The sequence below is a fragment of the Pan troglodytes genome, chromosome 7, assembly GCF_028858775.2.
Source record: "Pan troglodytes isolate AG18354 chromosome 7, NHGRI_mPanTro3-v2.0_pri, whole genome shotgun sequence".
NCBI lineage: Eukaryota > Metazoa > Chordata > Mammalia > Primates > Hominidae > Pan > Pan troglodytes.
Window position 1 is genome coordinate 94303635 of NC_072405.2, and position 143637 is coordinate 94447271.

At 50.3% G+C, this 143637-nt stretch overlaps 10 protein-coding genes and 1 pseudogene across 10 annotated transcripts; 10 read left to right on the top strand and 1 right to left on the bottom strand.

Annotated features, from left to right (window-relative positions):
• Positions 1–3027: 3027 nt before the first annotated feature.
• Positions 3028–5378, bottom strand: LOC129135614 (exonuclease GOR-like). Its single transcript, XM_054656467.2, has one exon. The coding sequence runs from the start codon at positions 5260–5262 to the stop codon at positions 3190–3192; it is 2073 nt and encodes a 690-aa protein (XP_054512442.2). The 5' UTR covers positions 5263–5378; the 3' UTR covers positions 3028–3189.
• A 4795-nt stretch (positions 5379–10173) lies between these two features.
• LOC134810750 (putative exonuclease GOR) lies at positions 10174–12192 on the top strand (the record flags this gene model as incomplete). The annotated part of the gene is made up of 1 exon (XM_063816789.1): positions 10174–12192. A coding segment is annotated over exon 1 (2019 nt), but the record flags the coding sequence as incomplete, so codon positions are not given.
• Positions 12193–35070: 22878 nt separating this feature from the next.
• On the top strand, positions 35071–37089 carry LOC134810751 (putative exonuclease GOR; the record flags this gene model as incomplete). The annotated part of the gene is made up of 1 exon (XM_063816790.1): positions 35071–37089. A coding segment is annotated over exon 1 (2019 nt), but the record flags the coding sequence as incomplete, so codon positions are not given.
• A 6278-nt stretch (positions 37090–43367) lies between these two features.
• Positions 43368–45386, top strand: LOC134810752 (putative exonuclease GOR; the record flags this gene model as incomplete). Its single annotated transcript, XM_063816791.1, has 1 exon — positions 43368–45386. A coding segment is annotated over exon 1 (2019 nt), but the record flags the coding sequence as incomplete, so codon positions are not given.
• Positions 45387–51664: 6278 nt separating this feature from the next.
• On the top strand, positions 51665–53683 carry LOC134810753 (putative exonuclease GOR; the record flags this gene model as incomplete). Its single annotated transcript, XM_063816792.1, has 1 exon — positions 51665–53683. A coding segment is annotated over exon 1 (2019 nt), but the record flags the coding sequence as incomplete, so codon positions are not given.
• Positions 53684–68121: 14438 nt separating this feature from the next.
• LOC134810754 (putative exonuclease GOR) lies at positions 68122–70140 on the top strand (the record flags this gene model as incomplete). The annotated part of the gene is made up of 1 exon (XM_063816793.1): positions 68122–70140. A coding segment is annotated over exon 1 (2019 nt), but the record flags the coding sequence as incomplete, so codon positions are not given.
• A 6280-nt stretch (positions 70141–76420) lies between these two features.
• On the top strand, positions 76421–78439 carry LOC134810755 (putative exonuclease GOR; the record flags this gene model as incomplete). The annotated part of the gene is made up of 1 exon (XM_063816794.1): positions 76421–78439. A coding segment is annotated over exon 1 (2019 nt), but the record flags the coding sequence as incomplete, so codon positions are not given.
• A 7351-nt stretch (positions 78440–85790) lies between these two features.
• LOC134810756 (exonuclease GOR-like) lies at positions 85791–86738 on the top strand (the record flags this gene model as incomplete). The annotated part of the gene is made up of 1 exon (XM_063816795.1): positions 85791–86738. A coding segment is annotated over exon 1 (948 nt), but the record flags the coding sequence as incomplete, so codon positions are not given.
• Positions 86739–93018: 6280 nt separating this feature from the next.
• LOC134810757 (putative exonuclease GOR) lies at positions 93019–95037 on the top strand (the record flags this gene model as incomplete). The annotated part of the gene is made up of 1 exon (XM_063816796.1): positions 93019–95037. A coding segment is annotated over exon 1 (2019 nt), but the record flags the coding sequence as incomplete, so codon positions are not given.
• A 6279-nt stretch (positions 95038–101316) lies between these two features.
• Positions 101317–103334, top strand: LOC134810758 (putative exonuclease GOR; annotated as a pseudogene).
• Positions 103335–135025: 31691 nt separating this feature from the next.
• Positions 135026–135973, top strand: LOC134810759 (exonuclease GOR-like; the record flags this gene model as incomplete). The annotated part of the gene is made up of 1 exon (XM_063816797.1): positions 135026–135973. A coding segment is annotated over exon 1 (948 nt), but the record flags the coding sequence as incomplete, so codon positions are not given.
• Between the last annotated feature and the right edge of the window lie 7664 nt (positions 135974–143637).

Sequence of the window (143637 nt, forward strand, 5' to 3'; positions counted from 1 at the left end):
AGGTTGGTGGGAGTGTAAACTAGTTCAACCATTGTGGAAGACAGTGTGGCGATTGCTCAAGGATCTAGAGCTAGAAATACCGTTTGACCCAGCCATCCCATTACTGGGTATATACCCAAAGGATTATAAATCATGCTACTATAAAGACACATGCACACGTATGTTTATTGTGGCATGATTCACAAAGCAAAGACTTGGAACAAACCCAAATGTCCATCGATGATAGATTGCATTAGGAAAATGTGGCACAGATACACCATGGAATACTATGCAGCCATAAAAAAGGATAAGTTCATGTCCTTTGCAGGGACATGGATGAAGGTACAAACCATCATTTTGAGAAACTATCACAAGGAACGAAAACCAAACACCCCATGTTCTCCCTCATAGGTGGGAATTGAACAATGAGAACACTTGGACACAGGGTGGGGAACATCACACACTGGGGCCTGTCATGGGGTGGAGGGCGGGGGAAGGGATAGCATTGGGAGAAATACCTAATGTAAATGAAGAGATGATGGGTGCAGCGGGTCAGCATGGCACATGTATACCTATGGAACAAGCCTGCACGCTGTGCACACGTACCCTAGAATTTAAAGTATAATAAAAAATAAAAAAAATGCAGCAATAACGTTTTTTGTATATTTGATTCAGGTTCTTTTGGACAGTTTCTTGATACAAATTATACAACCCTGAGATTCCTCAATCAAAGGATATGAAGGTTTCAATGATAATTGATATACATATATATCAATACCTATTTCAAATACATACTTTATCAATTTAATGCTGCCTCAAAATACCACACTTTTGTCAGAATTGGGTATAGTGTTTTTTAAAAACCTAGTGATTAAAAATAGTGCCTCACTTACATTTTAATTACATTTCTATGATTACTACAGATGTTTGACTTCTCTTGGGTGCTGTAAAATTATTCTCTTCTGAGTATATCATTTTTTTCATGATGTTTACCCAATTCTCTATTAAGGCTTTCAATCCAACTAATTTGTAAAGTCTCTTATTAAACTGCAGTGCTGCAAATTAAAACCACAATGTGGCCCAGCACAGTGGCTCACACCTGTAATTCCAGTACATCGGGAGGCCAAGCCTGGCAGATAATTGAGGCAGGAGTTCAAGACCAGCCTGGCCAACATGGTGAAACCCCATCTCTACTAGAAACACAAAATTTGCGGGACATGGTGGTACATGCCTCTAATCTCAGCTGAGGCAGGAGAATCACTTGAACCTGGGAGGCAGAGGTTGTTGTGAGCCGAAATCACGCCACTGCACTCCAGCCTGGGCAACAAGAGCAAAAAGCTGTCTCAAAAAAAAAAAAAAAAAAAAAAAAAAAGTGGTGTATATACCCAATAGAATACTATTCAGCCTTAGAAAAGAAAGAAATCATGTCATTTGCAACATGAATGAGTCTAGAGGATGTTATAGTGAGTGAAATAAAGCAAAGGCCAGGCATGGTGGCTCATGCCTGTAATCCCAGTACTTTGGGAGGCAAAGGCAGGTGGAGAACTTTAGCCCAGGAGTTCGAGATCAATCTGGGCAGCATGGTGAAACCCCATCTCTACAAAAAATACAAACATTAGCCAGATGTGGTATTGGACGCCTGTAGTCCTAGCTACTCAGGAGGCTGAAGTGGGAGGATCTCTTGACCCGGGGAGGTGGAGACCATGGTGAGTGACCCGTGTTTCTGTCAGTGTACTACAGCCTGCATGACAGACTGAGACCCTGTCTCATAAAATAAATAAATACATAATAAAGTTTTAAAAAGCAAGCACAGAAAGACAAATACTGCATGATCTCACTTATATATGGAATCTGAAAACATTGAACTCATAGTTGTAGAGAGCAGACGGGTGGTTGCCCCAGGCAGGGGCTGGGGAGGGATTGGGGAGATGTTAGTCAAATGATACAAAATTTCAGATAGGAATAGTGATAGAGATCTATTGAACAGCATGCAACTGCAGTGAATAACTATGTATTATGTACTTGAAACTTGCTATAAGAGTAGATTTAAAACATGTTCTCATAACAATAAAATCAGTATGTGAGGAAATGAGTGTGTTAATTAGCTTGATTTTGTCATTCCACAATGCATACATATAGGAAACCTCATGTTGTACCCCATAAACATATATAATTTTTACTTGTCAATTTAAAATTAAAATTTAAGTAAATTATAAAAATAAAATGAAATAACATACACTAAAAAAGACTTTTATTTATTAAATCTCCACAAGAAGTCTAAGTTATGAAGGAAAATAAAATTCCAGGAACAGTAAAATCAATCAGAAATGCCCTACATCAGTGCTTTCCGAAATTTGTCTGACAGAGTGGAAATCCAGTTCTTCACTAAGTCATTGTTTTGGAACAGTTAGTGAGTGTGTATATATGTTTGTGTGGGCTCACATACACAAATTAAATTCATGGTAATGTAAGCATTCAAAATATCAGTTTAATTTAGTTACGTACACATACACAAACACACACCCCCCACACACATTTATAAAATCAGCCATTCCACCAAAACTAGCTACTTAGTGTCTCATCTCTCACTGAAGATTCAAAACAGAAACGTGGATTTAGGGAGGCATGATGGTTCATTCTCTCTTGGAGCCCAGTTGGAAGTTGACTGACTGATTCAGACAATATAATTGATTGGTCTGGGTGGAAGAATCCACTTTGACTCTTAATTGAACACCTACTATGTGCCATTGTTTTAAGGCTTGCCATGTGTTGCTTCATTCCTTCCTCACCATTACCTTATGATCACACTTTAAAGATAAAAAAGTAGAAGCGCAAAGAAGTTATTTGTCCAATATTACAATGCTAGTAAGTAGTGGAATTTGAATTTGAACCCAGATATCTAACTCCAGAGCCTAAGTGCTTCACCCATCTCACTGTGGTGGCTCTAGAGAAAAACAGGTAAGTGCACATTAAGAAGCAAATGCCTCTGAGTTGTTTTCAATTTTTTTTTATTTTTAATTTTTAAATTCTTATAACCATTTATTCTGCGCCTGCGCCGGGGGTGGGGGAAAAATCGGGTGCGGTAGGGGAGGTTCAGAAAGCCCCACAGAAGGAGAAGAGGCCCAGGAGAGAAGACTGTCAGGAGGCTGGTGGGCCTGGGGGCTGGCCTTGTTCTCAGAGGCCAGGGAAGTCCCGGTGGGCTGAGTGAGGCTAGTGGTGTAGCGACAGAGGTCTGCGAGGGGCAGAGGGATGGGGACAGGCGCGAGGGGCCGTGGCAGGGACCTGGGGGAATGGGAGTTGGGGCTCGGGCCTCAGGGAGGCGATTGGTGGAAGGACAGAGGTCTGGGAGGGGCAGAGCGATGGGGACATGGACGGCGGCCCGCTGCAGGGATTCCGGGGGACTGGGAGTGGGGGGTTGGGGTTACTCTTGGCTTTTTGCCCTCTCCTGCCGCCGGCTGCTCCAGTTTCTCTCGCTTTGCGGCGAGGTGGACAGGGTGAGCTCTCGGGACTGATGGCGGTTTTGGAAGAGGCCTGGGGCCAAGGACAGGCCAGGGCGGCGGGAGAGGCGGACCGGTGGCGTGGCTGGATCTGGGCGCGCTGTCGGACCTTCCACATCACCAGCTGCAGGCAGGCGTTTGCGTCCTCGCTGGAGTTGTGGCCGTCCTGGCTGTCCCGGATGATCTGTCCCAGGTAGTCGGCCGCGAGATTCCTGAGGGAGCGCTTGTAGGGGAAACCTAGGTAGTGCGGGAAGAGCACGGCCGTGTCCAGCACGGTGCTGTGGATGAGCTTCAGGGCCAGCAGATCGCTCTCCAGGCTGTGCCCGATGAGGATGGTTTGGGCGCTGGAAAAGCTCAGCAGGATGGCTTGCACTTGGGGCAAGGTGATGCTCGTCTTGGCGACGTCGGCCTCGGTGACTCCGGAAAACCTGGTGTTGTAGTCCACGATCTCGTTGTCGGGCTTGACGAAGGTGTCGTACACCACTCGCATGTCGGCGTCCACCACGGTGACGCGGGTCAGCTCTAGGCCATGCGTGGTGTAGCACATCTCACAGTCCAAGGCGTAGATTACTGGATGAGGGTCTCTGGACAATTCTTTCTTGAAAGTCTCCACGAAACCATCGAGGCTCTCCTTGCGGCAGTCCCGCACGTGCTGCTTTGCCACCTGGCGGCCCACAGAGCCAGGAGCAGCTGCACAGCAGGTGTACTGACTAACCCGGCCTCTAGCCACCTGGCTCGAGGGGACCCGCCCCCAGTGACAGTAACACAACTGGTCGCGTACACAGCGGCCCGAGGAGGACACCAGGTACTCGGTGCCACAACGGCAGCAGACCCTGCAGGAGGAGTCGCCGGGCCCCTTCCCCTGGCCAGTGAAGAGGACGGCGCCTCCGGGCCGCTCGGGGTGCGGGAAGGGGTAGCCGTTCTCCTTGAGCTGGTCCTGGCTGAGCAGGAACTCCTGGAGGCGGCTGTACAGGGCGGCCCTGCTGAGGCCCGGCATGCAGCTGGGGGTCAGGCCCTTCAGTCTCTTGAGGGTGTTCAGGACCACGTTCAGGTACCTGTTCTTGTTGGGGCTGCAGTCGTAGGCCACCTTCTCCTCGTTCAGCGCCTTCTCCTCGGCCTCCTGCTTGGAGGCGCAGAACTTGAGACACTCTTCGGTGAACAGTTGGAGATAGCCTCGGCGGAGGACGGTGGGGACTTGGCACCCAGACCTTCGGAGGATAATGGGTTTCTTCAAACTCGGTAAGGATGGACGACGGACGATTCGCTTAGAGCTGATGGTGGTGGTGGTCTTGCATGCCATCCCTGACCTGTTGCGCGTCTTCCCTGGCTGTCTGCCGACCTTGGAGCCACTGGAGCGTTGGCTGCTGCTGGCCACCCGGGTTCTCTTGGCATCTGTGTAACCTGTGACCAAGCAAGGGCTGGAAGAGTGGGCGATCGTCTTCCTCTTCCTGGGGGCTGAGATGCGGACTCCCGAGGGCCTCTCTGTCAGCCTTGGGGCGGCTGGCAAGCAGCAGGCCGATCCCCTCTGCGCAGGGAAGTAGCACGCTTCTGTCACCATCTTGGGCCACGCTGGGGGCGCCGCCGGACCCCTGTTCTGGGGCTCCGCCTGGATGTCCACAAATGCGGAGGCCTGGTTGTGCATCTGGGGCACCCGGAGCCCGAAGCTCTGGGCAGGCTGATGAGAGGGCAGGGGGAATTCTGGAGCCTCGAGGGCCGCCTCCTCGGCCACCTTCTTAGCTTCCGGGTATCCAGGTGGGAACCAGCAGGGAGCTGTGGCTCGCAACATCTTGCTGCCTTCGGGAGCACCGACCTGGCTCTGCTCCGCTCCCAACTGGCGGCTTCTTGCCTCCAGGGCCGCCTCCTCGGCCACCTTCTTAGCTTCTGGGTATCCAGGTGGGAACCAGCAGGGAGCTGTGGCTCGCAACATCTTGCTCTCTTCGGGAGCACCGGCCTGGCTCTGCTCCTCTCCCAACTGGCGGCTTCAATGAGTGCCGCCCCCGCCACCCGTCGCCTTTATAGACGCACAGGGCAGAGTGGGTGGGACTTCTCCTTGATAGGTTGGTGCTTCAATCCAATCACACTGAGCCTCATCTTCCACCAGACTCCAGCTTGGGAATGCCTCAGGGGGTGCACTAATGGAATCAACTGGAACTCCTGGTTGCTAACCTTGGAGCTAGGTTGCTTTTCCTGAGTTAATTAACTGTCCCTGCAGGGCAGTCCTATAATGGCTACTGCAATTGGGCTACCTAGGATTCAATTAAGGTTCAGGGAGGTTGGTCAACTGGCTTGGGCCCACACAGCACCCCATGGAGCCAGGACTGGGCCAGCAGTCTGCTGCATGCTGGAGGGCAGGATCTCTCTGGGGTTGCCTTTCCCTCCTCTGTGCACTCCTCCGCTGCGGGCAAATTGAGGACAGGAAGTGGACCGCACTCACTTCTCTCACTGGACTTGGGTAACGTTCAACACAGGGGGTCTTCAAAAGGTTCATAGAAAATGCACATGGTGAAGAAACTATGCATGGGTTTCCACTGGTTTGCACTCAAATAAACTTGTCCGAACTTCTTATAACCTTTCTGAACTAGATCTAGTTTGAGGCACTGAGAAGGATGAGACATCCACTGAAAAGGACTCCTATCAGAGCAACATGAATTCCATGACAATTGTTTTTTTGAGACAGAGTTTCACTCGCGTCGCCCAGGCTGGAGTGCAGTGGCGTGATTTCGAGTCACTAGAACCTCTGCCTACCAGGTTGAAGTGATTCTCCTGCCTCAGCTGAGATTAAAGGCATGTACCAGCATGTCCAACTAATTTTGTGTTTCTAGTAGAGATGGGGTTTCACCATGTTGGCCAGGCTGGCCTTGAACTCCAACAATTCTAATTCAACTAATTTATTTTATAGCAATGTTTATGTGTGAGAAACAATATTTACAAGAGTAAAAGATTTGAAACTACTTAATTGTACATCAGGAAGAGGTTGGCTAATCAATTATAGTACGTTTATCCTTAGGGAAGAATGCTTTGCAGCTAAAACAGAACGAAAGAGAGGAAACTTTTCAAAATGTTAACTGGGAATGACGTTCATGTCTTATTGTTAAATAAAACAAATTGAGAAGAAGAGTCTTTTCTTGGTACTAAATTTGTGTCAATAAAAATGGATTCTATACGTTGGATGGTTTTAAAGTATGTGGAAAAATTCTTTGATGGTTTTTCCTTGGAAAAGTGAAACCTAAATCCACTCCGTTTGGATGTGGGACTATTTACAGTTGTTGCTTACTAAACATAAACTACGTTTAGGCTGATATTTCAGACAATGCAACCTTTGAGTGCCGGTAGGGGGAAGATCTCGGTTGCTGAGTGCAGGGAAGGAGGATGTAATTCCATCATATATACTCTGTGTGCCTACCCCATTTTGAACCATGCGAGTGATACCTATTTATAAAATAAAATAAACCAAGCAAAAGTACGAACTTAGCAACACTATATTTAGTTAATACAATGGTATCTTGTATTTCTTATGTCCTGGAATACTTATAAATGCCTACAGGGATTTCACCACCTCAGGATGGAGAGACTGAATGCTTCTGAGGGAATTAGGGTGGTGGAATATTGGAGGTACCAGTGAAGGGGGAGAGATGTTTGAAAACACTATGTTTACTCGTTCTTGGATTCCAATAAAGAAGAAACAGGGCACAGGAGTCGGAAGGACAAGTGGCAATAGTGATGAAGGGACCTTCTTATCATGCTGGCAATGTTAATTACCCAGGTGTAGGAAGCCATACGCTGAGGCGGAAGATCGCAAGTCAGAGTGGCCGGCAGGCACAACTTCCTGGCACACCAGAGGCAGGTCTTCAATACCCACTGGTTTCCCCAACAGGCTGCGTAAGGGACCCTGAGCCACAGGGAGTTGTTCAAATGCTTCTGACAGTGTGGAGAAACAAACAGGCAAAACGTGGGGAAAAAGTGATGAGACCCCACACTTTTCACTAGTGGTCACAATGAGCTATTAAGTAACAGGTTCTCAACCTGTGCTGTTTCCAGTTGGATGCACATAATCCATTTGCATTGCAGACAATTTTTGGATGTGGTTTACAGTAAGGTGGAAGGTACCTTATGGCAAAAATCTCTCAGAAATTTATGTGTGGATTTAAAGTCATTCCAGTCCTAGAACGTTGTGCTTTTTACAGACGCCATAGCTGTTTTTCCCTTTGTAATATCAAAGCAGTAATATCTTCTCTGGAGGACTGTTGGGTGAATTTAATGGAATCAAGCTAAGTAGGTGCCAGGACCATTGCTGTTTTCCCGCCATAGCCCTGCCACCCACTGAAAAAAGTTTGATGAGATTACTTAATGATTTCCAATTAAGTTGTATTTCCAAATATCATCATTTTCATTTGAATGTAGTTGGTATGGAACTTTGTGAGTGTGTGCTTCTTTTATTATGGATCACCTTCAGCTCCTTTTTATTTGCCTCCTAGTTATAATAGTAAAACTCTACTCCTCGACTGCGAGGAGTCCCTACCACCCATATCATCACTTTCCAGCACAGCACTCTTCATGCTCATTCATTTAAAGAATTCAACATTGTGCAAATGAATTTTGGAAGGCAAAAGCTACTGAATTTAGCGAATTTGTGGAGGCATTCCCACAAATCAGCCAGGTGAAGTATCACACAACCGAAGACTGCACAACTCTTATAAGGCAGCACTATGCGGAAAACCCAGACGGCCACTCTTCTCAGCCCTCCTCCCTTGGCTGTTCTGGGTAATGAGGTTCAAAAGTCACCTAGGCAACTGCAAAAATAGCTGAAATGGAGAAAGGGCTTCAGGCTGGTGACTAGCAGAGGTCCACCTGACCCCCGTATGCTGCTGAACAAGAAGGGATGCCAGAAATGTCCCCCTAGGGAATTTGGTGGAGACGAAGACCCGCTCACTGGAAAAGGGTTCCTCCCAGGAGACGCCCGAGCGGAAGAAGCTGGCTGTGAGCCACGGCCTTTCACCCTCCGCTACCCCGCCCTGGGCTGGTGAAGGTGCGCGTAAGGATGTGGACTACTGAGCCCTGAAGAAATAAGTCCTTCCCCTTTGACCCCAAGGAGGATTGCCTGTGAGGATCTTCAACGAGTCTACCCGTGTCTAGACACGGGAGCAGGTCTGTCTTGCACAGCACCTCCCTCAAGGAGGAGAAGAGTGAGGAGAAAGGAAACTCAAGTCTGACCATTCTGTCCTGGGAGAGAAGAGGAGGATCTCATCTCTCATCTGTCCAAGCAAGGCAAGGAGACTTTTTATAATTAGGAAACAAAAAGAATTTAGAAGGCATGAAAGCAGCCCGTAAGGTGCATTCCTAAGGACTGCCCATTGAAACTGACAAAATTGCCCTTGTTTGATGAGAGGAATGAGCAGAGCACTGAGGTGGTGAACAGGGATCTAGTGAGACTTTCCCAGCATGTTTCTACCAAAGCTTTCTCTAAGCTTCTCGGAACACTCTCCTAATAAGCAGATGTTTGGCCCTTCAGAAAGTCAACAAGCAAAATGCCTTGAGTGTCCCAAAACACTGATGCCATGATGTTGGCTCCTGACTGGCCTCCTTTTCCTTTGACTGGACCACTGCCACCTCTCGGTAGCCGTCGCTTTGATGATGCTTTGCCTTCGAGGTCTTATTGGTAAAGCCATGTTCCAACTTCCGGTTACAATTTGTCAGAGGGATGCGTCAGGATCGTGATCCCTCCTGTTTAAAATTTCCACTGATAGCTCTCGTCGTAACTGCAGCTGATCTGGGCACAGTGGTTTTCACAGCCACTGCAGGATTCATCTCCCACATCTTCTCACCTCTTCTTGAAACAAGCTATACATTCGTAAAGAGTTCATTTCTTTGGGGTAGTGTCCTTAGAAGCTTTTGTTAAAACATCAATGATTTCTTCATTCTTCCACCCAAGCTTCACCAGAAATTTGATGTTTGCTCTTGCTGCAATTTTCGTGGAATTCATGTTGCTCTGATAGGAGTCCTTTTCAGTGGATGTCTCATCCTTCTCAGTGCCTCAAACTAGATCTAGTTCAGAAAGGTTATAAGAAGTTCGGACAAGTTTATTTGAGTGCAAACCAGTGGAAACCCATGCATAGTTTCTTCACCATGTGCATTTTCTATGAACCTTTTGAAGAACCCCTGTTTTGAACATTGCCCAAGTCGTGGGAGAGAAGTGGGTGCGGTCCACTTCCTGTCCTCAATTTGCCCTCAGCGGAGGAGTGCACAGAGCAGGGAAACGCAACCCCAGAGAGGTCCTGCCCTGCAGCATGCAGCAGACTGCTGGCCCAGTCCTGGCTCCATGGGGTGCTGTGTGGGCCCAAGCAAGTTGACCAAACTCCCTGACGCTGAAATGAATCCTTGGTGGCCCAATTCCAGTAGCCATGATAGGACTGCCCTGCAGGGACAGTTAATTAACTCAGGAAAAGCAACCTAGCTCCAAGGTTAGCAACCAGGAGTTCCAGTTGATTCCATTAGTGCACCCCTTGAGGCATTCCCAAGCTGGAGTCTGGTGGAAGATGAGGCTCAGTGTGATTGGATGGAAGCACCAACCTATCAAGGAGAAGTCCCACCCACTCTGCCCTGTGCGTCTATAAAGGCGACGGGTGGCGGCCGCGGCACTCATTGAAGCCGCCAGTTGGGAGAGGAGCAGAGCCAGGCCGGTGCTCCCGAAGGCAGCAAGATGTTGCGAGCCACAGCTCCCTGCTGGTTCCCACCTGGATACCCAGAAGCTAAGAAGGTGGCCGAGGAGGCGGCCCTGGAGGCAAGAAGCCGCCAGTTGGGAGCGGAGCAGAGCCAGGCCGGTGCTCCCGAAGGCAGCAAGATGTTGCGAGCCACAGCTCCCTGCTGGTTCCCACCTGGATACCCAGAAGCTAAGAAGGTGGCCGAGGAGGCGGCCCTGGAGGCAAGAAGCCGCCAGTTGGGAGCGGAGCAGAGCCAGGCCGGTGCTCCCGAAGGCAGCAAGATGTTGCGAGCCACAGCTCCCTGCTGGTTCCCACCTGGATACCCAGAAGCTAAGAAGGTGGCCGAGGAGGCGGCCCTCGAGGCTCCAGAATTCCCCCTGCCCTCTCATCAGCCTGCCCAGAGCTTCGGGCTCCGGGTGCCCCAGATGCACAACCAGGCCTCCGCATTTGTGGACATCCAGGCGGAGCCCCAGAACAGGGGTCCGGCGGTGCCCCCAGCGTGTCTCAAGATGGTGACGGAGGCGTCCTACTTCCCTGCGCAGAGGGGATCGGCCTGCTGCTTGCCAGCCGCCCCAAGGCTGACAGAGAGGCCCTCGGGAGTCCGCATCTCAGCCCCCAGGAAGAGGAAGACGATCGCCCAGTCTTCCAGCCCTTGCTTGGTCACAGGTTGCACAGATGCCAAGAGAACCCGGGTGGCCAGCAGCAGCCAACGCTCCAGTGGCTCCAAGGTCGGCAGACAGCCAGGGAAGACGCGCAACAGGTCAGGGATGGCATGCAAGACCACCACCACCATCAGCTCTAAGCGAATCGTCCGTCGTCCATCCCTACCGAGTTTGAAGAAACCTATTATCCTCCGAAGGTCTGGGTGCCAAGTCCCCACCGTCCTCCGCCGAGGCTATCTCCAACTGTTCACCGAAGAGTGTCTCAAGTTCTGCGCCTCCAAGCAGGAGGCCGTGGAGAAGGCGCTGAACGAGGAGAAGGTGGCCTACGACTGCAGCCCCAACAAGAACAGGTACCTGAACGTGGTCCTGAACACCCTCAAGAGACTGAAGGGCCTGACCCCCAGCTCCATGCCGGGCCTCAGCAGGGCCGCCCTGTACAGCCGCCTCCAGGAGTTCCTGCTCAGCCAGGACCAGCTCAAGGAGAACGGCTACCCCTTCCCGCACCCCGAGCGGCCCGGAGGCGCCGTCCTCTTCACTGGCCAGGGGAAGGGGCCCGGCGACTCCTCCTGCAGGGTCTGCTGCCGTTGTGGCACCGAGTACCTGGTGTCCTCCTCGGGCCGCTGTGTACGCGACCAGTTGTGTTATTATCACTGGGGGCGGGTCCGCTCGAGCCAGGTGGCTGGAGGCCGGGTTAGCCAGTACACCTGCTGTGCAGCTGCTCCTGGCTCTGTGGGCTGCCAGGTGGCAAAGCAGCACGTGCGGGACGGCCGCAAGGACAGCCTCGATGGCTTCGTGGAGACCTTCAAGAAAGAGTTGTCCAGAGACGCTTATCCAGGAATCTACGCCTTGGACTGTGAGATGTGCTACACCACGCATGGCCTAGAGCTGACCCGCGTCACCGTGGTGGACGCCGACATGCGAGTGGTGTACGACACCTTCGTCAAGCCCGACAACGAGATCGTGGACTACAACACCAGGTTTTCCGGAGTCACCGAGGCCGACGTCGCCAAGACGAGCATCACCTTGCCCCAAGTGCAAGCCATCCTGCTGAGCTTTTTCAGCGCCCAAACCATCCTCATCGGGCACAGCCTGGAGAGCGATCTGCTGGCCCTGAAGCTCATCCACAGCACCGTGCTGGACACGGCCGTGCTCTTCCCGCACTACCTGGGTTTCCCCTACAAGCGTTCCCTCAGGAATCTCGCGGCCGACTACCTGGGACAGATCATCCAGGACAGCCAGGACGGCCACAACTCCAGCGAGGACGCAAACGCCTGCCTGCAGCTGGTGATGTGGAAGGTCCGACAGCGCGCCCAGATCCAGCCACGCCACCGGTCCGCCTCTCCCGCCGCCCTGGCCTGTCCTTGGCCCCAGGCACCTTCCAAAACCGCCATCAGTCCCCAGAGCTCACCCTGTCCACCTCGCCGCAAGGCCAAAGAAACCGGAGCAGTCGACGGCAGGAGAGGGCAAAAAGCCAAGAGTAACCCCAACCGGCCACTCCCAGTCCCCCGGAATCCCTGCCGCGGACCCTCGGGCCTGTCCCCATCCCTCTGCCCTTCCCAGACCTCTGTCCTTCCACTAATCGCCTCCCGCAGCACCCAGCCGCCACTCCCAGTCCCCCGAGTCCCTGCCGCGCCCCCTCGCGCCTGTCCACATCCCTCTGCCCATCCGAGACCTCTGTCCTTACACCACTAGCCACCCCACGTGGGACTTCCATGGCCTCTGAGTAAAAGGCCAGCCCCCCGGCCCACCAGCTTTCTGAATGTGTGCTTACCTGTTTTTCTCGAGAGGCACCACAGTGAGGTGGGTGAAGCACTTAGGCTCTGGAGTTAGATATCTGGGTTCAAGGCCAAATTCCACCACTTACTAGGTTTCTAATATTGCACAGATAATGTCTTTGCGCTTCTACCTTTTGATCTTTAAAGTGTGATCAAAAGAGACTTAGACTCCCACATCATAATAATGGGAAACTTTAACAGCCCTCTGTAAACATTAGACAGACCAACGAGACAGAAGTCTACAAAGGATATCCAGGAATTGAACTCAGCTCTGCACCAAGCGGACCTAGGAGACATCTACAGAACGCTCCACCCCAAATCGACAGAATATACATGCTTCTCAGCACCACATCACACTTATTTCCACATTGACCACATAGTTGGAAGGAAAGCACTCCTCAGTAAATGTAAAATAACAGAAATTACTACAAACGGTCTTTCAGACCACATTGCAATCAAAGTAGACCTCAGGATAAAGAAACTCACTCAAAACCGCTCAACTGCATGGAAACCGGACAACCTGCTCCTGAATAAGTACTGGGTACTTAAGGAAATGAAGGCAGAAAGAAAGATATTCTCTGAAACCAATGTAAACAAAGGCACAACATACCAGAATCTCTGGGTCACATTTAAAGCAGTGTGTAGAGGGAAATTTATAGCACTAATTGCCCACGAGAGAAAGCAGGAAAGATCAAAAATGCATACCCTACCATCACCATTAAAAGAATGAGAGAAGCAAGAGCAAACACATTCAAAAACTAGCAGAAGGCAAGAAATAACTAAGATCCGAGCAGAACTGGTGGAGATAGAGACACAATAAACCCTTCAACAAATCAATGAATCCAGGAGCGGGTTTTTTGCAGTGATCAACAAAATTGATAGAGCACTAGCAAGACTAAGAAACAAGAAAAGAAAGAAGAGTCAAACAGATGCAGTAAAAAATGATAAAGGGGATATCACCACCGATCCCACAGAAATACAAACTACCATCAGACAATACTATCAGCACCTCTAAGCTAATGAACTAGAAAACCTAGAAGAAATGGATAAATTCCTGGACGCATACAACCTCCCCAGAGTAAACCAGGAAGAAGTTGAATGCCTGAGTAGACCACTAACAGGCTCTGAAATTGAGGCAATAATTAACAGCCTATCAAGCAATAAAACTCCAGGACCAGACGGATTCACAGCCGAATTCTACCAGAAGGACAAGGAGGAGCTGGTACCATGCCTTCTGAAACTATTCCAATCAACAGAAAAAGAGGGAATCCTCCCTCACTCATTTCATGAGGCCGGCATCATCCTGATCCCAAAGCCTGAGAGAAACACAACCCAAAAAGAGAATTTTAGGCCTATGTCCCTGAGGAACATCGATGGGAAAATCCTCCATAAAATACCGGAAAAACGAATCCAGCAGCATATCAAAGGGCATATCCATCATGATGCAGTGGGCTTCATCCCTGACATGCAAGGCTTGTCCATCATATGCAAAACAATAAACATAATCCAGCATATAATCAGAACCAAAGACAGAAACTGCGTGATTATCTCAACAGATGCAGAAAAGGCCTTTGACAAAATTCAACAGCCCTTCATGCCAACAACTCTCAATAAATTAGGTATTGATGGGACATCTCCCAAAATAATGAGGGCTATTTAGGGCAAACCCACAGCCAATATCATACTGAATGGGCAAAAAGTGGAAGCATTCCCTTTGCAAAGTGCCACAAGACAGGGATGCCCTCTCTCACCACTCCTATTCAACATAGTGTTGGAACTTCTGCCCAGGGCAATCAGGCAGGAGAAAGAAATAAAGAGAAATCAATTAGGAAAAGAGGAAGTCAAATTGTCCCTGTGTGCAGATGACATGATTGAATATTTAGAAAACCCCATCGTCTCAGCCCAAAATCTCCTTAAGCTGGTAAGCAACTTCAGCAAAGTCTCAGGATACAAAATCGAGGTGCAAAAATCACAAGCATTCTTATACACCAATAAGAGGCAAACAGAGAGCCAAATCATGAGTGAGCTCCCATTCACAATTGCTTCAAAGAGAATAAAATGCCTAGGAATCCAACTAACAAGGGATGAGAAGGACCTCTTCAAGGAGAACTACCAAGCATTGCTCCACGAACTAAAAGAGGAGACAAACAAATGGAAGAATATTCCACCATCACGGATTGGAAGAATCAATATCGTGAAAATGGCCATACTGCCCAAGGTTAATTATAGATTCAATGCCATCCCCATCAAACTACCAATGACTTTCTTCACAGAACTGGAAAAATCTGCTTTAAAGCTCATATGGAACCACAAAACGGCCCCCACTGCCAACATATTCCTAAGCCAAAAGAACAACGATGGAGGCTTCAAGCTGTCCGACTTCAAGCTACAGTAGAAGGCTACAGTAACCAAAGAGCATGCTATCGGTTGCCGTTTTGGTTACCGTAGACCAATGGAACAGAATAGAGCCTTCAGAAATAATACGACACATCTACAACCATCTGATCTTTGACAAACCTGACAAAAACAAGAAATGGGGAAAGGATTCCCTATTTAAAAAATGGTGCTGGGAAAACAGGCTAGCCATATGTCGAAAGCTGAAATCGGATCCCTTCCTTACACCTTGTACAAAAATTAATTCAAGACAGAAGAAAGACTTAAATGTTAGATCTTAAACCATACAAACCCTAGGAGAAAACCCAGCCAATACCATTGAGGACACAGGCATGGGCAAGGACCTCATGTCTAAAACGCCAAAAGCAATGGCAACGAAAGCCAACATTGACAAACAGCATCTAATTACACTAAAGACGTTCTGCATAGCTAAAGAAACTCCCATGAGAGTGAACAGGCATCCTGCAGAAAGGGAGAAAATTTTTGCAATCTACTCATCTGACAAAGGGCTAATATCCAGAATCTACTAAGAACTCAAACAGAGTTACAAGAGAAACCAAACAAGCCCATCAACAAGTGGGGGAAGGATATAAAGAGACACTTCTCAAAAGAAGACATTTATGCAGCCAACAGACACATGAAAAAATGCTCATCAACACTGGCCATCAGAGAAATGCAAATCAAATCCGCAATGAGATATCATCTCACACCAGGTAGAAGAGCGATCATTAAAACGTCAGGAAACAACAGGTGCTGGAGAGGTAGTGGACAAATAGGAACACTTTTACACTGTTGGTGGGACTGTAAACTAGTTCAACGGTAGTGGAAGATAGTGTGGTGAATCCTCAAGGATCTCGAAATAGAAATACCTTTTGACCCAGCCATCCCATTACTGGGTATATATACCCATAGGATTAGAAATCATGCTGCTAAAAGGACACACGCAGACGTATGTTTATTGCGGCACCATTCACAGTAGCAAAGACTTGGAACCAACCCAGATGTCCATCAATGATAGACTGGATTAAGGAAATGTGGCACAAATACACCATGGAATACTATGCAGCCATGAAAAAGCATGAGTTCATGCCCTTTGGAGGGACACGGATGAAGCTGGAAACCATCATTGTTAGCAAACTATCGCAAGGACAAAAAAACCAAACACCGCATGTTCTCATTCATAGGTGGGAATTGAAGTATGAGAACGCTTGGACACAGAAAGGGGAACATCACACACCGGGGCCTGTCATGGGCGTGGGGAGGGGGAGGGATAGCATTAAGAGATATACCTAATGTAAATGACTAGTGAATGGGTGCAACACACCAACCAGGTGAATCTTGGAAGGCAAAAGCTACTGAATTTAGCGAATTTGTGGAGGCATTCCCAGAAATCAGCCAGGTGAAGTATCACACAACCGAAGACTGCACCACTCCTCTAAGGCAGCACTATGCGGCAAACCCAGACGGCCACTCTTCTCACCCCTCCTCCGTTGGCTGTTCTGGGTAATGTGGTTCAAAAGTCACGTAGGCAACTGCAAAAATAGCTGAAATGGAGTAAGGGCTTCAGGCTGGTGACTAGCAGAGGTCCACCTGACCCCCGTAAGCTGCTGAACAAGAAGGGCTGCCAGAAGTGTCCCCCTAGGGAATTTGGTGGAGACGAAGACCCGCTCACTGGACAAGGGTTCCTCCCAGGAGACGCCCGAGCGGAAGAAACGGGCTGTGAGCCACGCCCTTTCACCCTCCGCTACCCCGCCCTGGGCTGGTGAAGGTGCGCGTAAGGATGAGGACTACTGAGCCCTGAAGAAATAAATCCTTCCCCTTTGACCCCAAGGAGGATTGCCTGTGAGGATCTTCAACGAGTCTACCCGTGTCTAGACACGGGAGCAGGTCTGTCCGGCACAGCACCTCCCTCAAGGAGGAGAAGAGTGAGGAGAAAGGAAACTCAAGTCTGACCATTCTGTCCTGGGAGAGAAGAGGAGGATCTCATCTCTCATCTGTCCAAGCATGGCAAGGAGACTTTCTCTCATCTTTCCAAGCAAGATGACTTTTTATAATTAGGAAACAAAAAGAATTTAGAAGGCATGAAAGCAGCCCGTAAGGTGCATTCCTAAGGACTGCCCATTGAAACTGACAAAATTGCCCTTGTTTGATGAGAGGAATGAGCAGAGCACTGAGGTGGTGAACAGGGATCTAGTGAGACTTTCCCAGCATGTTTCTACCAAAGCTTTCTCTAAGCTTCTCGGAACACTCTCCTAATAAGCAGATGTTTGGCCCTTCAGAAAGTCAACAAGCAAAATGCCTTGAGTGTCCCAAAACACTGATGCCATGATGTTGGCTCCTGACTGGCCTCCTTTTCCTTTGACTGGACCACTGCCACCTCTCGGTAGCCGTCGCTTTGATGATGCTTTGCCTTCGAGGTCTTATTGGTAAAGCCATGTTCCAACTTCCGGTTACAATTTGTCAGAGGGATGCGTCAGGATCGTGATCCCTCCTGTTTAAAATTTCCACTGATAGCTCTCGTCGTAACTGCAGCTGATCTGGGCACAGTGGTTTTCACAGCCACTGCAGGATTCATCTCCCACATCTTCTCACCTCTTCTTGAAACAAGCTATACATTCGTAAAGAGTTCATTTCTTTGGGGTAGTGTCCTTAGAAGCTTTTGTTAAAACATCAATGATTTCTTCATTCTTCCACCCAAGCTTCACCAGAAATTTGATGTTTGCTCTTGCTGCAATTTTCGTGGAATTCATGTTGCTCTGATAGGAGTCCTTTTCAGTGGATGTCTCATCCTTCTCAGTGCCTCAAACTAGATCTAGTTCAGAAAGGTTATAAGAAGTTCGGACAAGTTTATTTGAGTGCAAACCAGTGGAAACCCATGCATAGTTTCTTCACCATGTGCATTTTCTATGAACCTTTTGAAGAACCCCTGTTTTGAACATTGCCCAAGTCGTGGGAGAGAAGTGGGTGCGGTCCACTTCCTGTCCTCAATTTGCCCTCAGCGGAGGAGTGCACAGAGCAGGGAAACGCAACCCCAGAGAGGTCCTGCCCTGCAGCATGCAGCAGACTGCTGGCCCAGTCCTGGCTCCATGGGGTGCTGTGTGGGCCCAAGCAAGTTGACCAAACTCCCTGACGCTGAAATGAATCCTTGGTGGCCCAATTCCAGTAGCCATGATAGGACTGCCCTGCAGGGACAGTTAATTAACTCAGGAAAAGCAACCTAGCTCCAAGGTTAGCAACCAGGAGTTCCAGTTGATTCCATTAGTGCACCCCTTGAGGCATTCCCAAGCTGGAGTCTGGTGGAAGATGAGGCTCAGTGTGATTGGATGGAAGCACCAACCTATCAAGGAGAAGTCCCACCCACTCTGCCCTGTGCGTCTATAAAGGCGACGGGTGGCGGCCGCGGCACTCATTGAAGCCGCCAGTTGGGAGAGGAGCAGAGCCAGGCCGGTGCTCCCGAAGGCAGCAAGATGTTGCGAGCCACAGCTCCCTGCTGGTTCCCACCTGGATACCCAGAAGCTAAGAAGGTGGCCGAGGAGGCGGCCCTGGAGGCAAGAAGCCGCCAGTTGGGAGCGGAGCAGAGCCAGGCCGGTGCTCCCGAAGGCAGCAAGATGTTGCGAGCCACAGCTCCCTGCTGGTTCCCACCTGGATACCCAGAAGCTAAGAAGGTGGCCGAGGAGGCGGCCCTGGAGGCAAGAAGCCGCCAGTTGGGAGCGGAGCAGAGCCAGGCCGGTGCTCCCGAAGGCAGCAAGATGTTGCGAGCCACAGCTCCCTGCTGGTTCCCACCTGGATACCCAGAAGCTAAGAAGGTGGCCGAGGAGGCGGCCCTCGAGGCTCCAGAATTCCCCCTGCCCTCTCATCAGCCTGCCCAGAGCTTCGGGCTCCGGGTGCCCCAGATGCACAACCAGGCCTCCGCATTTGTGGACATCCAGGCGGAGCCCCAGAACAGGGGTCCGGCGGTGCCCCCAGCGTGTCTCAAGATGGTGACGGAGGCGTCCTACTTCCCTGCGCAGAGGGGATCGGCCTGCTGCTTGCCAGCCGCCCCAAGGCTGACAGAGAGGCCCTCGGGAGTCCGCATCTCAGCCCCCAGGAAGAGGAAGACGATCGCCCAGTCTTCCAGCCCTTGCTTGGTCACAGGTTGCACAGATGCCAAGAGAACCCGGGTGGCCAGCAGCAGCCAACGCTCCAGTGGCTCCAAGGTCGGCAGACAGCCAGGGAAGACGCGCAACAGGTCAGGGATGGCATGCAAGACCACCACCACCATCAGCTCTAAGCGAATCGTCCGTCGTCCATCCCTACCGAGTTTGAAGAAACCTATTATCCTCCGAAGGTCTGGGTGCCAAGTCCCCACCGTCCTCCGCCGAGGCTATCTCCAACTGTTCACCGAAGAGTGTCTCAAGTTCTGCGCCTCCAAGCAGGAGGCCGTGGAGAAGGCGCTGAACGAGGAGAAGGTGGCCTACGACTGCAGCCCCAACAAGAACAGGTACCTGAACGTGGTCCTGAACACCCTCAAGAGACTGAAGGGCCTGACCCCCAGCTCCATGCCGGGCCTCAGCAGGGCCGCCCTGTACAGCCGCCTCCAGGAGTTCCTGCTCAGCCAGGACCAGCTCAAGGAGAACGGCTACCCCTTCCCGCACCCCGAGCGGCCCGGAGGCGCCGTCCTCTTCACTGGCCAGGGGAAGGGGCCCGGCGACTCCTCCTGCAGGGTCTGCTGCCGTTGTGGCACCGAGTACCTGGTGTCCTCCTCGGGCCGCTGTGCACGCGACCAGTTGTGTTATTATCACTGGGGGCGGGTCCGCTGGAGCCAGGTGGCTGGAGGCCGGGTTAGCCAGTACACCTGCTGTGCAGCTGCTCCTGGCTCTGTGGGCTGCCAGGTGGCAAAGCAGCACGTGCGGGACGGCCGCAAGGACAGCCTCGATGGCTTCGTGGAGACCTTCAAGAAAGAGTTGTCCAGAGACGCTTATCCAGGAATCTACGCCTTGGACTGTGAGATGTGCTACACCACGCATGGCCTAGAGCTGACCCGCGTCACCGTGGTGGACGCCGACATGCGAGTGGTGTACGACACCTTCGTCAAGCCCGACAACGAGATCGTGGACTACAACACCAGGTTTTCCGGAGTCACCGAGGCCGACGTCGCCAAGACGAGCATCACCTTGCCCCAAGTGCAAGCCATCCTGCTGAGCTTTTTCAGCGCCCAAACCATCCTCATCGGGCACAGCCTGGAGAGCGATCTGCTGGCCCTGAAGCTCATCCACAGCACCGTGCTGGACACGGCCGTGCTCTTCCCGCACTACCTGGGTTTCCCCTACAAGCGTTCCCTCAGGAATCTCGCGGCCGACTACCTGGGACAGATCATCCAGGACAGCCAGGACGGCCACAACTCCAGCGAGGACGCAAACGCCTGCCTGCAGCTGGTGATGTGGAAGGTCCGACAGCGCGCCCACATCCAGCCACGCCACCGGTCTGCCTCTCCTGCCGCCCTGGCCTGTCCTTGGCCCCAGGCCCCTTCCACAACCGCCATTAGTACCCAGAGCTCACCCTGTCCACCTCGCCGCAAGGCCAAAGAAACCGGAGCAGTCGACGGCAGGAGAGGGCAAAAAGCCAAGAGTAACCCCAACCGGCCACTCCCAGTCCCCCGGAATCCCTGCCGCGGACCCTCGGGCCTGTCCCCATCCCTCTGCCCTTCCCAGACCTCTGTCCTTCCACTAATCGCCTCCCGCAGCACCGAGCCGCCACTCCCAGTCCCCCGAGTCCCTGCCGCGCCCCCTCGCGCCTGTCCACATCCCTCTGCCCATCCGAGACCTCTGTCCTTACACCACTAGCCACCCCACGTGGGACTTCCATGGCCTCTGAGTACAAGGCCAGCCCCCCGGCCCACCAGCTTTCTGAATGTGTGCTTACCTGTTTTTCTCGAGAGGCACCACAGTGAGGTGGGTGAAGCACTTAGGCTCTGGAGTTAGATATCTGGGTTCAAGGCCAAATTCCACCACTTACTAGGTTTCTAATATTGCACAGATAATGTCTTTGCGCTTCTACCTTTTGATCTTTAAAGTGTGATCAAAAGAGACTTAGACTCCCACATCATAATAATGGGAAACTTTAACAGCCCTCTGTAAACATTAGACAGACCAACGAGACAGAAATCTAAAAAGGATATCCAGGAATTGAAATCAGCTCTGCACCAAGCGGACCTAGGAGACATCTACAGAACGCTCCACCCCAAATCAACAGAATATACATGCTTCTCAGCACCACATCACACTTATTTCCACATTGACCACATAGTTGGAAGGAAAGCACTCCTCAGTAAATGTAAAATAACAGAAATTACTACAAACGGTCTTTCAGACCACATTGCAATCAAAGTAGACCTCAGGATAAAGAAACTCACTCAAAACCGCTCAACTGCATGGAAACCGGACAACCTGCTCCTGAATAAGTACTGGGTACTTAAGGAAATGAAGGCAGAAAGAAAGATATTCTCTGAAACCAATGAAAACAAAGGCACAACATACCAGAATCTCTGGGTCACATTTAAAGCAGTGTGTAGAGGGAAATTTATAGCACTAATTGCCCACGAGAGAAAGCAGGAAAAATCAAAAATGCATACCCTAACATCACCATTAAAAGAATGAGAGAAGCAAGAGCAAACACATTCAAAAACTAGCAGAAGGCAAGAAATAACTAAGATCCGAGCAGAACTGATGGAGATAGAGACACAATAAACCCTTCAACAAATCAATGAATCCAGGAGCGGGTTTTTTGCAGTGATCAACAAAATTGATAGAGCACTAGCAAGACTAAGAAAGAAGAAAAGAAAGAAGAATCAAACAGATGCAGTAAAAAATGATAAAGGGGATATCACCACCGATCCCACAGAAATACAAACTACCATCAGACAATACTATCAGCACCTCTAAGCTAATGAACTAGAAAACCTAGAAGAAATGGATAAATTCCTGGACGCATACAACCTCCCCAGAGTAAACCAGGAAGAAGTTGAATGCCTGAGTAGACCACTAACAGGCTCTGAAATTGAGGCAATAATTAACAGCCTATCAAGCAATAAAACTCCAGGACCAGACGGATTCACAGCCGAATTCTACCAGAAGGACAAGGAGGAGCTGGTACCATGCCTTCTGAAACTATTCCAATCAACAGAAAAAGAGGGAATCCTCCCTCACTCATTTCATGAGGCCGGCATCATCCTGATCCCAAAGCCTGAGAGAAACACAACCCAAAAAGAGAATTTTAGGCCTATGTCCCTGAGGAACATCGATGGGAAAATCCTCCCTAAAATACCGGAAAAACGAATCCAGCAGCACATCAAAGGGCTTATCCATCATGATGCAGTGGGCTTCATCCCTGACATGCAAGGCTTGTCCATCATATGCAAAACAATAAACATAATCCAGCATATAATCAGAACCAAAGACAGAAACTGCGTGATTATCTCAACAGATGCAGAAAAGGCCTTTGACAAAATTCAACAGCCCTTCATGCCAACAACTCTCAATAAATTAGGTATTGATGGGACATCTCCCAAAATAATGAGGGCTATTTAGGGCAAACCCACAGCCAATATCATACTGAATGGGCAAAAAGTGGAAGCATTCCCTTTGCAAACTGCCACAAGACAGGGATGCCCTCTCTCACCACTCCTATTCAACATAGTGTTGGAACTTCTGCCCAGGGCAATCAGGCAGGAGAAAGAAATAAAGAGAAATCAATTAGGAAAAGAGGAAGTCAAATTGTCCCTGTGTGCAGATGACATGATTGAATATTTAGAAAACCCCATCGTCTCAGCCCAAAATCTCCTTAAGCTGGTAAGCAACTTCAGCAAAGTCTCAGGATACAAAATCGAGGTGCAAAAATCACAAGCATTCTTATACACCAATAAGAGGCAAACAGAGAGCCAAATCATGAGTGAGCTCCCATTCACAATTGCTTCAAAGAGAATAAAATGCCTAGGAATCCAACTAACAAGGGATGTGAAGGACCTCTTCCAGGAGAACTACCAAGCATTGCTCCACGAACTAAAAGAGGAGACAAACAAATGGAAGAATATTCCACCATCACGGATTGGAAGAATCAATATCGTGAAAATGGCCATACTGCCCAAGGTAAATAATAGATTCAATGCCATCCCCATCAAACTACCAATGACTTTCTTCACAGAACTGGAAAAATCTGCTTTAAAGCTCATATGGAACCACAAAACGGCCCCCACTGCCAACATATTCCTAAGCCAAAAGAACAACGATGGAGGCATCAAGCTGTCCGACTTCAAGCTACAGTAGAAGGCTACAGTAACCAAAGAGCATGCTATCGGTTGCCGTTTTGGTTACCGTAGACCAATGGAACAGAATAGAGCCCTCAGAAATAATACGACACATCTACAACCATCTGATCTTTGACAAACCTGACAAAAACAAGAAATGGGGAAAGGATTCCCTATTTAAAAAATGGTGCTGGGAAAACAGGCTAGCCATATGTCGAAAGCTGAAATCGGATCCCTTCCTTACACCTTGTACAAAAATTAATTCAAGACAGAAGAAAGACTTAAATGTTAGATCTTAAACCATACAAACCCTAGGAGAAAACCCAGCCAATACCATTGAGGACACAGGCATGGGCAAGGACCTCATGTCTAAAACGCCAAAAGCAATGGCAACGAAAGCCAACATTGACAAACAGCATCTAATTACACTAAAGACGTTCTGCATAGCTAAAGAAACTCCCATGAGAGTGAACAGGCATCCTGCAGAAAGGGAGAAAATTTTTGCAATCTACTCATCTGACAAAGGGCTAATATCCAGAATCTACTAAGAACTCAAACAGAGTTACAAGAGAAACCAAACAAGCCCATCAACAAGTGGGGGAAGGATATAAAGAGACACTTCTCAAAAGAAGACATTTATGCAGCCAACAGACACATGAAAAAATGCTCATCAACACTGGCCATCAGAGAAATGCAAATCAAATCCGCAATGAGATATCATCTCACACCAGGTAGAAGAGCGATCATTAAAACGTCAGGAAACAACAGGTGCTGGAGAGGTAGTGGACAAATAGGAACACTTTTACACTGTTGGTGGGACTGTAAACTAGTTCAACGGTAGTGGAAGATAGTGTGGTGAATCCTCAAGGATCTCGAAATAGAAATACCTTTTGACCCAGCCATCCCATTACTGGGTATATATACCCATAGGATTAGAAATCATGCTGCTAAAAGGACACACGCAGACGTATGTTTATTGCGGCACCATTCACAGTAGCAAAGACTTGGAACCAACCCAGATGTCCATCAATGATAGACTGGATTAAGAAAATGTGGCACAAATACACCATGGAATACTATGCAGCCATGAAAAAGCATGAGTTCATGCCCTTTGGAGGGACACGGATGAAGCTGGAAACCATCATTGTTAGCAAACTATCGCAAGGACAAAAAAACCAAACACCGCATGTTCTCATTCATAGGTGGGAATTGAAGTATGAGAACGCTTGGACACAGAAAGGGGAACATCACACACCGGGGCCTGTCATGGGCGTGGGGAGGGGGAGGGATAGCATTAAGAGATATACCTAATGTAAATGACTAGTGAATGGGTGCAACACACCAACCAGGTGAATCTTGGAAGGCAAAAGCTACTGAATTTAGCGAATTTGTGGAGGCATTCCCAGAAATCAGCCAGGTGAAGTATCACACAACCGAAGACTGCACCACTCCTCTAAGGCAGCACTATGCGGCAAACCCAGACGGCCACTCTTCTCACCCCTCCTCCGTTGGCTGTTCTGGGTAATGTGGTTCAAAAGTCACCTAGGCAACTGCAAAAATAGCTGAAATGGAGTAAGGGCTTCAGGCTGGTGACTAGCAGAGGTCCACCTGACCCCCGTAAGCTGCTGAACAAGAAGGGCTGCCAGAAGTGTCCCCCTAGGGAATTTGGTGGAGACGAAGACCCGCTCACTGGACAAGGGTTCCTCCCAGGAGACGCCCGAGCGGAAGAAACGGGCTGTGAGCCACGCCCTTTCACCCTCCGCTACCCCGCCCTGGGCTGGTGAAGGTGCGCGTAAGGATGAGGACTACTGAGCCCTGAAGAAATAAATCCTTCCCCTTTGACCCCAAGGAGGATTGCCTGTGAGGATCTTCAACGAGTCTACCCGTGTCTAGACACGGGAGCAGGTCTGTCCGGCACAGCACCTCCCTCAAGGAGGAGAAGAGTGAGGAGAAAGGAAACTCAAGTCTGACCATTCTGTCCTGGGAGAGAAGAGGAGGATCTCATCTCTCATCTGTCCAAGCATGGCAAGGAGACTTTCTCTCATCTTTCCAAGCAAGATGACTTTTTATAATTAGGAAACAAAAAGAATTTAGAAGGCATGAAAGCAGCCCGTAAGGTGCATTCCTAAGGACTGCCCATTGAAACTGACAAAATTGCCCTTGTTTGATGAGAGGAATGAGCAGAGCACTGAGGTGGTGAACAGGGATCTAGTGAGACTTTCCCAGCATGTTTCTACCAAAGCTTTCTCTAAGCTTCTCGGAACACTCTCCTAATAAGCAGATGTTTGGCCCTTCAGAAAGTCAACAAGCAAAATGCCTTGAGTGTCCCAAAACACTGATGCCATGATGTTGGCTCCTGACTGGCCTCCTTTTCCTTTGACTGGACCACTGCCACCTCTCGGTAGCCGTCGCTTTGATGATGCTTTGCATTCGAGGTCATATTGGTAAAGCCATGTTCCAACTTCCGGTTACAATTTGTCAGAGGGATGCGTCAGGATCGTGATCCCTCCTGTTTAAAATTTCCACTGATAGCTCTCGTCGTAACTGCAGCTGATCTGGGCACAGTGGTTTTCACAGCCACTGCAGGATTCATCTCCCACATCTTCTCACCTCTTCTTGAAACAAGCTATACATTCGTAAAGAGTTCATTTCTTTGGGGTAGTGTCCTTAGAAGCTTTTGTTAAAACATCAATGATTTCTTCATTCTTCCACCCAAGCTTCACCAGAAATTTGATGTTTGCTCTTGCTGCAATTTTCGTGGAATTCATGTTGCTCTGATAGGAGTCCTTTTCAGTGGATGTCTCATCCTTCTCAGTGCCTCAAACTAGATCTAGTTCAGAAAGGTTATAAGAAGTTCGGACAAGTTTATTTGAGTGCAAACCAGCGGAAACCCATGCATAGTTTCTTCACCATGTGCATTTTCTATGAACCTTTTGAAGAACCCCTGTGTTGAACATTGCCCAAGTCGTGGGAGAGAAGTGGGTGCGGTCCACTTCCTGTCCTCAATTTGCCCTCAGCGGAGGAGTGCACAGAGCAGGGAAACGCAGCCCCAGAGAGATCCTGCCCTGCAGCATGCAGCAGACTGCTGGCCCAGTCCTGGCTCCATGGGGTGCTGTGTGGGCCCAAGCAAGTTGACCAAACTCCCTGACGCTGAAATGAATCCTAGGTGGCCCAATTCCAGTAGCCATGATAGGACTGCCCTGCAGGGACAGTTAATTAACTCAGGAAAAGCAACCTAGCTCCAAGGTTAGCAACCAGGAGTTCCAGTTGATTCCATTAGTGCACCCCTTGAGGCATTCCCAAGCTGGAGTCTGGTGGAAGATGAGGCTCAGTGTGATTGGATGGAAGCACCAACCTATCAAGGAGAAGTCCCACCCACTCTGCCCTGTGCGTCTATAAAGGCGACGGGTGGCGGGGGCGGCACTCATTGAAGCCGCCAGTTGGGAGAGGAGCAGAGCCAGGCCGGTGCTCCCGAAGGCAGCAAGATGTTGCGAGCCACAGCTCCCTGCTGGTTCCCACCTGGATACCCAGAAGCTAAGAAGGTGGCCGAGGAGGCGGCCCTGGAGGCAAGAAGCCGCCAGTTGGGAGCGGAGCAGAGCCAGGCCGGTGCTCCCGAAGGCAGCAAGATGTTGCGAGCCACAGCTCCCTGCTGGTTCCCACTTGGATACCCAGAAGCTAAGAAGGTGGCCGAGGAGGCGGCCCTGGAGGCAAGAAGCCGCCAGTTGGGAGCGGAGCAGAGCCAGGCCGGTGCTCCCGAAGGCAGCAAGATGTTGCGAGCCACAGCTCCCTGCTGGTTCCCACCTGGATACCCAGAAGCTAAGAAGGTGGCCGAGGAGGCGGCCCTCGAGGCTCCAGAATTCCCCCTGCCCTCTCATCAGCCTGCCCAGAGCTTCGGGCTCCGGGTGCCCCAGATGCACAACCAGGCCTCCGCATTTGTGGACATCCAGGCGGAGCCCCAGAACAGGGGTCCGGCGGTGCCCCCAGCGTATCTCAAGATGGTGACGGAGGCGTCCTACTTCCCTGCGCAGAGGGGATCGGCCTGCTGCTTGCCAGCCGCCCCAAGGCTGACAGAGAGGCCCTCGGGAGTCCGCATCTCAGCCCCCAGGAAGAGGAAGACGATCGCCCAGTCTTCCAGCCCTTGCTTGGTCACAGGTTGCACAGATGCCAAGAGAACCCGGGTGGCCAGCAGCAGCCAACGCTCCAGTGGCTCCAAGGTCGGCAGACAGCCAGGGAAGACGCGCAACAGGTCAGGGATGGCATGCAAGACCACCACCACCATCAGCTCTAAGCGAATCGTCCGTCGTCCATCCCTACCGAGTTTGAAGAAACCTATTATCCTCCGAAGGTCTGGGTGCCAAGTCCCCACCGTCCTCCGCCGAGGCTATCTCCAACTGTTCACCGAAGAGTGTCTCAAGTTCTGCGCCTCCAAGCAGGAGGCCGTGGAGAAGGCGCTGAACGAGGAGAAGGTGGCCTACGACTGCAGCCCCAACAAGAACAGGTACCTGAACGTGGTCCTGAACACCCTCAAGAGACTGAAGGGCCTGACCCCCAGCTCCATGCCGGGCCTCAGCAGGGCCGCCCTGTACAGCCGCCTCCAGGAGTTCCTGCTCAGCCAGGACCAGCTCAAGGAGAACGGCTACCCCTTCCCGCACCCCGAGCGGCCCGGAGGCGCCGTCCTCTTCACTGGCCAGGGGAAGGGGCCCGGCGACTCCTCCTGCAGGGTCTGCTGCCGTTGTGGCACCGAGTACCTGGTGTCCTCCTCGGGCCGCTGTGTACGCGTCCAGTTGTGTTATTATCACTGGGGGCGGGTCCGCTCGAGCCAGGTGGCTGGAGGCCGGGTTAGCCAGTACACCTGCTGTGCAGCTGCTCCTGGCTCTGTGGGCTGCCAGGTGGCAAAGCAGCACGTGCGGGACGGCCGCAAGGACAGCCTCGATGGCTTCGTGGAGACCTTCAAGAAAGAGTTGTCCAGAGACGCTTATCCAGGAATCTACGCCTTGGACTGTGAGATGTGCTACACCACGCATGGCCTAGAGCTGACCCGCGTCACCGTGGTGGACGCCGACATGCGAGTGGTGTACGACACCTTCGTCAAGCCCGACAACGAGATCGTGGACTACAACACCAGGTTTTCCGGAGTCACCGAGGCCGACGTCGCCAAGACGAGCATCACCTTGCCCCAAGTGCAAGCCATCCTGCTGAGCTTTTTCAGCGCCCAAACCATCCTCATCGGGCACAGCCTGGAGAGCGATCTGCTGGCCCTGAAGCTCATCCACAGCACCGTGCTGGACACGGCCGTGCTCTTCCCGCACTACCTGGGTTTCCCCTACAAGTGTTCCCTCAGGAATCTCGCGGCCGACTACCTGGGACAGATCATCCAGGACAGCCAGGACGGCCACAACTCCAGCGAGGACGCAAACGCCTGCCTGCAGCTGGTGATGTGGAAGGTCCGACAGCGCGCCCAGATCCAGCCACGCCACCGGTCCGCCTCTCTTGCCGCCCTGGCCTGTCCTTGGCCCCAGGCCCCTTCCACAACCGCCATTAGTCCCCAGAGCTCACCCTGTCCACCTCGCCGCAAGGCCAAAGAAACCGGAGCAGTCGACGGCAGGAGAGGGCAAAAAGCCAAGAGTAACCCCAACCGGCCACTCCCAGTCCCCCGGAATCCCTGCCGCGGACCCTCGGGCCTGTCCCCATCCCTCTGCCCTTCCCAGACCTCTGTCCTTCCACTAATCGCCTCCCGCAGCACCGAGCCGCCACTCCCAGTCCCCCGAGTCCCTGCCGCGCCCCCTCGCGCCTGTCCACATCCCTCTGCCCATCCGAGACCTCTGTCCTTACACCACTAGCCACCCCACGTGGGACTTCCATGGCCTCTGAGTACAAGGCCAGCCCCCAGGCCCACCAGCTTTCTGAATGTGTGCTTACCTGTTTTTCTCGAGAGGCACCACAGTGAGGTGGGTGAAGCACTTAGGCTCTGGAGTTAGATATCTGGGTTCAAGGCCAAATTCCACCACTTACTAGGTTTCTAATATTGCACAGATAATGTCTTTGCGCTTCTACCTTTTGATCTTTAAAGTGTGATCAAAAGAGACTTAGACTCCCACATCATAATAATGGGAAACTTTAACAGCCCTCTGTAAACATTAGACAGACCAACGAGACAGAAATCTAAAAAGGATGTCCAGGAATTGAACTCAGCACTGCACCAAGCGGACCTAGGAGACATCTACAGAACGCTCCACCCCAAATCGACAGAATATACATGCTTCTCAGCACCACATCACACTTATTTCCACATTGACCACATAGTTGGAAGGAAAGCACTCCTCAGTAAATGTAAAATAACAGAAATTACTACAAACGGTCTTTCAGACCACATTGCAATCAAAGTAGACCTCAGGATAAAGAAACTCACTCAAAACCGCTCAACTGCATGAAAACCGGACAACCTGCTCCTGAATAAGTACTGGGTACTTAAGGAAATGAAGGCAGAAAGAAAGATATTCTCTGAAACCAATGTAAACAAAGGCACAACATACCAGAATCTCTCGGTCACATTTAAAGCAGTGTGTAGAGGGAAATTTATAGCACTAATTGCCCACGAGAGAAAGCAGGAAAAATCAAAAATGCATACCCTAACATCACCATTAAAAGAATGAGAGAAGCAAGAGCAAACACATTCAAAAACTAGCAGAAGGCAAGAAATAACTAAGATCCGAGCAGAACTGATGGAGATAGAGACACAATAAACCCTTCAACAAATCAATGAATCCAGGAGCGGGTTTTTGGCAGTGATCAACAAAATTGATAGAGCACTAGCAAGACTAAGAAAGAAGAAAAGAAAGAAGAATCAAACAGATGCAGTAAAAAATGATAAAGGGGATATCACCACCGATCCCACAGAAATACAAACTACCATCAGACAATACTATCAGCACCTCTAAGCTAATGAACTAGAAAACCTAGAAGAAATGGATAAATTCCTGGACGCATACAACCTCCCCAGAGTAAACCAGGAAGAAGTTGAATGCCTGAGTAGACCACTAACAGGCTCTGAAATTGAGGCAATAATTAACAGCCTATCAAGCAATAAAACTCCAGGACCAGACGGATTCACAGCCGAATTCTACCAGAAGGACAAGGAGGAGCTGGTACCATGCCTTCTGAAACTATTCCAATCAACAGAAAAAGAGGGAATCCTCCCTCACTCATTTCATGAGGCCGGCATCATCCTGATCCCAAAGCCTGAGAGAAACACAACCCAAAAAGAGAATTTTAGGCCTATGTCCCTGAGGAACATCGATGGGAAAATCCTCCCTAAAATACCGGAAAAACGAATCCAGCAGCACATCAAAGGGCTTATCCATCATGATGCAGTGGGCTTCATCCCTGACATGCAAGGCTTGTCCATCATATGCAAAACAATAAACATAATCCAGCATATAATCAGAACCAAAGACAGAAACTGCGTGATTATCTCAACAGATGCAGAAAAGGCCTTTGACAAAATTCAACAGCCCTTCATGCCAACAACTCTCAATAAATTAGGTATTGATGGGACATCTCCCAAAATAATGAGGGCTATTTAGGGCAAACCCACAGCCAATATCATACTGAATGGGCAAAAAGTGGAAGCATTCCCTTTGCAAACTGCCACAAGACAGGGATGCCCTCTCTCACCACTCCTATTCAACATAGTGTTGGAACTTCTGCCCAGGGCAATCAGGCAGGAGAAAGAAATAAAGAGAAATCAATTAGGAAAAGAGGAAGTCAAATTGTCCCTGTGTGCAGATGACATGATTGAATATTTAGAAAACCCCATCGTCTCAGCCCAAAATCTCCTTAAGCTGATAAGCAACTTCAGCAAAGTCTCAGGATACAAAATCGAGGTGCAAAAATCACAAGCATTCTTATACACCAATAACAGGCAAACAGAGAGCCAAATCATGAGTGAGCTCCCATTCACAATTGCTTCAAAGAGAATAAAATGCCTAGGAATCCAACTAACAAGGGATGTGAAGGACCTCTTCCAGGAGAACTACCAAGCATTGCTCCACGAACTAAAAGAGGAGACAAACAAATGGAAGAATATTCCACCATCACGGATTGGAAGAATCAATATCGTGAAAATGGCCATACTGCCCAAGGTAAATAATAGATTCAATGCCATCCCCATCAAACTACCAATGACTTTCTTCACAGAACTGGAAAAATCTGCTTTAAAGCTCATATGGAACCACAAAACGGCCCCCACTGCCAACATATTCCTAAGCCAAAAGAACAACGATGGAGGCATCAAGCTGTCCGACTTCAAGCTACAGTAGAAGGCTACAGTAACCAAAGAGCATGCTATCGGTTGCCGTTTTGGTTACCGTAGACCAATGGAACAGAATAGAGCCCTCAGAAATAATACGACACATCTACAACCATCTGATCTTTGACAAACCTGACAAAAACAAGAAATGGGGAAAGGATTCCCTATTTAAAAAATGGTGCTGGGAAAACAGGCTAGCCATATGTCGAAAGCTGAAATCGGATCCCTTCCTTACACCTTGTACAAAAATTAATTCAAGACAGAAGAAAGACTTAAATGTTAGATCTTAAACCATACAAACCCTAGGAGAAAACCCAGCCAATACCATTGAGGACACAGGCATGGGCAAGGACCTCATGTCTAAAACGCCAAAAGCAATGGCAACGAAAGCCAACATTGACAAACAGCATCTAATTACACTAAAGACGTTCTGCATAGCTAAAGAAACTCCCATGAGAGTGAACAGGCATCCTGCAGAAAGGGAGAAAATTTTTGCAATCTACTCATCTGACAAAGGGCTAATATCCAGAATCTACTAAGAACTCAAACAGAGTTACAAGAGAAACCAAACAAGCCCATCAACAAGTGGGGGAAGGATATAAAGAGACACTTCTCAAAAGAAGACATTTATGCAGCCAACAGACACATGAAAAAATGCTCATCAACACTGGCCATCAGAGAAATGCAAATCAAATCCGCAATGAGATATCATCTCACACCAGGTAGAAGAGCGATCATTAAAACATCAGGAAACAACAGGTGCTGGAGAGGTAGTGGACAAATAGGAACACTTTTACACTGTTGGTGGGACTGTAAACTAGTTCAACGGTAGTGGAAGATAGTGTGGTGAATCCTCAAGGATCTCGAAATAGAAATACCTTTTGACCCAGCCATCCCATTACTGGGTATATATACCCATAGGATTAGAAATCATGCTGCTAAAAGCACACACGCAGACGTGTGTTTATTGCGGCACCATTCACAGTAGCAAAGACTTGGAACCAACCCAGATGTCCATCAATGATAGACTGGATTAAGAAAATGTGGCACAAATACACCATGGAATACTATGCAGCCATGAAAAAGCATGAGTTCATGCCCTTTGGAGGGACACGGATGAAGCTGGAAACCATCATTGTTAGCAAACTATCGCAAGGACAAAAAAACCAAACACCGCATGTTCTCATTCATAGGTGGGAATTGAAGTATGAGAACGCTTGGACACAGAAAGGGGAACATCACACACCGGGGCCTGTCATGGGCGTGGGGAGGGGGAGGGATAGCATTAAGAGATATACCTAATGTAAATGACTAGTGAATGGGTGCAACACACCAACCAGGTGAATCTTGGAAGGCAAAAGCTACTGAATTTAGCGAATTTGTGGAGGCATTCCCAGAAATCAGCCAGGTGAAGTATCACACAACCGAAGACTGCACCACTCCTCTAAGGCAGCACTATGCGGCAAACCCAGACGGCCACTCTTCTCACCCCTCCTCCGTTGGCTGTTCTGGGTAATGTGGTTCAAAAGTCACGTAGGCAACTGCAAAAATAGCTGAAATGGAGTAAGGGCTTCAGGCTGGTGACTAGCAGAGGTCCACCTGACCCCCGTAAGCTGCTGAACAAGAAGGGCTGCCAGAAGTGTCCCCCTAGGGAATTTGGTGGAGACGAAGACCCGCTCACTGGACAAGGGTTCCTCCCAGGAGACGCCCGAGCGGAAGAAACGGGCTGTGAGCCACGCCCTTTCACCCTCCGCTACCCCGCCCTGGGCTGGTGAAGGTGCGCGTAAGGATGAGGACTACTGAGCCCTGAAGAAATAACTCCTTCCCCTTTGACCCCAAGGAGGATTGCCTGTGAGGATCTTCAACGAGTCTACCCGTGTCTAGACACGGGAGCAGGTCTGTCCGGCACAGCACCTCCCTCAAGGAGGAGAAGAGTGAGGAGAAAGGAAACTCAAGTCTGACCATTCTGTCCTGGGAGAGAAGAGGAGGATCTCATCTCTCATCTGTCCAAGCATGGCAAGGAGACTTTCTCTCATCTTTCCAAGCAAGATGACTTTTTATAATTAGGAAACAAAAAGAATTTAGAAGGCATGAAAGCAGCCCGTAAGGTGCATTCCTAAGGACTGCCCATTGAAACTGACAAAATTGCCCTTGTTTGATGAGAGGAATGAGCAGAGCACTGAGGTGGTGAACAGGGATCTAGTGAGACTTTCCCAGCATGTTTCTACCAAAGCTTTCTCTAAGCTTCTCGGAACACTCTCCTAATAAGCAGATGTTTGGCCCTTCAGAAAGTCAACAAGCAAAATGCCTTGAGTGTCCCAAAACACTGATGCCATGATGTTGGCTCCTGACTGGCCTCCTTTTCCTTTGACTGGACCACTGCCACCTCTCGGTAGCCGTCGCTTTGATGATGCTTTGCATTCGAGGTCATATTGGTAAAGCCATGTTCCAACTTCCGGTTACAATTTGTCAGAGGGATGCGTCAGGATCGTGATCCCTCCTGTTTAAAATTTCCACTGATAGCTCTCGTCGTAACTGCAGCTGATCTGGGCACAGTGGTTTTCACAGCCACTGCAGGATTCATCTCCCACATCTTCTCACCTCTTCTTGAAACAAGCTATACATTCGTAAAGAGTTCATTTCTTTGGGGTAGTGTCCTTAGAAGCTTTTGTTAAAACATCAATGATTTCTTCATTCTTCCACCCAAGCTTCACCAGAAATTTGATGTTTGCTCTTGCTGCAATTTTCGTGGAATTCATGTTGCTCTGATAGGAGTCCTTTTCAGTGGATGTCTCATCCTTCTCAGTGCCTCAAACTAGATCTAGTTCAGAAAGGTTATAAGAAGTTCGGACAAGTTTATTTGAGTGCAAACCAGTGGAAACCCATGCATAGTTTCTTCACCACGTGCATTTTCTATGAACCTTTTGAAGAACCCCTGTGTTGAACATTGCCCAAGTCGTGGGAGAGAAGTGGGTGCGGTCCACTTCCTGTCCTCAATTTGCCCTCAGCGGAGGAGTGCACAGAGCAGGGAAACGCAGCCCCAGAGAGATCTTGCCCTGCAGCATGCAGCGGACTGCTGGCCCAGTCCTGGCTCCATGGGGTGCTGTGTGGGCCCAAGCAAGTTGACCAAACTCCCTGACGCTGAAATGAATCCTAGGTGGCCCAATTCCAGTAGCCATGATAGGACTGCCCTGCAGGGACAGTTAATTAACTCAGGAAAAGCAACCTAGCTCCAAGGTTAGCAACCAGGAGTTCCAGTTGATTCCATTAGTGCACCCCTTGAGGCATTCCCAAGCTGGAGTCTGGTGGAAGATGAGGCTCAGTGTGATTGGATGGAAGCACCAACCTATCAAGGAGAAGTCCCACCCACTCTGCCCTGTGCGTCTATAAAGGCGACGGGTGGCGGCCGCGGCACTCATTGAAGCCGCCAGTTGGGAGAGGAGCAGAGCCAGGCCGGTGCTCCCGAAGGCAGCAAGATGTTGCGAGCCACAGCTCCCTGCTGGTTCCCACCTGGATACCCAGAAGCTAAGAAGGTGGCCGAGGAGGCGGCCCTGGAGGCAAGAAGCCGCCAGTTGGGAGCGGAGCAGAGCCAGGCCGGTGCTCCCGAAGGCAGCAAGATGTTGCGAGCCACAGCTCCCTGCTGGTTCCCACCTGGATACCCAGAAGCTAAGAAGGTGGCCGAGGAGGCGGCCCTGGAGGCAAGAAGCCGCCAGTTGGGAGCGGAGCAGAGCCAGGCCGGTGCTCCCGAAGGCAGCAAGATGTTGCGAGCCACAGCTCCCTGCTGGTTCCCACCTGGATACCCAGAAGCTAAGAAGGTGGCCGAGGAGGCGGCCCTCGAGGCTCCAGAATTCCCCCTGCCCTCTCATCAGCCTGCCCAGAGCTTCGGGCTCCGGGTGCCCCAGATGCACAACCAGGCCTCCGCATTTGTGGACATCCAGGCGGAGCCCCAGAACAGGGGTCCGGCGGTGCCCCCAGCGTGTCTCAAGATGGTGACGGAGGCGTCCTACTTCCCTGCGCAGAGGGGATCGGCCTGCTGCTTGCCAGCCGCCCCAAGGCTGACAGAGAGGCCCTCGGGAGTCCGCATCTCAGCCCCCAGGAAGAGGAAGACGATCGCCCAGTCTTCCAGCCCTTGCTTGGTCACAGGTTGCACAGATGCCAAGAGAACCCGGGTGGCCAGCAGCAGCCAACGCTCCAGTGGCTCCAAGGTCGGCAGACAGCCAGGGAAGACGCGCAACAGGTCAGGGATGGCATGCAAGACCACCACCACCATCAGCTCTAAGCGAATCGTCCGTCGTCCATCCCTACCGAGTTTGAAGAAACCTATTATCCTCCGAAGGTCTGGGTGCCAAGTCCCCACCGTCCTCCGCCGAGGCTATCTCCAACTGTTCACCGAAGAGTGTCTCAAGTTCTGCGCCTCCAAGCAGGAGGCCGTGGAGAAGGCGCTGAACGAGGAGAAGGTGGCCTACGACTGCAGCCCCAACAAGAACAGGTACCTGAACGTGGTCCTGAACACCCTCAAGAGACTGAAGGGCCTGACCCCCAGCTCCATGCCGGGCCTCAGCAGGGCCGCCCTGTACAGCCGCCTCCAGGAGTTCCTGCTCAGCCAGGACCAGCTCAAGGAGAACGGCTACCCCTTCCCGCACCCCGAGCGGCCCGGAGGCGCCGTCCTCTTCACTGGCCAGGGGAAGGGGCCCGGCGACTCCTCCTGCAGGGTCTGCTGCCGTTGTGGCACCGAGTACCTGGTGTCCTCCTCGGGCCGCTGTGTACGCGACCAGTTGTGTTATTATCACTGGGGGCGGGTCCGCTGGAGCCAGGTGGCTGGAGGCCGGGTTAGCCAGTACACCTGCTGTGCAGCTGCTCCTGGCTCTGTGGGCTGCCAGGTGGCAAAGCAGCACGTGCGGGACGGCCGCAAGGACAGCCTCGATGGCTTCGTGGAGACCTTCAAGAAAGAGTTGTCCAGAGACGCTTATCCAGGAATCTACGCCTTGGACTGTGAGATGTGCTACACCACGCATGGCCTAGAGCTGACCCGCGTCACCGTGGTGGACGCCGACATGCGAGTGGTGTACGACACCTTCGTCAAGCCCGACAACGAGATCGTGGACTACAACACCAGGTTTTCCGGAGTCACCGAGGCCGACGTCGCCAAGACGAGCATCACCTTGCCCCAAGTGCAAGCCATCCTGCTGAGCTTTTTCAGCGCCCAAACCATCCTCATCGGGCACAGCCTGGAGAGCGATCTGCTGGCCCTGAAGCTCATCCACAGCACCGTGCTGGACACGGCCGTGCTCTTCCCGCACTACCTGGGTTTCCCCTACAAGCGTTCCCTCAGGAATCTCGCGGCCGACTACCTGGGACAGATCATCCAGGACAGCCAGGACGGCCACAACTCCAGCGAGGACGCAAACGCCTGCCTGCAGCTGGTGATGTGGAAGGTCCGACAGCGTGCCCAGATCCAGCCACGCCACCGGTCCGCCTCTCCCGCCGCCCTGGCCTGTCCTTGGCCCCAGGCCCCTTCCACAACCGCCATCAGTCCCGAGAGCTCACCCTGTCCACCTCGCCGCAAGGCCAAAGAAACCGGAGCAGTCGACGGCAGGAGAGGGCAAAAAGCCAAGAGTAACCCCAACCGGCCACTCCCAGTCCCCCGGAATCCCTGCCGCGGACCCTCGGGCCTGTCCCCATCCCTCTGCCCTTCCCAGACCTCTGTCCTTCCACTAATCGCCTCCCGCAGCACCGAGCCGCCACTCCCAGTCCCCCGAGTCCCTGCCGCGCCCCCTCGCGCCTGTCCACATCCCTCTGCCCATCCGAGACCTCTGTCCTTACACCACTAGCCACCCCACGTGGGACTTCCATGGCCTCTGAGTACAAGGCCAGCCCCCCGGCCCACCAGCTTTCTGAATGTGTGCTTACCTGTTTTTCTCGAGAGGCACCACAGTGAGGTGGGTGAAGCACTTAGGCTCTGGAGTTAGATATCTGGGTTCAAGGCCAAATTCCACCACTTACTAGGTTTCTAATATTGCACAGATAATGTCTTTGCGCTTCTACCTTTTGATCTTTAAAGTGTGATCAAAAGAGACTTAGACTCCCACATCATAATAATGGGAAACTTTAACAGCCCTCTGTAAACATTAGACAGACCAACGAGACAGAAATCTAAAAAGGATATCCAGGAATTGAACTCAGCTCTGCACCAAGCGGACCTAGGAGACACCTACAGAACGCTCCACCCCAAATCGACAGAATATACATGCTTCTCAGCACCACGTCACACTTATTTCCACATTGACCACATAGTTGGAAATAAAGCACTCCTCAGTAAATGTAAAATAACAGAAATTACTACAAACGGTCTTTCAGACCACATTGCAATCAAAGTAGACCTCAGGATAAAGAAACTCACTCAAAACCGCTCAACTGCATGGAAACCGGACAACCTGCTCCTGAATGAGTACTGGGTACATAACGAAATGAAGGCAGAAAGAAAGATATTCTCTGAAACCAATGAAAACAAAGGCACAACATACCAGAATCTCTGGGTCACATTTAAAGCAGTGTGTAGAGGGAAATTTATAGCACTAATTGCCCACGAGAGAAAGCAGGAAAGATCAAAAATGCATACCCTAACATCACCATTAAAAGAATGAGAGAAGCAAGAGCAAACACATTCAAAAACTAGCAGAAGGCAAGAAATAACTAAGATCCGAGCAGAACTGGTGGAGATAGAGACACAATAAACCCTTCAACAAATCAATGAATCCAGGAGCGGGTTTTTTGCAGTGATCAACAAAATTGATAGAGCACTAGCAAGACTAAGAAACAAGAAAAGAAAGAAGAATCAAACAGATGCAGTAAAAAATGATAAAGGGGATATCACCACCGATCCCACAGAAATACAAACTACCATCAGACAATACTATCAGCACCTCTAAGCTAATGAACTAGAAAACCTAGAAGAAATGGATAAATTCCTGGACGCATACAACCTCCCCAGAGTAAACCAGGAAGAAGTTGAATGCCTGAGTAGACCACTAACAGGCTCTGAAATTGAGGCAATAATTAACAGCCTATCAAGCAATAAAACTCCAGGACCAGACGGATTCACAGCCGAATTCTACCAGAAGGACAAGGAGGAGCTGGTACCATGCCTTCTGAAACTATTCCAATCAACAGAAAAAGAGGGAATCCTCCCTCACTCATTTCATGAGGCCGGCATCATCCTGATCCCAAAGCCTGAGAGAAACACAACCCAAAAAGAGAATTTTAGGCCTATGTCCCTGAGGAACATCGATGGGAAAATCCTCCCTAAAATACCGGAAAAACGAATCCAGCAGCACATCAAAGGGCTTATCCATCATGATGCAGTGGGCTTCATCCCTGACATGCAAGGCTTGTCCATCATATGCAAAACAATAAACATAATCCAGCATATAATCAGAACCAAAGACAGAAACTGCGTGATTATCTCAACAGATGCAGAAAAGGCCTTTGACAAAATTCAACAGCCCTTCATGCCAACAACTCTCAATAAATTAGGTATTGATGGGACATTTCCCAAAATAATAAGGGCTATTTAGGGCAAACCCACAGCCAATATCATACTGAATGGGCAAAAAGTGGAAGCATTCCCTTTGCAAACTGCCACAAGACAGGGATGCCCTCTCTCACCACTCCTATTCAACATAGTGTTGGAACTTCTGCCCGGGGCAATCAGGCAGGAGAAAGAAATAAAGGGAAATCAATTAGGAAAAGAGGAAGTCAAATTGTCCCTGTTTGCAGATGACATGATTGAATATTTAGAAAACCCCATCGTCTCAGCCCAAAATCTCCTTAAGCTGATAAGCAACTTCAGCAAAGTCTCAGGATACAAAATCGAGGTGCAAAAATCACAAGCATTCTTATACACCAATAACAGGCAAACAGAGAGCCAAATCATGAGTGAGCTCCCATTCACAATTGCTTCAAAGAGAATAAAATGCCTAGGAATCCAACTAACAAGGGATGTGAAGGACCTCTTCAAGGAGAACTACCAAGCATTGCTCCACGAACTAAAAGAGGAGACAAACAAATGGAAGAATATTCCACCATCACGGATTGGAAGAATCAATATCGTGAAAATGGCCATACTGCCCAAGGTAAATTACAGATTCAATGCCATCCCCATCAAACTACCAATGACTTTCTTCACAGAACTGGAAAAAACTGCTTTAAAGCTCATATGGAACCACAAAACGGCCCCCACTGCCAACATATTCCTAAGCCAAAAGAACAACGATGGAGGCATCAAGCTGTCCGACTTCAAGCTACAGTAGAAGGCTACAGTAACCAAAGAGCATGCTATCGGTTGCCGTTTTGGTTACCGTAGACCAATGGAACAGAATAGAGCCCTCAGAAATAATACGACACATCTACAACCATCTGATCTTTGACAAACCTGAGAAAAACAAGAAATGGGGAAAGGATTCCCTATTTAAAAAATGGTGCTGGGAAAACAGGCTAGCCATATGTCGAAAGCTGAAATCGGATCCCTTCCTTACACCTTGTACAAAAATTAATTCAAGACAGATGAAAGACTTAAATGTTAGATCTTAAACCATACAAACCCTAGGAGAAAACCCAGCCAATACCATTGAGGACACAGGCATGGGCCAGGACCTCATGTCTAAAACGCCAAAAGCAATGGCAACGAAAGCCAACATTGACAAACAGCATCTAATTACACTAAAGACGTTCTGCATAGCTAAAGAAACTCCCATGAGAGTGAACAGGCATCCTGCAGAAAGGGAGAAAATTTTTGCAATCTACTCATCTGACAAAGGGCTAATATCCAGAATCTACTAAGAACTCAAACAGAGTTACAAGAGAAACCAAACAAGCCCATCAACAAGTGGGGGAAGGATATAAAGAGACACTTCTCAAAAGAAGACATTTATGCAGCCAACAGACACATGAAAAAATGCTCATCAACACTGGCCATCAGAGAAATGCAAATCAAATCCGCAATGAGATATCATCTCACACCAGGTAGAAGAGCGATCATTAAAACGTCAGGAAACAACAGGTGCTGGAGAGGTAGTGGACAAATAGGAACACTTTTACACTGTTGGTGGGACTGTAAACTAGTTCAACGGTAGTGGAAGATAGTGTGGTGAATCCTCAAGGATCTCGAAATAGAAATACCTTTTGACCCAGCCATCCCATTACTGGGTATATATACCCATAGGATTAGAAATCATGCTGCTAAAAGGACACACGCAGACGTATGTTTATTGCGGCACCATTCACAGTAGCAAAGACTTGGAACCAACCCAGATGTCCATCAATGATAGACTGGATTAAGAAAATGTGGCACAAATACACCATGGAATACTATGCAGCCATGAAAAAGCATGAGTTCATGCCCTTTGGAGGGACACGGATGAAGCTGGAAACCATCATTCTTAGCATACCATAGCAAGGACAAAAAAACCAAACACCGCATGTTCTCATTCATAGGTGGGAATTGAAGTATGAGAACGCTTGGACACAGAAAGGGGAACATCACACACCGGGGCCTGTCATGGGCGTGGGGAGGGAGAGGGATAGCATTAAGAGATATACCTAATGTAAGTGACTAGTGAATGGGTGCAACACACCAACCAGGTGAATCTTGGAAGGCAAAAGCTACTGAATTTAGCGAATTTGTGGAGGCATTCCCAGAAATCAGCCAGGTGAAGTATCACACAACCGAAGACTGCACCACTCCTCTAAGGCAGCACTATGCGGCAAACCCAGACGGCCACTCTTCTCACCCCTCCTCCGTTGGCTGTTCTGGGTAATGTGGTTCAAAAGTCACCTAGGCAACTGCAAAAATAGCTGAAATGGAGTAAGGGCTTCAGGCTGGTGACTAGCAGAGGTCCACCTGACCCCCGTAAGCTGCTGAACAAGAAGGGCTGCCAGAAGTGTCCCCCTAGGGAATTTGGTGGAGACGAAGACCCGCTCACTGGACAAGGGTTCCTCCCAGGAGACGCCCGAGCGGAAGAAACGGGCTGTGAGCCACGCCCTTTCACCCTCCGCTACCCCGCCCTGGGCTGGTGAAGGTGCGCGTAAGGATGAGGACTACTGAGCCCTGAAGAAATAAATCCTTCCCCTTTGACCCCAAGGAGGATTGCCTGTGAGGATCTTCAACGAGTCTACCCGTGTCTAGACACGGGAGCAGGTCTGTCCGGCACAGCACCTCCCTCAAGGAGGAGAAGAGTGAGGAGAAAGGAAACTCAAGTCTGACCATTCTGTCCTGGGAGAGAAGAGGAGGATCTCATCTCTCATCTGTCCAAGCATGGCAAGGAGACTTTCTCTCATCTTTCCAAGCAAGATGACTTTTTATAATTAGGAAACAAAAAGAATTTAGAAGGCATGAAAGCAGCCCGTAAGGTGCATTCCTAAGGACTGCCCATTGAAACTGACAAAATTGCCCTTGTTTGATGAGAGGAATGAGCAGAGCACTGAGGTGGTGAACAGGGATCTAGTGAGACTTTCCCAGCATGTTTCTACCAAAGCTTTCTCTAAGCTTCTCGGAACACTCTCCTAATAAGCAGATGTTTGGCCCTTCAGAAAGTCAACAAGCAAAATGCCTTGAGTGTCCCAAAACACTGATGCCATGATGTTGGCTCCTGACTGGCCTCCTTTTCCTTTGACTGGACCACTGCCACCTCTCGGTAGCCGTCGCTTTGATGATGCTTTGCATTCGAGGTCATATTGGTAAAGCCATGTTCCAACTTCCGGTTACAATTTGTCAGAGGGATGCGTCAGGATCGTGATCCCTCCTGTTTAAAATTTCCACTGATAGCTCTCGTCGTAACTGCAGCTGATCTGGGCACAGTGGTTTTCACAGCCACTGCAGGATTCATCTCCCACATCTTCTCACCTCTTCTTGAAACAAGCTATACATTCGTAAAGAGTTCATTTCTTTGGGGTAGTGTCCTTAGAAGCTTTTGTTAAAACATCAATGATTTCTTCATTCTTCCACCCAAGCTTCACCAGAAATTTGATGTTTGCTCTTGCTGCAATTTTCGTGGAATTCATGTTGCTCTGATAGGAGTCCTTTTCAGTGGATGTCTCATCCTTCTCAGTGCCTCAAACTAGATCTAGTTCAGAAAGGTTATAAGAAGTTCGGACAAGTTTATTTCAGTGCAAACCAGTGGAAACCCATGCAGTTTCTTCACCACGTGCATTTTCTATGAACCTTTTGAAGAACCCCTGTGTTGAACATTGCCCAAGTCGTGGGAGAGAAGTGGGTGCGGTCCACTTCCTGTCCTCAATTTGCCCTCAGCGGAGGAGTGCACAGAGCAGGGAAACGCAGCCCCAGAGAGATCTTGCCCTGCAGCATGCAGCGGACTGCTGGCCCAGTCCTGGCTCCATGGGGTGCTGTGTGGGCCCAAGCAAGTTGACCAAACTCCCTGACGCTGAAATGAATCCTAGGTGGCCCAATTCCAGTAGCCATGATAGGACTGCCCTGCAGGGACAGTTAATTAACTCAGGAAAAGCAACCTAGCTCCAAGGTTAGCAACCAGGAGTTCCAGTTGATTCCATTAGTGCACCCCTTGAGGCATTCCCAAGCTGGAGTCTGGTGGAAGATGAGGCTCAGTGTGATTGGATGGAAGCAGCAACCTATCAAGGAGAAGTCCCACCCACTCTGCCCTGTGCGTCTATAAAGGCGACGGGTGGCGGGGGCGGCACTCATTGAAGCCGCCAGTTGGGAGAGGAGCAGAGCCAGGCCGGTGCTCCCGAAGGCAGCAAGATGTTGCGAGCCACAGCTCCCTGCTGGTTCCCACCTGGATACCCAGAAGCTAAGAAGGTGGCCGAGGAGGCGGCCCTGGAGGCAAGAAGCCGCCAGTTGGGAGCGGAGCAGAGCCAGGCCGGTGCTCCCGAAGGCAGCAAGATGTTGCGAGCCACAGCTCCCTGCTGGTTCCCACCTGGATACCCAGAAGCTAAGAAGGTGGCCGAGGAGGCGGCCCTGGAGGCAAGAAGCCGCCAGTTGGGAGCGGAGCAGAGCCAGGCCGGTGCTCCCGAAGGCAGCAAGATGTTGCGAGCCACAGCTCCCTGCTGGTTCCCACCTGGATACCCAGAAGCTAAGAAGGTGGCCGAGGAGGCGGCCCTCGAGGCTCCAGAATTCCCCCTGCCCTCTCATCAGCCTGCCCAGAGCTTCGGGCTCCGGGTGCCCCAGATGCACAACCAGGCCTCCGCATTTGTGGACATCCAGGCGGAGCCCCAGAACAGGGGTCCGGCGGTGCCCCCAGCGTGTCTCAAGATGGTGACGGAGGCGTCCTACTTCCCTGCGCAGAGGGGATCGGCCTGCTGCTTGCCAGCCGCCCCAAGGCTGACAGAGAGGCCCTCGGGAGTCCGCATCTCAGCCCCCAGGAAGAGGAAGACGATCGCCCACTCTTCCAGCCCTTGCTTGGTCACAGGTTGCACAGATGCCAAGAGAACCCGGGTGGCCAGCAGCAGCCAACGCTCCAGTGGCTCCAAGGTCGGCAGACAGCCAGGGAAGACGCGCAACAGGTCAGGGATGGCATGCAAGACCACCACCACCATCAGCTCTAAGCGAATCGTCCGTCGTCCATCCCTACCGAGTTTGAAGAAACCTATTATCCTCCGAAGGTCTGGGTGTCAAGTCCCCACCGTCCTCCGCCGAGGCTATCTCCAACTGTTCACCGAAGAGTGTCTCAAGTTCTGCGCCTCCAAGCAGGAGGCCGTGGAGAAGGCGCTGAACGAGGAGAAGGTGGCCTACGACTGCAGCCCCAACAAGAACAGGTACCTGAACGTGGTCCTGAACACCCTCAAGAGACTGAAGGGCCTGACCCCCAGCTCCATGCCGGGCCTCAGCAGGGCCGCCCTGTACAGCCGCCTCCAGGAGTTCCTGCTCAGCCAGGACCAGCTCAAGGAGAACGGCTACCCCTTCCCGCACCCCGAGCGGCCCGGAGGCGCCGTCCTCTTCACTGGCCAGGGGAAGGGGCCCGGCGACTCCTCCTGCAGGGTCTGCTGCCGTTGTGGCACCGAGTACCTGGTGTCCTCCTCGGGCCGCTGTGTACGCGACCAGTTGTGTTATTATCACTGGGGGCGGGTCCGCTGGAGCCAGGTGGCTGGAGGCCGGGTTAGCCAGTACACCTGCTGTGCAGCTGCTCCTGGCTCTGTGGGCTGCCAGGTGGCAAAGCAGCACGTGCGGGACGGCCGCAAGGACAGCCTCGATGGCTTCGTGGAGACCTTCAAGAAAGAGTTGTCCAGAGACGCTTATCCAGGAATCTACGCCTTGGACTGTGAGATGTGCTACACCACGCATGGCCTAGAGCTGACCCGCGTCACCGTGGTGGACGCCGACATGCGAGTGGTGTACGACACCTTCGTCAAGCCCGACAACGAGATCGTGGACTACAACACCAGGTTTTCCGGAGTCACCGAGGCCGACGTCGCCAAGACGAGCATCACCTTGCCCCAAGTGCAAGCCATCCTGCTGAGCTTTTTCAGCGCCCAAACCATCCTCATCGGGCACAGCCTGGAGAGCGATCTGCTGGCCCTGAAGCTCATCCACAGCACCGTGCTGGACACGGCCGTGCTCTTCCCGCACTACCTGGGTTTCCCCTACAAGCGTTCCCTCAGGAATCTCGCGGCCGACTACCTGGGACAGATCATCCAGGACAGCCAGGACGGCCACAACTCCAGCGAGGACGCAAACGCCTGCCTGCAGCTGGTGATGTGGAAGGTCCGACAGCGTGCCCAGATCCAGCCACGCCACCGGTCCGCCTCTCCCGCCGCCCTGGCCTGTCCTTGGCCCCAGGCCCCTTCCACAACCGCCATCAGTCCCGAGAGCTCACCCTGTCCACCTCGCCGCAAGGCCAAAGAAACCGGAGCAGTCGACGGCAGGAGAGGGCAAAAAGCCAAGAGTAACCCCAACCGGCCACTCCCAGTCCCCCGGAATCCCTGCCGCGGACCCTCGGGCCTGTCCCCATCCCTCTGCCCTTCCCAGACCTCTGTCCTTCCACTAATCGCCTCCCGCAGCACCGAGCCGCCACTCCCAGTCCCCCGAGTCCCTGCCGCGCCCCCTCGCGCCTGTCCACATCCCTCTGCCCATCCGAGACCTCTGTCCTTACACCACTAGCCACCCCACGTGGGACTTCCATGGCCTCTGAGTACAAGGCCAGCCCCCCGGCCCACCAGCTTTATGAATGTGTGCTTACCTGTTTTTCTCGAGAGGCACCACAGTGAGGTGGGTGAAGCACTTAGGCTCTGGAGTTAGATATCTGGGTTCAAGGCCAAATTCCACCACTTATTAGGTTTCTAATATTGCACAGATAATGTCTTTGCGCTTCTACCTTTTGATCTTAAAAGTGTGATCAAAAGAGACTTAGACTCCCACATCATAATAATGGGAAACTTTAACAGCCCTCTGTAAACATTAGACAGACCAACGAGACAGAAATCTAAAAAGGATATCCAGGAATTGAACTCAGCTCTGCACCAAGCGGACCTAGGAGACACCTACAGAACGCTCCACCCCAAATCGACAGAATATACATGCTTCTCAGCACCACGTCACACTTATTTCCACATTGACCACATAGTTGGAAATAAAGCACTCCTCAGTAAATGTAAAATAACAGAAATTACTACAAACGGTCTTTCAGACCACATTGCAATCAAAGTAGACCTCAGGATAAAGAAACTCACTCAAAACCGCTCAACTGCATGGAAACCGGACAACCTGCTCCTGAATGAGTACTGGGTACATAACGAAATGAAGGCAGAAAGAAAGATATTCTCTGAAACCAATGAAAACAAAGGCACAACATACCAGAATCTCTGGGTCACATTTAAAGCAGTGTGTAGAGGGAAATTTATAGCACTAATTGCCCACGAGAGAAAGCAGGAAAGATCAAAAATGCATACCCTAACATCACCATTAAAAGAATGAGAGAAGCAAGAGCAAACACATTCAAAAACTAGCAGAAGGCAAGAAATAACTAAGATCCGAGCAGAACTGGTGGAGATAGAGACACAATAAACCCTTCAACAAATCAATGAATCCAGGAGCGGGTTTTTTGCAGTGATCAACAAAATTGATAGAGCACTAGCAAGACTAAGAAACAAGAAAAGAAAGAAGAATCAAACAGATGCAGTAAAAAATGATAAAGGGGATATCACCACCGATCCCACAGAAATACAAACTACCATCAGACAATACTATCAGCACCTCTAAGCTAATGAACTAGAAAACCTAGAAGAAATGGATAAATTCCTGGACGCATACAACCTCCCCAGAGTAAACCAGGAAGAAGTTGAATGCCTGAGTAGACCACTAACAGGCTCTGAAATTGAGGCAATAATTAACAGCCTATCAAGCAATAAAACTCCAGGACCAGACGGATTCACAGCCGAATTCTACCAGAAGGACAAGGAGGAGCTGGTACCATGCCTTCTGAAACTATTCCAATCAACAGAAAAAGAGGGAATCCTCCCTCACTCATTTCATGAGGCCGGCATCATCCTGATCCCAAAGCCTGAGAGAAACACAACCCAAAAAGAGAATTTTAGGCCTATGTCCCTGAGGAACATCGATGGGAAAATCCTCCCTAAAATACCGGAAAAACGAATCCAGCAGCACATCAAAGGGCTTATCCATCATGATGCAGTGGGCTTCATCCCTGACATGCAAGGCTTGTCCATCATATGCAAAACAATAAACATAATCCAGCATATAATCAGAACCAAAGACAGAAACTGCGTGATTATCTCAACAGATGCAGAAAAGGCCTTTGACAAAATTCAACAGCCCTTCATGCCAACAACTCTCAATAAATTAGGTATTGATGGGACATTTCCCAAAATAATAAGGGCTATTTAGGGCAAACCCACAGCCAATATCATACTGAATGGGCAAAAAGTGGAAGCATTCCCTTTGCAAACTGCCACAAGACAGGGATGCCCTCTCTCACCACTCCTATTCAACATAGTGTTGGAACTTCTGCCCGGGGCAATCAGGCAGGAGAAAGAAATAAAGGGAAATCAATTAGGAAAAGAGGAAGTCAAATTGTCCCTGTTTGCAGATGACATGATTGAATATTTAGAAAACCCCATCGTCTCAGCCCAAAATCTCCTTAAGCTGATAAGCAACTTCAGCAAAGTCTCAGGATACAAAATCGAGGTGCAAAAATCACAAGCATTCTTATACACCAATAACAGGCAAACAGAGAGCCAAATCATGAGTGAGCTCCCATTCACAATTGCTTCAAAGAGAATAAAATGCCTAGGAATCCAACTAACAAGGGATGTGAAGGACCTCTTCAAGGAGAACTACCAAGCATTGCTCCACGAACTAAAAGAGGAGACAAACAAATGGAAGAATATTCCACCATCACGGATTGGAAGAATCAATATCGTGAAAATGGCCATACTGCCCAAGGTAAATTACAGATTCAATGCCATCCCCATCAAACTACCAATGACTTTCTTCACAGAACTGGAAAAAACTGCTTTAAAGCTCATATGGAACCACAAAACGGCCCCCACTGCCAACATATTCCTAAGCCAAAAGAACAACGATGGAGGCATCAAGCTGTCCGACTTCAAGCTACAGTAGAAGGCTACAGTAACCAAAGAGCATGCTATCGGTTGCCGTTTTGGTTACCGTAGACCAATGGAACAGAATAGAGCCCTCAGAAATAATACGACACATCTACAACCATCTGATCTTTGACAAACCTGAGAAAAACAAGAAATGGGGAAAGGATTCCCTATTTAAAAAATGGTGCTGGGAAAACAGGCTAGCCATATGTCGAAAGCTGAAATCGGATCCCTTCCTTACACCTTGTACAAAAATTAATTCAAGACAGATGAAAGACTTAAATGTTAGATCTTAAACCATACAAACCCTAGGAGAAAACCCAGCCAATACCATTGAGGACACAGGCATGGGCCAGGACCTCATGTCTAAAACGCCAAAAGCAATGGCAACGAAAGCCAACATTGACAAACAGCATCTAATTACACTAAAGACGTTCTGCATAGCTAAAGAAACTCCCATGAGAGTGAACAGGCATCCTGCAGAAAGGGAGAAAATTTTTGCAATCTACTCATCTGACAAAGGGCTAATATCCAGAATCTACTAAGAACTCAAACAGAGTTACAAGAGAAACCAAACAAGCCCATCAACAAGTGGGGGAAGGATATAAAGAGACACTTCTCAAAAGAAGACATTTATGCAGCCAACAGACACATGAAAAAATGCTCATCAACACTGGCCATCAGAGAAATGCAAATCAAATCCGCAATGAGATATCATCTCACACCAGGTAGAAGAGCGATCATTAAAACGTCAGGAAACAACAGGTGCTGGAGAGGTAGTGGACAAATAGGAACACTTTTACACTGTTGGTGGGACTGTAAACTAGTTCAACGGTAGTGGAAGATAGTGTGGTGAATCCTCAAGGATCTCGAAATAGAAATACCTTTTGACCCAGCCATCCCATTACTGGGTATATATACCCATAGGATTAGAAATCATGCTGCTAAAAGGACACACGCAGACGTATGTTTATTGCGGCACCATTCACAGTAGCAAAGACTTGGAACCAACCCAGATGTCCATCAATGATAGACTGGATTAAGAAAATGTGGCACAAATACACCATGGAATACTATGCAGCCATGAAAAAGCATGAGTTCATGCCCTTTGGAGGGACACGGATGAAGCTGGAAACCATCATTCTTAGCATACCATAGCAAGGACAAAAAAACCAAACACCGCATGTTCTCATTCATAGGTGGGAATTGAAGTATGAGAACTCTTGGACACAGAAAGGGGAACATCACACACCGGGGCCTGTCATGGGCGTGGGGAGGGAGAGGGATAGCATTAAGAGATATACCTAATGTAAGTGACTAGTGAATGGGTGCAACACACCAACCAGGTGAATCTTGGAAGGCAAAAGCTACTGAATTTAGCGAATTTGTGGAGGCATTCCCAGAAATCAGCCAGGTGAAGTATCACACAACCGAAGACTGCACCACTCCTCTAAGGCAGCACTATGCGGCAAACCCAGACGGCCACTCTTCTCACCCCTCCTCCGTTGGCTGTTCTGGGTAATGTGGTTCAAAAGTCACCTAGGCAACTGCAAAAATAGCTGAAATGGAGTAAGGGCTTCAGGCTGGTGACTAGCAGAGGTCCACCTGACCCCCGTAAGCTGCTGAACAAGAAGGGCTGCCAGAAGTGTCCCCCTAGGGAATTTGGTGGAGACGAAGACCCGCTCACTGGACAAGGGTTCCTCCCAGGAGACGCCCGAGCGGAAGAAACGGGCTGTGAGCCACGCCCTTTCACCCTCCGCTACCCCGCCCTGGGCTGGTGAAGGTGCGCGTAAGGATGAGGACTACTGAGCCCTGAAGAAATAAATCCTTCCCCTTTGACCCCAAGGAGGATTGCCTGTGAGGATCTTCAACGAGTCTACCCGTGTCTAGACACGGGAGCAGGTCTGTCCGGCACAGCACCTCCCTCAAGGAGGAGAAGAGTGAGGAGAAAGGAAACTCAAGTCTGACCATTCTGTCCTGGGAGAGAAGAGGAGGATCTCATCTCTCATCTGTCCAAGCATGGCAAGGAGACTTTCTCTCATCTTTCCAAGCAAGATGACTTTTTATAATTAGGAAACAAAAAGAATTTAGAAGGCATGAAAGCAGCCCGTAAGGTGCATTCCTAAGGACTGCCCATTGAAACTGACAAAATTGCCCTTGTTTGATGAGAGGAATGAGCAGAGCACTGAGGTGGTGAACAGGGATCTAGTGAGACTTTCCCAGCATGTTTCTACCAAAGCTTTCTCTAAGCTTCTCGGAACACTCTCCTAATAAGCAGATGTTTGGCCCTTCAGAAAGTCAACAAGCAAAATGCCTTGAGTGTCCCAAAACACTGATGCCATGATGTTGGCTCCTGACTGGCCTCCTTTTCCTTTGACTGGACCACTGCCACCTCTCGGTAGCCGTCGCTTTGATGATGCTTTGCATTCGAGGTCATATTGGTAAAGCCATGTTCCAACTTCCGGTTACAATTTGTCAGAGGGATGCGTCAGGATCGTGATCCCTCCTGTTTAAAATTTCCACTGATAGCTCTCGTCGTAACTGCAGCTGATCTGGGCACAGTGGTTTTCACAGCCACTGCAGGATTCATCTCCCACATCTTCTCACCTCTTCTTGAAACAAGCTATACATTCGTAAAGAGTTCATTTCTTTGGGGTAGTGTCCTTAGAAGCTTTTGTTAAAACATCAATGATTTCTTCATTCTTCCACCCAAGCTTCACCAGAAATTTGATGTTTGCTCTTGCTGCAATTTTCGTGGAATTCATGTTGCTCTGATAGGAGTCCTTTTCAGTGGATGTCTCATCCTTCTCAGTGCCTCAAACTAGATCTAGTTCAGAAAGGTTATAAGAAGTTCGGACAAGTTTATTTCAGTGCAAACCAGTGGAAACCCATGCAGTTTCTTCACCACGTGCATTTTCTATGAACCTTTTGAAGAACCCCTGTGTTGAACATTGCCCAAGTCGTGGGAGAGAAGTGGGTGCGGTCCACTTCCTGTCCTCAATTTGCCCTCAGCGGAGGAGTGCACAGAGCAGGGAAACGCAGCCCCAGAGAGATCTTGCCCTGCAGCATGCAGCGGACTGCTGGCCCAGTCCTGGCTCCATGGGGTGCTGTGTGGGCCCAAGCAAGTTGACCAAACTCCCTGACGCTGAAATGAATCCTAGGTGGCCCAATTCCAGTAGCCATGATAGGACTGCCCTGCAGGGACAGTTAATTAACTCAGGAAAAGCAACCTAGCTCCAAGGTTAGCAACCAGGAGTTCCAGTTGATTCCATTAGTGCACCCCTTGAGGCATTCCCAAGCTGGAGTCTGGTGGAAGATGAGGCTCAGTGTGATTGGATGGAAGCAGCAACCTATCAAGGAGAAGTCCCACCCACTCTGCCCTGTGCGTCTATAAAGGCGACGGGTGGCGGGGGCGGCACTCATTGAAGCCGCCAGTTGGGAGAGGAGCAGAGCCAGGCCGGTGCTCCCGAAGGCAGCAAGATGTTGCGAGCCACAGCTCCCTGCTGGTTCCCACCTGGATACCCAGAAGCTAAGAAGGTGGCCGAGGAGGCGGCCCTGGAGGCAAGAAGCCGCCAGTTGGGAGCGGAGCAGAGCCAGGCCGGTGCTCCCGAAGGCAGCAAGATGTTGCGAGCCACAGCTCCCTGCTGGTTCCCACCTGGATACCCAGAAGCTAAGAAGGTGGCCGAGGAGGCGGCCCTGGAGGCAAGAAGCCGCCAGTTGGGAGCGGAGCAGAGCCAGGCCGGTGCTCCCGAAGGCAGCAAGATGTTGCGAGCCACAGCTCCCTGCTGGTTCCCACCTGGATACCCAGAAGCTAAGAAGGTGGCCGAGGAGGCGGCCCTCGAGGCTCCAGAATTCCCCCTGCCCTCTCATCAGCCTGCCCAGAGCTTCGGGCTCCGGGTGCCCCAGATGCACAACCAGGCCTCCGCATTTGTGGACATCCAGGCGGAGCCCCAGAACAGGGGTCCGGCGGTGCCCCCAGCGTGTCTCAAGATGGTGACGGAGGCGTCCTACTTCCCTGCGCAGAGGGGATCGGCCTGCTGCTTGCCAGCCGCCCCAAGGCTGACAGAGAGGCCCTCGGGAGTCCGCATCTCAGCCCCCAGGAAGAGGAAGACGATCGCCCACTCTTCCAGCCCTTGCTTGGTCACAGGTTGCACAGATGCCAAGAGAACCCGGGTGGCCAGCAGCAGCCAACGCTCCAGTGGCTCCAAGGTCGGCAGACAGCCAGGGAAGACGCGCAACAGGTCAGGGATGGCATGCAAGACCACCACCACCATCAGCTCTAAGCGAATCGTCCGTCGTCCATCCCTACCGAGTTTGAAGAAACCTATTATCCTCCGAAGGTCTGGGTGTCAAGTCCCCACCGTCCTCCGCCGAGGCTATCTCCAACTGTTCACCGAAGAGTGTCTCAAGTTCTGCGCCTCCAAGCAGGAGGCCGTGGAGAAGGCGCTGAACGAGGAGAAGGTGGCCTACGACTGCAGCCCCAACAAGAACAGGTACCTGAACGTGGTCCTGAACACCCTCAAGAGACTGAAGGGCCTGACCCCCAGCTCCATGCCGGGCCTCAGCAGGGCCGCCCTGTACAGCCGCCTCCAGGAGTTCCTGCTCAGCCAGGACCAGCTCAAGGAGAACGGCTACCCCTTCCCGCACCCCGAGCGGCCCGGAGGCGCCGTCCTCTTCACTGGCCAGGGGAAGGGGCCCGGCGACTCCTCCTGCAGGGTCTGCTGCCGTTGTGGCACCGAGTACCTGGTGTCCTCCTCGGGCCGCTGTGTACGCGACCAGTTGTGTTATTATCACTGGGGGCGGGTCCGCTGGAGCCAGGTGGCTGGAGGCCGGGTTAGCCAGTACACCTGCTGTGCAGCTGCTCCTGGCTCTGTGGGCTGCCAGGTGGCAAAGCAGCACGTGCGGGACGGCCGCAAGGACAGCCTCGATGGCTTCGTGGAGACCTTCAAGAAAGAGTTGTCCAGAGACGCTTATCCAGGAATCTACGCCTTGGACTGTGAGATGTGCTACACCACGCATGGCCTAGAGCTGACCCGCGTCACCGTGGTGGACGCCGACATGCGAGTGGTGTACGACACCTTCGTCAAGCCCGACAACGAGATCGTGGACTACAACACCAGGTTTTCCGGAGTCACCGAGGCCGACGTCGCCAAGACGAGCATCACCTTGCCCCAAGTGCAAGCCATCCTGCTGAGCTTTTTCAGCGCCCAAACCATCCTCATCGGGCACAGCCTGGAGAGCGATCTGCTGGCCCTGAAGCTCATCCACAGCACCGTGCTGGACACGGCCGTGCTCTTCCCGCACTACCTGGGTTTCCCCTACAAGCGTTCCCTCAGGAATCTCGCGGCCGACTACCTGGGACAGATCATCCAGGACAGCCAGGACGGCCACAACTCCAGCGAGGACGCAAACGCCTGCCTGCAGCTGGTGATGTGGAAGGTCCGACAGCGTGCCCAGATCCAGCCACGCCACCGGTCCGCCTCTCCCGCCGCCCTGGCCTGTCCTTGGCCCCAGGCCCCTTCCACAACCGCCATCAGTCCCGAGAGCTCACCCTGTCCACCTCGCCGCAAGGCCAAAGAAACCGGAGCAGTCGACGGCAGGAGAGGGCAAAAAGCCAAGAGTAACCCCAACCGGCCACTCCCAGTCCCCCGGAATCCCTGCCGCGGACCCTCGGGCCTGTCCCCATCCCTCTGCCCTTCCCAGACCTCTGTCCTTCCACTAATCGCCTCCCGCAGCACCGAGCCGCCACTCCCAGTCCCCCGAGTCCCTGCCGCGCCCCCTCGCGCCTGTCCACATCCCTCTGCCCATCCGAGACCTCTGTCCTTACACCACTAGCCACCCCACGTGGGACTTCCATGGCCTCTGAGTACAAGGCCAGCCCCCCGGCCCACCAGCTTTATGAATGTGTGCTTACCTGTTTTTCTCGAGAGGCACCACAGTGAGGTGGGTGAAGCACTTAGGCTCTGGAGTTAGATATCTGGGTTCAAGGCCAAATTCCACCACTTATTAGGTTTCTAATATTGCACAGATAATGTCTTTGCGCTTCTACCTTTTGATCTTAAAAGTGTGATCAAAAGAGACTTAGACTCCCACATCATAATAATGGGAAACTTTAACAGCCCTCTGTAAACATTAGACAGAACAACGAGACAGAAATCGAAAAAGGATATCCAGGAATTGAACTCAGCTCTGCACCAAGCGGACCTAGGAGACATCTACAGAACGCTCCACCCCAAATCGACAGAATATACATGCTTCTCAGCACCACATCACACTTATTTCCACATTGACCACATAGTTGGAAGTAAGGCACTCCTCAGTAAATGTAAAATAACAGAAATTACTACAAACGGTCTTTCAGACCACATGGCCATCAAAGTAGACCTCAGGATAAAGAAACTCACTCAAAACCGCTCAACTGCATGGAAACCGGACAACCTGCTCCTGAATGAGTACTGGGTACATAAGGAAATGAAGGCAGAAAGAAAGATATTCTCTGAAACCAATGAAAACAAAGGCACAACATACCAGAATCTCTGGGTCACATTTAAAGCAGTGTGTAGAGGGAAATTTATAGCACTAATTGCCCACGAGAGAAAGCAGGAAAAATCAAAAATGCATACCCTAACATCACCATTAAAAGAATGAGAGAAGCAAGAGCAAACACATTCAAAAACTAGCAGAAGGCAAGAAATAACTAAGATCTGAGCAGAACTGGTGGAGATAGAGACACAATAAACCCTTCAACAAATCAATGAATCCAGGAGCGGGTTTTTTGCAGTGATCAACAAAATTGATAGAGCACTAGCAAGACTAAGAAACAAGAGAAGAAAGAAGAATCAAACAGATGCAGTAAAAAATGATAAAGGGGATATCACCACCGATCCCACAGAAATACAAACTACCATCAGACAATACTATCAGCACCTCTAAGCTAATGAACTAGAAAACCTAGAAGAAATGGATAAATTCCTGGACGCATACAACCTCCCCAGAGTAAACCAGGAAGAAGTTGAATGCCTGAGTAGACCACTAACAGGCTCTGAAATTGAGGCAATAATTAACAGCCTATCAAGCAATAAAACTCCAGGACCAGACGGATTCACAGCCGAATTCTACCAGAAGGACAAGGAGGAGCTGGTACCATGCCTTCTGAAACTATTCCAATCAACAGAAAAAGAGGGAATCCTCCCTCACTCATTTCATGAGGCCGGCATCATCCTGATCCCAAAGCCTGAGAGAAACACAACCCAAAAAGAGAATTTTAGGCCTATGTCCCTGAGGAACATCGATGGGAAAATCCTCCCTAAAATACCGGAAAAACGAATCCAGCAGCACATCAAAGGGCTTATCCATCATGATGCAGTGGGCTTCATCCCTGACATGCAAGGCTTGTCCATCATATGCAAAACAATAAACATAATCCAGCATATAATCAGAACCAAAGACAGAAACTGCGTGATTATCTCAACAGATGCAGAAAAGGCCTTTGACAAAATTCAACAGCCCTTCATGCCAACAACTCTCAATAAATTAGGTATTGATGGGACATCTCCCAAAATAATAAGGGCTATTTAGGGCAAACCCACAGCCAATATCATACTGAATGGGCAAAAAGTGGAAGCATTCCCTTTGCAAACTGCCACAAGACAGGGATGCCCTCTCTCACCACTCCTATTCAACATAGTGTTGGAACTTCTGCCCAGGGCAATCAGGCAGGAGAAAGAAATAAAGAGAAATCAATTAGGAAAAGAGGAAGTCCAATTGTCCCTGTTTGCAGATGACATGATTGAATATTTAGAAAACCCCATCGTCTCAGCCCAAAATCTCCTTAAGCTGATAAGCAACTTCAGCAAAGTCTCAGGATACAAAATCGAGGTGCAAAAATCACAAGCATTCTTATACACCAATAAGAGACAAACAGAGAGCCAAATCATGAGTGAGCTCCCATTCACAATTGCTTCAAAGAGAATAAAATGCCTAGGAATCCAACTAACAAGGGATGTGAAGGACCTCTTCAAGGAGAATTACAAAGCATTGCTCCACGAACTAAAAGAGGAGACAAACAAATGGAAGAATATTCCACCATCACGGATTGGAAGAATCAATATCGTGAAAATGGCCATACTGCCCAAGGTAAATTATAGATTCAATGCCATCCCCATCAAACTACCAATGACTTTCTTCACAGAACTGGAAAAAACTGCTTTAAAGCTCATATGGAACCACAAAACGGCCCCCACTGCCAACATATTCCTAAGCCAAAAGAACAACGATGGAGGCATCAAGCTGTCCGACTTCAAGCTACAGTAGAAGGCTACAGTAACCAAAGAGCATGCTATCGGTTGCCGTTTTGGTTACCGTAGACCAATGGAACAGAATAGAGCCCTCAGAAATAATACGACACATCTACAACCATCTGATCTTTGACAAACCTGAGAAAAACAAGAAATGGGGAAAGGATTCCCTATTTAAAAAATGGTGCTGGGAAAACAGGCTAGCCATATGTCGAAAGCTGAAATCGGATCCCTTCCTTACACCTTGTACAAAAATTAATTCAAGACAGATGAAAGACTTAAATGTTAGATCTTAAACCATACAAACCCTAGGAGAAAACCCAGCCAATACCATTGAGGACACAGGCATGGGCAAGGACCTCATGTCTAAAACGCCAAAAGCAATGGCAACGAAAGCCAACATTGACAAACAGCATCTAATTACACTAAAGACGTTCTGCACAGCTAAAGAAACTCCCATGAGAGTGAACAGGCATCCTGCAGAAAGGGAGAAAATTTTTGCAATCTACTCATCTGACAAAGGGCTAATATCCAGAATCTACTAAGAACTCAAACAGAGTTACAAGAGAAACCAAACAAGCCCATCAACAAGTGGGGGAAGGATATAAAGAGACACTTCTCAAAAGAAGACATTTATGCAGCCAACAGACACATGAAAAAATGCTCATCAACACTGGCCATCAGAGAAATGCAAATCAAATCCGCAATGAGATATCATCTCACACCAGGTAGAAGAGCGATCATTAAAACGTCAGGAAACAACAGGTGCTGGAGAGGTAGTGGACAAATAGGAACACTTTTACACTGTTGGTGGGACTGTAAACTAGTTCAACGGTAGTGGAAGATAGTGTGGTGAATCCTCAAGGATCTCGAAATAGAAATACCTTTTGACCCAGCCATCCCATTACTGGGTATATATACCCATAGGATTAGAAATCATGCTGCTAAAAGGACACACGCAGACGTATGTTTATTGCGGCACCATTCACAGTAGCAAAGACTTGGAACCAACCCAGATGTCCATCAATGATAGACTGGATTAAGAAAATGTGGCACAAATACACCATGGAATACTATGCAGCCATGAAAAAGCATGAGTTCATGCCCTTTGGAGGGACACGGATGAAGCTGGAAACCATCATTCTTAGCATACCATAGCAAGGACAAAAAAACCAAACACCGCATGTTCTCATTCATAGGTGGGAATTGAAGTATGAGAACGCTTGGACACAGAAAGGGGAACATCACACACCGGGGCCTGTCATGGGCGTGGGGAGGGGGAGGGATAGCATTAAGAGATATACCTAATGTAAATGACTAGTGAATGGGTGCAACACACCAACCAGGTGAATCTTGGAAGGCAAAAGCTACTGAATTTAGCGAATTTGTGGAGGCATTCCCAGAAATCAGCCAGGTGAAGTATCACACAACCGAAGACTGCACCACTCCTCTAAGGCAGCACTATGCGGCAAACCCAGACGGCCACTCTTCTCACCCCTCCTCCGTTGGCTGTTCTGGGTAATGTGGTTCAAAAGTCACCTAGGCAACTGCAAAAACAGCTGAAATGGAGTAAGGGCTTCAGGCTGGTGACTAGCAAAGGTCCACCTGACCCCCGTAAGCTGCTGAACAAGAAGGGCTGCCAGAAGTGTCCCCCTAGGGAATTTGGTGGAGACGAAGACCCGCTCACTGGACAAGGGTTCCTCCCAGGAGACGCCCGAGCGGAAGAAACGGGCTGTGAGCCACGCCCTTTCACCCTCCGCTACCCCGCCCTGGGCTGGTGAAGGTGCGCGTAAGGATGAGGACTACTGAGCCCTGAAGAAATAAATCCTTCCCCTTTGACCCCAAGGAGGATTGCCTGTGAGGATCTTCAACGAGTCTACCCGTGTCTAGACACGGGAGCAGGTCTGTCCGGCACAGCACCTCCGTCAAGGAGGAGAAGAGTGAGGAGAAAGGAAACTCAAGTCTGACCATTCTGTCCTGGGAGAGAACAGGAGGATCTCATCTCTCATCTGTCCAAGCATGGCAAGGAGACTTTCTCTCATCTTTCCAAGCAAGATGACTTTTTATAATTAGGAAACAAAAAGAATTTAGAAGGCATGAAAGCAGCCCGTAAGGTGCATTCCTAAGGACTGCCCATTGAAACTGACAAAATTGCCCTTGTTTGATGAGAGGAATGAGCAGAGCACTGAGGTGGTGAACAGGGATCTAGTGAGACTTTCCCAGCATGTTTCTACCAAAGCTTTCTCTAAGCTTCTCGGAACACTCTCCTAATAAGCAGATGTTTGGCCCTTCAGAAAGTCAACAAGCAAAATGCCTTGAGTGTCCCAAAACACTGATGCCATGATGTTGGCTCCTGACTGGCCTCCTTTTCCTTTGACTGGACCACTGCCACCTCTCGGTAGCCGTCGCTTTGATGATGCTTTGCATTCGAGGTCATATTGGTAAAGCCATGTTCCAACTTCCGGTTACAATTTGTCAGAGGGATGCGTCAGGATCGTGATCCCTCCTGTTTAAAATTTCCACTGATAGCTCTCGTCGTAACTGCAGCTGATCTGGGCACAGTGGTTTTCACAGCCACTGCAGGATTCATCTCCCACATCTTCTCACCTCTTCTTGAAACAAGCTATACATTCGTAAAGAGTTCCTTTCTTTGGGGTAGTGTCCTTAGAAGCTTTTGTTAAAACATCAATGATTTCTTCATTCTTCCACCCAAGCTTCACCAGAAATTTGATGTTTGCTCTTGCTGCAATTTTCGTGGAATTCATGTTGCTCTGATAGGAGTCCTTTTCAGTGGATGTCTCATCCTTCTCAGTGCCTCAAACTAGATCTAGTTCAGAAAGGTTATAAGAAGTTCGGACAAGTTTATTTGAGTGCAAACAAGTGGAAACCCATGCATACTTTCTTCACCATGTGCATTTTCTATGAACCTTTTGAAGACCCCCTGTGTTGAACATTGCCCAAGTCGTGGGAGAGAAGTGGGTGCGGTCCACTTCCTGTCCTCAATTTGCCCTCAGCGGAGGAGTGCACAGAGCAGGGAAACGCAACCCCAGAGAGATCCTGCCCTGCAGCATGCAGCAGACTGCTGGCCCAGTCCTGGCTCCATGGGGTGCTGTGTGGGCCCAAGCAAGTTGACCAAACTCCCTGACGCTGAAATGAATCCTAGGTGGCCCAATTCCAGTAGCCATGATAGGACTGCCCTGCAGGGACAGTTAATTAACTCAGGAAAAGCAACCTAGCTCCAAGGTTAGCAACCAGGAGTTCCAGTTGATTCCATTAGTGCACCCCTTGAGGCATTCCCAAGCTGGAGTCTGGTGGAAGATGAGGCTCAGTGTGATTGGATGGAAGCACTAACCTATCAAGGAGAAGTCCCACCCACTCTGCCCTGTGCGTCTATAAAGGCGACGGGTGGTGGCGGCGGCACTCATTGAAGCCGCCAGTTGGGAGAGGAGCAGAGCCAGGCCGGTGCTCCCGAAGGCAGCAAGATGTTGCGAGCCACAGCTCCCTGCTGGTTCCCACCTGGATACCCAGAAGCTAAGAAGGTGGCCGAGGAGGCGGCCCTGGAGGCAAGAAGCCGCCAGTTGGGAGCGGAGCAGAGCCAGGCCGGTGCTCCCGAAGGCAGCAAGATGTTGCGAGCCACAGCTCCCTGCTGGTTCCCACCTGGATACCCAGAAGCTAAGAAGGTGGCCGAGGAGGCGGCCCTCGAGGCTCCAGAATTCCCCCTGCCCTCTCATCAGCCTGCCCAGAGCTTCGGGCTCCGGGTGCCCCAGATGCACAACCAGGCCTCCGCATTTGTGGACATCCAGGCGGAGCCCCAGAACAGGGGTCCGGCGGTGCCCCCAGCGTGTCTCAAGATGGTGACGGAGGCGTCCTACTTCCCTGCGCAGAGGGGATCGGCCTGCTGCTTGCCAGCCGCCCCAAGGCTGACAGAGAGGCCCTCGGGAGTCCGCATCTCAGCCCCCAGGAAGAGGAAGACGATCGCCCAGTCTTCCAGCCCTTGCTTGGTCACAGGTTGCACAGATGCCAAGAGAACCCGGGTGGCCAGCAGCAGCCAACGCTCCAGTGGCTCCAAGGTCGGCAGACAGCCAGGGAAGACGCGCAACAGGTCAGGGATGGCATGCAAGACCACCACCACCATCAGCTCTAAGCGAATCGTCCGTCGTCCATCCCTACCGAGTTTGAAGAAACCTATTATCCTCCGAAGGTCTGGGTGCCAAGTCCCCACCGTCCTCCGCCGAGGCTATCTCCAACTGTTCACCGAAGAGTGTCTCAAGTTCTGCGCCTCCAAGCAGGAGGCCGTGGAGAAGGCGCTGAACGAGGAGAAGGTGGCCTACGACTGCAGCCCCAACAAGAACAGGTACCTGAACGTGGTCCTGAACACCCTCAAGAGACTGAAGGGCCTGACCCCCAGCTCCATGCCGGGCCTCAGCAGGGCCGCCCTGTACAGCCGCCTCCAGGAGTTCCTGCTCAGCCAGGACCAGCTCAAGGAGAACGGCTACCCCTTCCCGCACCCCGAGCGGCCCGGAGGCGCCGTCCTCTTCACTGGCCAGGGGAAGGGGCCCGGCGACTCCTCCTGCAGGGTCTGCTGCCGTTGTGGCACCGAGTACCTGGTGTCCTCCTCGGGCCGCTGTGTACGCGACCAGTTGTGTTATTATCACTGGGGGCGGGTCCGCTGAAGCCAGGTGGCTGGAGGCCGGGTTAGCCAGTACACCTGCTGTGCAGCTGCTCCTGGCTCTGTGGGCTGCCAGGTGGCAAAGCAGCACGTGCGGGACGGCCGCAAGGACAGCCTCGATGGCTTCGTGGAGACCTTCAAGAAAGAGTTGTCCAGAGACGCTTATCCAGGAATCTACGCCTTGGACTGTGAGATGTGCTACACCACGCATGGCCTAGAGCTGACCCGCGTCACCGTGGTGGACGCCGACATGCGAGTGGTGTACGACACCTTCGTCAAGCCCGACAACGAGATCGTGGACTACAACACCAGGTTTTCCGGAGTCACCGAGGCCGACGTCGCCAAGACGAGCATCACCTTGCCCCAAGTCCAAGCCATCCTGCTGAGCTTTTTCAGCGCCCAAACCATCCTCATCGGGCACAGCCTGGAGAGCGATCTGCTGGCCCTGAAGCTCATCCACAGCACCGTGCTGGACACGGCCGTGCTCTTGCCGCACTACCTGGGTTTCCCCTACAAGCGTTCCCTTAGGAATCTCGCGGCCGACTACCTGGGACAGATCATCCAGGACAGCCAGGACGGCCACAACTCCAGCGAGGACGCAAACGCCTGCCTGCAGCTGGTGATGTGGAAGGTCCGACAGCGTGCCCAGATCCAGCCACGCCACCGGTCCGCCTCTCCCGCCGCCCTGGCCTGTCCTTGGCCCCAGGCCCCTTCCACAACCGCCATCAGTCCCGAGAGCTCACCCTGTCCACCTCGCCGCAAGGCCAAAGAAACCGGAGCAGTCGACGGCAGGAGAGGGCAAAAATCCAAGAGTAACCCCAACCGGCCACTCCCAGTCCCCCGGAATCCCTGCCGCGGACCCTCGGGCCTGTCCCCATCCCTCTGCCCTTCCCAGACCTCTGTCCTTCCACTAATCGCCTCCCGCAGCACCGAGCCGCCACTCCCAGTCCCCCGAGTCCCTGCCGCGCCCCCTCGCGCCTGTCCACATCCCTCTGCCCATCCGAGACCTCTGTCCTTACACCACTAGCCACCCCACGTGGGACTTCCATGGCCTCTGAGTACAAGGCCAGCCCCCCGGCCCACCAGCTTTATGAATGTGTGCTTACCTGTTTTTCTCGAGAGGCACCACAGTGAGGTGGGTGAAGCACTTAGGCTCTGGAGTTAGATATCTGGGTTCAAGGCCAAATTCCACCACTTATTAGGTTTCTAATATTGCACAGATAATGTCTTTGCGCTTCTACCTTTTGATCTTTAAAGTGTGATCAAAAGAGACTTAGACTCCCACATCATAATAATGGGAAACTTTAACAGCCCTCTGTAAACATTAGACAGAACAACGAGACAGAAATCTACAAAGGATATCCAGGAATTGAACTCAGCTCTGCACCAAGCGGACCTAGGAGACATCTACAGAACGCTCCACCCCAAATCGACAGAATATACATGCTTCTCAGCACCACATCACACTTATTTCCACATTGACCACATAGTTGGAAGTAAGGCACTCCTCAGTAAATGTAAAATAACAGAAATTACTACAAACGGTCTTTCAGACCACATTGCCATCAAAGTAGACGTCAGGATAAAGAAACTCACTCAAAACCGCTCAACTGCATGGAAACCGGACAACCTGCTCCTGAATGAGTACTGGGTACATAAGGAAATGAAGGCAGAAAGAAAGATATTCTCTGAAACCAATGAAAACAAAGGCACAGCATACCAGAATCTCTGGGTCACATTTAAAGCAGTGTGTAGAGGGAAATTTATAGCACTAATTGCCCACGAGAGAAAGCAGGAAAAATCAAAAATGCATACCCTAACATCACCATTAAAAGAATGAGAGAAGCAAGAGCAAACACATTCAAAAACTAGCAGAAGGCAAGAAATAACTAAGATCTGAGCAGAACTGGTGGAGATAGAGACACAATAAACCCTTCAACAAATCAATGAATCCAGGAGCGGGTTTTTTGCAGTGATCAACAAAATTGATAGAGCACTAGCAAGACTAAGAAACAAGAGAAGAAAGAAGAATCAAACAGATGCAGTAAAAAATGATAAAGGGGATATCACCACCGATCCCACAGAAATACAAACTACCATCAGACAATACTATCAGCACCTCTAAGCTAATGAACTAGAAAACCTAGAAGAAATGGATAAATTCCTGGACGCATACAACCTCCCCAGAGTAAACCAGGAAGAAGTTGAATGCCTGAGTAGACCACTAACAGGCTCTGAAATTGAGGCAATAATTAACAGCCTATCAAGCAATAAAACTCCAGGACCAGACGGATTCACAGCCGAATTCTACCAGAAGGACAAGGAGGAGCTGGTACCATGCCTTCTGAAACTATTCCAATCAACAGAAAAAGAGGGAATCCTCCCTCACTCATTTCATGAGGCCGGCATCATCCTGATCCCAAAGCCTGAGAGAAACACAACCCAAAAAGAGAATTTTAGGCCTATGTCCCTGAGGAACATCGATGGGAAAATCCTCCATAAAATACCGGAAAAACGAATCCAGCAGCACATCAAAGGGCTTATCCATCATGATGAAGTGGGCTTCATCCCTGACATGCAAGGCTTGTCCATCATATGCAAAACAATAAACATAATCCAGCATATAATCAGAACCAAAGACAGAAACTGCGTGATTATCTCAACAGATGCAGAAAAGGCCTTTGACAAAATTCAACAGCCCTTCATGCCAACAACTCTCAATAAATTAGGTATTGATGGGACATCTCCCAAAATAATAAGGGCTATTTAGGGCAAACCCACAGCCAATATCATACTGAATGGGCAAAAAGTGGAAGCATTCCCTTTGCAAACTGCCACAAGACAGGGATGCCCTCTCTCACCACTCCTATTCAACATAGTGTTGGAACTTCTGCCCAGGGCAATCAGGCAGGAGAAAGAAATAAAGAGAAATCAATTAGGAAAAGAGGAAGTCCAATTGTCCCTGTTTGCAGATGACATGATTGAATATTTAGAAAACCCCATCGTCTCAGCCCAAAATCTCCTTAAGCTGATAAGCAACTTCAGCAAAGTCTCAGGATACAAAATCGAGGTGCAAAAATCACAAGCATTCTTATACACCAATAACAGGCAAACAGAGAGCCAAATCATGAGTGAGCTCCCATTCACAATTGCTTCAAAGAGAATAAAATGCCTAAGAATCCAACTAACAAGGGATGTGAAGGACCTCTTCAAGGAGAACTACCAAGCATTGCTCCACGAACTAAAAGAGGAGACAAACAAATGGAAGAATATTCCACCATCACGGATTGGAAGAATCAATATCGTGAAAATGGCCATACTGCCCAAGGTAAATTATAGATTCAATGCCATCCCCATCAAACTACCAATGACTTTCTTCACAGAACTGGAAAAAACTGCTTTAAAGCTCATATGGAACCACAAAACGGCCCCCACTGCCAACATATTCCTAAGCCAAAAGAACAACGATGGAGGCATCAAGCTGTCCGACTTCAAGCTACTGTAGAAGGCTACAGTAACCAAAGAGCATGCTATCGGTTGCCGTTTTGGTTACCGTAGACCAATGGAACAGAATAGAGCCCTCAGAAATAATACGACACATCTACAACCATCTGATCTTTGACAAACCTGACAAAAACAAGAAATGGGGAAAGGATTCCCTATTTAAAAAATGGTGCTGGGAAAACAGGCTAGCCATATGTCGAAAGCTGAAATCGGATCCCTTCCTTACACCTTGTACAAAAATTAATTCAAGACAGAAGAAAGACTTAAATGTTAGATCTTAAACCATACAAACCCTAGGAGAAAACCCAGCCAATACCATTGAGGACACAGGCATGTGCAAGGACCTCATGTCTAAAACGCCAAAAGCAATGGCAACGAAAGCCAACATTGACAAACAGCATCTAATTACACTAAAGACGTTCTGCATAGCTAAAGAAACTCCCATGAGAGTGAACAGGCATCCTGCAGAAAGGGAGAAAATTTTTGCAATCTACTCATCTGACAAAGGGCTAATATCCAGAATCTACTAAGAACTCAAACAGAGTTACAAGAGAAACCAAACAAGCCCATCAACAAGTGGGGGAAGGATATAAAGAGACACTTCTCAAAAGAAGACATTTATGCAGCCAACAGACACATGAAAAAATGCTCATCAACACTGGCCATCAGAGAAATGCAAATCAAATCCGCAATGAGATATCATCTCACACCAGGTAGAAGAGCGATCATTAAAACGTCAGGAAACAACAGGTGCTGGAGAGGTAGTGGACAAATAGGAACACTTTTACACTGTTGGTGGGACTGTAAACTAGTTCAACGGTAGTGGAAGATAGTGTGGTGAATCCTCAAGGATCTCGAAATAGAAATACCTTTTGACCCAGCCATCCCATTACTGGGTATATATACCCATAGGATTAGAAATCATGCTGCTAAAAGGACACACGCAGACGTATGTTTATTGCGGCACCATTCACAGTAGCAAAGACTTGGAACCAACCCAGATGTCCATCAATGATAGACTGGATTAAGAAAATGTGGCACAAATACACCATGGAATACTATGCAGCCATGAAAAAGCATGAGTTCATGCCCTTTGGAGGGACACGGATGAAGCTGGAAACCATCATTGTTAGCAAACTATCGCAAGGACAAAAAAACCAAACACCGCATGTTCTCATTCATAGGTGGGAATTGAAGTATGAGAACGCTTGGACACAGAAAGGGGAACATCACACACCGGGGTCTGTCATGGGCGTGGGGAGGGGGAGGGATAGCATTAAGAGATATACCTAATGTAAATGACTAGTGAATGGGTGCAACACACCAACCAGGTGAATCTTGGAAGGCAAAAGCTACTGAATTTAGCGAATTTGTGGAGGCATTCCCAGAAATCAGCCAGGTGAAGTATCACACAACCGAAGACTGCACCACTCCTCTAAGGCAGCACTATGCGGCAAACCCAGACGGCCACTCTTCTCACCCCTCCTCCGTTGGCTGTTCTGGGTAATGTGGTTCAAAAGTCACGTAGGCAACTGCAAAAATAGCTGAAATGGAGTAAGGGCTTCAGGCTGGTGACTAGCAGAGGTCCACCTGACCCCTGTAAGCTGCTGAACAAGAAGGGCTGCCAGAAGTGTCCCCCTAGGGAATTTGGTGGAGACGAAGACCCGCTCACTGGACAAGGGTTCCTCCCAGGAGACGCCCGAGCGGAAGAAACGGGCTGTGAGCCACGCCCTTTCACCCTCCGCTACCCCGCCCTGGGCTGGTGAAGGTGCGCGTAAGGATGAGGACTACTGAGCCCTGAAGAAATAAATCCTTCCCCTTTGACCCCAAGGAGGATTGCCTGTGAGGATCTTCAACGAGTCTACCCGTGTCTAGACACGGGAGCAGGTCTGTCCGGCACAGCACCTCCCTCAAGGAGGAGAAGAGTGAGGAGAAAGGAAACTCAAGTCTGACCATTCTGTCCTGGGAGAGAAGAGGAGGATCTCATCTCTCATCTGTCCAAGCATGGCAAGGAGACTTTCTCTCATCTTTCCAAGCAAGATGACTTTTTATAATTAGGAAACAAAAAGAATTTAGAAGGCATGAAAGCAGCCCGTAAGGTGCATTCCTAAGGACTGCCCATTGAAACTGACAAAATTGCCCTTGTTTGATGAGAGGAATGAGCAGAGCACTGAGGTGGTGAACAGGGATCTAGTGAGACTTTCCCAGCATGTTTCTACCAAAGCTTTCTCTAAGCTTCTCGGAACACTCTCCTAATAAGCAGATGTTTGGCCCTTCAGAAAGTCAACAAGCAAAATGCCTTGAGTGTCCCAAAACACTGATGCCATGATGTTGGCTCCTGACTGGCCTCCTTTTCCTTTGACTGGACCACTGCCACCTCTCGGTAGCCGTCGCTTTGATGATGCTTTGCATTCGAGGTCATATTGGTAAAGCCATGTTCCAACTTCCGGTTACAATTTGTCAGAGGGATGCGTCAGGATCGTGATCCCTCCTGTTTAAAATTTCCACTGATAGCTCTCGTCGTAACTGCAGCTGATCTGGGCACAGTGGTTTTCACAGCCACTGCAGGATTCATCTCCCACATCTTCTCACCTCTTCTTGAAACAAGCTATACATTCGTAAAGAGTTCATTTCTTTGGGGTAGTGTCCTTAGAAGCTTTTGTTAAAACATCAATGATTTCTTCATTCTTCCACCCAAGCTTCACCAGAAATTTGATGTTTGCTCTTGCTGCAATTTTCGTGGAATTCATGTTGCTCTGATAGGAGTCCTTTTCAGTGGATGTCTCATCCTTCTCAGTGCCTCAAACTAGATCTAGTTCAGAAAGGTTATAAGAAGTTCGGACAAGTTCATTTGAGTGCAAACCAGTGGAAACCCATGCATAGTTTCTTCACCATGTGCATTTTCTATGAACCTTTTGAAGAACCCCTGTGTTGAACATTGCCCAAGTCGTGGGAGAGAAGTGGGTGCGGTCCACTTCCTGTCCTCAATTTGCCCTCAGCGGAGGAGTGCACAGAGCAGGGAAACGCAACCCCAGAGAGATCCTGCCCTGCAGCATGCAGCAGACTGCTGGCCCAGTCCTGGCTCCATGGGGTGCTGTGTGGGCCCAAGCAAGTTGACCAAACTCCCTGACGCTGAAATGAATCCTAGGTGGCCCAATTCCAGTAGCCATGATAGGACTGCCCTGCAGGGACAGTTAATTAACTCAGGAAAAGCAACCTAGCTCCAAGGTTAGCAACCAGGAGTTCCAGTTGATTCCATTAGTGCACCCCTTGAGGCATTCCCAAGCTGGAGTCTGGTGGAAGATGAGGCTCAGTGTGATTGGATGGAAGCACCAACCTATCAAGGAGAAGTCCCACCCACTCTGCCCTGTGCGTCTATAAAGGCGACGGGTGGCGGGGGCGGCACTCATTGAAGCCGCCAGTTGGGAGAGGAGCAGAGCCAGGCCGGTGCTCCCGAAGGCAGCAAGATGTTGCGAGCCACAGCTCCCTGCTGGTTCCCACCTGGATACCCAGAAGCTAAGAAGGTGGCCGAGGAGGCGGCCCTGGAGGCAAGAAGCCGCCAGTTGGGAGCGGAGCAGAGCCAGGCCGGTGCTCCCGAAGGCAGCAAGATGTTGCGAGCCACAGCTCCCTGCTGGTTCCCACCTGGATACCCAGAAGCTAAGAAGGTGGCCGAGGAGGCGGCCCTGGAGGCAAGAAGCCGCCAGTTGGGAGCGGAGCAGAGCCAGGCCGGTGCTCCCGAAGGCAGCAAGATGTTGCGAGCCACAGCTCCCTGCTGGTTCCCACCTGGATACCCAGAAGCTAAGAAGGTGGCCGAGGAGGCGGCCCTCGAGGCTCCAGAATTCCCCCTGCCCTCTCATCAGCCTGCCCAGAGCTTCGGGCTCCGGGTGCCCCAGATGCACAACCAGGCCTCCGCATTTGTGGACATCCAGGCGGAGCCCCAGAACAGGGGTCCGGCGGTGCCCCCAGCGTATCTCAAGATGGTGACGGAGGCGTCCTACTTCCCTGCGCAGAGGGGATCGGCCTGCTGCTTGCCAGCCGCCCCAAGGCTGACAGAGAGGCCCTCGGGAGTCCGCATCTCAGCCCCCAGGAAGAGGAAGACGATCGCCCAGTCTTCCAGCCCTTGCTTGGTCACAGGTTGCACAGATGCCAAGAGAACCCGGGTGGCCAGCAGCAGCCAACGCTCCAGTGGCTCCAAGGTCGGCAGACAGCCAGGGAAGACGCGCAACAGGTCAGGGATGGCATGCAAGACCACCACCACCATCAGCTCTAAGCGAATCGTCCGTCGTCCATCCCTACCGAGTTTGAAGAAACCTATTATCCTCCGAAGGTCTGGGTGCCAAGTCCCCACCGTCCTCCGCCGAGGCTATCTCCAACTGTTCACCGAAGAGTGTCTCAAGTTCTGCGCCTCCAAGCAGGAGGCCGTGGAGAAGGCGCTGAACGAGGAGAAGGTGGCCTACGACTGCAGCCCCAACAAGAACAGGTACCTGAACGTGGTCCTGAACACCCTCAAGAGACTGAAGGGCCTGACCCCCAGCTCCATGCCGGGCCTCAGCAGGGCCGCCCTGTACAGCCGCCTCCAGGAGTTCCTGCTCAGCCAGGACCAGCTCAAGGAGAACGGCTACCCCTTCCCGCACCCCGAGCGGCCCGGAGGCGCCGTCCTCTTCACTGGCCAGGGGAAGGGGCCCGGCGACTCCTCCTGCAGGGTCTGCTGCCGTTGTGGCACCGAGTACCTGGTGTCCTCCTCGGGCCGCTGTGTACGCGACCAGTTGTGTTATTATCACTGGGGGCGGGTCCGCTGGAGCCAGGTGGCTGGAGGCCGGGTTAGCCAGTACACCTGCTGTGCAGCTGCTCCTGGCTCTGTGGGCTGCCAGGTGGCAAAGCAGCACGTGCGGGACGGCCGCAAGGACAGCCTCGATGGCTTCGTGGAGACCTTCAAGAAAGAGTTGTCCAGAGACGCTTATCCAGGAATCTACGCCTTGGACTGTGAGATGTGCTACACCACGCATGGCCTAGAGCTGACCCGCGTCACCGTGGTGGACGCCGACATGCGAGTGGTGTACGACACCTTCGTCAAGCCCGACAACGAGATCGTGGACTACAACACCAGGTTTTCCGGAGTCACCGAGGCCGACGTCGCCAAGACGAGCATCACCTTGCCCCAAGTGCAAGCCATCCTGCTGAGCTTTTTCAGCGCCCAAACCATCCTCATCGGGCACAGCCTGGAGAGCGATCTGCTGGCCCTGAAGCTCATCCACAGCACCGTGCTGGACACGGCCGTGCTCTTCCCGCACTACCTGGGTTTCCCCTACAAGCGTTCCCTCAGGAATCTCGCGGCCGACTACCTGGGACAGATCATCCAGGACAGCCAGGACGGCCACAACTCCAGCGAGGACGCAAACGCCTGCCTGCAGCTGGTGATGTGGAAGGTCCGACAGCGTGCCCAGATCCAGCCACGCCACCGGTCCGCCTCTCCCGCCGCCCTGGCCTGTCCTTGGCCCCAGGCCCCTTCCACAACCGCCATCAGTCCCGAGAGCTCACCCTGTCCACCTCGCCGCAAGGCCAAAGAAACCGGAGCAGTCGACGGCAGGAGAGGGCAAAAAGCCAAGAGTAACCCCAACCGGCCACTCCCAGTCCCCCGGAATCCCTGCCGCGGACCCTCGGGCCTGTCCCCATCCCTCTGCCCTTCCCAGACCTCTGTCCTTCCACTAATCGCCTCCCGCAGCACCGAGCCGCCACTCCCAGTCCCCCGAGTCCCTGCCGCGCCCCCTCGCGCCTGTCCACATCCCTCTGCCCATCCGAGACCTCTGTCCTTACACCACTAGCCACCCCACGTGGGACTTCCATGGCCTCTGAGTACAAGGCCAGCCCCCCGGCCCACCAGCTTTATGAATGTGTGCTTACCTGTTTTTCTCGAGAGGCACCACAGTGAGGTGGGTGAAGCACTTAGGCTCTGGAGTTAGATATCTGGGTTCAAGGCCAAATTCCACCACTTATTAGGTTTCTAATATTGCACAGATAATGTCTTTGCGCTTCTACCTTTTGATCTTTAAAGTGTGATCAAAAGAGACTTAGACTCCCACATCATAATAATGGGAAACTTTAACAGCCCTCTGTAAACATTAGACAGAACAACGAGACAGAAATCTAAAAAGGATATCCAGGAATTGAAATCAGCTCTGCACCAAGCGGACCTAGGAGACATCTACAGAACGCTCCACCCCAAATCGACAGAATATACATGCTTCTCAGCACCACATCACACTTATTTCCACATTGACCACATAGTTGGAAGTAAGGCACTCCTCAGTAAATGTAAAATAACAGAAATTACTACAAACGGTCTTTCAGACCACATTGCCATCAAAGTAGACGTCAGGATAAAGAAACTCACTCAAAACCGATCAACTGCATGGAAACCGGACAACCTGCTCCTGAATGAGTACTGGGTACATAACGAAATGAAGGCAGAAAGAAAGATATTCTCTGAAACCAATGAAAACAAAGGCACAACATACCAGAATCTCTGGGTCACATTTAAAGCAGTGTGTAGAGGGAAATTTATAGCACTAATTGCCCACGAGAGAAAGCAGGAAAAATCAAAAATGCATACCCTAACATCACCATTAAAAGAATGAGAGAAGCAAGAGCAAACACATTCAAAAACTAGCAGAAGGCAAGAAATAACTAAGATCTGAGCAGAACTGGTGGAGATAGAGACACAAGAAACCCTTCAACAAATCAATGAATCCAGGAGCGGGTTTTTTGCAGTGATCAACAAAATTGATAGAGCACTAGCAAAACTAAGAAACAAGAGAAGAAAGAAGAATCAAACAGATGCAGTAAAAAATGATAAAGGGGATATCACCACCGATCCCACAGAAATACAAACTACCATCAGACAATACTATCAGCACCTCTAAGCTAATGAACTAGAAAACCTAGAAGAAATGGATAAATTCCTGGACGCATACAACCTCCCCAGAGTAAACCAGGAAGAAGTTGAATGCCTGAGTAGACCACTAACAGGCTCTGAAATTGAGGCAATAATTAACAGCCTATCAAGCAATAAAACTCCAGGACCAGACGGATTCACAGCCGAATTCTACCAGAAGGACAAGGAGGAGCTGGTACCATGCCTTCTGAAACTATTCCAATCAACAGAAAAAGAGGGAATCCTCCCTCACTCATTTCATGAGGCCGGCATCATCCTGATCCCAAAGCCTGAGAGAAACACAACCCAAAAAGAGAATTTTAGGCCTATGTCCCTGAGGAACATCGATGGGAAAATCCTCCCTAAAATACCGGAAAAACGAATCCAGCAGCACATCAAAGGGCTTATCCATCATGATGCAGTGGGCTTCATCCCTGACATGCAAGGCTTGTCCATCATATGCAAAACAATAAACATAATCCAGCATATAATCAGAACCAAAGACAGAAACTGCGTGATTATCTCAACAGATGCAGAAAAGGCCTTTGACAAAATTCAACAGCCCTTCATGCCAACAACTCTCAATAAATTAGGTATTGATGGGACATCTCCCAAAATAATAAGGGCTATTTAGGGCAAACCCACAGCCAATATCATACTGAATGGGCAAAAAGTGGAAGCATTCCCTTTGCAAACTGCCACAAGACAGGGATGCCCTCTCTCACCACTCCTATTCAACATAGTGTTGGAACTTCTGCCCAGGGCAATCAGGCAGGAGAAAGAAATAAAGAGAAATCAATTAGGAAAAGAGGAAGTCAAATTGTCCCTGTGTGCAGATGACATGATTGAATATTTAGAAAACCCCATCGTCTCAGCCCAAAATCTCCTTAAGCTGATAAGCAACTTCAGCAAAGTCTCAGGATACAAAATCGAGGTGCAAAAATCACAAGCATTCTTATACACCAATAACAGGCAAACAGACAGCCAAACCATGAGTGAGCTCCCATTCACAATTGCTTCAAAGAGAATAAAATGCCTAGGAATCCAACTAACAAGGGATGTGAAGGACCTCTTCAAGGAGAACTACCAAGCATTGCTCCACGAACTAAAAGAGGAGACAAACAAATGGAAGAATATTCCACCATCACGGATTGGAAGAATCAATATCGTGAAAATGGCCATACTGCCCAAGGTAAATTATAGATTCAATGCCATCCCCATCAAACTACCAATGACTTTCTTCACAGAACTGGAAAAAACTGCTTTAAAGCTCATATGGAACCACAAAACGGCCCCCACTGCCAACATATTCCTAAGCCAAAAGAACAACGATGGAGGCATCAAGCTGTCCGACTTCAAGCTACAGTAGAAGGCTACAGTAACCAAAGAGCATGCTATCGGTTGCCGTTTTGGTTACCGTAGACCAATGGAACAGAATAGAGCCCTCAGAAATAATACGACACATCTACAACCATCTGATCTTTGACAAACCTGACAAAAACAAGAAATGGGGAAAGGATTCCCTATTTAAAAAATGGTGCTGGGAAAACAGGCTAGCCATATGTCGAAAGCTGAAATCGGATCCCTTCCTTACACCTTGTACAAAAATTAATTCAAGACAGATGAAAGACTTAAATGTTAGATCTTAAACCATACAAACCCTAGGAGAAAACCCAGCCAATACCATTGAGGACACAGGCATGGGCAAGGACCTCATGTCTAAAACGCCAAAAGCAATGGCAACGAAAGCCAACATTGACAAACAGCATCTAATTACACTAAAGACGTTCTGCATAGCTAAAGAAACTCCCATGAGAGTGAACAGGCATCCTGCAGAAAGGGAGAAAATTTTTGCAATCTACTCATCTGACAAAGGGCTAATATCCAGAATCTACTAAGAACCCAAACAGAGTTACAAGAGAAACCAAACAAGCCCATCAACAAGTGGGGGAAGGATATAAAGAGACACTTCTCTAAAGAAGACTTTTATGCAGCCAACAGACACATGAAAAAATGCTCATCAACACTGGCCATCAGAGAAATGCAAATCAAATCCGCAATGAGATATCATCTCACACCAGGTAGAAGAGCGATCATTAAAACGTCAGGAAACAACAGGTGCTGGAGAGGTAGTGGACAAATAGGAACACTTTTACACTGTTGGTGGGACTGTAAACTAGTTCAACGGTAGTGGAAGATAGTGTGGTGAATCCTCAAGGATCTCGAAATAGAAATACCTTTTGACCCAGCCATCCCATTACTGGGTATATATACCCATAGGATTAGAAATCATGCTGCTAAAAGGACACACGCAGACGTATGTTTATTGCGGCACCATTCACAGTAGCAAAGACTTGGAACCAACCCAGATGTCCATCAATGATAGACTGGATTAAGAAAATGTGGCACAAATACACCATGGAATACTATGCAGCCATGAAAAAGCATGAGTTCATGCCCTTTGGAGGGACACGGATGAAGCTGGAAACCATCATTCTTAGCATACCATAGCAAGGACAAAAAAACCAAACACCGCATGTTCTCATTCATAGGTGGGAATTGAAGTATGAGAACGCTTGGACACAGAAAGGGGAACATCACACACCGGGGCCTGTCATGGGCGTGGGGAGGGGGAGGGATAGCATTAAGAGATATACCTAATGTAAATGACTAGTGAATGGGTGCAACACACCAACCAGGTGAATCTTGGAAGGCAAAAGCTACTGAATTTAGCGAATTTGTGGAGGCATTCCCAGAAATCAGCCAGGTGAAGTATCACACAACCGAAGACTGCACCACTCCTCTAAGGCAGCACTATGCGGCAAACCCAGACGGCCACTCTTCTCACCCCTCCTCCGTTGGCTGTTCTGGGTAATGTGGTTCAAAAGTCACCTAGGCAACTGCAAAAATAGCTGAAATGGAGTAAGGGCTTCAGGCTGGTGACTAGCAGAGGTCCACCTGACCCCCGTAAGCTGCTGAACAAGAAGGGCTGCCAGAAGTGTCCCCCTAGGGAATTTGGTGGAGACGAAGACCCGCTCACTGGACAAGGGTTCCTCCCAGGAGACGCCCGAGCGGAAGAAACGGGCTGTGAGCCACGCCCTTTCACCCTCCGCTACCCCGCCCTGGGCTGGTGAAGGTGCGCGTAAGGATGAGGACTACTGAGCCCTGAAGAAATAACTCCTTCCCCTTTGACCCCAAGGAGGATTGCCTGTGAGGATCTTCAACGAGTCTACCCGTGTCTAGACACGGGAGCAGGTCTGTCCGGCACAGCACCTCCCTCAAGGAGGAGAAGAGTGAGGAGAAAGGAAACTCAAGTCTGACCATTCTGTCCTGGGAGAGAAGAGGAGGATCTCATCTCTCATCTGTCCAAGCATGGCAAGGAGACTTTCTCTCATCTTTCCAAGCAAGATGACTTTTTATAATTAGGAAACAAAAAGAATTTAGAAGGCATGAAAGCAGCCCGTAAGGTGCATTCCTAAGGACTGCCCATTGAAACTGACAAAATTGCCCTTGTTTGATGAGAGGAATGAGCAGAGCACTGAGGTGGTGAACAGGGATCTAGTGAGACTTTCCCAGCATGTTTCTACCAAAGCTTTCTCTAAGCTTCTCGGAACACTCTCCTAATAAGCAGATGTTTGGCCCTTCAGAAAGTCAACAAGCAAAATGCCTTGAGTGTCCCAAAACACTGATGCCATGATGTTGGCTCCTGACTGGCCTCCTTTTCCTTTGACTGGACCACTGCCACCTCTCGGTAGCCGTCGCTTTGATGATGCTTTGCATTCGAGGTCATATTGGTAAAGCCATGTTCCAACTTCCGGTTACAATTTGTCAGAGGGATGCGTCAGGATCGTGATCCCTCCTGTTTAAAATTTCCACTGATAGCTCTCGTCGTAACTGCAGCTGATCTGGGCACAGTGGTTTTCACAGCCACTGCAGGATTCATCTCCCACATCTTCTCACCTCTTCTTGAAACAAGCTATACATTCGTAAAGAGTTCATTTCTTTGGGGTAGTGTCCTTAGAAGCTTTTGTTAAAACATCAATGATTTCTTCATTCTTCCACCCAAGCTTCACCAGAAATTTGATGTTTGCTCTTGCTGCAATTTTCGTGGAATTCATGTTGCTCTGATAGGAGTCCTTTTCAGTGGATGTCTCATCCTTCTCAGTGCCTCAAACTAGATCTAGTTCAGAAAGGTTATAAGAAGTTCGGACAAGTTCATTTGAGTGCAAACCAGTGGAAACCCATGCATAGTTTCTTCACCATGTGCATTTTCTATGAACCTTTTGAAGAACCCCTGTGTTGAACATTGCCCAAGTCGTGGGAGAGAAGTGGGTGCGGTCCACTTCCTGTCCTCAATTTGCCCTCAGCGGAGGAGTGCACAGAGCAGGGAAACGCAACCCCAGAGAGATCCTGCCCTGCAGCATGCAGCAGACTGCTGGCCCAGTCCTGGCTCCATGGGGTGCTGTGTGGGCCCAAGCAAGTTGACCAAACTCCCTGACGCTGAAATGAATCCTAGGTGGCCCAATTCCAGTAGCCATGATAGGACTGCCCTGCAGGGACAGTTAATTAACTCAGGAAAAGCAACCTAGCTCCAAGGTTAGCAACCAGGAGTTCCAGTTGATTCCATTAGTGCACCCCTTGAGGCATTCCCAAGCTGGAGTCTGGTGGAAGATGAGGCTCAGTGTGATTGGATGGAAGCACCAACCTATCAAGGAGAAGTCCCACCCACTCTGCCCTGTGCGTCTATAAAGGCGACGGGTGGCGGGGGCGGCACTCATTGAAGCCGCCAGTTGGGAGAGGAGCAGAGCCAGGCCGGTGCTCCCGAAGGCAGCAAGATGTTGCGAGCCACAGCTCCCTGCTGGTTCCCACCTGGATACCCAGAAGCTAAGAAGGTGGCCGAGGAGGCGGCCCTGGAGGCAAGAAGCCGCCAGTTGGGAGCGGAGCAGAGCCAGGCCGGTGCTCCCGAAGGCAGCAAGATGTTGCGAGCCACAGCTCCCTGCTGGTTCCCACCTGGATACCCAGAAGCTAAGAAGGTGGCCGAGGAGGCGGCCCTGGAGGCAAGAAGCCGCCAGTTGGGAGCGGAGCAGAGCCAGGCCGGTGCTCCCGAAGGCAGCAAGATGTTGCGAGCCACAGCTCCCTGCTGGTTCCCACCTGGATACCCAGAAGCTAAGAAGGTGGCCGAGGAGGCGGCCCTCGAGGCTCCAGAATTCCCCCTGCCCTCTCATCAGCCTGCCCAGAGCTTCGGGCTCCGGGTGCCCCAGATGCACAACCAGGCCTCCGCATTTGTGGACATCCAGGCGGAGCCCCAGAACAGGGGTCCGGCGGTGCCCCCAGCGTATCTCAAGATGGTGACGGAGGCGTCCTACTTCCCTGCGCAGAGGGGATCGGCCTGCTGCTTGCCAGCCGCCCCAAGGCTGACAGAGAGGCCCTCGGGAGTCCGCATCTCAGCCCCCAGGAAGAGGAAGACGATCGCCCAGTCTTCCAGCCCTTGCTTGGTCACAGGTTGCACAGATGCCAAGAGAACCCGGGTGGCCAGCAGCAGCCAACGCTCCAGTGGCTCCAAGGTCGGCAGACAGCCAGGGAAGACGCGCAACAGGTCAGGGATGGCATGCAAGACCACCACCACCATCAGCTCTAAGCGAATCGTCCGTCGTCCATCCCTACCGAGTTTGAAGAAACCTATTATCCTCCGAAGGTCTGGGTGCCAAGTCCCCACCGTCCTCCGCCGAGGCTATCTCCAACTGTTCACCGAAGAGTGTCTCAAGTTCTGCGCCTCCAAGCAGGAGGCCGTGGAGAAGGCGCTGAACGAGGAGAAGGTGGCCTACGACTGCAGCCCCAACAAGAACAGGTACCTGAACGTGGTCCTGAACACCCTCAAGAGACTGAAGGGCCTGACCCCCAGCTCCATGCCGGGCCTCAGCAGGGCCGCCCTGTACAGCCGCCTCCAGGAGTTCCTGCTCAGCCAGGACCAGCTCAAGGAGAACGGCTACCCCTTCCCGCACCCCGAGCGGCCCGGAGGCGCCGTCCTCTTCACTGGCCAGGGGAAGGGGCCCGGCGACTCCTCCTGCAGGGTCTGCTGCCGTTGTGGCACCGAGTACCTGGTGTCCTCCTCGGGCCGCTGTGTACGCGACCAGTTGTGTTATTATCACTGGGGGCGGGTCCGCTGGAGCCAGGTGGCTGGAGGCCGGGTTAGCCAGTACACCTGCTGTGCAGCTGCTCCTGGCTCTGTGGGCTGCCAGGTGGCAAAGCAGCACGTGCGGGACGGCCGCAAGGACAGCCTCGATGGCTTCGTGGAGACCTTCAAGAAAGAGTTGTCCAGAGACGCTTATCCAGGAATCTACGCCTTGGACTGTGAGATGTGCTACACCACGCATGGCCTAGAGCTGACCCGCGTCACCGTGGTGGACGCCGACATGCGAGTGGTGTACGACACCTTCGTCAAGCCCGACAACGAGATCGTGGACTACAACACCAGGTTTTCCGGAGTCACCGAGGCCGACGTCGCCAAGACGAGCATCACCTTGCCCCAAGTGCAAGCCATCCTGCTGAGCTTTTTCAGCGCCCAAACCATCCTCATCGGGCACAGCCTGGAGAGCGATCTGCTGGCCCTGAAGCTCATCCACAGCACCGTGCTGGACACGGCCGTGCTCTTCCCGCACTACCTGGGTTTCCCCTACAAGCGTTCCCTCAGGAATCTCGCGGCCGACTACCTGGGACAGATCATCCAGGACAGCCAGGACGGCCACAACTCCAGCGAGGACGCAAACGCCTGCCTGCAGCTGGTGATGTGGAAGGTCCGACAGCGTGCCCAGATCCAGCCACGCCACCGGTCCGCCTCTCCCGCCGCCCTGGCCTGTCCTTGGCCCCAGGCCCCTTCCACAACCGCCATCAGTCCCGAGAGCTCACCCTGTCCACCTCGCCGCAAGGCCAAAGAAACCGGAGCAGTCGACGGCAGGAGAGGGCAAAAAGCCAAGAGTAACCCCAACCGGCCACTCCCAGTCCCCCGGAATCCCTGCCGCGGACCCTCGGGCCTGTCCCCATCCCTCTGCCCTTCCCAGACCTCTGTCCTTCCACTAATCGCCTCCCGCAGCACCGAGCCGCCACTCCCAGTCCCCCGAGTCCCTGCCGCGCCCCCTCGCGCCTGTCCACATCCCTCTGCCCATCCGAGACCTCTGTCCTTACACCACTAGCCACCCCACGTGGGACTTCCATGGCCTCTGAGTACAAGGCCAGCCCCCCGGCCCACCAGCTTTCTGAATGTGTGCTTACCTGTTTTTCTCGAGAGGCACCACAGTGAGGTGGGTGAAGCACTTAGGCTCTGGAGTTAGATATCTGGGTTCAAGGCCAAATTCCACCACTTATTAGGTTTCTAATATTGCACAGATAATGTCTTTGCGCTTCTACCTTTTGATCTTTAAAGTGTGATCAAAAGAGACTTAGACTCCCACATCATAATAATGGGAAACTTTAACAGCCCTCTGTAAACGTTAGACAGAACAATGAGACAGAAATCTAAAAAGGATATCCAGGAATTGAACTCAGCTCTGCACCAAGCGGACCTAGGAGACATCTACAGAACGCTCCACCCCAAATCGACAGAATATACATGCTTCTCAGCACCACATCACACTTATTTCCACATTGACCACATAGTTGGAAGTAAGGCACTCCTCAGTAAATGTAAAATAACAGAAATTACTACAAACGGTCTTTCAGACCACATTGCCATCAAAGTAGACGTCAGGATAAAGAAACTCACTCAAAACCGATCAACTGCATGGAAACCGGACAACCTGCTCCTGAATGAGTACTGGGTACATAACGAAATGAAGGCAGAAAGAAAGATATTCTCTGAAACCAATGAAAACAAAGGCACAACATACCAGAATCTCTGGGTCACATTTAAAGCAGTGTGTAGAGGGAAATTTATAGCACTAATTGCCCACGAGAGAAAGCAGGAAAAATCAAAAATGCATACCCTAACATCACCATTAAAAGAATGAGAGAAGCAAGAGCAAACACATTCAAAAACTAGCAGAAGGGAAGAAAGAACTAAGATCTGAGCAGAACTGGTGGAGATAGAGACACAATAAACCCTTCAACAAATCAATGAATCCAGGAGCGGGTTTTTTGCAGTGATCAACAAAATTGATAGAGCACTAGCAAGACTAAGAAACAAGAGAAGAAAGAAGAATCAAACAGATGCAGTAAAAAATGATAAAGGGGATATCACCACCGATCCCACAGAAATACAAACTACCATCAGACAATACTATCAGCACCTCTAAGCTAATGAACTAGAAAACCTAGAAGAAATGGATAAATTCCTGGACGCATACAACCTCCCCAGAGTAAACCAGGAAGAAGTTGAATGCCTGAGTAGACCACTAACAGGCTCTGAAATTGAGGCAATAATTAACAGCCTATCAAGCAATAAAACTCCAGGACCAGACGGATTCACAGCCGAATTCTACCAGAAGGACAAGGAGGAGCTTGTACCATGCCTTCTGAAACTATTCCAATCAACAGAAAAAGAGGGAATCCTCCCTCACTCATTTCATGAGGCCGGCATCATCCTGATCCCAAAGCCTGAGAGAAACACAACCCAAAAAGAGAATTTTAGGCCTATGTCCCTGAGGAACATCGATGGGAAAATCCTCCATAAAATACCGGAAAAACGAATCCAGCAGCACATCAAAGGGCTTATCCATCATGATGAAGTGGGCTTCATCCCTGACATGCAAGGCTTGTCCATCATATGCAAAACAATAAACATAATCCAGCATATAATCAGAACCAAAGACAGAAACTGCGTGATTATCTCAACAGATGCAGAAAAGGCCTTTGACAAAATTCAACAGCCCTTCATGCCAACAACTCTCAATAAATTAGGTATTGATGGGACATCTCCCAAAATAATAAGGGCTATTTAGGGCAAACCCACAGCCAATATCATACTGAATGGGCAAAAAGTGGAAGCATTCCCTTTGCAAACTGCCACAAGACAGGGATGCCCTCTCTCACCACTCCTATTCAACATAGTGTTGGAACTTCTGCCCGGGGCAATCAGGCAGGAGAAAGAAATAAAGGGAAATCAATTAGGAAAAGAGGAAGTCAAATTGTCTCTGTTTGCAGATGACATGATTGAATATTTAGAAAACCCCATCGTCTCAGCCCAAAATCTCCTTAAGCTGATAAGCAACTTCAGCAAAGTCTCAGGATACAAAATCGAGGTGCAAAAATCACAAGCATTCTTATACACCAATAACAGGCAAACAGAGAGCCAAATCATGAGTGAGCTCCCATTCACAATTGCTTCAAAGAGAATAAAATGCCTAGGAATCCAACTAACAAGGGATGTGAAGGACCTCTTCAAGGAGAACTACCAAGCATTGCTCCACGAACTAAAAGAGGAGACAAACAAATGGAAGAATATTCCACCATCACGGATTGGAAGAATCAATATCGTGAAAATGGCCATACTGCCCAAGGTAAATTATAGATTCAATGCCATCCCCATCAAACTACCAATGACTTTCTTCACAGAACTGGAAAAAACTGCTTTAAAGCTCATATGGAACCACAAAACGGCCCCCACTGCCAACATATTCCTAAGCCAAAAGAACAACGATGGAGGCATCAAGCTGTCCGACTTCAAGCTACAGTAGAAGGCTACAGTAACCAAAGAGCATGCTATCGGTTGCCGTTTTGGTTACCGTAGACCAATGGAACAGAATAGAGCCCTCAGAAATATTACGACACATCTACAACCATCAGATCTTTGACAAACCTGACAAAAACAAGAAATGGGGAAAGGATTCCCTATTTAAAAAATGGTGCTGGGAAAACAGGCTAGCCATATGTCGAAAGCTGAAATCGGATCCCTTCCTTACACCTTGTACAAAAATTAATTCAAGACAGAAGAAAGACTTAAATGTTAGATCTTAAACCATACAAACCCTAGGAGAAAACCCAGCCAATACCATTGAGGACACAGGCATGGGCAAGGACCTCATGTCTAAAACGCCAAAAGCAATGGCAACGAAAGCCAACATTGACAAACAGCATCTAATTACACTAAAGACGTTCTGCACAGCTAAAGAAACTCCCATGAGAGTGAACAGGCATCCTGCAGAAAGGGAGAAAATTTTTGCAATCTACTCATCTGACAAAGGGCTAATATCCAGAATCTACTAAGAACCCAAACAGAGTTACAAGAGAAACCAAACAAGCCCATCAACAAGTGGGGGAAGGATATAAAGAGACACTTCTCTAAAGAAGACTTTTATGCAGCCAACAGACACATGAAAAAATGCTCATCAACACTGGCCATCAGAGAAATGCAAATCAAATCCGCAATGAGATATCATCTCACACCAGGTAGAAGAGCGATCATTAAAACGTCAGGAAACAACAGGTGCTGGAGAGGTAGTGGACAAATAGGAACACTTTTACACTGTTGGTGGGACTGTAAACTAGTTCAACGGTAGTGGAAGATAGTGTGGTGAATCCTCAAGGATCTCGAAATAGAAATACCTTTTGACCCAGCCATCCCATTACTGGGTATATATACCCATAGGATTAGAAATCATGCTGCTAAAAGGACACACGCAGACGTATGTTTATTGCGGCACCATTCACAGTAGCAAAGACTTGGAACCAACCCAGATGTCCATCAATGATAGACTGGATTAAGAAAATGTGGCACAAATACACCATGGAATACTATGCAGCCATGAAAAAGCATGAGTTCATGCCCTTTGGAGGGACACGGATGAAGCTGGAAACCATCATTCTTAGCATACCATAGCAAGGACAAAAAAACCAAACACCGCATGTTCTCATTCATAGGTGGGAATTGAAGTATGAGAACGCTTGGACACAGAAAGGGGAACATCACACACCGGGGCCTGTCATGGGCGTGGGGAGGGGGAGGGATAGCATTAAGAGATATACCTAATGTAAATGACTAGTGAATGGGTGCAACACACCAACCAGGTGAATCTTGGAAGGCAAAAGCTACTGAATTTAGCGAATTTGTGGAGGCATTCCCAGAAATCAGCCAGGTGAAGTATCACACAACCGAAGACTGCACCACTCCTCTAAGGCAGCACTATGCGGCAAACCCAGACGGCCACTCTTCTCACCCCTCCTCCGTTGGCTGTTCTGGGTAATGTGGTTCAAAAGTCACCTAGGCAACTGCAAAAATAGCTGAAATGGAGTAAGGGCTTCAGGCTGGTGACTAGCAGAGGTCCACCTGACCCCCGTAAGCTGCTGAACAAGAAGGGCTGCCAGAAGTGTCCCCCTAGGGAATTTGGTGGAGACGAAGACCCGCTCACTGGACAAGGGTTCCTCCCAGGAGACGCCCGAGCGGAAGAAACGGGCTGTGAGCCACGCCCTTTCACCCTCCGCTACCCCGCCCTGGGCTGGTGAAGGTGCGCGTAAGGATGAGGACTACTGAGCCCTGAAGAAATAAATCCTTCCCCTTTGACCCCAAGGAGGATTGCCTGTGAGGATCTTCAACGAGTCTACCCGTGTCTAGACACGGGAGCAGGTCTGTCCGGCACAGCACCTCCCTCAAGGAGGAGAAGAGTGAGGAGAAAGGAAACTCAAGTCTGACCATTCTGTCCTGGGAGAGAAGAGGAGGATCTCATCTCTCATCTGTCCAAGCATGGCAAGGAGACTTTCTCTCATCTTTCCAAGCAAGATGACTTTTTATAATTAGGAAACAAAAAGAATTTAGAAGGCATGAAAGCAGCCCGTAAGGTGCATTCCTAAGGACTGCCCATTGAAACTGACAAAATTGCCCTTGTTTGATGAGAGGAATGAGCAGAGCACTGAGGTGGTGAACAGGGATCTAGTGAGACTTTCCCAGCATGTTTCTACCAAAGCTTTCTCTAAGCTTCTCGGAACACTCTCCTAATAAGCAGATGTTTGGCCCTTCAGAAAGTCAACAAGCAAAATGCCTTGAGTGTCCCAAAACACTGATGCCATGATGTTGGCTCCTGACTGGCCTCCTTTTCCTTTGACTGGACCACTGCCACCTCTCGGTAGCCGTCGCTTTGATGATGCTTTGCATTCGAGGTCATATTGGTAAAGCCATGTTCCAACTTCCGGTTACAATTTGTCAGAGGGATGCGTCAGGATCGTGATCCCTCCTGTTTAAAATTTCCACTGATAGCTCTCGTCGTAACTGCAGCTGATCTGGGCACAGTGGTTTTCACAGCCACTGCAGGATTCATCTCCCACATCTTCTCACCTCTTCTTGAAACAAGCTATACATTCGTAAAGAGTTCATTTCTTTGGGGTAGTGTCCTTAGAAGCTTTTGTTAAAACATCAATGATTTCTTCATTCTTCCACCCAAGCTTCACCAGAAATTTGATGTTTGCTCTTGCTGCAATTTTCGTGGAATTCATGTTGCTCTGATAGGAGTCCTTTTCAGTGGATGTCTCATCCTTCTCAGTGCCTCAAACTAGATCTAGTTCAGAAAGGTTATAAGAAGTTCAGACAAGTTCATTTGAGTGCAAACCAGTGGAAACCCATGCATAGTTTCTTCACCATGTGCATTTTCTATGAACCTTTTGAAGAACCCCTGTGTTGAACATTGCCCAAGTCGTGGGAGAGAAGTGGGTGCGGTCCACTTCCTGTCCTCAATTTGCCCTCAGCGGAGGAGTGCACAGAGCAGGGAAACGCAACCCCAGAGAGATCCTGCCCTGCAGCATGCAGCAGATTGCTGGCCCAGTCCTGGCTCCATGGGGTGCTGTGTGGGCCCAAGCAAGTTGACCAAACTCCCTGATGCTGAAATGAATCCTAGGTGGCCCAATTCCAGTAGCCATGATAGGACTGCCCTGCAGGGACAGTTAATTAACTCAGGAAAAGCAACCTAGCTCCAAGGTTAGCAACCAGGAGTTCCAGTTGATTCCATTAGTGCACCCCTTGAGGCATTCCCAAGCTGGAGTCTGGTGGAAGATGAGGCTCAGTGTGATTGGATGGAAGCACCAACCTATCAAGGAGAAGTCCCACCCACTCTGCCCTGTGCGTCTATAAAGGCGACGGGTGGCGGGGGCGGCACTCATTGAAGCCGCCAGTTGGGAGAGGAGCAGAGCCAGGCCGGTGCTCCCGAAGGCAGCAAGATGTTGCGAGCCACAGCTCCCTGCTGGTTCCCACCTGGATACCCAGAAGCTAAGAAGGTGGCCGAGGAGGCGGCCCTGGAGGCAAGAAGCCGCCAGTTGGGAGCGGAGCAGAGCCAGTCCGGTGCTCCCGAAGGCAGCAAGATGTTGCGAGCCACAGCTCCCTGCTGGTTCCCACCTGGATACCCAGAAGCTAAGAAGGTGGCCGAGGAGGCGGCCCTCGAGGCAAGAAGCCGCCAGTTGGGAGCGGAGCAGAGCCAGGCCGGTGCTCCCGAAGGCAGCAAGATGTTGCGAGCCACAGCTCCCTGCTGGTTCCCACCTGGATACCCAGAAGCTAAGAAGGTGGCCGAGGAGGCGGCCCTCGAGGCTCCAGAATTCCCCCTGCCCTCTCATCAGCCTGCCCAGAGCTTCGGGCTCCGGGTGCCCCAGATGCACAACCAGGCCTCCGCATTTGTGGACATCCAGGCGGAGCCCCAGAACAGGGGTCCGGCGGTGCCCACAGCGTATCTCAAGATGGTGACGGAGGCCTCCTACTTCCCTGCGCAGAGGGGATCGGCCTGCTGCTTGCCAGCCGCCCCAAGGCTGACAGAGAGGCCCTCGGGAGTCCGCATCTCAGCCCCCAGGAAGAGGAAGACGATCGCCCAGTCTTCCAGCCCTTGCTTGGTCACAGGTTGCACAGATGCCAAGAGAACCCGGGTGGCCAGCAGCAGCCAACGCTCCAGTGGCTCCAAGGTCGGCAGACAGCCAGGGAAGACGCGCAACAGGTCAGGGATGGCATGCAAGATCACCACCACCATCAGCTCTAAGCGAATCGTCCGTCGTCCATCCCTACCGAGTTTGAAGAAACCTATTATCCTCCGAAGGTCTGGGTGCCAAGTCCCCACCGTCCTCCGCCGAGGCTATCTCCAACTGTTCACCGAAGAGTGTCTCAAGTTCTGCGCCTCCAAGCAGGAGGCCGTGGAGAAGGCGCTGAACGAGGAGAAGGTGGCCTACGACTGCAGCCCCAACAAGAACAGGTACCTGAACGTGGTCCTGAACACCCTCAAGAGACTGAAGGGCCTGACCCCCAGCTCCATGCCGGGCCTCAGCAGGGCCGCCCTGTACAGCCGCCTCCAGGAGTTCCTGCTCAGCCAGGACCAGCTCAAGGAGAACGGCTACCCCTTCCCGCACCCCGAGCGGCCCGGAGGCGCCGTCCTCTTCACTGGCCAGGGGAAGGGGCCCGGCGACTCCTCCTGCAGGGTCTGCTGCCGTTGTGGCACCGAGTACCTGGTGTCCTCCTCGGGCCGCTGTGTACGCGACCAGTTGTGTTATTATCACTGGGGGCGGGTCCGCTGGAGCCAGGTGGCTGGAGGCCGGGTTAGCCAGTACACCTGCTGTGCAGCTGCTCCTGGCTCTGTGGGCTGCCAGGTGGCAAAGCAGCACGTGCGGGACGGCCGCAAGGACAGCCTCGATGGCTTCGTGGAGACCTTCAAGAAAGAGTTGTCCAGAGACGCTTATCCAGGAATCTACGCCTTGGACTGTGAGATGTGCTACACCACGCATGGCCTAGAGCTGACCCGCGTCACCGTGGTGGACGCCGACATGCGAGTGGTGTACGACACCTTCGTCAAGCCCGACAACGAGATCGTGGACTACAACACCAGGTTTTCCGGAGTCACCGAGGCCGACGTCGCCAAGACGAGCATCACCTTGCCCCAAGTGCAAGCCATCCTGCTGAGCTTTTTCAGCGCCCAAACCATCCTCATCGGGCACAGCCTGGAGAGCGATCTGCTGGCCCTGAAGCTCATCCACAGCACCGTGCTGGACACGGCCGTGCTCTTCCCGCACTACCTGGGTTTCCCCTACAAGCGTTCCCTCAGGAATCTCGCGGCCGACTACCTGGGGCAGATCATCCAGGACAGCCAGGACGGCCACAACTCCAGCGAGGACGCAAACGCCTGCCTGCAGCTGGTGATGTGGAAGGTCCGACAGCGTGCCCAGATCCAGCCACGCCACCGGTCCGCCTCTCCCGCCGCCCTGGCCTGTCCTTGGCCCCAGGCCCCTTCCACAACCGCCATCAGTCCCGAGAGCTCACCCTGTCCACCTCGCCGCAAGGCCAAAGAAACCGGAGCAGTCGACGGCAGGAGAGGGCAAAAAGCCAAGAGTAACCCCAACCGGCCACTCCCAGTCCCCCGGAATCCCTGCCGCGGACCCTCGGGCCTGTCCCCATCCCTCTGCCCTTCCCAGACCTCTGTCCTTCCACTAATCGCCTCCCGCAGCACCGAGCCGCCACTCCCAGTCCCCCGAGTCCCTGCCGCGCCCCCTCGCGCCTGTCCACATCCCTCTGCCCATCCGAGACCTCTGTCCTTACACCACTAGCCACCCCACGTGGGACTTCCATGGCCTCTGAGTACAAGGCCAGCCCCCCGGCCCACCAGCTTTATGAATGTGTGCTTACCTGTTTTTCTCGAGAGGCACCACAGTGAGGTGGGTGAAGCACTTAGGCTCTGGAGTTAGATATCTGGGTTCAAGGCCAAATTCCACCACTTATTAGGTTTCTAATATTGCACAGATAATGTCTTTGCGCTTCTACCTTTTGATCTTTAAAGTGTGATCAAAAGAGACTTAGACTCCCACATCATAATAATGGGAAACTTTAACAGCCCTCTGTAAACATTAGACAGAACAACGAGACAGAAATCTAAAAAGGATATCCAGGAATTGAACTCAGCTCTGCACCAAGCGGACCTAGGAGACATCTACAGAACGCTCCACCCCAAATCGACAGAATATACATGCTTCTCAGCACCACATCACACTTATTTCCGCATTGACCACATAGTTGGAAGTAAGGCACTCCTCAGTAAAAGTAAAATAACAGAAATTACTACAAACGGTCTTTCAGACCACATTGCAATCAAAGTAGACCTCAGGATAAAGAAACTCACTCAAAACCGCTCAACTGCATGGAAACCGGACAACCTGCTCCTGAATGAGTACTGGGTACATAACGAAATGAAGGCAGAAAGAAAGATATTCTCTGAAACCAATGAAAACAAAGGCACAACATACCAGAATCTCTGGGTCACATTTAAAGCAGTGTGTAGAGGGAAATTTATAGCACTAATTGCCCACGAGAGAAAGCAGGAAAAATCAAAAATGCATACCCTAACATCACCATTAAAAGAATGAGAGAAGCAAGAGCAAACACATTCAAAAACTAGCAGAAGGCAAGAAATAACTAAGATCTGAGCAGAACTGGTGGAGATAGAGACACAATAAACCCTTCAACAAATCAATGAATCCAGGAGCGGGTTTTTTGCAGTGATCAACAAAATTGATAGAGCACTAGCAAGACTAAGAAACAAGAGAAGAAAGAAGAATCAAACAGATGCAGTAAAAAATGATAAAGGGGATATCACCACCGATCCCACAGAAATACAAACTACCATCAGACAATACTATCAGCACCTCTAAGCTAATGAACTAGAAAACCTAGAAGAAATGGATAAATTCCTGGACGCATACAACCTCCCCAGAGTAAACCAGGAAGAAGTTGAATGCCTGAGTAGACCACTAACAGGCTCTGAAATTGAGGCAATAATTAACAGCCTATCAAGCAATAAAACTCCAGGACCAGACGGATTCACAGCCGAATTCTACCAGAAGGACAAGGAGGAGCTGGTACCATGCCTTCTGAAACTATTCCAATCAACAGAAAAAGAGGGAATCCTCCCTCACTCATTTCATGAGGCCGGCATCATCCTGATCCCAAAGCCTGAGAGAAACACAACCCAAAAAGAGAATTTTAGGCCTATGTCCCTGAGGAACATCGATGGGAAAATCCTCCCTAAAATACCGGAAAAACGAATCCAGCAGCACATCAAAGGGCTTATCCATCATGATGAAGTGGGCTTCATCCCTGACATGCAAGGCTTGTCCATCATATGCAAAACAATAAACATAATCCAGCATATAATCAGAACCAAAGACAGAAACTGCGTGATTATCTCAACAGATGCAGAAAAGGCCTTTGACAAAATTCAACAGCCCTTCATGCCAACAACTCTCAATAAATTAGGTATTGATGGGACATCTCCCAAAATAATAAGGGCTATTTAGGGCAAACCCACAGCCAATATCATACTGAATGGGCAAAAAGTGGAAGCATTCCCTTTGCAAACTGCCACAAGACAGGGATGCCCTCTCTCACCACTCCTATTCAACATAGTGTTGGAACTTCTGCCCAGGGCAATCAGGCAGGAGAAAGAAATAAAGGGAAATCAATTAGGAAAAGAGGAAGTCAAATTGTCCCTGTGTGCAGATGACATGATTGAATATTTAGAAAACCCCATCGTCTCAGCCCAAAATCTCCTTAAGCTGATAAGCAACTTCAGCAAAGTCTCAGGATACAAAATCGAGGTGCAAAAATCACAAGCATTCTTATACACCAATAACAGGCAAACAGACAGCCAAAAGATGAGTGAGCTCCCATTCACAATTGCTTCAAAGAGAATAAAATGCCTAGGAATCCAACTAACAAGGGATGTGAAGGACCTCTTCAAGGAGAACTACCAAGCATTGCTCCACGAACTAAAAGAGGAGACAAACAAATGGAAGAATATTCCACCATCACGGATTGGAAGAATCAATATCGTGAAAATGGCCATACTGCCCAAGGTAAATTATAGATTCAATGCCATCCCCATCAAACTACCAATGACTTTCTTCACAGAACTGGAAAAAACTGCTTTAAAGCTCATATGGAACCACAAAACGGCCCCCACTGCCAACATATTCCTAAGCCAAAAGAACAACGATGGAGGCATCAAGCTGTCCGACTTCAAGCTACAGTAGAAGGCTACAGTAACCAAAGAGCATGCTATCGGTTGCCGTTTTGGTTACCGTAGACCAATGGAACAGAATAGAGCCCTCAGAAATAATACAACACATCTACAACCATCTGATCTTTGACAAACCTGAGAAAAACAAGAAATGGGGAAAGGATTCCCTATTTAAAAAATGGTGCTGGGAAAACAGGCTAGCCATATGTCGAAAGCTGAAATCGGATCCCTTCCTTACACCTTGTACAAAAATTAATTCAAGACAGATGAAAGACTTAAATGTTAGATCTTAAACCATACAAACCCTAGGAGAAAACCCAGCCAATACCATTGAGGACACAGGCATGGGCAAGGACCTCATGTCTAAAACGCCAAAAGCAATGGCAACGAAAGCCAACATTGACAAACAGCATCTAATTACACTAAAGACGTTCTGCATAGCTAAAGAAACTCCCATGAGAGTGAACAGGCATCCTGCAGAAAGGGAGAAAATTTTTGCAATCTACTCATCTGACAAAGGGCTAATATCCAGAATCTACTAAGAACCCAAACAGAGTTACAAGAGAAACCAAACAAGCCCATCAACAAGTGGGGGAAGGATATAAAGAGACACTTCTCTAAAGAAGACTTTTATGCAGCCAACAGACACATGAAAAAATGCTCATCAACACTGGCCATCAGAGAAATGCAAATCAAATCCGCAATGAGATATCATCTCACACCAGGTAGAAGAGCGATCATTAAAACGTCAGGAAACAACAGGTGCTGGAGAGGTAGTGGACAAATAGGAACACTTTTACACTGTTGGTGGGACTGTAAACTAGTTCAACGGTAGTGGAAGATAGTGTGGTGAATCCTCAAGGATCTCGAAATAGAAATACCTTTTGACCCAGCCATCCCATTACTGGGTATATATACCCATAGGATTAGAAATCATGCTGCTAAAAGGACACACGCAGACGTATGTTTATTGCGGCACCATTCACAGTAGCAAAGACTTGGAACCAACCCAGATGTCCATCAATGATAGACTGGATTAAGAAAATGTGGCACAAATACACCATGGAATACTATGCAGCCATGAAAAAGCATGAGTTCATGCCCTTTGGAGGGACACGGATGAAGCTGGAAACCATCATTCTTAGCATACCATAGCAAGGACAAAAAAACCAAACACCGCATGTTCTCATTCATAGGTGGGAATTGAAGTATGAGAACGCTTGGACACAGAAAGGGGAACATCACACACCGGGGCCTGTCATGGGCGTGGGGAGGGGGAGGGATAGCATTAAGAGATATACCTAATGTAAATGACTAGTGAATGGGTGCAACACACCAACCAGGTGAATCTTGGAAGGCAAAAGCTACTGAATTTAGCGAATTTGTGGAGGCATTCCCAGAAATCAGCCAGGTGAAGTATCACACAACCGAAGACTGCACCACTCCTCTAAGGCAGCACTATGCGGCAAACCCAGACGGCCACTCTTCTCACCCCTCCTCCGTTGGCTGTTCTGGGTAATGTGGTTCAAAAGTCACCTAGGCAACTGCAAAAATAGCTGAAATGGAGTAAGGGCTTCAGGCTGGTGACTAGCAGAGGTCCACCTGACCCCCGTAAGCTGCTGAACAAGAAGGGCTGCCAGAAGTGTCCCCCTAGGGAATTTGGTGGAGACGAAGACCCGCTCACTGGACAAGGGTTCCTCCCAGGAGACGCCCGAGCGGAAGAAACGGGCTGTGAGCCACGCCCTTTCACCCTCCGCTACCCCGCCCTGGGCTGGTGAAGGTGCGCGTAAGGATGAGGACTACTGAGCCCTGAAGAAATAAATCCTTCCCCTTTGACCCCAAGGAGGATTGCCTGTGAGGATCTTCAACGAGTCTACCCGTGTCTAGACACGGGAGCAGGTCTGTCCGGCACAGCACCTCCCTCAAGGAGGAGAAGAGTGAGGAGAAAGGAAACTCAAGTCTGACCATTCTGTCCTGGGAGAGAAGAGGAGGATCTCATCTCTCATCTGTCCAAGCATGGCAAGGAGACTTTCTCTCATCTTTCCAAGCAAGATGACTTTTTATAATTAGGAAACAAAAAGAATTTAGAAGACATGAAAGCAGCCCGTAAGGTGCATTCCTAAGGACTGCCCATTGAAACTGACAAAATTGCCCTTGTTTGATGAGAGGAATGAGCAGAGCACTGAGGTGGTGAACAGGGATCTAGTGAGACTTTCCCAGCATGTTTCTACCAAAGCTTTCTCTAAGCTTCTCGGAACACTCTCCTAATAAGCAGATGTTTGGCCCTTCAGAAAGTCAACAAGCAAAATGCCTTGAGTGTCCCAAAACACTGATGCCATGATGTTGGCTCCTGACTGGCCTCCTTTTCCTTTGACTGGACCACTGCCACCTCTCGGTAGCCGTCGCTTTGATGATGCTTTGCATTCGAGGTCATATTGGTAAAGCCATGTTCCAACTTCCGGTTACAATTTGTCAGAGGGATGCGTCAGGATCGTGATCCCTCCTGTTTAAAATTTCCACTGATAGCTCTCGTCGTAACTGCAGCTGATCTGGGCACAGTGGTTTTCACAGCCACTGCAGGATTCATCTCCCACATCTTCTCACCTCTTCTTGAAACAAGCTATACATTCGTAAAGAGTTCATTTCTTTGGGGTAGTGTCCTTAGAAGCTTTTGTTAAAACATCAATGATTTCTTCATTCTTCCACCCAAGCTTCACCAGAAATTTGATGTTTGCTCTTGCTGCAATTTTCGTGGAATTCATGTTGCTCTGATAGGAGTCCTTTTCAGTGGATGTCTCATCCTTCTCAGTGCCTCAAACTAGATCTAGTTCAGAAAGGTTATAAGAAGTTCGGACAAGTTCATTTGAGTGCAAACCAGTGGAAACCCATGCATAGTTTCTTCACCATGTGCATTTTCTATGAACCTTTTGAAGAACCCCTGTGTTGAACATTGCCCAAGTCGTGGGAGAGAAGTGGGTGCGGTCCACTTCCTGTCCTCAATTTGCCCTCAGCGGAGGAGTGCACAGAGCAGGGAAACGCAACCCCAGAGAGATCCTGCCCTGCAGCATGCAGCAGACTGCTGGCCCAGTCCTGGCTCCATGGGGTGCTGTGTGGGCCCAAGCAAGTTGACCAAACTCCCTGATGCTGAAATGAATCCTAGGTGGCCCAATTCCAGTAGCCATGATAGGACTGCCCTGCAGGGACAGTTAATTAACTGAGGAAAAGCAACCTAGCTCCAAGGTTAGCAACCAGGAGTTCCAGTTGATTCCATTAGTGCACCCCTTGAGGCATTCCCAAGCTGGAGTCTGGTTGAAGATGAGGCTCAGTGTGATTGGATGGAAGCACCAACCTATCAAGGAGAAGTCCCACCCACTCTGCCCTGTGCGTCTATAAAGGCGACGGGTGGCGGGGGCGGCACTCATTGAAGCCGCCAGTTGGGAGAGGAGCAGAGCCAGGCCGGTGCTCCCGAAGGCAGCAAGATGTTGCGAGCCACAGCTCCCTGCTGGTTCCCACCTGGATACCCAGAAGCTAAGAAGGTGGTCGAGGAGGCGGCCCTGGAGGCAAGAAGCCGCCAGTTGGGAGCGGAGCAGAGCCAGGCCGGTGCTCCCGAAGGCAGCAAGATGTTGCGAGCCACAGCTCCCTGCTGGTTCCCACCTGGATACCCAGAAGCTAAGAAGGTGGCCGAGGAGGCGGCCCTGGAGGCAAGAAGCCGCCAGTTGGGAGCGGAGCAGAGCCAGGCCGGTGCTCCCGAAGGCAGCAAGATGTTGCGAGCCACAGCTCCCTGCTGGTTCCCACCTGGATACCCAGAAGCTAAGAAGGTGGCCGAGGAGGCGGCCCTCGAGGCTCCAGAATTCCCCCTGCCCTCTCATCAGCCTGCCCAGAGCTTCGGGCTCCGGGTGCCCCAGATGCACAACCAGGCCTCCGCATTTGTGGACATCCAGGCGGAGCCCCAGAACAGGGGTCCGGCGGTGCCCCCAGCGTATCTCAAGATGGTGACGGAGGCGTCCTACTTCCCTGCGCAGAGGGGATCGGCCTGCTGCTTGCCAGCCGCCCCAAGGCTGACAGAGAGGCCCTCGGGAGTCCGCATCTCAGCCCCCAGGAAGAGGAAGACGATCGCCCAGTCTTCCAGCCCTTGCTTGGTCACAGGTTGCACAGATGCCAAGAGAACCCGGGTGGCCAGCAGCAGCCAACGCTCCAGTGGCTCCAAGGTAGGCAGACAGCCAGGGAAGACGCGCAACAGGTCAGGGATGGCATGCAAGACCACCACCACCATCAGCTCTAAGCGAATCGTCCGTCGTCCATCCCTACCGAGTTTGAAGAAACCTATTATCCTCCGAAGGTCTGGGTGCCAAGTCCCCACCGTCCTCCGCCGAGGCTATCTCCAACTGTTCACCGAAGAGTGTCTCAAGTTCTGCGCCTCCAAGCAGGAGGCCGTGGAGAAGGCGCTGAACGAGGAGAAGGTGGCCTACGACTGCAGCCCCAACAAGAACAGGTACCTGAACGTGGTCCTGAACACCCTCAAGAGACTGAAGGGCCTGACCCCCAGCTCCATGCCGGGCCTCAGCAGGGCCGCCCTGTACAGCCGCCTCCAGGAGTTCCTGCTCAGCCAGGACCAGCTCAAGGAGAACGGCTACCCCTTCCCGCACCCCGAGCGGCCCGGAGGCGCCGTCCTCTTCACTGGCCAGGGGAAGGGGCCCGGCGACTCCTCCTGCAGGGTCTGCTGCCGTTGTGGCACCGAGTACCTGGTGTCCTCCTCGGGCCGCTGTGTACGCGACCAGTTGTGTTATTATCACTGGGGGCGGGTCCGCTGGAGCCAGGTGGCTGGAGGCCGGGTTAGCCAGTACACCTGCTGTGCAGCTGCTCCTGGCTCTGTGGGCTGCCAGGTGGCAAAGCAGCACGTGCGGGACGGCCGCAAGGACAGCCTCGATGGCTTCGTGGAGACCTTCAAGAAAGAGTTGTCCAGAGACGCTTATCCAGGAATCTACGCCTTGGACTGTGAGATGTGCTACACCACGCATGGCCTAGAGCTGACCCGCGTCACCGTGGTGGACGCCGACATGCGAGTGGTGTACGACACCTTCGTCAAGCCCGACAACGAGATCGTGGACTACAACACCAGGTTTTCCGGAGTCACCGAGGCCGACGTCGCCAAGACGAGCATCACCTTGCCCCAAGTGCAAGCCATCCTGCTGAGCTTTTTCAGCGCCCAAACCATCCTCATCGGGCACAGCCTGGAGAGCGATCTGCTGGCCCTGAAGCTCATCCACAGCACCGTGCTGGACACGGCCGTGCTCTTCCCGCACTACCTGGGTTTCCCCTACAAGCGTTCCCTCAGGAATCTCGCGGCCGACTACCTGGGACAGATCATCCAGGACAGCCAGGACGGCCACAACTCCAGCGAGGACGCAAACGCCTGCCTGCAGCTGGTGATGTGGAAGGTCCGACAGCGTGCCCAGATCCAGCCACGCCACCGGTCCGCCTCTCCCGCCGCCCTGGCCTGTCCTTGGCCCCAGGCCCCTTCCACAACCGCCATCAGTCCCGAGAGCTCACCCTGTCCACCTCGCCGCAAGGCCAAAGAAACCGGAGCAGTCGACGGCAGGAGAGGGCAAAAAGCCAAGAGTAACCCCAACCGGCCACTCCCAGTCCCCCGGAATCCCTGCCGCGGACCCTCGGGCCTGTCCCCATCCCTCTGCCCTTCCCAGACCTCTGTCCTTCCACTAATCGCCTCCCGCAGCACCGAGCCGCCACTCCCAGTCCCCCGAGTCCCTGCCGCGCCCCCTCGCGCCTGTCCACATCCCTCTGCCCATCCGAGACCTCTGTCCTTACACCACTAGCCACCCCACGTGGGACTTCCATGGCCTCTGAGTACAAGGCCAGCCCCCCGGCCCACCAGCTTTCTGAATGTGTGCTTACCTGTTTTTCTCGAGAGGCACCACAGTGAGGTGGGTGAAGCACTTAGGCTCTGGAGTTAGATATCTGGGTTCAAGGCCAAATTCCACCACTTATTAGGTTTCTAATATTGCACAGATAATGTCTTTGCGCTTCTACCTTTTGATCTTTAAAGTGTGATCAAAAGAGACTTAGACTCCCACATCATAATAATGGGAAACTTTAACAGCCCTCTGTAAACGTTAGACAGAACAATGAGACAGAAATCTAAAAAGGATATCCAGGAATTGAACTCAGCTCTGCACCAAGCGGACCTAGGAGACATCTACAGAACGCTCCACCCCAAATCGACAGAATATACATGCTTCTCAGCACCACATCACACTTATTTCCACATTGACCACATAGTTGGAAGTAAGGCACTCCTCAGTAAATGTAAAATAACAGAAATTACTACAAACGGTCTTTCAGACCACATTGCCATCAAAGTAGACGTCAGGATAAAGAAACTCACTCAAAACCGATCAACTGCATGGAAACCGGACAACCTGCTCCTGAATGAGTACTGGGTACATAACGAAATGAAGGCAGAAAGAAAGATATTCTCTGAAACCAATGAAAACAAAGGCACAACATACCAGAATCTCTGGGTCACATTTAAAGCAGTGTGTAGAGGGAAATTTATAGCACTAATTGCCCACGAGAGAAAGCAGGAAAAATCAAAAATGCATACCCTAACATCACCATTAAAAGAATGAGAGAAGCAAGAGCAAACACATTCAAAAACTAGCAGAAGGGAAGAAAGAACTAAGATCTGAGCAGAACTGGTGGAGATAGAGACACAATAAACCCTTCAACAAATCAATGAATCCAGGAGCGGGTTTTTTGCAGTGATCAACAAAATTGATAGAGCACTAGCAAGACTAAGAAACAAGAGAAGAAAGAAGAATCAAACAGATGCAGTAAAAAATGATAAAGGGGATATCACCACCGATCCCACAGAAATACAAACTACCATCAGACAATACTATCAGCACCTCTAAGCTAATGAACTAGAAAACCTAGAAGAAATGGATAAATTCCTGGACGCATACAACCTCCCCAGAGTAAACCAGGAAGAAGTTGAATGCCTGAGTAGACCACTAACAGGCTCTGAAATTGAGGCAATAATTAACAGCCTATCAAGCAATAAAACTCCAGGACCAGACGGATTCACAGCCGAATTCTACCAGAAGGACAAGGAGGAGCTTGTACCATGCCTTCTGAAACTATTCCAATCAACAGAAAAAGAGGGAATCCTCCCTCACTCATTTCATGAGGCCGGCATCATCCTGATCCCAAAGCCTGAGAGAAACACAACCCAAAAAGAGAATTTTAGGCCTATGTCCCTGAGGAACATCGATGGGAAAATCCTCCATAAAATACCGGAAAAACGAATCCAGCAGCACATCAAAGGGCTTATCCATCATGATGAAGTGGGCTTCATCCCTGACATGCAAGGCTTGTCCATCATATGCAAAACAATAAACATAATCCAGCATATAATCAGAACCAAAGACAGAAACTGCGTGATTATCTCAACAGATGCAGAAAAGGCCTTTGACAAAATTCAACAGCCCTTCATGCCAACAACTCTCAATAAATTAGGTATTGATGGGACATCTCCCAAAATAATAAGGGCTATTTAGGGCAAACCCACAGCCAATATCATACTGAATGGGCAAAAAGTGGAAGCATTCCCTTTGCAAACTGCCACAAGACAGGGATGCCCTCTCTCACCACTCCTATTCAACATAGTGTTGGAACTTCTGCCCGGGGCAATCAGGCAGGAGAAAGAAATAAAGGGAAATCAATTAGGAAAAGAGGAAGTCAAATTGTCCCTGTTTGCAGATGACATGATTGAATATTTAGAAAACCCCATCGTCTCAGCCCAAAATCTCCTTAAGCTGATAAGCAACTTCAGCAAAGTCTCAGGATACAAAATCGAGGTGCAAAAATCACAAGCATTCTTATACACCAATAACAGGCAAACAGACAGCCAAATCATGAGTGAGCTCCCATTCACAATTGCTTCAAAGAGAATAAAATGCCTAGGAATCCAACTAACAAGGGATGTGAAGGACCTCTTCAAGGAGAACTACCAAGCATTGCTCCACGAACTAAAAGAGGAGACAAACAAATGGAAGAATATTCCACCATCACGGATTGGAAGAATCAATATCGTGAAAATGGCCATACTGCCCAAGGTAAATTATAGATTCAATGCCATCCCCATCAAACTACCAATGACTTTCTTCACAGAACTGGAAAAAACTGCTTTAAAGCTCATATGGAACCACAAAACGGCCCCCACTGCCAACATATTCCTAAGCCAAAAGAACAACGATGGAGGCATCAAGCTGTCCGACTTCAAGCTACAGTAGAAGGGTACAGTAACCAAAGAGCATGCTATCGGTTGCCGTTTTGGTTACCGTAGACCAATGGAACAGAATAGAGCCCTCAGAAATATTACGACACATCTACAACCATCTGATCTTTGACAAACCTGACAAAAACAAGAAATGGGGAAAGGATTCCCTATTTAAAAAATGGTGCTGGGAAAACAGGCTAGCCATATGTCGAAAGCTGAAATCGGATCCCTTCCTTACACCTTGTACAAAAATTAATTCAAGACAGAAGAAAGACTTAAATGTTAGATCTTAAACCATACAAACCCTAGGAGAAAACCCAGCCAATACCATTGAGGACACAGGCATGGGCAAGGACCTCATGTCTAAAACGCCAAAAGCAATGGCAACGAAAGCCAACATTGACAAACAGCATCTAATTACACTAAAGACGTTCTGCACAGCTAAAGAAACTCCCATGAGAGTGAACAGGCATCCTGCAGAAAGGGAGAAAATTTTTGCAATCTACTCATCTGACAAAGGGCTAATATCCAGAATCTACTAAGAACTCAAACAGAGTTACAAGAGAAACCAAACAAGCCCATCAACAAGTGGGGGAAGGATATAAAGAGACACTTCTCTAAAGAAGACTTTTATGCAGCCAACAGACACATGAAAAAATGCTCATCAACACTAGCCATCAGAGAAATGCAAATCAAATCCGCAATGAGATATCATCTCACACCAGGTAGAAGAGCGATCATTAAAACGTCAGGAAACAACAGGTGCTGGAGAGGTAGTGGACAAATAGGAACACTTTTACACTGTTGGTGGGACTGTAAACTAGTTCAACGGTAGTGGAAGATAGTGTGGTGAATCCTCAAGGATCTCGAAATAGAAATACCTTTTGACCCAGCCATCCCATTACTGGGTATATATACCCATAGGATTAGAAATCATGCTGCTAAAAGGACACACGCAGACGTATGTTTATTGCGGCACCATTCACAGTAGCAAAGACTTGGAACCAACCCAGATGTCCATCAATGATAGACTGGATTAAGAAAATGTGGCACAAATACACCATGGAATACTATGCAGCCATGAAAAAGCATGAGTTCATGCCCTTTGGAGGGACACGGATGAAGCTGGAAACCATCATTCTTAGCATACCATAGCAAGGACAAAAAAACCAAACACCGCATGTTCTCATTCATAGGTGGGAATTGAAGTATGAGAACGCTTGGACACAGAAAGGGGAACATCACACACCGGGGCCTGTCATGGGCGTGGGGAGGGGGAGGGATAGCATTAAGAGATATACCTAATGTAAATGACTAGTGAATGGGTGCAACACACCAACCAGGTGAATCTTGGAAGGCAAAAGCTACTGAATTTAGCGAATTTGTGGAGGCATTCCCAGAAATCAGCCAGGTGAAGTATCACACAACCGAAGACTGCACCACTCCTCTAAGGCAGCACTATGCGGCAAACCCAGACGGCCACTCTTCTCACCCCTCCTCCGTTGGCTGTTCTGGGTAATGTGGTTCAAAAGTCACCTAGGCAACTGCAAAAATAGCTGAAATGGAGTAAGGGCTTCAGGCTGGTGACTAGCAGAGGTCCACCTGACCCCCGTAAGCTGCTGAACAAGAAGGGCTGCCAGAAGTGTCCCCCTAGGGAATTTGGTGGAGACGAAGACCCGCTCACTGGACAAGGGTTCCTCCCAGGAGACGCCCGAGCGGAAGAAACGGGCTGTGAGCCACGCCCTTTCACCCTCCGCTACCCCGCCCTGGGCTGGTGAAGGTGCGCGTAAGGATGAGGACTACTGAGCCCTGAAGAAATAAATCCTTCCCCTTTGACCCCAAGGAGGATTGCCTGTGAGGATCTTCAACGAGTCTACCCGTGTCTAGACACGGGAGCAGGTCTGTCCGGCACAGCACCTCCCTCAAGGAGGAGAAGAGTGAGGAGAAAGGAAACTCAAGTCTGACCATTCTGTCCTGGGAGAGAAGAGGAGGATCTCATCTCTCATCTGTCCAAGCATGGCAAGGAGACTTTCTCTCATCTTTCCAAGCAAGATGACTTTTTATAATTAGGAAACAAAAAGAATTTAGAAGGCATGAAAGCAGCCCGTAAGGTGCATTCCTAAGGACTGCCCATTGAAACTGACAAAATTGCCCTTGTTTGATGAGAGGAATGAGCAGAGCACTGAGGTGGTGAACAGGGATCTAGTGAGACTTTCCCAGCATGTTTCTACCAAAGCTTTCTCTAAGCTTCTCGGAACACTCTCCTAATAAGCAGATGTTTGGCCCTTCAGAAAGTCAACAAGCAAAATGCCTTGAGTGTCCCAAAACACTGATGCCATGATGTTGGCTCCTGACTGGCCTCCTTTTCCTTTGACTGGACCACTGCCACCTCTCGGTAGCCGTCGCTTTGATGATGCTTTGCCTTCGAGGTCATATTGGTAAAGCCATGTTCCAACTTCCGGTTACAATTTGTCAGAGGGATGCGTCAGGATCGTGATCCCTCCTGTTTAAAATTTCCACTGATAGCTCTCGTCGTAACTGCAGCTGATCTGGGCACAGTGGTTTTCACAGCCACTGCAGGATTCATCTCCCACATCTTCTCACCTCTTCTTGAAACAAGCTATACATTCGTAAAGAGTTCATTTCTTTGGGGTAGTGTCCTTAGAAGCTTTTGTTAAAACATCAATGATTTCTTCATTCTTCCACCCAAGCTTCACCAGAAATTTGATGTTTGCTCTTGCTGCAATTTTCGTGGAATTCATGTTGCTCTGATAGGAGTCCTTTTCAGTGGATGTCTCATCCTTCTCAGTGCCTCAAACTAGATCTAGTTCAGAAAGGTTATAAGAAGTTCGGACAAGTTCATTTGAGTGCAAACCAGTGGAAACCCATGCATAGTTTCTTCACCATGTGCATTTTCTATGAACCTTTTGAAGAACCCCTGTGTTGAACATTGCCCAAGTCGTGGGAGAGAAGTGGGTGCGGTCCACTTCCTGTCCTCAATTTGCCCTCAGCGGAGGAGTGCACAGAGCAGGGAAACGCAACCCCAGAGAGATCCTGCCTGCAGCATGCAGCAGATTGCTGGCCCAGTCCTGGCTCCATGGGGTGCTGTGTGGGCCCAAGCAAGTTGACCAAACTCCCTGATGCTGAAATGAATCCTAGGTGGCCCAATTCCAGTAGCCATGATAGGACTGCCCTGCAGGGACAGTTAATTAACTCAGGAAAAGCAACCTAGCTCCAAGGTTAGCAACCAGGAGTTCCAGTTGATTCCATTAGTGCACCCCTTGAGGCATTCCCAAGCTGGAGTCTGGTGGAAGATGAGGCTCAGTGTGATTGGATGGAAGCACCAACCTATCAAGGAGAAGTCCCACCCACTCTGCCCTGTGCGTCTATAAAGGCGACGGGTGGCGGGGGCGGCACTCATTGAAGCCGCCAGTTGGGAGAGGAGCAGAGCCAGGCCGGTGCTCCCGAAGGCAGCAAGATGTTGCGAGCCACAGCTCCCTGCTGGTTCCCACCTGGATACCCAGAAGCTAAGAAGGTGGCCGAGGAGGCGGCCCTGGAGGCAAGAAGCCGCCAGTTGGGAACGGAGCAGAGCCAGGCCGGTGCTCCCGAAGGCAGCAAGATGTTGCGAGCCACAGCTCCCTGCTGGTTCCCACCTGGATACCCAGAAGCTAAGAAGGTGGCCGAGGAGGCGGCCCTCGAGGCAAGAAGCCGCCAGTTGGGAGCGGAGCAGAGCCAGGCCGGTGCTCCCGAAGGCAGCAAGATGTTGCGAGCCACAGCTCCCTGCTGGTTCCCACCTGGATACCCAGAAGCTAAGAAGGTGGCCGAGGAGGCGGCCCTCGAGGCTCCAGAATTCCCCCTGCCCTCTCATCAGCCTGCCCAGAGCTTCGGGCTCCGGGTGCCCCAGATGCACAACCAGGCCTCCGCATTTGTGGACATCCAGGCGGAGCCCCAGAACAGGGGTCCGGCGGTGCCCCCAGCGTATCTCAAGATGGTGACGGAGGCCTCCTACTTCCCTGCGCAGAGGGGATCGGCCTGCTGCTTGCCAGCCGCCCCAAGGCTGACAGAGAGGCCCTCGGGAGTCCGCATCTCAGCCCCCAGGAAGAGGAAGACGATCGCCCAGTCTTCCAGCCCTTGCTTGGTCACAGGTTGCACAGATGCCAAGAGAACCCGGGTGGCCAGCAGCAGCCAACGCTCCAGTGGCTCCAAGGTCGGCAGACAGCCAGGGAAGACGCGCAACAGGTCAGGGATGGCATGCAAGATCACCACCACCATCAGCTCTAAGCGAATCGTCCGTCGTCCATCCCTACCGAGTTTGAAGAAACCTATTATCCTCCGAAGGTCTGGGTGCCAAGTCCCCACCGTCCTCCGCCGAGGCTATCTCCAACTGTTCACCGAAGAGTGTCTCAAGTTCTGCGCCTCCAAGCAGGAGGCCGTGGAGAAGGCGCTGAACGAGGAGAAGGTGGCCTACGACTGCAGCCCCAACAAGAACAGGTACCTGAACGTGGTCCTGAACACCCTCAAGAGACTGAAGGGCCTGACCCCCAGCTCCATGCCGGGCCTCAGCAGGGCCGCCCTGTACAGCCGCCTCCAGGAGTTCCTGCTCAGCCAGGACCAGCTCAAGGAGAACGGCTACCCCTTCCCGCACCCCGAGCGGCCCGGAGGCGCCGTCCTCTTCACTGGCCAGGGAAGGGGCCCGGCGACTCCTCCTGCAGGGTCTGCTGCCGTTGTGGCACCGAGTACCTGGTGTCCTCCTCGGGCCGCTGTGTACGCGACCAGTTGTGTTATTATCACTGGGGGCGGGTCCGCTGGAGCCAGGTGGCTGGAGGCCGGGTTAGCCAGTACACCTGCTGTGCAGCTGCTCCTGGCTCTGTGGGCTGCCAGGTGGCAAAGCAGCACGTGCGGGACGGCCGCAAGGACAGCCTCGATGGCTTCGTGGAGACCTTCAAGAAAGAGTTGTCCAGAGACGCTTATCCAGGAATCTACGCCTTGGACTGTGAGATGTGCTACACCACGCATGGCCTAGAGCTGACCCGCGTCACCGTGGTGGACGCCGACATGCGAGTGGTGTACGACACCTTCGTCAAGCCCGACAACGAGATCGTGGACTACAACACCAGGTTTTCCGGAGTCACCGAGGCCGACGTCGCCAAGACGAGCATCACCTTGCCCCAAGTGCAAGCCATCCTGCTGAGCTTTTTCAGCGCCCAAACCATCCTCATCGGGCACAGCCTGGAGAGCGATCTGCTGGCCCTGAAGCTCATCCACAGCACCGTGCTGGACACGGCCGTGCTCTTCCCGCACTACCTGGGTTTCCCCTACAAGCGTTCCCTCAGGAATCTCGCGGCCGACTACCTGGGGCAGATCATCCAGGACAGCCAGGACGGCCACAACTCCAGCGAGGACGCAAACGCCTGCCTGCAGCTGGTGATGTGGAAGGTCCGACAGCGTGCCCAGATCCAGCCACGCCACCGGTCCGCCTCTCCCGCCGCCCTGGCCTGTCCTTGGCCCCAGGCCCCTTCCACAACCGCCATCAGTCCCGAGAGCTCACCCTGTCCACCTCGCCGCAAGGCCAAAGAAACCGGAGCAGTCGACGGCAGGAGAGGGCAAAAAGCCAAGAGTAACCCCAACCGGCCACTCCCAGTCCCCCGGAATCCCTGCCGCGGACCCTCGGGCCTGTCCCCATCCCTCTGCCCTTCCCAGACCTCTGTCCTTCCACTAATCGCCTCCCGCAGCACCGAGCCGCCACTCCCAGTCCCCCGAGTCCCTGCCGCGCCCCCTCGCGCCTGTCCACATCCCTCTGCCCATCCGAGACCTCTGTCCTTACACCACTAGCCACCCCACGTGGGACTTCCATGGCCTCTGAGTACAAGGCCAGCCCCCCGGCCCACCAGCTTTATGAATGTGTGCTTACCTGTTTTTCTCGAGAGGCACCACAGTGAGGTGGGTGAAGCACTTAGGCTCTGGAGTTAGATATCTGGGTTCAAGGCCAAATTCCACCACTTATTAGGTTTCTAATATTGCACAGATAATGTCTTTGCGCTTCTACCTTTTGATCTTTAAAGTGTGATCAAAAGAGACTTAGACTCCCACATCATAATAATGGGAAACTTTAACAGCCCTCTGTAAACATTAGACAGAACAACGAGACAGAAATCTAAAAAGGATATCCAGGAATTGAACTCAGCTCTGCACCAAGCGGACCTAGGAGACATCTACAGAACGCTCCACCCCAAATCGACAGAATATACATGCTTCTCAGCACCACATCACACTTATTTCCACATTGACCACATAGTTGGAAGTAAGGCACTCCTCAGTAAAAGTAAAATAACAGAAATTACTACAAACGGTCTTTCAGACCACATTGCAATCCAAGTAGACCTCAGGATAAAGAAACTCACTCAAAACCGCTCAACTGCATGGAAACCGGACAACCTGCTCCTGAATGAGTACTGGGTACATAACGAAATGAAGGCAGAAAGAAAGATATTCTCTGAAACCAATGAAAACAAAGGCACAACATACCAGAATCTCTGGGTCACATTTAAAGCAGTGTGTAGAGGGAAATTTATAGCACTAATTGCCCACGAGAGAAAGCAGGAAAAATCAAAAATGCATACCCTAACATCACCATTAAAAGAATGAGAGAAGCAAGAGCAAACACATTCAAAAACTAGCAGAAGGCAAGAAATAACTAAGATCTGAGCAGAACTGGTGGAGATAGAGACACAATAAACCCTTCAACAAATCAATGAATCCAGGAGCGGGTTTTTTGCAGTGATCAACAAAATTGATAGAGCACTAGCAAGACTAAGAAACAAGAGAAGAAAGAAGAATCAAACAGATGCAGTAAAAAATGATAAAGGGGATATCACCACCGATCCCACAGAAATACAAACTACCATCAGACAATACTATCAGCACCTCTAAGCTAATGAACTAGAAAACCTAGAAGAAATGGATAAATTCCTGGACGCATACAACCTCCCCAGAGTAAACCAGGAAGAAGTTGAATGCCTGAGTAGACCACTAACAGGCTCTGAAATTGAGGCAATAATTAACAGCCTATCAAGCAATAAAACTCCAGGACCAGACGGATTCACAGCCGAATTCTACCAGAAGGACAAGGAGGAGCTGGTACCATGCCTTCTGAAACTATTCCAATCAACAGAAAAAGAGGGAATCCTCCCTCACTCATTTCATGAGGCCGGCATCATCCTGATCCCAAAGCCTGAGAGAAACACAACCCAAAAAGAGAATTTTAGGCCTATGTCCCTGAGGAACATCGATGGGAAAATCCTCCCTAAAATACCGGAAAAACGAATCCAGCAGCACATCAAAGGGCTTATCCATCATGATGAAGTGGGCTTCATCCCTGACATGCAAGGCTTGTCCATCATATGCAAAACAATAAACATAATCCAGCATATAATCAGAACCAAAGACAGAAACTGCGTGATTATCTCAACAGATGCAGAAAAGGCCTTTGACAAAATTCAACAGCCCTTCATGCCAACAACTCTCAATAAATTAGGTATTGATGGGACATCTCCCAAAATAATAAGGGCTATTTAGGGCAAACCCACAGCCAATATCATACTGAATGGGCAAAAAGTGGAAGCATTCCCTTTGCAAACTGCCACAAGACAGGGATGCCCTCTCTCACCACTCCTATTCAACATAGTGTTGGAACTTCTGCCCAGGGCAATCAGGCAGGAGAAAGAAATAAAGGGAAATCAATTAGGAAAAGAGGAAGTCCAATTGTCCCTGTGTGCAGATGACATGATTGAATATTTAGAAAACCCCATCGTCTCAGCCCAAAATCTCCTTAAGCTGATAAGCAACTTCAGCAAAGTCTCAGGATACAAAATCGAGGTGCAAAAATCACAAGCATTCTTATACACCAATAACAGGCAAACAGAGAGCCAAATCATGAGTGAGCTCCCATTCACAATTGCTTCAAAGAGAATAAAATGCCTAGGAATCCAACTAACAAGGGATGTGAAGGACCTCTTCAAGGAGAACTACAAAGCATTGCTCCACGAACTAAAAGAGGAGACAAACAAATGGAAGAATATTCCACCATCACGGATTGGAAGAATCAATATCGTGAAAATGGCCATACTGCCCAAGGTAAATTATAGATTCAATGCCATCCCCATCAAACTACCAATGACTTTCTTCACAGAACTGGAAAAAACTGCTTTAAAGCTCATATGGAACCACAAAACGGCCCCCACTGCCAACATATTCCTAAGCCAAAAGAACAACGATGGAGGCATCAAGCTGTCCGACTTCAAGCTACAGTAGAAGGCTACAGTAACCAAAGAGCATGCTATCGGTTGCCGTTTTGGTTACCGTAGACCAATGGAACAGAATAGAGCCCTCAGAAATAATACGACACATCTACAACCATCTGATCTTTGACAAACCTGACAAAAACAAGAAATGGGGAAAGGATTCCCTATTTAAAAAATGGTGCTGGGAAAACAGGCTAGCCATATGTCGAAAGCTGAAATCGGATCCCTTCCTTACACCTTGTACAAAAATTAATTCAAGACAGATGAAAGACTTAAATGTTAGATCTTAAACCATACAAACCCTAGGAGAAAACCCAGCCAATACCATTGAGGACACAGGCATGGGCAAGGACCTCATGTCTAAAACGCCAAAAGCAATGGCAACGAAAGCCAACATTGACAAACAGCATCTAATTACACTAAAGACGTTCTGCACAGCTAAAGAAACTCCCATGAGAGTGAACAGGCATCCTGCAGAAAGGGAGAAAATTTTTGCAATCTACTCATCTGACAAAGGGCTAATATCCAGAATCTACTAAGAACTCAAAGAGAGTTACAAGAGAAACCAAACAAGCCCATCAACAAGTGGGGGAAGGATATAAAGAGACACTTCTCAAAAGAAGACATTTATGCAGCCAACAGACACATGAAAAAATGCTCATCAACACTGGCCATCAGAGAAATGCAAATCAAATCCGCAATGAGATATCATCTCACACCAGGTAGAAGAACGATCATTAAAACGTCAGGAAACAACAGGTGCTGGAGAGGTAGTGGACAAATAGGAACACTTTTACACTGTTGGTGGGACTGTAAACTAGTTCAACGGTAGTGGAAGATAGTGTGGTGAATCCTCAAGGATCTCGAAATAGAAATACCTTTTGACCCAGCCATCCCATTACTGGGTATATATACCCATAGGATTAGAAATCATGCTGCTAAAAGGACACACGCAGACGTATGTTTATTGCGGCACCATTCACAGTAGCAAAGACTTGGAACCAACCCAGATGTCCATCAATGATAGACTGGATTAAGAAAATGTGGCACAAATACACCATGGAATACTATGCAGCCATGAAAAAGCATGAGTTCATGCCCTTTGGAGGGACACGGATGAAGCTGGAAACCATCATTCTTAGCATACCATAGCAAGGACAAAAAAACCAAACACCGCATGTTCTCATTCATAGGTGGGAATTGAAGTATGAGAACGCTTGGACACAGAAAGGGGAACATCACACACCGGGGCCTGTCATGGGCGTGGGGAGGGGGAGGGATAGCATTAAGAGATATACCTAATGTAAATGACTAGTGAATGGGTGCAACACACCAACCAGGTGAATCTTGGAAGGCAAAAGCTACTGAATTTAGCGAATTTGTGGAGGCATTCCCAGAAATCAGCCAGGTGAAGTATCACACAACCGAAGACTGCACCACTCCTCTAAGGCAGCACTATGCGGCAAACCCAGACGGCCACTCTTCTCACCCCTCCTCCGTTGGCTGTTCTGGGTAATGTGGTTCAAAAGTCACCTAGGCAACTGCAAAAACAGCTGAAATGGAGTAAGGGCTTCAGGCTGGTGACTAGCAGAGGTCCACCTGACCCCTGTAAGCTGCTGAACAAGAAGGGCTGCCAGAAGTGTCCCCCTAGGGAATTTGGTGGAGACGAAGACCCGCTCACTGGACAAGGGTTCCTCCCAGGAGACGCCCGAGCGGAAGAAACGGGCTGTGAGCCACGCCCTTTCACCCTCCGCTACCCCGCCCTGGGCTGGTGAAGGTGCGCGTAAGGATGAGGACTACTGAGCCCTGAAGAAATAAATCCTTCCCCTTTGACCCCAAGGAGGATTGCCTGTGAGGATCTTCAACGAGTCTACCCGTGTCTAGACACGGGAGCAGGTCTGTCCGGCACAGCACCTCCCTCAAGGAGGAGAAGAGTGAGGAGAAAGGAAACTCAAGTCTGACCGTTCTGTCCTGGGAGAGAAGAGGAGGATCTCATCTCTCATCTGTCCAAGCAAGGCAAGCAGACTTTCTCTCATCTTTCCAAGCAACATGACTTTTTATAATTAGGAAACAAAAAGAATTTAGAAGGCATGAAAGCAGCCCGTAAGGTGCATTCCTAAGGACTGCCCATTGAAACTGACAAAATTGCCCTTGTTTGATGAGAGGAATGAGCAGAGCACTGAGGTGGTGAACAGGGATCTAGTGAGACTTTCCCAGCATGTTTCTACCAAAGCTTTCTCTAAGCTTCTCGGAACACTCTCCTAATAAGCAGATGTTTGGCCCTTCAGAAAGTCAACAAGCAAAATGCCTTGAGTGTCCCAAAACACTGATGCCATGATGTTGGCTCCTGACTGGCCTCCTTTTCCTTTGACTGGACCACTGCCACCTCTCGGTAGCCGTCGCTTTGATGATGCTTTGCATTCGAGGTCATATTGGTAAAGCCATGTTCCAACTTCCGGTTACAATTTGTCAGAGGGATGCGTCAGGATCGTGATCCCTCCTGTTTAAAATTTCCACTGATAGCTCTCGTCGTAACTGCAGCTGATCTGGGCACAGTGGTTTTCACAGCCACTGCAGGATTCATCTCCCACATCTTCTCACCTCTTCTTGAAACAAGCTATACATTCGTAAAGAGTTCATTTCTTTGGGGTAGTGTCCTTAGAAGCTTTTGTTAAAACATCAATGATTTCTTCATTCTTCCACCCAAGCTTCACCAGAAATTTGATGTTTGCTCTTGCTGCAATTTTCGTGGAATTCATGTTGCTCTGATAGGAGTCCTTTTCAGTGGATGTCTCATCCTTCTCAGTGCCTCAAACTAGATCTAGTTCAGAAAGGTTATAAGAAGTTCGGACAAGTTTATTTGAGTGCAAACCAGCGGAAACCCATGCATAGTTTCTTCACCATGTGCATTTTCTATGAACCTTTTGAAGAACCCCTGTTTTGAACATTGCCCAAGTCGTGGGAGAGAAGTGGGTGCGGTCCACTTCCTGTCCTCAATTTGCCCTCAGCGGAGGAGTGCACAGAGCAGGGAAACGCAACCCCAGAGAGATCCTGCCCTGCAGCATGCAGCAGACTGCTGGCCCAGTCCTGGCTCCATGGGGTGCTGTGTGGGCCCAAGCAAGTTGACCAAACTCCCTGACGCTGAAATGAATCCTAGGTGGCCCAATTCCAGTAGCCATGATAGGACTGCCCTGCAGGGACAGTTAATTAACTCAGGAAAAGCAACCTAGCTCCAAGGTTAGCAACCAGGAGTTCCAGTTGATTCCATCAGTGCACCCCTTGAGGCATTCCCAAGCTGGAGTCTGGTGGAAGATGAGGCTCAGTGTGATTGGATGGAAGCACCAACCTATCAAGGAGAAGTCCCACCCACTCTGCCCTGTGCGTCTATAAAGGCGACGGGTGGCGGGGGCGGCACTCATTGAAGCCGCCAGTTGGGAGAGGAGCAGAGCCAGGCCGGTGCTCCCGAAGGCAGCAAGATGTTGCGAGCCACAGCTCCCTGCTGGTTCCCACCTGGATACCCAGAAGCTAAGAAGGTGGCCGAGGAGGCGGCCCTCGAGGCTCCAGAATTCCCCCTGCCCTCTCATCAGCCTGCCCAGAGCTTCGGGCTCCGGGTGCCCCAGATGCACAACCAGGCCTCCGCATTTGTGGACATCCAGGCGGAGCCCCAGAACAGGGGTCCGGCGGTGCCCCCAGCGTGTCTCAAGATGGTGACGGAGGCGTCCTACTTCCCTGCGCAGAGGGGATCGGCCTGCTGCTTGCCAGCCGCCCCAAGGCTGACAGAGAGGCCCTCGGGAGTCCGCATCTCAGCCCCCAGGAAGAGGAAGACGATCGCCCAGTCTTCCAGCCCTTGCTTGGTCACAGGTTGCACAGATGCCAAGAGAACCCGGGTGGCTAGCAGCAGCCAACGCTCCAGTGGCTCCAAGGTCGGCAGACAGCCAGGGAAGACGCGCAACAGGTCAGGGATGGCATGCAAGACCACCACCACCATCAGCTCTAAGCGAATCGTCCGTCGTCCATCCCTACCGAGTTTGAAGAAACCTATTATCCTCCGAAGGTCTGGGTGCCAAGTCCCCACCGTCCTCCGCCAAGGCTATCTCCAACTGTTCACCGAAGAGTGTCTCAAGTTCTGCGCCTCCAAGCAGGAGGCCGTGGAGAAGGCGCTGAACGAGGAGAAGGTGGCCTACGACTGCAGCCCCAACAAGAACAGGTACCTGAACGTGGTCCTGAACACCCTCAAGAGACTGAAGGGCCTGACCCCCAGCTCCATGCCGGGCCTCAGCAGGGCCGCCCTGTACAGCCGCCTCCAGGAGTTCCTGCTCAGCCAGGACCAGCTCAAGGAGAACGGCTACCCCTTCCCGCACCACGAGCGGCCCGGAGGCGCTGTCCTCTTCACTGGCCAGGGGAAGGGGCCCGGCGACTCCTCCTGCAGGGTCTGCTGCCGTTGTGGCACCGAGTACCTGGTGTCCTCCTCGGGCCGCTGTGTACGCGACCAGTTGTGTTATTATAACTGGGGGCGGGTCCGCTGGAGCCAGGTGGCTGGAGGCCGGGTTAGCCAGTACACCTGCTGTGCAGCTGCTCCTGGCTCTGTGGGCTGCCAGGTGGCAAAGCAGCACGTGCGGGACGGCCGCAAGGACAGCCTCGATGGCTTCGTGGAGACCTTCAAGAAAGAGTTGTCCAGAGACGCTTATCCAGGAATCTACGCCTTGGACTGTGAGATGTGCTACACCACGCATGGCCTAGAGCTGACCCGCGTCACCGTGGTGGACGCCGACATGCGAGTGGTGTACGACACCTTCGTCAAGCCCGACAACGAGATCGTGGACTACAACACCAGGTTTTCCGGAGTCACCGAGGCCGACGTCGCCAAGACGAGCATCACCTTGCCCCAAGTGCAAGCCATCCTGCTGAGCTTTTTCAGCGCCCAAACCATCCTCATCGGGCACAGCCTGGAGAGCGATCTGCTGGCCCTGAAGCTCATCCACAGCACCGTGCTGGACACGGCCGTGCTCTTCCCGCACTACCTGGGTTTCCCCTACAAGCGTTCCCTCAGGAATCTCGCGGCCGACTACCTGGGACAGATCATCCAGGACAGCCAGGACGGCCACAACTCCAGCGAGGACGCAAACGCCTGCCTGCAGCTGGTGATGTGGAAGGTCCGACAGCGTGCCCAGATCCAGCCACGCCACCGGTCCGCCTCTCCCACCGCCCTGGCCTGTCCTTGGCCCCAGGCCCCTTCCACAACCGCCATCAGTCCCGAGAGCTCACCCTGTCCACCTCGCCGCAAGGCCAAAGAAACCGGAGCAGTCGACGGCAGGAGAGGGCAAAAAGCCAAGAGTAACCCCAACCGGCCACTCCCAGTCCCCCGGAATCCCTGCCGCGGCCCTCGGGCCTGTCCCCATCCCTCTGCCCTTCCCAGACCTCTGTCCTTCCACTAATCGCCTCCCGCAGCACCGAGCCGCCACTCCCAGTCCCCCGAGTCCCTGCCGCGCCCCCTCGCGCCTGTCCACATCCCTCTGCCCATCCGAGACCTCTGTCCTTACACCACTAGCCACCCCACGTGGGACTTCCATGGCCTCTGAGTACAAGGCCAGCCCTCCGGCCCACCAACTTTCTGAATGTGTGCTTACCTGGTTTTCTCGAGAGGCACCACAGTGAGGTGGGTGAAGCACTTAGGCTCTGGAGTTAGATATCTGGGTTCAAGGCCAAATTCCACCACTTACTAGGTTTCTAATATTGCACAGATAATGTCTTTGCGCTTCTACCTTTTGATCTTTAAAGTGTGATCAAAAGAGACTTAGACTCCCACATCATAATAATGGGAAATTTTAACAGCCCTCTGTAAACATTAGACAGAACAACGAGACAGAAATCTAAAAAGGATATCCAGGAATTGAACTCAGCTCTGCACCAAGCGGACCTAGGAGACATCTACAGAACGCTCCACCCCAAATCGACAGAATATACATGCTTCTCAGCACCACATCACACTTATTTCCACATTGACCACATAGTTGGAAGTAAGGCACTCCTCAGTAAATGTAAAATAACAGAAATTACTACAAACGGTCTTTCAGACCACATTGCCATCAAAGTAGACGTCAGGATAAAGAAACTCACTCAAAACCGCTCAACTGCATGGAAACCGGACAACCTGCTCCTGAATGAGTACTGGGTACATAAGGAAATGAAGGCAGAAAGAAAGATATTCTCTGAAACCAATGAAAACAAAGGCACAACATACCAGAATCTCTGGGTCACATTTAAAGCAGTGTGTAGAGGGAAATTTATAGCACTAATTGCCCACGAGAGAAAGCAGGAAAAATCAAAAATGCATACCCTAACATCACCATTAAAAGAATGAGAGAAGCAAGAGCAAACACATTCAAAAACTAGCAGAAGGCAAGAAATAACTAAGATCTGAGCAGAACTGGTGGAGATAGAGACACAAGAAACCCTTCAACAAATCAATGAATCCAGGAGCGGGTTTTTTGCAGTGATCAACAAAATTGATAGAGCACTAGCAAGACTAAGAAACAAGAGAAGAAAGAAGAATCAAACAGATGCAGTAAAAAATGATAAAGGGGATATCACCACCGATCCCACAGAAATACAAACTACCATCAGACAATACTATCAGCACCTCTAAGCTAATGAACTAGAAAACCTAGAAGAAATGGATAAATTCCTGGACGCATACAACCTCCCCAGAGTAAACCAGGAAGAAGTTGAATGCCTGAGTAGACCACTAACAGGCTCTGAAATTGAGGCAATAATTAACAGCCTATCAAGCAATAAAACTCCAGGACCAGACGGATTCACAGCCGAATTCTACCAGAAGGACAAGGAGGAGCTGGTACCATGCCTTCTGAAACTATTCCAATCAACAGAAAAAGAGGGAATCCTCCCTCACTCATTTCATGAGGCCGGCATCATCCTGATCCCAAAGCCTGAGAGAAACACAACCCAAAAAGAGAATTTTAGGCCTATGTCCCTGAGGAACATCGATGGGAAAATCCTCCCTAAAATACCGGAAAAACGAATCCAGCAGCACATCAAAGGGCTTATCCATCATGATGCAGTGGGCTTCATCCCTGACATGCAAGGCTTGTCCATCATATGCAAAACAATAAACATAATCCAGCATATAATCAGAACCAAAGACAGAAACTGCGTGATTATCTCAACAGATGCAGAAAAGGCCTTTGACAAAATTCAACAGCCCTTCATGCCAACAACTCTCAATAAATTAGGTATTGATGGGACATCTCCCAAAATAATAAGGGCTATTTAGGGCAAACCCACAGCCAATATCATACTGAATGGGCAAAAAGTGGAAGCATTCCCTTTGCAAACTGCCACAAGACAGGGATGCCCTCTCTCACCACTCCTATTCAACATAGTGTTGGAACTTCTGCCCAGGGCAATCAGGCAGGAGAAAGAAATAAAGAGAAATCAATTAGGAAAAGAGGAAGTCCAATTGTCCCTGTTTGCAGATGACATGATTGAATATTTAGAAAACCCCATCGTCTCAGCCCAAAATCTCCTTAAGCTGATAAGCAACTTCAGCAAAGTCTCAGGATACAAAATCGAGGTGCAAAAATCACAAGCATTCTTATACACCAATAACAGGCAAACAGAGAGCCAAATCATGAGTGAGCTCCCATTCACAATTGCTTCAAAGAGAATAAAATGCCTAAGAATCCAACTAACAAGGGATGTGAAGGACCTCTTCAAGGAGAACTACCAAGCATTGCTCCACGAACTAAAAGAGGAGACAAACAAATGGAAGAATATTCCACCATCACGGATTGGAAGAATCAATATCGTGAAAATGGCCATACTGCCCAAGGTAAATTATAGATTCAATGCCATCCCCATCAAACTACCAATGACTTTCTTCACAGAACTGGAAAAAACTGCTTTAAAGCTCATATGGAACCACAAAACGGCCCCCACTGCCAACATATTCCTAAGCCAAAAGAACAACGATGGAGGCATCAAGCTGTCCGACTTCAAGCTACAGTAGAAGGCTACAGTAACCAAAGAGCATGCTATCGGTTGCCGTTTTGGTTACCGTAGACCAATGGAACAGAATAGAGCCCTCAGAAATAATACGACACATCTACAACCATCTGATCTTTGACAAACCTGACAAAAACAAGAAATGGGGAAAGGATTCCCTATTTAAAAAATGGTGCTGGGAAAACAGGCTAGCCATATGTCGAAAGCTGAAATCGGATCCCTTCCTTACACCTTGTACAAAAATTAATTCAAGACAGAAGAAAGACTTAAATGTTAGATCTTAAACCATACAAACCCTAGGAGAAAACCCAGCCAATACCATTGAGGACACAGGCATGTGCAAGGACCTCATGTCTAAAACGCCAAAAGCAATGGCAACGAAAGCCAACATTGACAAACAGCATCTAATTACACTAAAGACGTTCTGCATAGCTAAAGAAACTCCCATGAGAGTGAACAGGCATCCTGCAGAAAGGGAGAAAATTTTTGCAATCTACTCATCTGACAAAGGGCTAATATCCAGAATCTACTAAGAACTCAAACAGAGTTACAAGAGAAACCAAACAAGCCCATCAACAAGTGGGGGAAGGATATAAAGAGACACTTCTCAAAAGAAGACATTTATGCAGCCAACAGACACATGAAAAAATGCTCATCAACACTGGCCATCAGAGAAATGCAAATCAAATCCGCAATGAGATATCATCTCACACCAGGTAGAAGAGCGATCATTAAAACGTCAGGAAACAACAGGTGCTGGAGAGGTAGTGGACAAATAGGAACACTTTTACACTGTTGGTGGGACTGTAAACTAGTTCAACGGTAGTGGAAGATAGTGTGGGGAATCCTCAAGGATCTCGAAATAGAAATACCTTTTGACCCAGCCATCCCATTACTGGGTATATATACCCATAGGATTAGAAATCATGCTGCTAAAAGGACACACGCAGACGTATGTTTATTGCGGCACCATTCACAGTAGCAAAGACTTGGAACCAACCCAGATGTCCATCAATGATAGACTGGATTAAGAAAATGTGGCACAAATACACCATGGAATACTATGCAGCCATGAAAAAGCATGAGTTCATGCCCTTTGGAGGGACACGGATGAAGCTGGAAACCATCATTCTTAGCAAACTATAGCAAGGACAAAAAAACCAAACACCGCATGTTCTCATTCATAGGTGGGAATTGAAGTATGAGAACGCTTGGACACAGAAAGGGGAACATCACACACCGGGGCCTGTCATGGGCGTGGGGAGGGGGAGGGATAGCATTAAGAGATATACCTAATGTAAATGACTAGTGAATGGGTGCAACACACCAACCAGGTGAATCTTGGAAGGCAAAAGCTACTGAATTTAGCGAATTTGTGGAGGCATTCCCAGAAATCAGCCAGGTGAAGTATCACACAACCGAAGACTGCACCACTCCTCTAAGGCAGCACTATGCGGCAAACCCAGACGGCCACTCTTCTCACCCCTCCTCCGTTGGCTGTTCTGGGTAATGTGGTTCAAAAGTCACGTAGGCAACTGCAAAAATAGCTGAAATGGAGTAAGGGCTTCAGGCTGGTGACTAGCAGAGGTCCACCTGACCCCTGTAAGCTGCTGAACAAGAAGGGCTGCCAGAAGTGTCCCCCTAGGGAATTTGGTGGAGACGAAGACCCGCTCACTGGACAAGGGTTCCTCCCAGGAGACGCCCGAGCGGAAGAAACGGGCTGTGAGCCACGCCCTTTCACCCTCCGCTACCCCGCCCTGGGCTGGTGAAGGTGCGCGTAAGGATGAGGACTACTGAGCCCTGAAGAAATAAATCCTTCCCCTTTGACCCCAAGGAGGATTGCCTGTGAGGATCTTCAACGAGTCTACCCGTGTCTAGACACGGGAGCAGGTCTGTCCGGCACAGCACCTCCCTCAAGGAGGAGAAGAGTGAGGAGAAAGGAAACTCAAGTCTGACCATTCTGTCCTGGGAGAGAAGAGGAGGATCTCATCTCTCATCTGTCCAAGCATGGCAAGGAGACTTTCTCTCATCTTTCCAAGCAAGATGACTTTTTATAATTAGGAAACAAAAAGAATTTAGAAGGCATGAAAGCAGCCCGTAAGGTGCATTCCTAAGGACTGCCCATTGAAACTGACAAAATTGCCCTTGTTTGATGAGAGGAATGAGCAGAGCACTGAGGTGGTGAACAGGGATCTAGTGAGACTTTCCCAGCATGTTTCTACCAAAGCTTTCTCTAAGCTTCTCGGAACACTCTCCTAATAAGCAGATGTTTGGCCCTTCAGAAAGTCAACAAGCAAAATGCCTTGAGTGTCCCAAAACACTGATGCCACTGGTGCCAAGATGTTGGCTCCTGACTGGCCTCCTTTTCCTTTGACTGGACCACTGCCACCTCTCGGTAGCCGTCGCTTTGATGATGCTTTCATTCGAGGTCATATTGGTAAAGCCATGTTCCAACTTCCGGTTACAATTTGTCAGAGGGATGCGTCAGGATCGTGATCCCTCCTGTTTAAAATTTCCACTGATAGCTCTCGTCGTAACTGCAGCTGATCTGGGCACAGTGGTTTTCACAGCCACTGCAGGATTCATCTCCCACATCTTCTCACCTCTTCTTGAAACAAGCTATACATTCGTAAAGAGTTCATTTCTTTGGGGTAGTGTCCTTAGAAGCTTTTGTTAAAACATCAATGATTTCTTCATTCTTCCACCCAAGCTTCACCAGAAATTTGATGTTTGCTCTTGCTGCAATTTTCGTGGAATTCATGTTGCTCTGATAGGAGTCCTTTTCAGTGGATGTCTCATCCTTCTCAGTGCCTCAAACTAGATCTAGTTCAGAAAGGTTATAAGAAGTTCGGACAAGTTCATTTGAGTGCAAACCAGTGGAAACCCATGCATAGTTTCTTCACCATGTGCATTTTCTATGAACCTTTTGAAGAACCCCTGTGTTGAACATTGCCCAAGTCGTGGGAGAGAAGTGGGTGCGGTCCACTTCCTGTCCTCAATTTGCCCTCAGCGGAGGAGTGCACAGAGCAGGGAAACGCAACCCCAGAGAGATCCTGCCCTGCAGCATGCAGCAGACTGCTGGCCCAGTCCTGGCTCCATGGGGTGCTGTGTGGGCCCAAGCAAGTTGACCAAACTCCCTGACGCTGAAATGAATCCTAGGTGGCCCAATTCCAGTAGCCATGATAGGACTGCCCTGCAGGGACAGTTAATTAACTCAGGAAAAGCAACCTAGCTCCAAGGTTAGCAACCAGGAGTTCCAGTTGATTCCATTAGTGCACCCCTTGAGGCATTCCCAAGCTGGAGTCTGGTGGAAGATGAGGCTCAGTGTGATTGGATGGAAGCACCAACCTATCAAGGAGAAGTCCCACCCACTCTGCCCTGTGCGTCTATAAAGGCGACGGGTGGCGGGGGCGGCACTCATTGAAGCCGCCAGTTGGGAGAGGAGCAGAGCCAGGCCGGTGCTCCCGAAGGCAGCAAGATGTTGCGAGCCACAGCTCCCTGCTGGTTCCCACCTGGATACCCAGAAGCTAAGAAGGTGGCCGAGGAGGCGGCCCTGGAGGCAAGAAGCCGCCAGTTGGGAGCGGAGCAGAGCCAGGCCGGTGCTCCCGAAGGCAGCAAGATGTTGCGAGCCACAGCTCCCTGCTGGTTCCCACCTGGATACCCAGAAGCTAAGAAGGTGGCCGAGGAGGCGGCCCTCGAGGCTCCAGAATTCCCCCTGCCCTCTCATCAGCCTGCCCAGAGCTTCGGGCTCCGGGTGCCCCAGATGCACAACCAGGCCTCCGCATTTGTGGACATCCAGGCGGAGCCCCAGAACAGGGGTCCGGCGGTGCCCCCAGCGTATCTCAAGATGGTGACGGAGGCGTCCTACTTCCCTGCGCAGAGGGGATCGGCCTGCTGCTTGCCAGCCGCCCCAAGGCTGACAGAGAGGCCCTCGGGAGTCCGCATCTCAGCCCCCAGGAAGAGGAAGACGATCGCCCAGTCTTCCAGCCCTTGCTTGGTCACAGGTTGCACAGATGCCAAGAGAACCCGGGTGGCCAGCAGCAGCCAACGCTCCAGTGGCTCCAAGGTAGGCAGACAGCCAGGGAAGACGCGCAACAGGTCAGGGATGGCATGCAAGACCACCACCACCATCAGCTCTAAGCGAATCGTCCGTCGTCCATCCCTACCGAGTTTGAAGAAACCTATTATCCTCCGAAGGTCTGGGTGCCAAGTCCCCACCGTCCTCCGCCGAGGCTATCTCCAACTGTTCACCGAAGAGTGTCTCAAGTTCTGCGCCTCCAAGCAGGAGGCCGTGGAGAAGGCGCTGAACGAGGAGAAGGTGGCCTACGACTGCAGCCCCAACAAGAACAGGTACCTGAACGTGGTCCTGAACACCCTCAAGAGACTGAAGGGCCTGACCCCCAGCTCCATGCCGGGCCTCAGCAGGGCCGCCCTGTACAGCCGCCTCCAGGAGTTCCTGCTCAGCCAGGACCAGCTCAAGGAGAACGGCTACCCCTTCCCGCACCCCGAGCGGCCCGGAGGCGCCGTCCTCTTCACTGGCCAGGGGAAGGGGCCCGGCGACTCCTCCTGCAGGGTCTGCTGCCGTTGTGGCACCGAGTACCTGGTGTCCTCCTCGGGCCGCTGTGTACGCGACCAGTTGTGTTATTATCACTGGGGGCGGGTCCGCTGGAGCCAGGTGGCTGGAGGCCGGGTTAGCCAGTACACCTGCTGTGCAGCTGCTCCTGGCTCTGTGGGCTGCCAGGTGGCAAAGCAGCACGTGCGGGACGGCCGCAAGGACAGCCTCGATGGCTTCGTGGAGACCTTCAAGAAAGAGTGGTCCAGAGACGCTTATCCAGGAATCTACGCCTTGGACTGTGAGATGTGCTACACCACGCATGGCCTAGAGCTGACCCGCGTCACCGTGGTGGACGCCGACATGCGAGTGGTGTACGACACCTTCGTCAAGCCCGACAACGAGATCGTGGACTACAACACCAGGTTTTCCGGAGTCACCGAGGCCGACGTCGCCAAGACGAGCATCACCTTGCCCCAAGTCCAAGCCATCCTGCTGAGCTTTTTCAGCGCCCAAACCATCCTCATCGGGCACAGCCTGGAGAGCGATCTGCTGGCCCTGAAGCTCATCCACAGCACCGTGCTGGACACGGCCGTGCTCTTCCCGCACTACCTGGGTTTCCCCTACAAGCGTTCCCTCAGGAATCTCGCGGCCGACTACCTGGGACAGATCATCCAGGACAGCCAGGACGGCCACAACTCCAGCGAGGACGCAAACGCCTGCCTGCAGCTGGTGATGTGGAAGGTCCGACAGCGTGCCCAGATCCAGCCACGCCACCGGTCCGCCTCTCCCGCCGCCCTGGCCTGTCCTCGGCCCAAGGCCCCTTCCACAACCGCCATCAGTCCCGAGAGCTCACCCTGTCCACCTCGCCACAAGGCCAAAGAAACCGGAGCAGTCGACGGCAGGAGAGGGCAAAAAGCCAAGAGTAACCCCAACCGGCCACTCCCAGTCCCCCGGAATCCCTGCCGCGGACCCTCGGGCCTGTCCCCATCCCTCTGCCCTTCCCAGACCTCTGTCCTTCCACTAATCGCCTCCCGCAGCACCGAGCCGCCACTCCCAGTCCCCCGAGTCCCTGCCGCGCCCCCTCGCGCCTGTCCACATCCCTCTGCCCATCCGAGACCTCTGTCCTTACACCACTAGCCACCCCACGTGGGACTTCCATGGCCTCTGAGTACAAGTCCAGCCCTCCGGCCCACCAACTTTCTGAATGTGTGCTTACCTGTTTTTCTCGAGAGGCACCACAGTGAGGTGGGTGAAGCACTTAGGCTCTGGAGTTAGATATCTGGGTTCAAGGCCAAATTCCACCACTTATTAGGTTTCTAATATTGCACAGATAATGTCTTTGCGCTTCTACCTTTTGATCCTTAAAGTGTGATCAAAAGAGACTTAGACTCCCAAATCATAATAATGGGAAACTTTAACAGCCCTCTGTAAACATTAGACAGAACAACGAGACAGAAATCTACAAAGGATATCCAGGAATTGAACTCAGCTCTGCACCAAGCGGACCTAGGAGACATCTACAGAACGCTCCACCCCAAATCGACAGAATATACATGCTTCTCAGCACCACATCACACTTATTTCCACATTGACCACATAGTTGGAAGGAAAGCACTCCTCAGTAAATGTAAAATAACAGAAATTACTACAAACGGTCTTTCAGACCACATTGCCATCAAAGTAGACCTCAGGATAAAGAAACTCACTCAAAACCGCTCAACTGCATGGAAACCGGACAACCTGCTCCTGAATGAGTACTGGGTACATAACGAAATGAAGGCAGAAAGAAAGATATTCTCTGAAACCAATGAAAACAAAGGCACAACATACCAGAATCTCTGGGTCACATTTAAAGCAGTGTGTAGAGGGAAATTTATAGCACTAATTGCCCACGAGAGAAAGCAGGAAAAATCAAAAATGCATACCCTAACATCACCATTAAAAGAATGAGAGAAGCAAGAGCAAACACATTCAAAAACTAGCAGAAGGCAAGAAATAACTAAGATCTGAGCAGAACTGGTGGAGATAGAGACACAATAAACCCTTCAACAAATCAATGAATCCAGGAGCGGGTTTTTTGCAGTGATCAACAAAATTGATAGAGCACTAGCAAGAGTAAGAAACAAGAGAAGAAAGAAGAATCAAACAGATGCAGTAAAAAATGATAAAGGGGATATCACCACCGATCCCACAGAAATACAAACTACCATCAGACAATACTATCAGCACCTCTAAGCTAATGAACTAGAAAACCTAGAAGAAATGGATAAATTCCTGGACGCATACAACCTCCCCAGAGTAAACCAGGAAGAAGTTGAATGCCTGAGTAGACCACTAACAGGCTCTGAAATTGAGGCAATAATTAACAGCCTATCAAGCAATAAAACTCCAGGACCAGACGGATTCACAGCCAAATTCTACCAGAAGGACAAGGAGGAGCTGGTACCATGCCTTCTGAAACTATTCCAATCAACAGAAAAAGAGGGAATCCTCCCTCACTCATTTCATGAGGCCGGCATCATCCTGATCCCAAAGCCTGAGAGAAACACAACCCAAAAATAGGATTTTAGGCCTATGTCCCTGAGGAACATCGATGGGAAAATCCTCCATAAAATACCGGAAAAACGAATCCAGCAGCACATCAAAGGGCTTATCCATCATGATGCAGTGGGCTTCATCCCTGACATGCAAGGCTTGTCCATCATATGCAAAACAATAAACATAATCCAGCATATAATCAGAACCAAAGACAGAAACTGCGTGATTATCTCAACAGATGCAGAAAAGGCCTTTGACAAAATTCAACAGCCCTTCATGCCAACAACTCTCAATAAATTAGGTATTGATGGGACATCTCCCAAAATAATAAGGGCTATTTAGGGCAAACCCACAGCCAATATCATACTGAATGGGCAAAAAGTGGAAGCATTCCCTTTGCAAACTGCCACAAGACAGGGATGCCCTCTCTCACCACTCCTATTCAACATAGTGTTGGAACTTCTGCCCAGGGCAATCAGGCAGGAGAAAGAAATAAAGGGAAATCAATTAGGAAAAGAGGAAGTCAAATTGTCCCTGTTTGCAGATGACATGATTGAATATTTAGAAAACCCCATCGTCTCAGCCCAAAATCTCCTTAAGCTGATAAGCAACTTCAGCAAAGTCTCAGGATACAAAATCGAGGTGCAAAAATCACAAGCATTCTTATACACCAATAACAGGCAAACAGAGAGCCAAATCATGAGTGAGCTCCCATTCACAATTGCTTCAAAGAGAATAAAACGCCTAGGAATCCAACTAACAAGGGATGTGAAGGACCTCTTCCAGGAGAACTACCAAGCATTGCTCCACGAACTAAAAGAGGAGACAAACAAATGGAAGAATATTCCACCATCACGGATTGGAAGAATCAATATCGTGAAAATGGCCATACTGCCCAAGGTAAATTATAGATTCAATGCCATCCCCATCAAACTACCAATGACTTTCTTCACAGAACTGGAAAAAACTGCTTTAAAGCTCATATGGAACCACAAAACGGCCCCCACTGCCAACATATTCCTAAGCCAAAAGAACAACGATGGAGGCATCAAGCTGTCCGACTTCAAGCTACAGTAGAAGGCTACAGTAACCAAAGAGCATGCTATCGGTTGCCGTTTTGGTTACCGTAGACCAATGGAACAGAATAGAGCCCTCAGAAATAATACGACACATCTACAACCATCTGATCTTTGACAAACCTGACAAAAACAAGAAATGGGGAAAGGATTCCCTATTTAAAAAATGGTGCTGGGAAAACAGGCTAGCCATATGTCGAAAGCTGAAATCGGATCCCTTCCTTACACCTTGTACAAAAATTAATTCAAGACAGAAGAAAGACTTAAATGTTAGATCTTAAACCATACAAACCCTAGGAGAAAACCCAGCCAATACCATTGAGGACACAGGCATGGGCAAGGACCTCATGTCTAAAACGCCAAAAGCAATGGCAACGAAAGCCAACATTGACAAACAGCATCTAATTACACTAAAGACGTTCTGCATAGCTAAAGAAACTCCCATGAGAGTGAACAGGCATCCTGCAGAAAGGGAGAAAATTTTTGCAATCTACTCATCTGACAAAGGGCTAATATCCAGAATCTACTAAGAACTCAAACAGAGTTACAAGAGAAACCAAACAAGCCCATCAACAAGTGGGGGAAGGATATAAAGAGACACTTCTCAAAAGAAGACATTTATGCAGCCAACAGACACATGAAAAAATGCTCATCAACACTGGCCATCAGAGAAATGCAAATCAAATCCGCAATGAGATATCATCTCACACCAGGTAGAAGAGCGATCATTAAAACGTCAGGAAACAACAGGGGCTGGAGAGGTAGTGGACAAATAGGAACACTTTTACACTGTTGGTGGGACTGTAAACTAGTTCAACGGTAGTGGAAGATAGTGTGGTGAATCCTCAAGGATCTCGAAATAGAAATACCTTTTGACCCAGCCATCCCATTACTGGGTATATATACCCATAGGATTAGAAATCATGCTGCTAAAAGGACACACGCAGACGTATGTTTATTGCGGCACCATTCACAGTAGCAAAGACTTGGAACCAACCCAGATGTCCATCAATGATAGACTGGATTAAGAAAATGTGGCACAAATACACCATGGAATACTATGCAGCCATGAAAAAGCATGAGTTCATGCCCTTTGGAGGGACACGGATGAAGCTGGAAACCATCATTCTTAGCAAACTATAGCAAGGACAAAAAAAGCAAACACCGCATGTTCTCATTCATAGGTGGGAATTGAAGTATGAGAACGCTTGGACACAGAAAGGGGAACATCACACACCGGGGCCTGTCATGGGCGTGGGGAGGGGGAGGGATAGCATTAAGAGATATACCTAATGTAAATGACTAGTGAATGGGTGCAACACACCAACCAGGTGAATCTTGGAAGGCAAAAGCTACTGAATTTAGCGAATTTGTGGAGGCATTCCCAGAAATCAGCCAGGTGAAGTATCACACAACCGAAGACTGCACCACTCCTCTAAGGCAGCACTATGCGGCAAACCCAGACGGCCACTCTTCTCACCCCTCCTCCGTTGGCTGTTCTGGGTAATGTGGTTCAAAAGTCACGTAGGCAACTGCAAAAATAGCTGAAATGGAGTAAGGGCTTCAGGCTGGTGACTAGCAGAGGTCCACCTGACCCCTGTAAGCTGCTGAACAAGAAGGGCTGCCAGAAGTGTCCCCCTAGGGAATTTGGTGGAGACGAAGACCCGCTCACTGGACAAGGGTTCCTCACAGGAGACGCCCGAGCGGAAGAAACGGGCTGTGAGCCACGCCCTTTCACCCTCCGCTACCCCGCCCTGGGCTGGTGAAGGTGCGCGTAAGGATGAGGACTACTGAGCCCTGAAGAAATAAATCCTTCCCCTTTGACCCCAAGGAGGATTGCCTGTGAGGATCTTCAACGAGTCTACCCGTGTCTAGACACGGGAGCAGGTCTGTCCGGCACAGCACCTCCCTCAAGGAGGAGAAGAGTGAGGAGAAAGGAAACTCAAGTCTGACCATTCTGTCCTGGGAGAGAACAGGAGGATCTCATCTCTCATCTGTCCAAGCATGGCAAGGAGACTTTCTCTCATCTTTCCAAGCAAGATGACTTTTTATAATTAGGAAACAAAAAGAATTTAGAAGGCATGAAAGCAGCCCGTAAGGTGCATTCCTAAGGACTGCCCATTGAAACTGACAAAATTGCCCTTGTTTGATGAGAGGAATGAGCAGAGCACTGAGGTGGTGAACAGGGATCTAGTGAGACTTTCCCAGCATGTTTCTACCAAAGCTTTCTCTAAGCTTCTCGGAACACTCTCCTAATAAGCAGATGTTTGGCCCTTCAGAAAGTCAACAAGCAAAATGCCTTGAGTGTCCCAAAACACTGATGCCATGATGTTGGCTCCTGACTGGCCTCCTTTTCCTTTGACTGGACCACTGCCACCTCTCGGTAGCCGTCGCTTTGATGATGCTTTGCATTCGAGGTCATATTGGTAAAGCCATGTTCCAACTTCCGGTTACAATTTGTCAGAGGGATGCGTCAGGATCGTGATCCCTCCTGTTTAAAATTTCCACTGATAGCTCTCGTCGTAACTGCAGCTGATCTGGGCACAGTGGTTTTCACAGCCACTGCAGGATTCATCTCCCACATCTTCTCACCTCTTCTTGAAACAAGCTATACATTCGTAAAGAGTTCATTTCTTTGGGGTAGTGTCCTTAGAAGCTTTTGTTAAAACATCAATGATTTCTTCATTCTTCCACCCAAGCTTCACCAGAAATTTGATGTTTGCTCTTGCTGCAATTTTCGTGGAATTCATGTTGCTCTGATAGGAGTCCTTTTCAGTGGATGTCTCATCCTTCTCAGTGCCTCAAACTAGATCTAGTTCAGAAAGGTTATAAGAAGTTCGGACAAGTTCATTTGAGTGCAAACCAGTGGAAACCCATGCATAGTTTCTTCACCATGTGCATTTTCTATGAACCTTTTGAAGAACCCCTGTGTTGAACATTGCCCAAGTCGTGGGAGAGAAGTGGGTGCGGTCCACTTCCTGTCCTCAATTTGCCCTCAGCGGAGGAGTGCACAGAGCAGGGAAACGCAACCCCAGAGAGATCCTGCCCTGCAGCATGCAGCAGACTGCTGGCCCAGTCCTGGCTCCATGGGGTGCTGTGTGGGCCCAAGCAAGTTGACCAAACTCCCTGACGCTGAAATGAATCCTAGGTGGCCCAATTCCAGTAGCCATGATAGGACTGCCCTGCAGGGACAGTTAATTAACTCAGGAAAAGCAACCTAGCTCCAAGGTTAGCAACCAGGAGTTCCAGTTGATTCCATTAGTGCACCCCTTGAGGCATTCCCAAGCTGGAGTCTGGTGGAAGATGAGGCTCAGTGTGATTGGATGGAAGCACCAACCTATCAAGGAGAAGTCCCACCCACTCTGCCCTGTGCGTCTATAAAGGCGACGGGTGGCGGGGGCGGCACTCATTGAAGCCGCCAGTTGGGAGAGGAGCAGAGCCAGGCCGGTGCTCCCGAAGGCAGCAAGATGTTGCGAGCCACAGCTCCCTGCTGGTTCCCACCTGGATACCCAGAAGCTAAGAAGGTGGCCGAGGAGGCGGCCCTGGAGGCAAGAAGCCGCCAGTTGGGAGCGGAGCAGAGCCAGGCCGGTGCTCCCGAAGGCAGCAAGATGTTGCGAGCCACAGCTCCCTGCTGGTTCCCACCTGGATACCCAGAAGCTAAGAAGGTGGCCGAGGAGGCGGCCCTCGAGGCTCCAGAATTCCCCCTGCCCTCTCATCAGCCTGCCCAGAGCTTCGGGCTCCGGGTGCCCCAGATGCACAACCAGGCCTCCGCATTTGTGGACATCCAGGCGGAGCCCCAGAACAGGGGTCCGGCGGTGCCCCCAGCGTATCTCAAGATGGTGACGGAGGCGTCCTACTTCCCTGCGCAGAGGGGATCGGCCTGCTGCTTGCCAGCCGCCCCAAGGCTGACAGAGAGGCCCTCGGGATTCCGCATCTCAGCCCCCAGGAAGAGGAAGACGATCGCCCAGTCTTCCAGCCCTTGCTTGGTCACAGGTTGCACAGATGCCAAGAGAACCCGGGTGGCCAGCAGCAGCCAACGCTCCAGTGGCTCCAAGGTCGGCAGACAGCCAGGGAAGACGCGCAACAGGTCAGGGATGGCATGCAAGACCACCACCACCATCAGCTCTAAGCGAATCGTCCGTCGTCCATCCCTACCGAGTTTGAAGAAACCTCTTATCCTCCGAAGGTCTGGGTGCCAAGTCCCCACCGTCCTCCGCCGAGGCTATCTCCAACTGTTCACCGAAGAGTGTCTCAAGTTCTGCGCCTCCAAGCAGGAGGCCGTGGAGAAGGCGCTGAACGAGGAGAAGGTGGCCTACGACTGCAGCCCCAACAAGAACAGGTACCTGAACGTGGTCCTGAACACCCTCAAGAGACTGAAGGGCCTGACCCCCAGCTCCATGCCGGGCCTCAGCAGGGCCGCCCTGTACAGCCGCCTCCAGGAGTTCCTGCTCAGCCAGGACCAGCTCAAGGAGAACGGCTACCCCTTCCCGCACCCCGAGTGGCCCGGAGGCGCCGTCCTCTTCACTGGCCAGGGGAAGGGGCCCGGCGACTCCTCCTGCAGGGTCTGCTGCCGTTGTGGCACCGAGTACCTGGTGTCCTCCTCGGGCCGCTGTGTACGCGACCAGTTGTGTTATTATCACTGGGGGCGGGTCCGCTGGAGCCAGGTGGCTGGAGGCCGGGTTAGCCAGTACACCTGCTGTGCAGCTGCTCCTGGCTCTGTGGGCTGCCAGGTGGCAAAGCAGCACGTGCGGGACGGCCGCAAGGATAGCCTCGATGGCTTCGTGGAGACCTTCAAGAAAGAGTGGTCCAGAGACGCTTATCCAGGAATCTACGCCTTGGACTGTGAGATGTGCTACACCACGCATGGCCTAGAGCTGACCCGCGTCACCGTGGTGGACGCCGACATGCGAGTGGTGTACGACACCTTCGTCAAGCCCGACAACGAGATCGTGGACTACAACACCAGGTTTTCCGGAGTCACCGAGGCCGACGTCGCCAAGACGAGCATCACCTTGCCCCAAGTCCAAGCCATCCTGCTGAGCTTTTTCAGCGCCCAAACCATCCTCATCGGGCACAGCCTGGAGAGCGATCTGCTGGCCCTGAAGCTCATCCACAGCACCGTGCTGGACACGGCCGTGCTCTTCCCGCACTACCTGGGTTTCCCCTACAAGCGTTCCCTCAGGAATCTCGCGGCCGACTACCTGGGACAGATCATCCAGGACAGCCAGGACGGCCACAACTCCAGTGAGGACGCAAACGCCTGCCTGCAGCTGGTGATGTGGAAGGTCCGACAGCGTGCCCAGATCCAGCCACGCCACCGGTCCGCCTCTCCCGCCGCCCTGGCCTGTCCTCGGCCCAAGGCCCCTTCCACAACCGCCATCAGTCCCGAGAGCTCACCCTGTCCACCTCGCCACAAGGCCAAAGAAACCGGAGCAGTCGACGGCAGGAGAGGGCAAAAAGCCAAGAGTAACCCCAACCGGCCACTCCCAGTCCCCCGGAATCCCTGCCGCGGACCCTCGGGCCTGTCCCCATCCCTCTGCCCTTCCCAGACCTCTGTCCTTCCACTAATCGCCTCCCGCAGCACCGAGCCGCCACTCCCAGTCCCCCGAGTCCCTGCCGCGCCCCCTCGCGCCTGTCCACATCCCTCTGCCCATCCGAGACCTCTGTCCTTACACCACTAGCCACCCCACGTGGGACTTCCATGGCCTCTGAGTACAAGTCCAGCCCTCCGGCCCACCAACTTTCTGAATGTGTGCTTACCTGTTTTTCTCGAGAGGCACCACAGTGAGGTGGGTGAAGCACTTAGGCTCTGGAGTTAGATATCTGGGTTCAAGGCCAAATTCCACCACTTATTAGGTTTCTAATATTGCACAGATAATGTCTTTGCGCTTCTACCTTTTGATCCTTAAAGTGTGATCAAAAGAGACTTAGACTCCCAAATCATAATAATGGGAAACTTTAACAGCCCTCTGGAAACATTAGACAGAACAACGAGACAGAAATCTACAAAGGATATCCAGGAATTGAACTCAGCTCTGCACCAAGCGGACCTAGGAGACATCTACAGAACGCTCCACCCCAAATCGACAGAACATACATGCTTCTCAGCACCACATCACACTTATTTCCACATTGACCACATAGTTGGAAGGAAAGCACTCCTCAGTAAATGTAAAATAACAGAAATTACTACAAACGGTCTTTCAGACCACATTGCAATCAAAGTAGACCTCAGGATAAAGAAACTCACTCAAAACCGCTCAACTGCATGGAAACCGGACAACCTGCTCCTGAATGAGTACTGGGTACATAACGAAATGAAGGCAGAAAGAAAGATATTCTCTGAAACCAATGAAAACAAAGGCACAACATACCAGAATCTCTGGGTCACATTTAAAGCAGTGTGTAGAGGGAAATTTATAGCACTAATTGCCCACGAGAGAAAGCAGGAAAAATCAAAAATGCATACCCTAACATCACCATTAAAAGAATGAGAGAAGCAAGAGCAAACACATTCAAAAACTAGCAGAAGGCAAGAAATAACTAAGATCTGAGCAGAACTGGTGGAGATAGAGACACAATAAACCCTTCAACAAATCAATGAATCCAGGAGCGGGTTTTTTGCAGTGATCAACAAAATTGATAGAGCACTAGCAAGACTAAGAAACAAGAGAAGAAAGAAGAATCAAACAGATGCAGTAAAAAATGATAAAGGGGATATCACCACCGATCCCACAGAAATACAAACTACCATCAGACAATACTATCAGCACCTCTAAGCTAATGAACTAGAAAACCTAGAAGAAATGGATAAATTCCTGGACGCATACAACCTCCCCAGAGTAAACCAGGAAGAAGTTGAATGCCTGAGTAGACCACTAACAGGCTCTGAAATTGAGGCAATAATTAACAGCCTATCAAGCAATAAAACTCCAGGACCAGACGGATTCACAGCCGAATTCTACCAGAAGGACAAGGAGGAGCTGGTACCATGCCTTCTGAAACTATTCCAATCAACAGAAAAAGAGGGAATCCTCCCTCACTCATTTCATGAGGCCGGCATCATCCTGATCCCAAAGCCTGAGAGAAACACAACCCAAAAATAGGATTTTAGGCCTATGTCCCTGAGGAACATCGATGGGAAAATCCTCCATAAAATACCGGAAAAACGAATCCAGCAGCACATCAAAGGGCTTATCCATCATGATGCAGTGGGCTTCATCCCTGACATGCAAGGCTTGTCCATCATATGCAAAACAATAAACATAATCCAGCATATAATCAGAACCAAAGACAGAAACTGCGTGATTATCTCAACAGATGCAGAAAAGGCCTTTGACAAAATTCAACAGCCCTTCATGCCAACAACTCTCAATAAATTAGGTATTGATGGGACATCTCCCAAAATAATAAGGGCTATTTAGGGCAAACCCACAGCCAATATCATACTGAATGGGCAAAAAGTGGAAGCATTCCCTTTGCAAACTGCCACAAGACAGGGATGCCCTCTCTCACCACTCCTATTCAACATAGTGTTGGAACTTCTGCCCAGGGCAATCAGGCAGGAGAAAGAAATAAAGGGAAATCAATTAGGAAAAGAGGAAGTCAAATTGTCCCTGTTTGCAGATGACATGATTGAATATTTAGAAAACCCCATCGTCTCAGCCCAAAATCTCCTTAAGCTGATAAGCAACTTCAGCAAAGTCTCAGGATACAAAATCGAGGTGCAAAAATCACAAGCATTCTTATACACCAATAACAGGCAAACAGAGAGCCAAATCATGAGTGAGCTCCCATTCACAATTGCTTCAAAGAGAATAAAACGCCTAGGAATCCAACTAACAAGGGATGTGAAGGACCTCTTCAAGGAGAACTACCAAGCATTGCTCCACGAACTAAAAGAGGAGACAAACAAATGGAAGAATATTCCACCATCACGGATTGGAAGAATCAATATCGTGAAAATGGCCATACTGCCCAAGGTAAATTATAGATTCAATGCCATCCCCATCAAACTACCAATGACTTTCTTCACAGAACTGGAAAAAACTGCTTTAAAGCTCATATGGAACCACAAAACGGCCCCCACTGCCAACATATTCCTAAGCCAAAAGAACAACGATGGAGGCATCAAGCTGTCCGACTTCAAGCTACAGTAGAAGGCTACAGTAACCAAAGAGCATGCTATCGGTTGCCGTTTTGGTTACCGTAGACCAATGGAACAGAATAGAGCCCTCAGAAATAATACGACACATCTACAACCATCTGATCTTTGACAAACCTGACAAAAACAAGAAATGGGGAAAGGATTCCCTATTTAAAAAATGGTGCTGGGAAAACAGGCTAGCCATATGTCGAAAGCTGAAATCGGATCCCTTCCTTACACCTTGTACAAAAATTAATTCAAGACAGATGAAAGGCTTAAATGTTAGATCTTAAACCATACAAACCCTAGGAGAAAACCCAGCCAATGCCATTGAGGACACAGGCATGGGCAAGGACCTCATGTCTAAAACGCCAAAAGCAATGGCAACGAAAGCCAACATTGACAAACAGCATCTAATTACACTAAAGACGTTCTGCATAGCTAAAGAAACTCCCATGAGAGTGAACAGGCATCCTGCAGAAAGGGAGAACATTTTTGCAATCTACTCATCTGACAAAGGGCTAATATCCAGAATCTACTAAGAACTCAAACAGAGTTACAAGAGAAACCAAACAAGCCCATCAACAAGTGGGGGAAGGATATAAAGAGACACTTCTCAAAAGAAGACATTTATGCAGCCAACAGACACATGAAAAAATGCTCATCAACACTGGCCATCAGAGAAATGCAAATCAAATCCGCAATGAGATATCATCTCACACCAGGTAGAAGAGCGATCATTAAAACGTCAGGAAACAACAGGTGCTGGAGAGGTAGTGGACAAATAGGAACACTTTTACACTGTTGGTGGGACTGTAAACTAGTTCAACGGTAGTGGAAGATAGTGTGGTGAATCCTCAAGGATCTCGAAATAGAAATACCTTTTGACCCAGCCATCCCATTACTGGGTATATATACCCATAGGATTAGAAATCATGCTGGTAAAAGGACACACGCAGACGTATGTTTATTGCGGCACCATTCACAGTAGCAAAGACTTGGAACCAACCCAGATGTCCATCAATGATAGACTGGATTAAGAAAATGTGGCACAAATACACCATGGAATACTATGCAGCCATGAAAAAGCATGAGTTCATGCCCTTTGGAGGGACACGGATGAAGCTGGAAACCATCATTCTTAGCATACCATAGCAAGGACAAAAAAACCAAACGCCGCATGTTCTCATTCATAGGTGGGAATTGAAGTATGAGAACGCTTGGACACAGAAAGGGGAACATCACACACCGGGGCCTGTCATGGGCGTGGGGAGGGGGAGGGATAGCATTAAGAGATATACCTAATGTAAATGACTAGTGAATGGGTGCAACACACCAACCAGGTGAATCTTGGAAGGCAAAAGCTACTGAATTTAGCGAATTTGTGGAGGCATTCCCAGAAATCAGCCAGGTGAAGTATCACACAACCGAAGACTGCACCACTCCTCTAAGGCAGCACTATGCGGCAAACCCAGACGGCCACTCTTCTCACCCCTCCTCCGTTGGCTGTTCTGGGTAATGTGGTTCAAAAGTCACGTAGGCAACTGCAAAAATAGCTGAAATGGAGTAAGGGCTTCAGGCTGGTGACTAGCAGAGGTCCACCTGACCCCCGTAAGCTGCTGAACAAGAAGGGCTGCCAGAAGTGTCCCCCTAGGGAATTTGGTGGAGACAAAGACCCGCTCACTGGACAAGGGTTCCTCCCAGGAGACGCCCGAGCGGAAGAAACGGGCTGTGAGCCACGCCCTTTCACCCTCCGCTACCCCGCCCTGGGCTGGTGAAGGTGCGCGTAAGGATGAGGACTACTGAGCCCTGAAGAAATAAATCCTTCCCCTTTGACCCCAAGGAGGATTGCCTGTGAGGATCTTCAACGAGTCTACCCGTGTCTAGACACGGGAGCAGGTCTGTCCGGCACAGCACCTCCCTCAAGGAGGAGAAGAGTGAGGAGAAAGGAAACTCAAGTCTGACCATTCTGTCCTGGGAGAGAACAGGAGGATCTCATCTCTCATCTGTCCAAGCATGGCAAGGAGACTTTCTCTCATCTTTCCAAGCAAGATGACTTTTTATAATTAGGAAACAAAAAGAATTTAGAAGGCATGAAAGCAGCCCGTAAGGTGCATTCCTAAGGACTGCCCATTGAAACTGACAAAATTGCCCTTGTTTGATGAGAGGAATGAGCAGAGCACTGAGGTGGTGAACAGGGATCTAGTGAGACTTTCCCAGCATGTTTCTACCAAAGCTTTCTCTAAGCTTCTCGGAACACTCTCCTAATAAGCAGATGTTTGGCCCTTCAGAAAGTCAACAAGCAAAATGCCTTGAGTGTCCCAAAACACTGATGCCATGATGTTGGCTCCTGACTGGCCTCCTTTTCCTTTGACTGGACCACTGCCACCTCTCGGTAGCCGTCGCTTTGATGATGCTTTGCATTCGAGGTCATATTGGTAAAGCCATGTTCCAACTTCCGGTTACAATTTGTCAGAGGGATGCGTCAGGATCGTGATCCCTCCTGTTTAAAATTTCCACTGATAGCTCTCGTCGTAACTGCAGCTGATCTGGGCACAGTGGTTTTCACAGCCACTGCAGGATTCATCTCCCACATCTTCTCACCTCTTCTTGAAACAAGCTATACATTCGTAAAGAGTTCATTTCTTTGGGGTAGTGTCCTTAGAAGCTTTTGTTAAAACATCAATGATTTCTTCATTCTTCCACCCAAGCTTCACCAGAAATTTGATGTTTGCTCTTGCTGCAATTTTCGTGGAATTCATGTTGCTCTGATAGGAGTCCTTTTCAGTGGATGTCTCATCCTTCTCAGTGCCTCAAACTAGATCTAGTTCAGAAAGGTTATAAGAAGTTCGGACAAGTTTATTTGAGTGCAAACCAGCGGAAACCCATGCATAGTTTCTTCACCATGTGCATTTTCTATGAACCTTTTGAAGAACCCCTGTGTTGAACATTGCCCAAGTCGTGGGAGAGAAGTGGGTGCGGTCCACTTCCTGTCCTCAATTTGCCCTCAGCGGAGGAGTGCACAGAGCAGGGAAACGCAGCCCCAGAGAGATCCTGCCCTGCAGCATGCAGCAGACTGCTGGCCCAGTCCTGGCTCCATGGGGTGCTGTGTGGGCCCAAGCAAGTTGACCAAACTCCCTGACGCTGAAATGAATCCTAGGTGGCCCAATTCCAGTAGCCATGATAGGACTGCCCTGCAGGGACAGTTAATTAACTCAGGAAAAGCAACCTAGCTCCAAGGTTAGCAACCAGGAGTTCCAGTTGATTCCATTAGTGCACCCCTTGAGGCATTCCCAAGCTGGAGTCTGGTGGAAGATGAGGCTCAGTGTGATTGGATGGAAGCACCAACCTATCAAGGAGAAGTCCCACCCACTCTGCCCTGTGCGTCTATAAAGGCGACGGGTGGCGGCCGCGGCACTCATTGAAGCCGCCAGTTGGGAGAGGAGCAGAGCCAGGCCGGTGCTCCCGAAGGCAGCAAGATGTTGCGAGCCACAGCTCCCTGCTGGTTCCCACCTGGATACCCAGAAGCTAAGAAGGTGGCCGAGGAGGCGGCCCTGGAGGCAAGAAGCCGCCAGTTGGGAGCGGTGCAGAGCCAGGCCGGTGCTCCCGAAGGCAGCAAGATGTTGCGAGCCACAGCTCCCTGCTGGTTCCCACCTGGATACCCAGAAGCTAAGAAGGTGGCCGAGGAGGCGGCCCTGGAGGCAAGAAGCCGCCAGTTGGGAGCGGAGCAGAGCCAGGCCGGTGCTCCCGAAGGCAGCAAGATGTTGCGAGCCACAGCTCCCTGCTGGTTCCCACCTGGATACCCAGAAGCTAAGAAGGTGGCCGAGGAGGCGGCCCTCGAGGCTCCAGAATTCCCCCTGCCCTCTCATCAGCCTGCCCAGAGCTTCGGGCTCCGGGTGCCCCAGATGCACAACCAGGCCTCCGCATTTGTGGACATCCAGGCGGAGCCCCAGAACATGGGTCCGGCGGTGCCCCCAGCGTGTCTCAAGATGGTGACGGAGGCGTCCTACTTCCCTGCGCAGAGGGGATCGGCCTGCTGCTTGCCAGCCGCCCCAAGGCTGACAGAGAGGCCCTCGGGAGTCCGATTCTCAGCCCCAAGTAAGAGGAAGACGATCGCCCACGCTTCCAGCCCTTGCTTGGTCACAGGTTGCACAGATGCCAAGAGAACCCGGGTGGCCAGCAGCAGCCAACGCTCCAGTGGCTCCAAGGTCGGCAGACAGCCAGGGAAGACGCGCAACAGGTCAGGGATGGCATGCAAGACCACCACCACCATCAGCTCTAAGCGAATCGTCCGTCGTCCATCCCTACCGAGTTTGAAGAAACCTATTATCCTCCGAAGGTCTGGGTGCCAAGTCCCCACCGTCCTCCGCCGAGGCTATCTCCAACTGTTCACCGAAGAGTGTCTCAAGTTCTGCGCCTCCAAGCAGGAGGCCGTGGAGAAGGCGCTGAACGAGGAGAAGGTGGCCTACGACTGCAGCCCCAACAAGAACAGGTACCTGAACGTGGTCCTGAACACCCTCAAGAGACTGAAGGGCCTGACCCCCAGCTCCATGCCGGGCCTCAGCAGGGCCGCCCTGTACAGCCGCCTCCAGGAGTTCCTGCTCAGCCAGGACCAGCTCAAGGAGAACGGCTACCCCTTCCCGCACCCCGAGCGGCCCGGAGGCGCCGTCCTCTTCACTGGCCAGGGGAAGGGGCCCGGCGACTCCTCCTGCAGGGTCTGCTGCCGTTGTGGCACCGAGTACCTGGTGTCCTCCTCGGGCCGCTGTGTACGCGACCAGTTGTGTTATTATCACTGGGGGCGGGTCCGCTCGAGCCAGGTGGCTGGAGGCCGGGTTAGCCAGTACACCTGCTGTGCAGCTGCTCCTGGCTCTGTGGGCTGCCAGGTGGCAAAGCAGCACGTGCGGGACGGCCGCAAGGACAGCCTCGATGGCTTCGTGGAGACCTTCAAGAAAGAGTTGTCCAGAGACGCTTATCCAGGAATCTACGCCTTGGACTGTGAGATGTGCTACACCACGCATGGCCTAGAGCTGACCCGCGTCACCGTGGTGGACGCCGACATGCGAGTGGTGTACGACACCTTCGTCAAGCCCGACAACGAGATCGTGGACTACAACACCAGGTTTTCCGGAGTCACCGAGGCCGACGTCGCCAAGACGAGCATCACCTTGCCCCAAGTGCAAGCCATCCTGCTGAGCTTTTTCAGCGCCCAAACCATCCTCATCGGGCACAGCCTGGAGAGCGATCTGCTGGCCCTGAAGCTCATCCACAGCACCGTGCTGGACACGGCCGTGCTCTTCCCGCACTACCTGGGTTTCCCCTACAAGCGTTCCCTCAGGAATCTCGCGGCCGACTACCTGGGACAGATCATCCAGGACAGCCAGGACGGCCACAACTCCAGCGAGGACGCAAACGCCTGCCTGCAGCTGGTGATGTGGAAGGTCCGACAGCGTGCCCAGATCCAGCCACGCCACCGGTCCGCCTCTCCCGCCGCCCTGGCCTGTCCTTGGCCCCAGGCCCCTTCCACAACCGCCATCAGTCCCGAGAGCTCACCCTGTCCACCTCGCCGCAAGGCCAAAGAAACCGGAGCAGTCGACGGCAGGAGAGGGCAAAAAGGCAAGAGTAACCCCAACCGGCCACTCCCAGTCCCCCGGAATCCCTGCCGCGGACCCTCGGGCCTGTCCCCATCCCTCTGCCCTTCCCAGACCTCTGTCCTTCCACTAATCGCCTCCCGCAGCACCGAGCCGCCACTCCCAGTCCCCCGAGTCCCTGCCGCGCCCCCTCGCGCCTGTCCACATCCCTCTGCCCATCCGAGACCTCTGTCCTTACACCACTAGCCACCCCACGTGGGACTTCCATGGCCTCTGAGTACAAGGCCAGCCCCCCGGCCCACCAGCTTTCTGAATGTGTGCTTACCTGTTTTTCTCGAGAGGCACCACAGTGAGGTGGGTGAAGCACTTAGGCTCTGGAGTTAGATATCTGGGTTCAAGGCCAAATTCCACCACTTATTAGGTTTCTAATATTGCACAGATAATGTCTTTGCGCTTCTACCTTTTGATCTTTAAAGTGTGATCAAAAGAGACTTAGACTCCCACATCATAATAATGGGAAACTTTAACAGCCCTCTGTAAACATTAGACAGAACAACGAGACAGAAATCTAAAAAGGATATCCAGGAATTGAACTCAGCTCTGCACCAAGCGGACCTAGGAGACATCTACAGAACGCTCCACCCCAAATCGACAGAATATACATGCTTCTCAGCACCACATCACACTTATTTCCACATTGACCACATAGTTGGAAGGAAAGCACTCCTCAGTAAATGTAAAATAACAGAAATTACTACAAACGGTCTTTCAGACCACATTGCCATCAAAGTAGACCTCAGGATAAAGAAACTCACTCAAAACCGCTCAACTGCATGGAAACCGGACAACCTGCTCCTGAATGAGTACTGGGTACATAACGAAATGAAGGCAGAAAGAAAGATATTCTCTGAAACCAATGAAAACAAAGGCACAACATACCAGAATCTCTGGGTCACATTTAAAGCAGTGTGTAGAGGGAAATTTATAGCACTAATTGCCCACGAGAGAAAGCAGGAAAAATCAAAAATGCATACCCTAACATCACCATTAAAAGAATGAGAGAAGCAAGAGCAAACACATTCAAAAACTAGCAGAAGGCAAGAAATAACTAAGATCTGAGCAGAACTGGTGGAGATAGAGACACAATAAACCCTTCAACAAATCAATGAATCCAGGAGCGGGTTTTTTGCAGTGATCAACAAAATTGATAGAGCACTAGCAAGACTAAGAAACAAGAGAAGAAAGAAGAATCAAACAGATGCAGTAAAAAATGATAAAGGGGATATCACCACCGATCCCACAGAAATACAAACTACCATCAGACAATACTATCAGCACCTCTAAGCTAATGAACTAGAAAACCTAGAAGAAATGGATAAATTCCTGGACGCATACAACCTCCCCAGAGTAAACCAGGAAGAAGTTGAATGCCTGAGTAGACCACTAACAGGCTCTGAAATTGAGGCAATAATTAACAGCCTATCAAGCAATAAAACTCCAGGACCAGACGGATTCACAGCCGAATTCTACCAGAAGGACAAGGAGGAGCTGGTACCATGCCTTCTGAAACTATTCCAATCAACAGAAAAAGAGGGAGTCCTCCCTCACTCATTTCATGAGGCCGGCATCATCCTGATCCCAAAGCCTGAGAGAAACACAACCCAAAAAGAGAATTTTAGGCCTATGTCCCTGAGGAACATCGATGGGAAAATCCTCCCTAAAATACCGGAAAAACGAATCCAGCAGCACATCAAAGGGCTTATCCATCATGATGCAGTGGGCTTCATCCCTGACATGCAAGGCTTGTCCATCATATGCAAAACAATAAACATAATCCAGCATATAATCAGAACCAAAGACAGAAACTGCGTGATTATCTCAACAGATGCAGAAAAGGCCTTTGACAAAATTCAACAGCCCTTCATGCCAACAACTCTCAATAAATTAGGTATTGATGGGACATCTCCCAAAATAATAAGGGCTATTTAGGGCAAACCCACAGCCAATATCATACTGAATGGGCAAAAAGTGGAAGCATTCCCTTTGCAAACTGCCACAAGACAGGGATGCCCTCTCTCACCACTCCTATTCAACATAGTGTTGGAACTTCTGCCCAGGGCAATCAGGCAGGAGAAAGAAATAAAGGGAAATCAATTAGGAAAAGCGGAAGTCCAATTGTCCCTGTTTGCAGATGACATGATTGAATATTTAGAAAACCCCATCGTCTCAGCCCAAAATATCCTTAAGCTGATAAGCAACTTCAGCAAAGTCTCAGGATACAAAATCGAGGTGCAAAAATCACAAGCATTCTTATACACCAATAACAGGCAAACAGAGAGCCAAATCATGAGTGAGCTCCCATTCACAATTGCTTCAAAGAGAATAAAATGCCTAGGAATCCAACTAACAAGGGATGTGAAGGACCTCTTCAAGGAGAACTACCAAGCATTGCTCCACGAACTAAAAGAGGAGACAAACAAATGGAAGAATATTCCACCATCACGGATTGGAAGAATCAATATCGTGAAAATGGCCATACTGCCCAAGGTAAATTATAGATTCAATGCCATCCCCATCAAACTACCAATGACTTTCTTCACAGAACTGGAAAAAACTGCTTTAAAGCTCATATGGAAACACAAAACGGCCCCCACTGCCAACATATTCCTAAGCCAAAAGAACAACGATGGAGGCATCAAGCTGTCCGACTTCAAGCTACAGTAGAAGGCTACAGTAACCAAAGAGCATGCTATCGGTTGCCGTTTTGGTTACCGTAGACCAATGGAACAGAATAGAGCCCTCAGAAATAATACGACACATCTACAACCATCTGATCTTTGACAAACCTGAGAAAAACAAGAAATGGGGAAAGGATTCCCTATTTAAAAAATGGTGCTGGGAAAACAGGCTAGCCATATGTCGAAAGCTGAAATCGGATCCCTTCCTTACACCTTGTACAAAAATTAATTCAAGACAGTTGAAAGACTTAAATGTTAGATCTTAAACCATACAAACCCTAGGAGAAAACCCAGCCAATACCATTGAGGACACAGGCATGGGCAAGGACCTCATGTCTAAAACGCCAAAAGCAATGGCAACGAAAGCCAACATTGACAAACAGCATCTAATTACACTAAAGACGTTCTGCATAGCTAAAGAAACTCCCATGAGAGTGAACAGGCATCCTGCAGAAAGGGAGAACATTTTTGCAATCTACTCATCTGACAAAGGGCTAATATCCAGAATCTACTAAGAACTCAAACAGAGTTACAAGAGAAACCAAACAAGCCCATCAACAAGTGGGGGAAGGATATAAAGAGACACTTCTCAAAAGAAGACATTTATGCAGCCAACAGACACATGAAAAAATGCTCATCAACACTGGCCATCAGAGAAATGCAAATCAAATCCGCAATGAGATATCATCTCACACCAGGTAGAAGAGCGATCATTAAAACGTCAGGAAACAACAGGGGCTGGAGAGGTAGTGGACAAATAGGAACACTTTTACACTGTTGGTGGGACTGTAAACTAGTTCAACGGTAGTGGAAGATAGTGTGGTGAATCCTCAAGGATCTCGAAATAGAAATACCTTTTGACCCAGCCATCCCATTACTGGGTATATATACCCATAGGATTAGAAATCATGCTGCTAAAAGCACACACGCAGACGTATGTTTATTGCGGCACCATTCACAGTAGCAAAGACTTGGAACCAACCCAGATGTCCATCAATGATAGACTGGATTAAGAAAATGTGGCACAAATACACCATGGAATACTATGCAGCCATGAAAAAGCATGAGTTCATGCCCTTTGGAGGGACACGGATGAAGCTGGAAACCATCATTCTTAGCATACCATAGCAAGGACAAAAAAACCAAACGCCGCATGTTCTCATTCATAGGTGGGAATTGAATATGAGAACGCTTGGACACAGAAAGGGGAACATCACACACCGGGGCCTGTCATGGGCGGGGGGAGGGGGAGGGATAGCATTAAGAGATATACCTAATGTAAATGACTAGTGAATGGGTGCAACACACCAACCAGGTGAATCTTGGAAGGCAAAAGCTACTGAATTTAGCGAATTTGTGGAGGCATTCCCAGAAATCAGCCAGGTGAAGTATCACACAACCGAAGACTGCACCACTCCTCTAAGGCAGCACTATGCGGCAAACCCAGACGGCCACTCTTCTCACCCCTCCTCCGTTGGCTGTTCTGGGTAATGTGTTTCAAAAGTCACCTAGGCAACTGCAAAAATAGCTGAAATGGAGTAAGGGCTTCAGGCTGGTGACTAGCAGAGGTCCACCTGACCCCCGTAAGCTGCTGAACAAGAAGGGCTGCCAGAAGTGTCCCCCTAGGGAATTTGGTGGAGACGAAGACCCGCTCACTGGACAAGGGTTCCTCCCAGGAGACGCCCGAGCGGAAGAAACGGGCTGTGAGCCACGCCCTTTCACCCTCCGCTACCCCGCCCTGGGCTGGTGAAGGTGCGCGTAAGGATGAGGACTACTGAGCCCTGAAGAAATAAATCCTTCCCCTTTGACCCCAAGGAGGATTGCCTGTGAGGATCTTCAACGAGTCTACCTGTGTCTAGACACGGGAGCAGGTCTGTCCGGCACAGCACCACCCTCAAGGAGGAGAAGAGAGAGGAGAAAGGAAACTCAAGTCTGACCATTCTGTCCTGGGAGAGAAGAGGAGGATCTCATCTCTCATCTGTCCAAGCATGGCAAGGAGACTTTCTCTCATCTTTCCAAGCAAGATGACTTTTTATAATTAGGAAACAAAAAGAATTTAGAAGGCATGAAAGCAGCCCGTAAGGTGCATTCCTAAGGACTGCCCATTGAAACTGACAAAATTGCCCTTGTTTGATGAGAGGAATGAGCAGAGCACTGAGGTGGTGAACAGGGATCTAGTGAGACTTTCCCAGCATGTTTCTACCAAAGCTTTCTCTAAGCTTCTCGGAACACTCTCCTAATAAGCAGATGTTTGGCCCTTCAGAAAGTCAACAAGCAAAATGCCTTGAGCGTCCCAAAACACTGATGCCATGATGTTGGCTCCTGACTGGCCTCCTTTTCCTTTGACTGGACCACTGCCACCTCTCGGTAGCCGTCGCTTTGATGATGCTTTGCATTCGAGGTCATATTGGTAAAGCCATGTTCCAACTTCCGCTTACAATTTGTCAGAGGGATGCGTCAGGATCGTGATCCCTCCTGTTTAAAATTTCCACTGATAGCTCTCGTCGTAACTGCAGCTGATCTGGGCACAGTGGTTTTCACAGCCACTGCAGGATTCATCTCCCACATCTTCTCACCTCTTCTTGAAACAAGCTATACATTCGTAAAGAGTTCATTTCTTTGGGGTAGTGTCCTTAGAAGCTTTTGTTAAAACATCAATGATTTCTTCATTCTTCCACCCAAGCTTCACCAGAAATTTGATGTTTGCTCTTGCTGCAATTTTCGTGGAATTCATGTTGCTCTGATAGGAGTCCTTTTCAGTGGATGTCTCATCCTTCTCAGTGCCTCAAACTAGATCTAGTTCAGAAAGGTTATAAGAAGTTCGGACAAGTTTATTTGAGTGCAAACCAGTGGAAACCCATGCATAGTTTCTTCACCACGTGCATTTTCTATGAACCTTTTGAAGAACCCCTGTGTTGAACATTGCCCAAGTCGTGGGAGGGAAGTGGGTGCGGTCCACTTCCTGTCCTCAATTTGCCCTCAGCGGAGGAGTGCACAGAGCAGGGAAACGCAGCCCCAGAGAGATCCTGCCCTGCAGCATGCAGCAGACTGCTGGCCCAGTCCTGGCTCCATGGGGTGCTGTGTGGGCCCAAGCAAGTTGACCAAACTCCCTGACGCTGAAATGAATCCTAGGTGGCCCAATTCCAGTAGCCATGATAGGACTGCCCTGCAGGGACAGTTAATTAACTCAGGAAAAGCAACCTAGCTCCAAGGTTAGCAACCAGGAGTTCCAGTTGATTCCATTAGTGCACCCCTTGAGGCATTCCCAAGCTGGAGTCTGGTGGAAGATGAGGCTCAGTGTGATTGGATGGAAGCACCAACCTATCAAGGAGAAGTCCCACCCACTCTGCCCTGTGCGTCTATAAAGGCGACGGGTGGCGGGGGCGGCACTCATTGAAGCCGCCAGTTGGGAGAGGAGCAGAGCCAGGCCGGTGCTCCCGAAGGCAGCAAGATGTTGCGAGCCACAGCTCCCTGCTGGTTCCCACCTGGATACCCAGAAGCTAAGAAGGTGGCCGAGGAGGCGGCCCTGGAGGCAAGAAGCCGCCAGTTGGGAGCGGAGCAGAGCCAGGCCGGTGCTCCCGAAGGCAGCAAGATGTTGCGAGCCACAGCTCCCTGCTGGTTCCCACCTGGATACCCAGAAGCTAAGAAGGTGGCCGAGGAGGCGGCCCTGGAGGCAAGAAGCCGCCAGTTGGGAGCGGAGCAGAGCCAGGCCGGTGCTCCCGAAGGCAGCAAGATGTTGCGAGCCACAGCTCCCTGCTGGTTCCCACCTGGATACCCAGAAGCTAAGAAGGTGGCCGAGGAGGCGGCCCTGGAGGCAAGAAGCCGCCAGTTGGGAGCGGAGCAGAGCCAGGCCGGTGCTCCCGAAGGCAGCAAGATGTTGCGAGCCACAGCTCCCTGCTGGTTCCCACCTGGATACCCAGAAGCTAAGAAGGTGGCCGAGGAGGCGGCCCTCGAGGCTCCAGAATTCCCCCTGCCCTCTCATCAGCCTGCCCAGAGCTTCGGGCTCCGGGTGCCCCAGATGCACAACCAGGCCTCCGCATTTGTGGACATCCAGGCGGAGCCCCAGAACAGGGGTCCGGCGGTGCCCCCAGCGTATCTCAAGATGGTGACGGAGGCGTCCTACTTCCCTGCGCAGAGGGGATCGGCCTGCTGCTTGCCAGCCGCCGCAAGGCTGACAGAGAGGAACTCGGGAGTCCGCATCTCAGCCCCCAGGAAGAGGAAGGCGATCGCCCAGTCTTCCAGCCCTTGCTTGGTCACAGGTTGCACAGATGCCAAGAGAACCCGGGTGGCCAGCAGCAGCCAACGCTCCAGTGGCTCCAAGGTCGGCAGACAGCCAGGGAAGACGCGCAACAGGTCAGGGATGGCATGCAAGACCACCACCACCATCAGCTCTAAGCGAATCGTCCGTCGTCCATCCCTACCGAGTTGGAAGAAACCTATTATCCTCCGAAGGTCTGGGTGCCAAGTCCCCACCGTCCTCCGCCGAGGCTATCTCCAACTGTTCACCGAAGAGTGTCTCAAGTTCTGCGCCTCCAAGCAGGAGGCCGTGGAGAAGGCGCTGAACGAGGAGAAGGTGGCCTACGACTGCAGCCCCAACAAGAACAGGTACCTGAACGTGGTCCTGAACACCCTCAAGAGACTGAAGGGCCTGACCCCCAGCTCCATGCCGGGCCTCAGCAGGGCCGCCCTGTACAGCCGCCTCCAGGAGTTCCTGCTCAGCCACGACCAGCTCAAGGAGAATGGCTACCCCTTCCCGCACCCCGAGCGGCCCGGAGGCGCCGTCCTCTTCACTGGCCAGGGGAAGGGGCCCGGCGACTCCTCCTGCAGGGTCTGCTG

What these genes read in the sequence shown, in the direction of transcription:
- LOC129135614 (XM_054656467.2), bottom strand. Translation starts at nt 5,262, where the DNA reads ATGTTGCGAGCCACAGCTCCCTGCTGGTTCCCACCTGGATACCCGGAA.